At 38.9% G+C, this 131,122-nt stretch overlaps 1 protein-coding gene across 2 annotated transcripts; it reads left to right on the top strand.

The window, feature by feature from the left end:
• The first annotated feature begins 39,972 nt into the window (after positions 1 to 39,972).
• On the top strand, positions 39,973 to 113,410 carry CAB39L (calcium binding protein 39 like). Of its 2 annotated transcripts, XM_032315250.1 has the most exons (9): positions 40,002 to 40,439; positions 53,117 to 53,258; positions 56,314 to 56,478; positions 72,040 to 72,158; positions 83,975 to 84,143; positions 90,554 to 90,613; positions 93,056 to 93,121; positions 101,404 to 101,547; positions 111,017 to 113,410. In XM_032315250.1, exons 2-9 carry the CDS (start codon positions 53,148 to 53,150, stop codon positions 111,194 to 111,196), a joined length of 1,014 nt encoding a protein of 337 aa, XP_032171141.1. In that variant the 5' UTR covers positions 40,002 to 40,439; positions 53,117 to 53,147; the 3' UTR covers positions 111,197 to 113,410. The 2 variants fall into 2 exon arrangements, with proteins under 2 accessions (XP_032171142.1, XP_032171141.1); XM_032315251.1 differs by lacking the exon at positions 101,404 to 101,547 and having other exon boundaries at positions 39,973 to 40,439.
• The last annotated feature ends 17,712 nt before the right edge of the window (positions 113,411 to 131,122 follow it).

Below are 131,122 nucleotides of genomic sequence, written 5' to 3'. Positions count from 1 at the left end.
TAATATAGTGAAAACACACCAGAAAAAATATGACCATAAAGCTGATGAAAATGGTAATCTAAATATTTAAAAATAAGTGAAGAGAAATTAAGGAAAAGATGACACCCTTGAAAGAACCACACAAATCAGAAATAAAAGGAGCTCAGAAATGAGATGACTAGGTTGTATGGGGATGTGAAGTGAGAGCTGACAATTCAAGAAGGAGGAGAATAAAATATTTTTATTTTTATTTTTTTAAAAGATTTTATTTATTTATTTGACAGACAAGAGATCACAAGTAGGCAGAGAGGCAGGTGGGGGCGGGGGAGCAGGCTCCCCACTGAGCAGAGATGTGGGGCTCGATCCCAGGACCCTGGGCCTCTGAAAAATATTTTAAAATAATGATTAAGTGAGAAAGAAAACAAGAGTGACCATACATCCCAGAAAGCAGTAAGTGAAACAGAATAGAAAGGAGAAAATTGAAAAAAATCAAACATTTTAAAGGAGTAAAGAGAAAGTAACAAGATAGGCAAAGAGAGCTAAAATGTATTTATAAGGAATTGCCCAAATGTAAACCAAAGCATGATGGTGCTGGTTACATAACATTTGCATGTACTTTATGCCGTTTGGTTGTATACTTGAATTTAAAATGGTTAAAATGGCAGATTTTATGTTTTTTTTTTTTAACCACAATAAAAAAAATATAAACTGCAGTAATGGCACAAAGAACTATTAGAATTGAAGAGCACTTAACACTAATAATGTTTATGTATATTGAAAGGCATACTGTGAATCTGGGGAATTCAACCCAGAACAGCTAACATTTAAGATGTATTCTTGTAGAATTGTTAGATTTTAAAAATAAGGGGAAAAAATTTTTTTTTCTTGCTTCCATGGAAACAACGTCCACTTGGAAAGAAAAATAAAATTGGATTTAAAAATTGGTTTTAGCAGCAACATTTTATGGCAGATAAGAGCAAAACATTTTTTTAAAATATCCAAGGAAATAAATATTTCATGTCTCACAAAACTATTTTTCAAGATGTCAGGACATCAGCAAACATTTAAAAACATGAAACAATGTTGTTCCTATGAATCCTTCCTAAGAATATTCTAGAGAACAAATTTCAGACAACCAAGCAGTGATTGGAGAAACTTCAGCATCAAGTCAGGTGGTAAGCATTGACTATATTTTATGTAGGGCGAAGGCTTTAAAAGATGGGAATTATGGTGATAGACTGATAATGTGAATAGTCTGACAATGTAGAAATAATGTAACCTACCAAAAAATGGGAGAGAAAGGGGAGAGTAAATAAAATAGTTTTTAAATAATTTTAAAATAATTGCCTATTGGAATTAGGTGCGAGAAAAATATAAACACAGGAAGTATATACATATATATATAAGAATATATGTATAAACTTACATATATGTTTATATATATTTATATATATTCTTATATGTATAAACATATATGTTATATATATAAACTTATATGTATATAACATATATTCTTATATATACTTAAACATAAGTATATATACCTGCTTAGATGTATAAAACACTGATAAGAATAATACAGTAATCAAAACTATAGATGGTGGGGGAGAAGGAAGGGTAGAAGAAATTGATAATTTTGTTACTGCTAATAGCAGGGAACTAATAGTATCTTTAAAAAAGGGATGAGATAAAAATAAAAAAATAAAAAAATAAAAAAAAAAAAAAAAGGGATGAGAATGATGAGTATAATATAAAGATATTACTACAGACTTAACCCCAAGAATAAAATACACAAAAGTTTCCTAAATACTAAAATATGTTCTTTAAAAAGAGCAAACAGACCACACAGTTTCTGTGTTTGTGTGTAAAGTACACAAAATGTGTAAAACATGAAAAGTTACCAATAACACCCTAAATATCAGATTTATTAGTAAATATATGGGCTCAACTTAAAGAAAAAGATTTTCAGTTGCTGTATACAAAAGGTAGAGCTATAAAAATTAATAATAAAAGGAATTAATGAATGAACAATTTAAAATAAGGGAAATTAAAATATATCAGATAAATGCAAATTTTAAAACAGGTTTATCATTTCGATATCAGACAAGGCAGCATTTAGTTCAAGAAGCATTAAAATAAAGGATATTTTATAAACAAAGAGCTGTATTCAGAATGCAGATTTTTTCAGAATGTCTATTTACTAAACAACACCTTAACAGCTTTCATGAAGTAAAAACTACAAGGGATGTGAGGAGAAATAGAAACTGGCTAACGGAGGACTTTAACACACCTCTCTCAAAATAAGTACCATTAAGTATATTGTAAGGTAGATCCAGATTTATATCAAAGTTTGAGTCCAGTAATAGAGAATACATCTTTCTAATTGCACAGGGGACAGTTTAAAAAATCTGTTCTAGGGGTGCCTGGGTGGCTCAATGGGTGAAGCCTCTGCCTTTGGCTCAGGTCATGATCTCAGGGTCCTGGGTTTGAGCCCCCTATTAGGCTCTCTGCTCAGCAGGGAGCTTTCTACCCCCTCTCTCTCTGCCTGCCTCTCTGCCTACTTGTGATCTTTCTCTCTGTCAAATAAATAAATAAAATCTTTAAAAATAAATAATCTGTTCTAGAGGCACTCGGGTGCCTCAGTGGGTTAAAGCCTCCGCCTTCAGCTTAGGTCATGATCTCAGGGTCCTGGGATAAAGCCCCACATCGGGCTCTCTGCTCAGCGGGGAGCCTGCTTCTCCCTTTCTCTGCCTGCATCTCTGTCTGCTTGTGATCTCTCTCTCTCTCTCTCAAATAAACAAATATAATCTTTAAAAGAAAAATCTGTTCTATATTAGACCATAAAGAACAATTTAGTTCCAAAAAATAAAAAGTCAAATTTTTGATCCCATGCAGTAAAGCTAGAAAATAATTTTTAAAATAACAAATAACTAAAAAACCTGACTTCAGGTGTCCATAGGACTATGGTAACTGTCTAAATGCAGATCTTACCATTATGGGTATGAGAGAAGTAAACACTGAAATGCAGAGAGTGAGCTCTGAAACCCATGCTAAAGTGGCAAGTAAGGTTGAGACTTAAAACAGGAGAGGGGAGCGGGACATAGAGTCAGTAGAATGCAAATAAAGTAACTCCAGAAAGTGAAAGCCCCATCCTAAGGAGGAAGATACTAAGATGTTTGAGACATATTAGGTAGAAGGCACTTGAAATTGCATGGGACCAAACAGCAGTCTGAGAAGGGGTATTGCTTTTGAGATAAGAGGATGACTTTTTGAAGGGACACCATTTACCTGGAGGCTTGGTGGTAAGAGGAAGAAAAGATGGTAGAAATCAGTGATCTTGCTGAAAAAGAATAAAAGATACATCAACCACTCTCACCCCAAAAGAAATCATTGATTTAAAAAACTGCATTGTATTAAACCAATAGAAGGAGCTGTTGAACAAAAAAATCCAGTAATTTCTCCAACTCCCTCACTCCTGTCTATATGCTATTGTTATCTGGTTTAGGAAAATTAAAACACTTTAAAATGAGTAAATTCTGGTACACAACATTCATTCATGTAAAATTAATATAAGTAGGGGCACGTGAGTGGCTCAGTCAGTTTAGGGTCTGCCTTCAACTCAGGTTGCGATTTCCTGGTCCTGGGATCAAGCCCCGTGTCCTCCTGATCAGCAGGGAATCAGCTTCTTTCTTTCTCTCTCTCTCTCCCTCACCCTCTGCCCTTCCCCAATGCTTGTTCTATCTCACAAATGAACAAACAGAATCTTTAAAATAAATTACTGTAAGTAGAAAATGTAAAATAAGAATTAAAATTAAACTACAGAGCTAAAGAAAACCACAGGATAATACTCCTACCTGAATTAAATATCCTTGAACAAGCATTTGCAGAAATAAGTTCTCAAATACAAATTCAGAACTCCAAAATAAATGGACAACAAAAGGAAGATATGAGAAGTAGATTTACTGAACTCAGGAAGTAAATGAGAAAAAAAATCGTCTTTCAAAATGAAGCTAACATCCAAGATACCTAAGAGAGAATAGATTTACTAAATGTAAGAGATATTGAGGAAAGACTTAAAGATGGCCAAGAGAATGGAAATTAAAGAAAGGTAAAAAGAGAAAAATTCAATGATACAGACAATATGTAAAAGAGTTCCTAAGAAGAGAAAAACCATAGCAGAGCTAATATTTAAACTTCAATCTATGAAAACATTCTGAAAGTAACAGAAGACTCAAATCTACACTTCGTACAGTCTCTTTGTGTAATGTAAAAACTATTCTAGGATGGTCCAATCCAAGTCATATCTTAGTAAAACTATTAGACATTGAAGATAATGGAAAATTCCTTTGGGCTTCCAGGCAGAAGACATTAGGAATAAATTTCTCAACAGCAACATACAAAACAGAACAACCATGGAACAGCATATTTAAAGTCTGTGAAACTGTAAGTCAAGGATTTTAGCACTTTGACTCTATCCCAGAAAAAATTAAAACCATGATAAATTCCAATATACTAAAAAAATTTACATAATGAAAAGTGCTATGAGCAAAGCAAAAAGACAAATGACAAGGTAGGAAGAAATATTTGAACTTCTATCACACCTCCTTAACGAAACTACCCTAGAAGTCAAAGCAAATGTCCAGCAACCCAGCAGAAAATGGGCCAATGATATGAGAGTTCACAGAAAAAGAAATGCAGATGATAGACACGAAAGATGTTTAACTTAAGTCAAAGAGAAATACAAATTAAAGCTATACTAAAAATTACAGCTGCACTCAAGCCTTTCTCACCAAAATCCAAAATTACGTTAATACTGCTCTGTGGACTATGGGGGAAAGAGGCATCTTGATGAATTGCTGGTAGGGATACAAAAGCCCAAAGCTTGAGACAGAATTTGGTAGTATCCAAAAATATTAGATATGCATTAACGTTTTGAACCAGGCACCTGACTTCTAGGAGGCTGTTCTAAAGACACATTGACATAAAATATAAACTGGCATTTCTAAAAAGTTACTCATAGCAGCAATACTTACATTAGCACAAGACTGACAACGACCTAAATGCTCATTAATAGGGGACTAGGCAACTAAACTACATCCAGCAATGGAATAATCTCCATTCCTCTTCCAAGTCACTCTTGCCCCCCAGAAATCATGAAAGAAAATGTGGAAAATCTGCATGCACCAACAACACTGAATGATCTGCAGAATATATTGTGAACTGGGAAAAAAACCAAAGCATGGAATAATATATATAGTAATCTATAGGTAGAAGGAGGGAATGGGAAAGGTGCTGACAATGGAAGAGATTTTTCTTATGGTTTATTTATATAGTTTGATCTTTGAATCATGTATGTTTACATATTCAGAAGTTAGGGGCACCGGGTGTCTCAGTGGGTTAAGCCTCTGCCTTTGGCTCACGTCATGATCTCGTCCTGGGATCGATCCCTGCATCAGGATCTCTGCTTAGCGGGGAGCCTTCTTCCCCCCCTCTCTCTGTCTGCCTCTCTGCCTACTTGTGATCTCTCTCTATCAAATAAATAAATAAAATATTTTTTAAAAAACTCCAAAAAATAAAAGTTAAGTTTAAAAAGTAGAACAAAAAGAAAAACTAAAAAAGAATGGAAACAAGTTTACATAACTGTATAGCATTTTGGTGTCATAACTATACAAGAAAAGGAACACTTTTTTGTAATTCTAGAACCTAGATTTGGGACTGCATTTTCTTAGCAGGGTGTTCAACAGTATGATGTTATGTTGCTATTTTTAAAGTATTTTATGTATATTGTTGGGAAAAATAGATGTTGCAAAATGTCAGTAATTGTTGAACAAAACCACAGAGGTTCATCAAGGCTGTAAATTAGGAAAATGCAGTCTGGAAAGTTCTTTGACAGATTGAGCAAAGTGGAAGTGAAGTACAAAAATACACAGCACAGCTACCTAACAGTACATGTTACACGGCACTAAGTCAGGCATTAGGTATATCATTTGACTCTTGCAGATACTCATTGAGACTCTGATATTTTATTCTTAAGAGAGAGAGAGGTTAAGTAATTTGCTTCAGATTAGACAGTTACTGAGTGGGAGGTTGAGATTTAAACCCAGATCTATGTGATTCCAGAGCCTGTGCTTTTTCTACTACATTATTGCAGGATATACAACAAATACTGAGAAGAAAGAACATCAGGAGCTAAATGTTCTATTTAAAGCAGTAGTTGCTGCTCAGAAAATACACAACTATGCAGACCCTAAGTCAGTGTTTTATATTTTCTTCATGCAAGAGCAATGCACTGAAGGAGAGAATTGTAAGTTTTCTCTTATTTCTGATGGGAAAATGTAAACACACGTACACAAATATCCTTACATTGATGTTGGAGATACAAATTTTGTAAAAGTTGCCGTTGATGACTTAGTGAAAGACACAAACTGAAAGTATGGCAAAGCAGAAAAGAAAAAAATATGGTAGGCATGGGTTTTCATGATGCTGTGAAAAGCTAAAAAACACCTTTCAAAGCTTCCCTTTATGATACTTAAAAGCTCTTCTAAGCTTTGCACAGCCTTTTTATAAAAATTGGCCTTTAAGATAATGACTTTAAATAACTTATGTTTCCACCTGTGGAAGATGAGGGCTGATGGAGATTTTGGGGATGCTAGGGCTCCCCTCACCCAAGCCACTCCTTCACACTACTCCTGGTTTCCCCAATGATAAAATGTTTTCATTCAGTTCAACACTACTTTCGAAAAGTTCTGGCACTTGAAGTAATTGGTGTAGAGGGATTTCCCTGTTTCAATTTTGCTTATTTATATATGATAATGATGGAAATTTAATTTGTAATTCTATGTACCTGATAACAGTAAGAAAATATATTGGATTTGTTATAAGAATTTAAAAATTAATTTTGAAGCTTTTCTTTTTGTCAGAAGCTGTGTTGATCAGTGACTCTGGTGAAAGCTAAGAAAGTTGAAACAAATTTGCAGATGATATACAACTTCTAAGGTAAGCTAATATAACAACTCAATCAAGAATATAAATGTTCTTGGCAGACTCATAGATTACACTAACACACTAAAATAAAATTATCAGGAATTATTATAATTTCCTGATTTAAATTTCATAAAGCAATTGTAGAAATATTAAATAGACTTCTATTTCTGACAGTATGAAAGACAAGAGTTCTTGAATCCCTCCCTCCACCAAATACCTAAAACACTAGATTCAGTTTATTTATTTATTTATTTATTTGACAGTGAGATCACAAGTAGGAGAGAGGCAGGCAGAGAGAGAGGGGGAAGCTCCCTGCTGAGCAGAGAGCCTGATGCAGGGCTTGATCCCAGGACCCTGAGATCATGATGTGAGCCGAAGGCAGAGGCTTAACCCACTGAGCCACCCAGGTGCCCTTAGAGTCAGTATTTTAAAAACCTAATTGATGAACCTATTAAAAAAAAAAAAAAAAAAAAGGAAAATTGCGGGGAGGTCTACTTGGCTTTCTGCTGGCATAGAAACTTGTGAAGGGAGAGGGATGGGGACTGGGAAAATTCTTTGGGTTCTCCAAAGGGTAGGGAGCCTCATCACAGATCATCTTGGAGAGGCAGACAGCTCTGGGTGGTGTTAAAATCTGTCTTACTGGGGTATATGGCTGGCTCAGTCAGAAGAGCATGCAACTCTTAATCTCAGGGTTGTGAGTTCAAGCTCTGCATTGGGTGTATAGATTGCTAAAAAAAAGTAAGTAAGCTTAACAAAAATAAAGTAAAATCTTTCCTGCTAATTCCTAGTTACCAGCTCACATTCACTTGGATTCGAGGCCTTTATTTATACAATTTTCCTGATCCCTGAATACCAATTTTCACAGTCCTCCACAAATGGAGAATTTTAATTTAGAATGGACCTGGATCTCTAACACTTTTTGGTACTTGGCAGAAACGATTAAAAATCCTCCGTGGAGGGAGTTACCAACCCAGTTGTCAAAGGATCATCATTAAAATTATAACAAATAGACTCTTACTCATTTTTTTAAAATCACAGAACATGGTTTGTCTCCCTTTCTGATTTCCCTCTCTGATTTCTTCCTGTTTAGCGAAGGGAGGGGGTCAGGGGATGGGGTAATAGTGTGGTGGGTATTAAGGAGGGCACATGTAGTGATCAGCACTGGTGTTATATGCAACTAATGAATCACTGAACACTATATCAGAAACTTATGATGTACTATATGCTGGCTAACTGAACATACTGATTAAAGAAATTAAAAAAAAAAGCAATGAAAGTACAAAAAAAATTTGAAAAATCACAGACTATACCAAGGGGGAAAAAATCAAATGTTACGAGCAAACAGCAGAAACCATAAACAACTAAAAGAGATCTACAGAGACTTCTGCTATCAGAAATATCCAATACATAAAATAAATAATGTTTAATAAGTAAAATATAAAGAGTAATAGAACCTAAAAGTGACAAAGCACATTAAAATAAGAACTAATTAGAATATCAGAAATGAAATTATAATACCAGAACTTAAAGATTAAGTTAAGCCAGCACATGAGGCACAGTTAAGAAGAGACTCCATAGAGGGGGAGCCAAGATGGCGGAGAAGTAGCAGGCTGAGACTACATCAGGTAGCAGGAGATCAGCTAGATAGCTTATCTAAACATTGTAAACACCTACAAATCCAACGGGAGATCGAAGAGAACAGCAATTCCAGAAACAGAAAATCAACCATTTTCTGAAAGGTAGGACTGGTGGAGAAGTGAATCTAAAGCCACGGGAAGATAGATCTCGGGGGGAGGGGCCGGCTCCCGGCAAGAGGCGGAGCAACGGAGCACAAAATCAGGACTTGTAAAAGTCTGCTCCACTGATCCACTGAGGGACATCACTCCAGAGGCTAAACCGGGGTGAAGCCCCCGTGGGGTCAGCATGGCCCCAGGTCCCGCAGGGTCACAGAAGGATCAGGGATGTCTGAGTGTCGCAGGGCTCACAAATATTAGACCAAGGAAGCCAGCTACAGAGACAGAGCCGAGGAGTGAGCTCTCAGCTTGGGGTTACCTTGAACTGGTAGCAGGCTGGGTGAGCTCGGAGCGCGGCCGGAGGCCAGGGAGACAGGAGTGATTGGGCACTTTTCTCTGAGGGCGCACTGAGGAGTGGGGCCCTGAGCTTTTGGCTCATCCAGGCCAGAGACTGGGACGCCGCCATTTTCATTCCCATCCTCTGGAACTCTACGGACAGTGTTCAGGGAACAAAAGCTCCCGAAAGTGAACCAAAGCGGATTGCTTAGCCTGGCCCCTGGTAAGGGTGGTGCAATTCTGCCTGGGGCAAAGACAATTGAGAATCACTACAACAGGCCTCTCCCCCAGAAGATCAACAAGAAATCCAGCCAAGACCAAGTTCACTTACCAAGGAGTGCAGCAGAATTCCAGAGGAGGAGAAAGCAAAGCACGGAACTCATGACTTTCTCCCCATGATTCTTTAGTCTTGCTGTTAATTTAATTTTTTTTTAATTTTATTTTTTTCTTCTAAATTTTTTTAACTTTTATCTTTTTATTTTTTAACATTTTTAACTAGTTTATCTAATATATATATATTTTTTTCTCTTTTTTATATTTTCTTTATTTGTTTCCTTTTTAAAATTTTTTTTTTCCTGAACTTCTTTTTATCCCCTCTCTTTACACCATGATTTGGGGTCTCTTCTGATTTGGTTAAAGCGCATTTTCTTGGGGTCTTTGCCTCCCTTTTAGTATTTTATTTGTTTCTTCATATACTCTTATCTGGACAAAATGACAAGGTGGAAAAACTCACCACAAAAAAAAAAAAAAAAAAAGAACAAGAGGCAGTACCGAAGGCTAGGGACCTAATCAATACAAACATTGGTAATATGTCAGATCTAGAATTCAGAATGACAATTCTCAAGGTTCTATCCAGGCTTGAAAAAGGCATGGAAGATATTAGAGAAACCCTCTCTGGAGAGATAAAAGCACTTTCTGGAGAAATAAAAGAACTAAAATCTAGCCAAGTTCAAATTAAAAAAGCTATTAATGAATGCAATAAAAAATGGAGGTTCTTACTGCTAGGATAAATGAGTCAGAAGAAAGAATTAGTGATATAGAATACCAAATGACAGAGAATAAAGAAGCTGAGCAAAAGAGGGACAAACAGCTACTGGATCACGAGGCGGGAATTCGAGAGATAAGTGACACAATAAGATGAAACAACATGAGAATAATTGGGATTCCAGAAGAAGAAGAAAGAGAGAGGGGAGCAGAAGGTGTATTGGAGAGAATTATTGGAGAGAATTTCCCTAATATGGCAAAGGGAACAAGCATCAAAATCAAGGAGGTGCAGAGAACCCCCCTCAAAATCAACAAGAATAGATCCACACCCCGTCACCTAATAGTAAAATTTACAAGTCTTAGCGACAAAGAGAAAATCCTGAAAGCAGCCCGGGAAAAAAAGTCTGTAACATACAATGGTAAAAATATTAGATTGGCAGCACACTTATCCACAGAGACCTGGCAGGCCAGAAAGAACTGGCATGATATATTTAGAGCACTGGACAAGAAAAATATGCAGCCAAGAATACTATATCCAGCTAGGCTATCATTGAAAATGGAAGGAGAGATAAAAAGCTTCCAGGACAAACAAAAACTGAAAGAATTTGCAAACACCAAACCAGCTCTACAGGAAATATTGAAAGGGGTCCTCTAAGCAAAGAGAGAGCCTTAAAGTAGTAGATCAGAAAGGAACAGAGACCATATACAGTAACAGTCACCTTACAGGCAATACAATGGCACTAAATTCATATCTCTCAATAGTTACCCTGAATGTTAATGGGCTAAATGCCCCAATCAAAAGACACAGGGTATCAGAGTGGATAAAAAACCAAAACCCATCAATATGCTGCCTACAAGAAACTTATTTTAGACCCGAAGACACCTCCAGATTTAAAGTGAGGGGGTGGAAAACAATGTACCATGCTAATGGACATCAGAAGAAAGCTGGGGTGGCAGTCCTTATATCAGATCAATTAGATTTTAAGCCAAAGACCATAAGAGATGAGGAAGTACACTATATCATACTCAAAGGCTCTGTCCAACAAGAAGCTCTAACAATTTTAAATATCTATGCCCCTAACGTGGGAGCAGCCAACTATATAAACCAATTAATAACAAAATCAAAGAAACACATCAACAATAATACAATAATAGTAGGGGACTTTAACATTCCCCTCACTGAAATGGACAGATCATCCAAGCAAAAGATCAACAAGGAACTAAAGGCCTTAAATCACACCCTGGAGCAGATGGACATCACAAATATATTCAGAACATTTCATCCCAAAGCAACAGAATACACGTTCTTCTCTAGTGCACATGGAATATTCTCCAGAATAGATCACATCCTGGGTCATAAATCAGGTCTCAACCAGTATCAAAAGATTGGGATCATTCCCTGCATATTTTCAGACCACAATGCTCTGAAGCTAGAACTCAATCACAAGAGGAAATTTGGAAAGAACCCAAATACATGGAGACTAAACAGCATCCTTCTAAAGAATGAACGGGTCAACCAGGAAATTAAAGAAGAATTGAAAAAATTCATGGAAACAAATGATAAAGAATACACAACAGTGGGCACCTGGGTGGCTCAGTGGGTTAAGCCACTGCCTTCGGCCCAGGTCATGATCTCAGGGTCCTGGGATCGAGTCCTGCATGGGGCTTTCTGCTCAGCAGGGAGCCTGCTTCCTCCTCTCTCTCTCTCTGCCTGCCTCTATGCCTACTTGTGATCTCGCTCTGTCAAATAAATAAATAAAATCTTAAAAAAGAAAAAAAAATCTCCAAACAAACAAAAGCCCAGGGCCAGATGGCTTCCCGGGGGAATTCTACCAAACATTTAAAGAAGAACTAATTCCTATTCTCCTGAAACTGTTCCAAAAAATAGAAATAGAAGGAAAACTTCCAAACTCATTTTATGAGGCCAGCATCACCTTGATCCCAAAACCAGACAAGGGTCCCATCAAAAAAGAGAATTACAGACCAATATCCTTGATGAACACAGATGCAAAAATTCTCACCAAAATACTAGCCAATAGGATTCAACAGTACATTAAAAGGATTATTCACCACGACCAAGTGGGATTTATTCCAGGGCTGCAAGTTTGGTTCAACATCTGCAAATCAATCAATGCGATACAACACATTAATAAAAGAAAGAACAAGAACCATATGATACTCTCAATAGATGCTGAAAAAGCATTTCACGAAGTACAGCATCCCTTCCTGATCAAAGCTCTTCAAAGTGTAGGGATAGAGGGCACATACCTCAATATCATCAAAGCCATCTATGAAAAACCCACCGCAAATATCATTCTCAATGGAGAAAAATTGAAAGCTTTTCTGCTAAGGTCAGGAACACGGCAGGGATGTCCATTATCACCACTGCTATTCAACATAGTACTAGAAGTCCTAGCCTCAGCAATCAGACAACAAAAGGAAATTAAAGGCATCCAAATCAGCAAAGAAGAAGTCAAACTATCACTCTTCGCAGATGATATGATAACTATATGTGGAAAACCCAAAAGACTCCACTCCAAAACTGCTAGAACTTGTACAGGAATTTAGTAAAGTGTCAGGATATAAAATCAATGCACAGAAATCAGTTGCATTTCTCTACACCAACAACAAGACAGAAGAAAGGGAAATTAAGTAGTCAATCCCATTTACAATTGCACCCAAAACTATAAGATACCTAGGAATAAACCTAACCAAAGAGGCTAAGAATCTATACTCAGAAAACTATAAAGTACTCATGAAAGAAAATGAGGAAGGCACAAAGAAATGGAAAAATGTTCCATGCTCCTGGATTGGAAGAACAAATATTGTGAAAATGTCTATGCTACCTAAAGCAATCCATACATTTAATGCAATTCCTATCAAAGTCCCATGCATTTTTTTCAAAGAAATGGAACAAATAATCCTAAAATTTACATGGAACCAGAATAGACCTCCAATAGCCAAAGGAATATTGAAAAAGAAAGCCAAAGTTGGTGGCATCACAATTCCAGACTTCAAGCTCTATTGCAAAGCTGTCATCATCAAGACAGCATGGTACTGGCACAAAAACAGACACATAGATCAATGGAACAGAATAGAGAGCCCAGAAATAGACCCTCAACTCTATGGTCAACTAATCTTTGACAAAGCAGGAAAGAATGTCCAATGGAAAAAAGACAGCATCTTCAATAAATGGTGTTGGGAAAATTGGACGGCCACATGCAGTAAAATGAAATTGGACCATTTCCATATACCACACTCAAAAATAGACTCAAAATGGATGAAGGACTCAATGTGAGAAAAGAAACCATCAAAATCCTTGAGGAGAACACAGGCAGCAACCTGTTCGACCTTAGCCACAGCAGAGTCTTCCTAGGAACATCGCCAAAGGCAAGGGAAGCAAGGGCAAAAATGAACTATTGGGATTTCATCAAGATCAAAAGCTTTTGCACAGCCAAGGAAACAGTTAACAAAACCAAAAGACAACTGACAGGATGGGAGAAGATATTTGCAAACGACATATCAGATAAAGGGTTAGTGTCCAAAATCTATAAAGAACTTATCAAACTCAACACCCAAAGAACAAATAATCCAATCAAGAAATGGGCAGAGGACATGAACAGACATTTCTGCAAAGAAGACATCCAGATGGCCAACAGACACATGAAAAACTGCTCCATATCACTCGGCATCAGGGAAATACAAATCAAAACCACAATGAGATACCACCTCACACCAGTCAGAATGGCTAAATTTAACAAGTCAGGAAATGACAGATGCTGGCAAGGATGAGGAGAAAGAGGAACCCTCCTACACTGTTGGTGGGAATGCAAGCTGGTGCAACCACTCTGGAAAACAGCATGGAGGTTCCTCAAAAAGTTGATAATAGAACTACCCTATGACCCAGCAATTTCATTACTGGGTATTTACCTTAAAGATACAAACGTAGTGACCCAAAGGGCATGTGCACCCGAATGTTTATAGCAGCAATGTCTACAATAGCCAAACTATGGAAAGAACCTAGATGTCCATCAACAGATGAATCGATAAAGAAGATGTGGTATATATATACACAATGGAATACTATGCAGCCATCAAAGAAATGTAATCTTGGCATTTGTCATGACGTGGATGGAACTATAGGGTATCATGCTTAGTGAAATAAGTCAATCAGAGAAAGACAACTATCATATGATCTCCCTGATATGAGGAAGTGGAGATGCAGCATGAGGGTTAAGAGGGTAGAAGAAGAATAAATGAAACAAGATGGGATCGGGAGGGAGACAAAGCATAAGTGACTCTTAATCTCACAAAACAAACTGAGGGTTACTTGGGGGAGGGGTGTCGGGAGAAGGTTGGGTGGGGTTATGGACATTGGGGAGGGTATATGCTATGGTGAGTGCTGTGAAGTGTGTAAACCTGGCAATTCACAGACCTGTACCCCTGGGGATAAAAATACATTATGTGTTTATTAAAAAATAAAAATTGAAAAAAAAAAAAGAGGAGACTACATAGAAGACCATCCATAGAGAAAAATGTTATTGAAAATAAAAGACTGTGAGATGATCTAATCAAGAGTTCTAAAAAAAAAAAAAAATACAAAAAAAAAAAAAAACCCTAACATGAAATAGGGATGAGGCAATATTTGTAGTTGCCTTTAAAGTTTTGCCAGAATTGATAAAAGACACAGTTGTCAGATTTAAGGAACCCAGTGAATCCCAGTCAGGGTAAATAAAGAGAAATACATCTTACGGTTGTCCAGGTATAGAATGCCAAGCATAGAGAGACCAGTAGGTCACACCCCACACTTTAAAATATACTGTTCTAAATGGTGTATTTCAAGAAGGAAAATGGTCCAAAAAGGTAGGTGTGAAATAAAAGAAGAAATAGAAAATAAAGAAAACATAAGTGAAGCTAAGCCAACATTGGTGGAAGAAAATAGTAATAATAATATAGTCGTTCCCCCCCCACCTTTATTAAAAGATTTTTATTTTTAGTAGTCTCTGTACCCAGCATGGGGCTCAAACTCATAACACCATGATCAAGAGTTTCACGCTCCACTGACTGAGCCAGCCAGGCACCCTTATAGTAGTGACCTCTTAATCTGTGGTTTCACTTACCCTTGTTCAGCCATAGTCTAAAAGCAGATGGTCCTCCTCCTGATGTATCATCAGAAAGTCATTAATGGCATAACTATATCACAATACCTATATCATTCACCTCACTTTGTCTGATTATGTAGGCATTTTATTATCTCACATCATTGCAAGAAGAGACGTGAATATAGCCCAATAAGATATTTTGAGAGATAAAGACATCACATTCGCATAACTTTTAATATAATATATTATTATAATTATTCTATTTCAGAACCAGAAGTATTAATCTCTTACTGTTCCTAATATAGAAATTAAACTTTATCATAGGTAGGTATGTATGTATAGAAAAAATATAGTACATTGACCCCTGAACAGCATGGATTTCAACTGCAGGTTTTGTAGTACAGTAAATGTGTTTTCTCTAACTTACGATTTTCTTAGCAATATTTTTTCTAGCTCACTTTATACAGTATACAGAATACAGTATATAACACCTGTAATATATAAAATATGTGTTAACCGACTCTTTATGTTATCAATAAGGCTTCCAGTCAATAATAGGGAAGGAAAGATTTTGGCAAGTCAGAAGTCACACATGGATTTGCAACTGCATTCTCCAAGCTCCATGTTGTTCAAGGGTGTGTGTGTGTGTATGAGCTCTCTCTATATGTAATATATATGGTACATACATATAGGGTCCAGTACTATCTGTGTCTTTAGGACTTTATTGGGGGTCTTGGAACATAACGCCCACAGGTAACCGGGCACTACTGTAATAATTTGTTGTTAACAAGCAAGGCAGAACTACAATTTTGTACTGTACATGGACCATTTACATTGCCCACTGTGCCATGTACATGAGGGATTGATTGGAATTTCAGTATTCTAAGGTCCATGTGCTATGTGAACCAAAGGTAAAAACATTTCAAATGTAACCAATGGAAGAAGACAAATAAGAGTGGTTTTTTTTTTAAGATTTTATTTTTAAGTAATCTCTACACCCAACATAGGGCTTGAATTTACAATCCCAAGATCAAGGGTCACATGCTCTACCAACAGAGCCAGCCAGGCACCGTTAGAGTGTTTCTTTTTTAAACCAGAGAAGGAAAACAATGAAATGAGGGAAAAGAAAAAACAAAATGAACAGAAGACAAGAAGTAAGTACTCATTTTTTGTCTTCCTTTACTCAGCCTAGCATTTTGAGATTCATCTATGTTGAATGTACCACAGTTTATTCCTTTTTATTGCTGAGTAATATGTCATTTTATGGATTTACCACAATTCACTTATTTATTCATTCACATATGGATGGAAATGGGCTGTTTCCAATTTTGAGCTACTACAGATAAAAATACCATGAATATTCATCTACAGGTCTTTATATGGACATATGCTGTCTTTTTTCTTGATAAATATGTAGGAGTGAAATAGTTGTATCATGTGGTAGGTGGGTGTTGTACATTTTAAGAAGCTGCCAGGTTTTTCCAAAGTGGTTATCAACAGGAAGATGAATAACCAAGTTATGGTATATCCTTTTAGTGCAATACTACTCAGCTGTACTCTTGACAAAGAGGAGGAATCTCAGAACAATTATAATACATAAAAGAAGCCAGACAAAAAAGAATATACAGTATTTGATCCCACTTATTAAAAATTCTCAAAAATTTAACTTATAGTGGCAGAATGAATATCAAATGTGGATGCACCAGGGGATTCTATGAAAACGGAGGGAATAGATGTGACCATCTAAATATTGAACAACAGGATTTATTAATTAGGATTAAGCTATTTAATGACATCAGGCAAAGATAGCTTGGGCAGCCATCTCTATACTAACCTTACTATATAGCAGAAATACCAGGTACGAGACAACTCTCCTAGAATGAATTAGCCTTGCCAAATTTAACCTTTTCCTCTCAGCATATGTTTGAGTGGCTAACCAGTGTCTCCTCTGAATGATGCGTTCATCTTTTATATATATATTTTTAAAGATTGTATTTACTTATTTGACAGACAGAACACAAGTAGGCAGAGAGGTAGGCAGAGGGAGAGGGAGAAACAGGTTCTCCGCTGAGCAGAGAGCCCGATGGAGGGCTCGATCCCAGAACCCTGGGATCATGACCTGAGCCGAAGGCAGCCGCCTAACCGACTGAGCCACCCAAGAGTCCCGCATTCATCATTAACAGTTTCAGTTAGGCTATAAGCAAGTAATGCAGCCCTAGAAGCCATATTCTCTCTTTAGGTAATATTATACATATCTATTGGTTTTCTGTGGTAGATGTTACAGTTAAATTTATAGTATTCAGATTACTTACAGTATTTCACATTACTTGAGTTACCTTGCTCTCTTCTCCCCCTTTCTCTTGGTACCATGAAAAATCCTATCTTTTCTTTTAAATATTATTTATTTATTTGAGAGAGAGAACGAGAGTGAGCACAAGCAGATAGAAGAGCAGAGGGAGAGGGAGAACCAGGCTCCATCCCAGGACCCTGACATCAAGACCTGAGCCGAAGGCAGATGCTTCATCAACTGGGCCACCCAGGCGTCCCTGTCCCTAAGTTTTTAAAAATGAATTTTCAGTGGGAAAAAAATACAGCTTAAAAGAATTAAGTGAATGAATACTTACTGACTTAAAACTGTGGGTTATATCATTTTCTTAGACTTAATTCAAGTCCCGAGTTAAATTAATTCTCAGGTATTTAAGAGTTTTAAAATAAAATCACATTTTACTTTGCCTCTTCTAGGTTTCTATCACTAGTATATAGAAATGTCATTGATTTGATTGGAATAGGTGCTTTATTTTGTTAATTTGCTGAGCAAATTGTATTTAAATCAAAGAGCTTGTTAATTTGACTTATCTTCAAGCCACATGAGATCATTTACCTTAATTTGGTTAAGTGCTTGTCTAGTTAGAGAGCTAGACCTCCTCTCTTCAGGGTTTTTGAATATTTTTTTATCTCAGTTATTAGAACTAAATTCTGTGTTGTATATGTTTTTCATATCACAGAAACCATGTTAATGTAATGCAGATCATAACTTAGTTCTTCTCATGGGAGGTTGGGGTTGACTCAGCCATGAATCTATCATTTTCAAATAAATAACTTGGATCCAGAGAATTGAATGTGTATGTGAGCTATAGTTTAAAGGGCTGTGAGACAGAATGAAACTTATGTGTATAGACAGTTTAACCACATAAGTTATTCTGTTAGTCTTGATACAGAAAGTTTCAAAGGGAAGTTTGACAAGTTATCTTTAGGGGCTTGAATTCTAAAAAAAAGCTTTTTTTTTTTTTTAAACTGACATATAACATAAGGTGTATAATGATTTGATGTTTCTATATTTTACAAAATCATCACCATAGTAAGTCTAGTTAACATCCATCACCACAGATAGTTAGAAAAATTTTTCCTTGTTGTGATGCCTTCTAAGATTTATGTAAGTTGTAAAAATCTTCTAAGATTTTTAACAACTTCCAAATATGCAATACAGAATTAACTATAGTTGCCATGCTGTATATTGTATCTTCATGAATTATTTTATAACTAGACGCTTGTATTTTTGAGTCTCCTCACCCATTTTGTGCTCCCCCATCCCCTGACTCTGGCAACCACCAATCTGTTATCTTATCTGTGAGCTTGGTTTTGTTTTGTTTTTTTAATTCCACGTATAAGTGAGATTGTATGGTATTTGTCTTTCTCTGCCTGACTTATGTCACTTAGCTTAATGCCCTCAAGTTCCACCCATGTTGTTGCAAATGGCAACACTTCGTTCTTTTTTATGAATAGTATCCCATTATGATATATAGATAGATAAGTAGATATAGATATAGATCACATCTTCCTTATTCATTCTTCCATCGATGGGCACTTAGGTTGTTTCTCTATCTTGGCTATGTAAATAATGCCACAATAAACATGGGGTTGCATTTTTTTTTCAAATTCGTGTTTTCATTCCCTTTTATAAATACCCAGAAGTGGAATTTCTGTATCATATGGTAGTTCTTTTTAAACTCTTTTAAAGAAATGTCTGTACTGTTTTGCATAGTGACTGCACTAATTTATATTCCTATTGACCGTGCATAAAGGTTTCCATTTCTCTACATTCTTGCCAACAGTTATTTCTTGTGTTTTTGATGATAGCCATTCTGAAAGATGTGAGGTGATATCTCTTTGTGGTTTTGATTTGCATTTTCCTGATGATTAATGATGTGGAGTATCTTCAGATGTGTCTGTTGGCTATCTGTATGTCTTTTCTTTATTTTTAAGATTCAATTATTGAGAGAGAAAGAGTGAGTGAGCAGGGGAAGGAGCAGAGGGGGAGAGATAAGCACATTCCATGCTGAGTGCAGAGTCTGAAACAGGGTTCAATCCCAAAATCATGACCCAAGCCTAAATCAAGAGTTGGATGCTTAACCATCTGAGCCAACCAGGTTCCCCTGTATGTCTTCTTTTGAAAAATATCTATTCAGATCCTCTGTCCATTTTTTAAAAAATAGGCTCTACACCCAAAATGAAGCCCAACACGGGCTTGAACTCACAGCTCCAGAATCAAGACCTGAGCTGAGATCAAGAGTCGGATGCTTAACCAACTGAACCACTCAGGGGTCTCTGTTCATTTTTTAATTGGATTGTTTGGGTTTTTTGCTATTGAGTTGAATGAATTCTATATATATTTTGGATTTAACCCCTTGTCAGATGTAAAAAGTTTTTAAAACTATAGCTAAGAGGGGCTTAGGATATTCAAAGAAAAAATAGAACTTTTTTAAAAAAAATGTTATCTATTTGAGAGAGAGAGAGTGAGACAGAGAGAGGGTACAAGTGGGGAAGGGGGAGAAACAGGCTCCGCTGAGCAGGGAGCCCAACTTGGGACTTGATCTCAGGACCCCGGATCATAACCTGAGCCGAAGGCAGACACTTAACCAACTGAGCCACCCAGGTGCCCCCCAAAATAGAAATTTTTAATGGAGAAACATGTCTCTTTGAGAACACTGAATATTTAATAAAAGAATTAAGTGATGGCCCTAAATGACCTTTATTCTTGCCTTAACATACCAGCACTCTATTTTGCAATTAAAGTATATTTTGGACCTCTGAATTATGCTTTTGAAATAGAAAATCAGAAAGTGTTACGGGTTTAGTTGTAAGTATATCCATAATTATATTTTTTCATATTTTTTTCCTCGTATCATTTTACCCTCTGCTAAGTAATTTGGAACTAGAGCTACAGATCACATTCTTGTGATACTGGAATTGCACTAAATTTATGACTTAATTTAACAGTAATTACTCCCATCTTTAATTTATACCTGCTGCCTTTCTAGGTATTCTGTCAGAGGCTTAAGGTGGGAGAAAGTGAAGCAAGAAGCTATGGATTGTTGGCCAAAGGAATGATAGCAAGACACTGCAGTTTAGATCAAGAGAAATATTAAAAACTGAACTAGGAACTGATGTCCAGAAATAAGTAGGTGATGGAGTGTGGTACATGCTCAGTAATGCCTCACCTTAAAGACATGGGAGGAAGAAAATGAATAGTTGGGCAGAAGAGTGATCTTTAAGGCCAAATCACCATATAATCTATACTAAGAAAATTATCAGAAATGGATACAAAGACTTGCTTAAAGGATATGTGTGGCATTATTAATGATAGACAAAAGGAAGCAATCTAAATCACCTATCATAGTAGCTTTATGGGACAGTGTGCAGACTTCATAATGAGAGGCAGAATGAAGTAATGGGGAGATTTATTTTAACAGGACTGTACCTGGGTAGAATTGTGTCATACAACATTCAGGAGAATTGATAATGTAGTTGAAACTACCTAGCATGGTACCTGGGACATAGAAAGCACTTGAGAAATGTTCGTTACTTTGGGATGTTGGGTAAGAACTCAAGAACTGGATTTATTATCAAGTGCATCTCAAGGGACTTAATCAAACTCCTGGTATACTTCTCTAAACCTGTTTTCTTTTATTTCCTCCTTATTGTCAGTAGCACCACCATCCATCCACCTGCCTGAGTCAGGAATCTGTGAGTCTCTTTTATTTTATTTTTTTATTTTTAAAGATTTTATTTATTTATTTGACAAACAGAGATCACAAGTAGACAGAGAGGCAGGCAGAGAGAAAGGGAGAAGCAGGCTCCCCACTGAGCAGAGAGCCTGATCTCAAGGGACTTAAAAAAGGAAAAGACTTGGAGAATGGTGGCCCAGGCAGCCTCAGTCTTGGACTTACTGGATAGGGCTACATAGCCCTTCAGGTAACTGAAGGTCCTTTGTATTTTAGCGAGTTGGAGGATAGGGGTGACAGAGGAAGTATGAGGAAAGAAGAAAGAGAACTGAGCTTTAAATTTTGCACATTACCTTGAGGATGCCGACATATCCAAATATCAACATAGTGCATGTATGTTGCAATTTAAGACAATTTGCAAAATCTTCTATTGGTTGTATAAACTGGTAATATTCATGACACCATGTATATTTCATTATGTAACTATCAGTTACATGTTTATTGTTATTTCGGTTTATTTTTTAACTCTATATATTTATTTGGCATTTAATAATTTATGGCTTTTTTAATATTATCACCTGCTTATATCCAAAAAGTTACAAGGAACACTTTAAGGTATTCTCTTCATTCCTGTATTTATCAATAGAAACAGTAATACTCTGGAGAGGAAAAATCTGTGAAAAATGATTTTTTCCATGAAATATTCAAGGCTCAGTGGCGCCTGGGTGGCTCAGTGGGTTAAAGCCTCTGCCTTTGGCTCAGATCATGATCCCAGGCTCCTGGGATCGAGCCCAACATCGGGCTCTCTGCTCAGCAGAGAGCCTGCTTCCCTTCCTCTCTCTCTGCCTGCCTCTCCGCCTACTTGTGATCTCTTTCTGTCAAATAAATAAATAAAATCTTTAAAAAATAAATAAATAAAAAAGAAATATTCAAGGCTCTTTTTTCCCCTTAATTGAATCAAGGATCTTGCTATTTTATAGAAACACCATTTGCATCTAATTTACTAAGTAGCTAAGAAACAAAATAAATTTTTTTGAAAGAAAATAAATTTTAAGAAATAAGAGAAAATAGGTGTTGGGCCACACACTCTGAGCAAGTCTTGGCTCCTGGCGCTGGGCCAGGTCTTGTAGCCCCAGGGCTTTTCTCTTCCCGCCCCCCACCACCCAGCAGACACTGGTGGCGGCGCAGCAGCACTCCCAAACCTTTACGCATTTCTCAGTGTGAAATGGAACCTTTGAAACTCAGGTGTGGCATCAACAAAGTCAAATATGGCGGCACCGGTCAGGAATACCTGTATACTCTTCCTAACTCAACACAGGAGAAGACAGAGGAGATGTGTCCACAAGAACGGACCCAAGTGCTATGAAGAAAGAAAAGTATATCAGAAAAATGAGGAAAATGATTAGCATCTCAGTTATTTTTCCTTTCCATTAGTGCAGGACCTGATTGACTTTCATTCATTCCCCAACTACAAAGAACTCTCACAAGCTTCTGATCTAGAATCCCAGAAGAGTCCAGATCATTAGATTTCTTCTAACGTTTGTGGTTAGAAATGCCAAATGATTCGCAGTGTACTAAGAGGGTGATGAGAGACAATGATAGTTAATTGGGCATGGAGCCAGTGCAGACTAAGATCAAGCAACTTTCTAAGGGGCAGCTATAACTAAGAGAATTATTAAGTGATAACTATTATAGATGGAAAATGAAAAAAAAAGAAGTATTTGATAGACAATATCACCATTCAGTCCAGCCAGTCACCCAGGAAAAACATTCAGCCCACTAGATGGGTGATATCCCAGAGTAAATTCCATGTACTTGCTGTCAAAACAAAAGAGAAAGAAAATATATCCAAAGTATGAAGAATTGTGAGGTTATCATTTTATAACAGTGCACAATAAGCAATGTTGAGCAGATATGAACATAGAATTAATGAATAATAATGAAAATAAAAGAAGTCTAAATAAAGAACTTTGATTTGTGGGAAGGAAAGAATTCCCTTTTGTTGCCAGAGAAATTGTTATTAAAATAACTTTTGAAGCAATATGTATGCCAAAATTCTTGATAATTCTTGATTGTGGGAGTTAACCAAAAATGAATTAAAACTATTCATAAACTCATCTATTTAGAAAATATCTTGTGGTGCACATATCTTCACAAAATAATCTCCTCTAGTAAGGAGATGTTTTTAAATATAAAAGATCAAAATTACAGTAATTTTGAAATCACAATAAGCCAAATGTTATTTCAGTTATAATGCTGTATAAAACCAAATAGCTGATATTAGTAGAAATGCCAGAGGATTTGAACTCTGGTGTTTCCACCAACAAGCTGGCATCCAAGGCAAGCTTTTTAACCTTTCAGTTTCAATTTTTTAAATCTGAATCTGCTGTACTAATAAATTTGTTTTCTATTTCTTATCTGTAAAGTGTTGCTACTATGATAATATTTCCTTCTTGTTCTTTTCAAGGCTTTTGTAAAGAATATATATATGAACATTTTTTGATATTATAAAATGCTGTATAGATAATGATGAATATTAATTTCAAGGATTTTGTTCAAATTTGTATGAACTTAAAAACAACTTTGCAAACATCTTTAAGGAAGCCATTTAATTTCTGAAATTGAGGAATATATATTCAAAAAGCTTAGTTGTGATCACTAATTTATATATCTCTACTATATTTTTTACTTTAACTTTTGTGGCATACTATTGATTATCTATGCAAAAGTCATACCAAACCTCCCACTTTCATGACTTCTTCTCATGATTGAGGCTGAAAAATGCCAAATACTCATTTTTTTTCTAGGCTCTTTTGCACTTACGGGGAGCCATTTTAGCCTTTTCTGGCCAATGAGATATAGTTTATTGGAGGATTTCCTGAACAGCGTTTCCTGTATGTTTTCCCCTTAACCATGACTTTTTCTCCTTTTTTCCTGGCTCTCTTTCCCATTTCCTTTTCTTTCTTCTTTCTTCTTTCATTCCAGTCTTCATGTTTTTGCTAAAACATTTCCCCTTGCTGGAAATATCTTCCCCCTCCTTCTATCTTACTATCTAAATCCTAGTACTTTGTCAAAGTGCATCTTAATTCCCATTTCTTCCATTAACCCTTTACCTTTTCCCTCCTCACTAGGTAATATCTGTATTCTAGGTTGTGATACTTAGTCCCTTGATTATTTACTCTTCCTTTTATATTTTGTTCAGTCTTTTTATTCTCAAAAACGTATAATTATTTCGTACAGATAACTGTGTTGTGTTTTTTTCCCTAGAGTCATAAGCTTCTTGAAGGCAGGTCCTTTATCACAGAGTTCTTTTGAATTCTTTAGAGAGCTTGGTACTACAGTAGGCTTGTAAAAATACCGATAAAAATTGTTAAATGTAATAGTGGAGAATTAGGCTATAATGTGCAGTTAGTTTGAAAACTGGCTGCATGTCTAAGTCTTCTGAATTATTGATATGACATTGTATTGAAAACAGTGACAACTTTTGTATATGTTTATCAGCTATGAAAAGCCAAGATCTTTCTTTAAAATGAGAAAAAGTTTATTACTATTAGATGATCATTTCATAGCTTCTTTCAAAGGAGAACTAACATCATGATTTTTAGATCCTAACTTATGCTTAAATTATTCCTGAATAAATTTTGAAAAGATTATAAAATAGGAAAGAAAAAAATGAAGCAGCATCAACCTGTCTACATACAAAGAAATGGTTAAATAAATTGTGGCACACCAATATTAAGGAACACCATGCAACTTCTTAAAAAGAATGGTCTTTCTGCTAAATCTGCCATGTAAGGAAACCAGGATCTACTGTTAAGAAACAAAAATAACTTATAAAGCATAATATATGGTATGAAACCAGTTTTTAAAACCACGTTTGTATTTAAACAAATCATGTCTGTGGATGTCTGGAAAAAAATGAAAGAACAGAACTAAACTGTCAACAGTAAACTTTAGGAGGTGGAATTAGAGAAAAGGAAGGCAGGAGATTTTTTTAAGCAATAGAGAAGCATGTAAAATAGAATTTTTTTTCTACAATTAGCATTTATTTTGAAATCAAAATGCAAAAAGATAGATTTTAAAGCAGTCAATAAATGCTTGTTTTGTAAAACAAGATGCAATTTTGTGTTTGCATTTATTAAAGAAATTTTTCTTTGATTAGAAGTTATTAACATATTGTAATTAATAGTAATTAACAGATTGTAATTATTTTTCCTACTCCAGATCATGTCTTGTAAGTCTAAAGGGCTATATAATGGAATTGACCTATAATTACTGAACTAATTTTATAGATATTTTTCCATTCGATAAATTACCTGAATATGTTTTACTATAAATGCTACATGTTTGTTTGTCATAAATGGCCATGGTTGAATCTGAAAATTAAATATCTTGGCTAAAAGTACTTTTCATTATTAACATGCTTCATAAGCACGTAGAAAGAGATACTTTGAGACTAGTTTCCCTTGACATTTTATTTATTTTTACATTTTTTATTTAAATTCAGTTAATTAACATAATGTATTATTAATATAATGTATTACTGGTTTCAGAGATACAGGCCTGTGATTCATCAGTCTTATACCCAGTGCTTATTACATACATCACATGCCCCACTTAATGTCTATCACCCAGTTACCCCATCACTCCACCCGGTCCCCTGCAGCAACCCTGTTTGTTTCCTATGATTAGGAATCTCTTGTGGTTTGTCTCCCTCTCTGGTTTCATCTTGTTTTATTTTATCCCCCCTTCCCCGTGATCCTCTGTATTGTTTCTTAAATTCCACATATGAGTGAGAGAGTGAGATCATATGATAATTGTCTTTCTCTGATTGACTTGTTTCACTTAGCATAATACCCTCTAGTTCCATCCACGTTATTGCAAATGGCTAGATTTTATTTATTTATTTATTTTTTGGGATGGCTGCTCCCTTGACATTTTAAACCAAGTAATTTATAATTCAAAGCTTTCTGTCCCTTTACTTAGTCTACTTCTTTCTTTTTCCTTTCTGTGTTCTTTTTAAATGCTGTTTTTCTTCTTGGCTCCAGAGTACCAGCTCACAAATTGTACTTTTAAAGATTTATAACAGGTTTAGAATGTGACTTTCCAACATAACATTTTCATTAGTTCTGATTTCGATAATTTGTAAGAAAGTGAGAGTTTGTAAAAACTTGGAAAATTGGAAGAAGAGAGAATGTGCATTAGTGCTCAATAGGGTGGGGTTGTTCTTTTATTAAAAGATATATTGTGTTCTTAACTCATTCCAGCAAGAACTTTTCACAAAAATATCAACTATGGAGAAAACAGAAATCAGATCCAACAAATAAGGGCAGAGAAATACGAGAATTCTTACCATCTAACAGTGGTTATAGCACTAAGCCCATTTTTGTTGGTTATGATGCTGGTTATATGTTGTATTTTAGGATTCCATTAATTCTTTCTTACCTTATCCTTTGTTACTCCTTAAATTGAGAAGTTGGAAGAAAATCATAACCTGCATTTCACTTAGTGTGGTTCTATTTTTTGAAAGACATGGATTGTAACTAATAAACTTGGAATTTGGTATACATGAATTACAGCCTTTAGCTTTTACTATATTTGTATTTTTTTTTTTTTTTTGGATAAGATCAGTTTTTACCCTGCTCAAAGGCACATTCTATTACTCTACCCTCATTCTCTTCAGATGACCTTGAGTCCTTCTTTTCTGAGAAAATTAAGGCAAATTTGTGCCCCCTAACATCATTCATCTTTACTTGGACAGTTTCTTTATTCAAACTTTATCTTTCCTTCTCATTTCAGAAAAACATGTAGCATTCTTCTAGGATGCTAAACTTTTGACTTAAATTCTTGATCCTTCCATTGTGAGTTCAAGAATCTCACCCCATCAATTATCCTCTTCTCATCTTGCATCTCCCTCCTATCTGTCCCACTCAATCTACTGAGAATTCAAAGTTTAAAAAAAAAAAAGGAAAACAAAAACCCCTTTTTTTAGCCCTTCAAGTTCTCCTTTCATTCCTTATCAGATACCTGGAAACAGTATTATATGCTTGTGCCTCCAACACTTAACCTCTTACATTCCTGATTCTGTCTCTGACTGTTCTATGTCTTGGCACTACTAAGACTACAGCATTTCATCTAGTTTCTAGGCATGGTAGTTGAGCCATGCTACCTGATCAGAGCCAATACTACCAGTTTCCCAAGGATGACTGCTCTCCCTGGAGAGTCCTTGGAGTGCTGTCCCTGCTTTATGCCTACTGTACTGTCGTATACTGGGTGGTCCCAACTTGGGTTTGGGCTCTCTATTGGACTGTATCTTTAGTATTTTAGGAGAATATGAGTTCTTAAGAGATCCCTTTCCTTGTTTTGAGTGGTTTTCTGTAGATCCTTTTTTCCTCTAATACTTCTGCTTTCTAAGAATTGAAAGAGGGTCTTAGAAATTAGATGATAGATTTAGGCAGGATATTCATCACTACTCTGCAGTATTTGGTATTGTTGGACACTCCACATTTCTGATGTTCTCTTCTTTTGGTCATAGGGATAGTATATTTTTCTGGTTCTTTGCCTCTCTAGCCACCAGCATTTCTTTAGTCCCTTTACTTGGCTACTTTTTCTCTCTCTCCCTCTAGCTGCTTCCTAAAGTTCTGTCCTTTGCTCTCTTTGGACCCTCCTGTACTCCATTGGCAGAATGGGTGACCCCCAGATATATTGCTCTGGGTCTGTTTTCTCTCCCAAGTTCTAGATCTGTATGTTCAAGTGCCTACAGGCATCTATATCCAGATGTCTTGCTGGCACTTCAGACTTACTACATATCAAGCAAATGGTTATTTTATTATTCTTTTTCCTCCTGTGGCCCATATTTCTTTTAATAATTACCAGTCTACTCTTTCACATGGAAAACAAGGAAACTTGTTGCCATCTTAACTCTTTTCCTAATTACCGTTTACATTATTCAGTTGCCAAACCTATTGTCTTTGATACTCGCGTATTCTTCTTGTTCACCTGCTAAGTCACCTGCATTGTCATCCTGGACTACTGGCAGTTGCCTTTAATTTCATCACTTACTGTTTCTCTACCCTTTTGATTCTTCTTATACACCGCCAAATTCATGTTTATGAAACATAAATGTTTATAAACATGTTTATGAGCCACATCATGGCTCCCCTTTGTCCACAAATTAACAGTTAAATTTATTAGTCTACTATTAAAGGCTCTCCATAATTTGACTCCAACCTGTTTTTCCTTTTTTTTTTTTACTACTATCATTCACATAGCATTTTTATCTGATGAACTAAAGTGTTTGTTATTTACATCTTGCACTTCCTAATCCTCTGATCCTATTTCCACATGACCAAATCATACCCATCATTCATAACTGAGTTCTATTGCCACTTTCTCTATGAAACATTCTCTGATTCTTCAAAATATATCTATTTTTTGGTTCAACTGAATATTTTTGGAATTTCATTGGTCTTTTCCTCTTTGATTCATAACTTTTTGTCTTACACTATAGTTATTTTTGGTACATGTATTATATTCCCTATTAGAATATAAATTCCCTTTTCTGACCTATATCCTCATAGACCATATTGCCCTCAGATGGTTGGATGAATGAATCCTGTGCATTTTTTTAAAAATATTTTATTTTTAAATAGTCTCTGCCCCCAGCATGGGACTTGAACTCACAACCCTAAGATCAAGAGTCACATTTATTGACTGAGCCAACCAGGTGCCCCTGAATCCTGTACCTTTAAATGATAGAAAGTTGTAACAGAGCCTTGCCATTATAAAGTATCTAGGGCTATTACATTTAGTTGTATGGTTTTTGTAGTCCAAAGACCCCTGCCAGCAGAATGAGCAGGGCCTGAAGTCCAGCTCACATTCCCCCTTCCCCTTACCAAAATATGTGCCAGGTTGGTGCAGGGCTGCATCTGCCTGGAAGGCAGGTTACTTGTTCTTTACATGAAGGTTCTATTTGCTGGTTAATCTCTGCATCTGCTTGACTGCAGCTGTCCCTTTTTTTGACTCTTAGCAAAGCATCATATAAGCTAAGAGCAACCCTGAAAGTACGGACAGTATTAATTGAAGTGATTATGAAAACTACTTTGTGTCACATAGAAACTTTCCAAAAATTATTTGTTGAAATAAAAGTTATGGATTAATCAAATGTGAAATAAAGCATATTATAGAGCATCTCCTTGGCAATTTACTATTAGTTTCAAATTTATGGTTCTAGATCATTTGAGAATGGTTGCAATTTTTAACTGAGGTCAGTTGGGTAATGGTCCCATTTCTTTTGCCACCACTTCAACTCTATCTTTTGGTTAAGATAACCTGATAAGAGATAGACTTTTTTTTTTTTTTTGCCTTGTTCCTTTAACACTATTGTGGTGGAGCCAATAATAATGGCTTCTGGAAGTTTTTCTAGTTTGATTTGAGGGTTAAGTCATAGAAAAAAAATTATTTTTTAAATCCATTCCATTTTACTACTTTCGTAGTTTACTAATTTGTCTAGTTATTTACTTAATGTGTCTGTGTAATATAAAATTTCCATAAACCTGTGAGAGATAGATGGAGTATTCCTATCTAAATATATAGAACAAAGCTCCGAGATGTTAATTGACTTGGGCACGAAGCAAGCTAAAGTCCAGGGTTTCTTTATTATCCCTATCCCATGCTTTTCTAAAATGCTGCGTCCAGAATTCCTTTAGTGGAATTATTTTGGTCTGGTTGGTAGATAAGGCAAGTTGAAAAGTCCTTAAGCACATAGTTAATGGCTTATTGGCATGTGGGTATGTGTATCTCTGGAGTACCTAGTATAGCACTTTGTATCTACTAAGTGCTTAACAAACAAGGTTGATGATACACTGCTTGTGAGTCCACCAGTGGATCTATCTCATTCCAGAGTAGTGACAGGGCAACCACAAGTGGACTGATGTACTTTTAATATGTGCTCAAGGCTGTTTGGTTTTTTTTTTTAATTACATGAGTAGAGAAATGTCTAACATTTAGCGCTTAACTAAATGCCAGGCACATATGCATATTACTTCAGTTGATCCTCACAGCCAGTCCTGGAACTGTACACTATTATCTCTAGTTTAAAGACAGATACTTACACACAATTGGCTTCCATTCAAATCTAGGGCTGCCTAATATCAAAGAGACAATAGTCATGAAACTAGCCGCTTGATATCTGAAAAATATTCAGAATAGCTTATCACAGAAAGGCCTTTGGAGGCTATATATGTACATCTATTTATTTCTAAATAGCTATAGCTGTAGATGATACTGTCTTAGCATTAGGGAAACAAAGCAGTCATTCCTTGGACTGGCATCGTGGATCTTAATGCTGGGGCTGAATATTGCAGGCGCCACAGCAGCTCAGTACCAGCAGGGGGCCAGAGTAGTGCTGGAAAAGTGAGAAAAAACATGACTTTCTCGGCTTTAAGAGACTACTCTGGTGTTTTGCAAATACAACCAGTAGGAGTAATGATGTCACCTAATTTTTGTTATTCAGCTTCCTCGTTCCTAAAAAAAAGAAAGAACATGAGATACGCAGATAAGAAGAATCAGAATAACTGAGTTTTTTTAAATCTTGTTGAAGTTAATTGGAAGACCTTCTAAAGATTTCCAGATTTGGCTAAGGGTTAGCAATTAGTGTACAATTAGAAATGTGGGTGTGGTTTTTTAAAAACCTTATTATTGAAGTATAATTGACATACAGTGTTACATTAGTTTCAAGTGCACAACTTGTGCACTTGATGTGTGTTTTATTTTATCAATTAAGGTAATGTGTGTTTTATTTTATCAATTAAGCTTCATCTCTGTGCAACATCTACAGTGTTCCTCCTATATAATTTCCTCTAAATTCTGCTTTTATGAAAGCAATTTGAATATCTTTAAGCAACTTGCAAGGCCACAATATTAATAATGTTTGAAATGGAAATTATGAGAAGGAAGAACTAGAGATATTTATGGTGTATGGGTAGCATGACAAGCTCCTAAAGACTTTAAATAGGTTCTTTGCTTTGGGGCTTCTTTATTGGCCTTATTGAAGGCCAAGGACTATTAAAGAGTAAATCAAATATAATTTCTGGGCTCCCTGAAAGTGTAATACTTTGTATATATATTGTGGTCTTTAAGAATAGAGAAAAACAGAAACAAAAGGGTGAATGAGAAGTGAAGAAAAGTAGTGAGAATAAGAGAGAAGTCAGTGCCACTAAAAAAATCCCAAAGATCTGTAGTTACTCAAATTAGCAAAATTGCAACAATAGGTATATAGTACATTTTAGCATACTCTAACACATATATATGTATATGCATATACATATACATACATTTTATAATGGTAAAAGTAATAGTCATTTCTCCTAAAACACTCATTTTTAAACAAATGTGTTAAAACGTGATTGATATATTAGGGAGCAATTTGAGCATAATACACATTTCGTGTTTGTTTTTGTGTCATTTCATTTGTGAGCAGTACTACATGAATGCAAAAACCACCCTGCTAAACCAAGCCACATAGGAATACACAAAATGTCCACATGCACACACTTCAGACACCTGCCAGCAATCTCAGTGTACCACATGTGATGAGTCCTGTCCTTCCACATTTGATGTTAAAACTTTCCAGCTGATTTCAGATAACCCTTTTCTCTCTGTTTCAAAATAACTCCCAAGACGCAGCTCTTCTAACACCTGTCACCTTCATTAGCAAGTGCCAGGTCTTTTTCAAGGTACAGGGTCATATTTATCATAGCATTTATGTACTTCTTAACCATTTAACATATGTAAAACTGCTGTTTTCATTAGGCTCCTACCTTTTCTTAAAAAAAAAAAAGTCTCTGATGAAATTTTTGAATATTAAATTCCAACCCCACTGTTCCTTGATTTTTATTTCCCTAGTGTGATCACAGGCTGAGCTAAGTTAGTATGAGCAAAAGCAGGGAGACAGAATGTTGAGAAAGATATGAAAGATCCATAGGAGAAGATACAAGTAGAAGGCATGAAAGATATGATAGAAAGAAAAGATACAATCAGAACCTTGGAGAAAGCTGAAGACCCAAGCATCTTTTACTTCTGCCTTGGGCAAAGGTAATGGTCAACCTAGAATACAAAACAGTCTATTGGGATACATCCTAGGTCTAAGGGGACAGGTTCACCCTCATTTGCTTGGAAGAAGCAGTTTAACCTGAAGGCTTGAGTAATGCATAGAGCCCGGAAGCCAGTTAGAGAAAAAAATCACAAGTCCAGATTCACCAGTTGCTGATTTTGGTTAGTAGAAAACAAGCAGCAAAATGATTAAAGTCAAAGAGAATCTAAGACAGTTGTATTATCAGAAGTATTCAAGCCTGCGAAACAAATGCTTATGATTTCCCATTCCCCAGAAACTCCCATTCTCTTGCATGTGATTCCAAAACAAGTGGATTGCTTCAGCAGGAAAGCTCCCAGTCAGGAACCATCCACAATGACCTTCTCATCGTGATTTTGGGGGATATTTGATAGGGGAGATTCTCCAAGAGTTTAGAGATTAGAATCGGGGCAATCAATTTGATAACTAAAGAACTCATTTCCCTTCCCAGACAGGGATACCTACTCTTCTGTCCAGCAAAATATCATATATATTATGAATCGATGTTTCTTTACCTCCGTTTTTTTCATGCAGGAGTTTTTATTGGCGGTGTCTTTTTTTCTACTTTGCCTTGTTTATTATATGTCTTGGTGTGGGGAGATTAAATTTACAATTGAGCCATAGGATGATAGACCCTAAGGAGCTGCTTCAAACTTGATTGAGAAATTTATACTCAACAGAGATGTTGGAGCTGGCAGCAGTAAATAAGTTTGAGCAAGGGTGAGTGTACTGTTAGTCACATTTGGAAATCTTGCCCGAAGTTAGGCAGGGCCATTGTTGAAAGTACAGATGTAGGAAAAGGATAAATGTGGATGCTGAGCAGCCAGGTTGAACTATTTTATGGAATTTTTTTTTTAAGATTTTATTTATTTATTTGACAGAGAAAGAGATCATAAGTAGGCAGAGAGGCAGACAGAGAGAGGGGGAAGCAGGCTCCCTGCTGAGCAGAGAGCCCGATGGAGGGCTCCATCCCAGGACCCCGGGACCATGACCCAAGCTGAAGGCAGGGGCTTTAACCCACTGAGCCACCCAGGCGCCCCTGGAATTTTTTTTTTTTAATAAGATGTCTTCTTTCTTTCTTTTTTAAGATTTTATTTATTTATTTGCGAGAGAGAGAGAGAAAGAGAATGAGAGAGAGAGCGGGCATGAAAGGGGAGAAGTCAGAGGGAGCCGAGCAGGGAGTCTAAGGTGGGACTCAATCCCAGGACTCCAGGATCATGACCTGAGCTGAATGCAGCTGCTTAACCAACTGAGCCACCCAGGCACCCCAATTTATGGAATGGTTTTATGTAAAACACAAATGTAGCTGAGTGAATCCAAAAAAAAAAAAAAAGGTCCCTTTTTGCTAAACTTATATGCACTGGGTTTGTCACTTGCAGTCCAATTGTTTTAGTTAACTTTCTCCTTCAGCTTTTCTATGTAAGTGAAAACAAATGTATTCATTAAACATAAATAACTCTATAAAACTAATAAAGTAAAATTAACAATAATTTAGTCCAATAGATACCAGCAAATTGCCAATCAAGCAGTCATAAAAATACATATTTGTGTTTAGTATTTTACATATTAGAATCTTGATTTTTTTTGAACATGATAAACTAGTTTTTAGTGTGTCAATTATTGTTACTGTTGACAGTAAACTTTTTAAACCACCAGTGTTATTTTGATGGACTAATCAGTGTTTTGTAAAGATTTTATTTATTGGGGTGCCTGGGTGGTTCAGTCGGTTAAACATCTGCATTAGGCTCAGGTCATGATCTCAGGTCCGGGGATCAAGCCCTGCATTGGGCTCTCTGCTCAGTGGGGAGTCCGCTTCTTCCATTCCCTCTGTCACTCCCCCTACTAGTGCTTTCTCTCTCTCTCTCTCTAAGAAATAAATAAAATCTTTATTTTTAATACATATTTTTAAAAGATTTTATTTATTTATTTGACACAGAAAGAGAGCAAGGGGGGGGGTGGGACAGAGGGAGAGAGAAAAGCAGACTCTGCCAAGCAAGGAGCTCTACTGGGACTTTCTTGGGATCCCAGGACCCCAGCCTCATGACCTGGGCTAAAGGCAGATGCTTAACTGACTGAGCCACCCAGGCACCCCTTGATAGGGGGGACTAATCAATTTGATAAGGTGCCTTAAAAAAATTCTGTAACTAGTTGCAATACTTAGAATTAGTGAAGTGATGCAGTAGATACATTTCAAGATGGATTCTAAGTCTTACCGTATCAATAACATGAAAGTGACTGCTAAGGTGGAGGAGGTAATTTGGAATTCTGCATAGTTATACCATCACATATAGTGATAAATAATTTTTCCACCACATTTTTGTATTTGAGTTACTGTAGAATCATGGCTTATTAGTGTACCATGGTGTCATTTGGTCATAGCTTGATCTCTATGTATCATTTACACTTTTCAATTTTCCTCTCTGCTTTCTCCATAACTGAGACAGCTCCATGGAACTGCATTACTTATGGGTTGTTAAAGTCTCCATCTAACAATAAAACAATTAAAATCTCATTCTATGGAAATTTTTCAATTGTGAATTAACAATGTAAAATTAGAAGTTTTGATTTTGCAACAGGCAAACTAATTCAACATTTTGACATTAGAACTCTCTAAGATAGTGGTAGTCATATATGCTTACCAGTACATTGCAAGTTAAATTAGAAGTTAACTGCAAAGCAGTATTTAAACTTCTTTTATTAGTTTTATTGTTAGAGATTGTGGCATTGCTATTTTGAATCTATATTAGGTATACTGAAAGATAAACACATCATTGTGTTGATGTGTTATTAGAACTAAAATTTTTATGTAAGAGAAGATGAGTATAAAATTAAAAAAAAAATAGAGTTGAAACTCTGTAATGGTAAATTAGAATTGAAATATCAATGTAAATTAATGACTTTTTAAAACTCATTTGCTAACTTTCATCACTGCACGGTCTAGAAGCAGTGACATGTCTGTAGCAGTGAGTGTGCCCAATACCCAAACGTCACTATGAAGCTCTAGGGCTCCCTGGAGAAATGACTCATTGCAGATCTAGGACAGAGGAAATACAAAGTGAGGCTGGGACATTCTGTTGAACTGGAAAGCAATAAAAATTCAAAGATTACTGAAATTGTATCAAAAGGATGCAGGAAATATCTTTAAAGGACTTCCACTGTCCAGATCTGGGAAAATTTGCACAGTTTTTACAGATACCTCTCATACATCATCGCATATCCTCTGGGATTCACTTTCCTCATTTCAGCCCTATGTAAACTCTTGTGTAGGCATAATCATACATAGCTTCATTCCTGCTATTCTGTAAACCCCTTGCTTTTTGCAGTGTCCTCAAGGAAGACCCACACATGTACAATCTGGACGTACAGTGGAGTTAAACTCAAGTGTAGGGGAATTAATGCCCTTTTGGGAAGGCCTTTGATCAATGGGTAGTGAAGCCAGTGGGTAAATTTTTCTCCTCTCTTTTCTCCTCCCACCTTAGTGGTGGTCCTGAAATGCAGCTTACATGGCTTCTAAGAAATTCAATCTGACAGATTAAACCGGTGGCCAAGTTGGTATGCAATGTCATTTTGACTCTCTCTCCTTTGCTTTATTCCCCTTGTCCCTCACTTCTGCTCATTGTGATTGGATTACTATTAAAAATAATATCACAGGGGTGCCTGGGTGGCTCAGTGGGTTAAAGCCTCTGCCTTCGGCTTAGGTCATGATCCCAGGGTCCTGGGATGGAGCCCTGTGTCGGGCTCTCTGCTCAGCGGGGAGCCTGCTTCCCCCTATCTCTCTGCCTACTTCTCTGCCTACTTGTGATCTCTGTCTGTCAAATAAATAAATAAAATCTTAAAAAAATATAATAATATCACATAAGGCTTTTGCTTCAGATCCTACTTTTGGGGAAACCCAAGCTAGAAGGATGGCATCAAATGGAATAATGCCTGTAATTTATTGAAACATTGAATATATAAAGATTTATGAACCATTTTGAATGATACTCTAAAGAAGATGAGGCACCTGGGTGACTCAATCGGTTACGCATCTACCTTCAGCTCAGGTCATGATCCCAGGGTGCTGGGATCAAGCCCTACATTGGGCTTCCTGCTCAGCAAGGAGCCTGCTTCTCCTCTCCCTTTGCCTGTTGCTTCCCCTGCTTGTGCTCTCTCTCTGTCTCTGTCAAATCAATAAATAAAATCTTAACCCCCCCCCAAAAAAAAAGAAGAAGAAGAAGAAAAAGACTTAACCTCACCAAAAATAATCTTCTATTTGCCACCATTGGACGTGAATGTTACCAGCTTTTTACTCTCCAAATTGGTAATTAAAGGAAGCCATTATGAGTCTTTTTTAATTAGAAGTATAGTTGAGGAGAAGCTCTTCTCTATCAAACAAGTCAGCCAATATAGCAGAAAGAAGAGAATTTTTTAAATGATCAGTTTTCAGTCCCTGATGAAATGATTGATTTAGACACAGATCATCAGTGAAGACTGGAATTCTTGGAGGAAGTGTTGGTGGAGAACTGCATATTTGCATTTTACAAACAGTCACTCTATACCTTACAAGCTAGCTAAAAAGGAAACCAAGTCTTTTCAATAAATAAATTTGCTATTATTACCTTAACTCATAGAAATACTTTTATTATTTTAAAGGCTTATTGTATTTTACTGGGTTTTTGCATGCCTAGTAATTTTTGACTGCATGCCAGACATTATGAGTTTTATGCTATATGCTAGATTTCTAAAAATGCCTTTAGATATTTTTGAATTCTATTCTAGGATGCAGTTAATTTATTTGGAAAGAATTTTATCATTTCTGGACTTAATTGTAAAGTCTATAGAGAAGGACCAGAACAACTTAATCTAAGGCTAATTTGGTCCCAATGCCAAGGCAATATCTTTCAGAGTATTTAACCCAATTTCTCACATGAGATTTCTTCACTCTGGCTTTTGGGAACAAGAACTATTTTCAGTCCTGTGTGAATACTGTGAATTCTTCAGCCTGATTCTTTCCATTCGTTCTTTCCTGTCTTTGGAGTTTTCTCACAGATGTGCTAATCAGTTCTCAGGTGAAGATTTGAAGAGAGTCCTCTGCAGATCTCTGGGATTCTCTGCAATTCTCTCCTCTGGTATCCTGCCCTGTGAATTTTAGTCACATTGTCCTTCTTGAATTCTCAACCCTTGTGTCTTTAGCTCCGGAAGACTGCCACGCTCTGTTTGGGTTCCCCTTCCTGCTCTGCAGCCTGGGGCAATAATTACCTTGTTTCCCTTCTCTCAGGGATTACTGGGCTGAGCTGCCTGGTGTCCAGTGTCTAAAAACCATTGTTTTATATATTTTGCCCAGTTTCTCAGTTATGTAAGACAGAAGAGTAAATTCAGTCCCTATTATTTCATCATATCCTGAAAGAGAATTGCAGTCCACTGTAATTGTACTTTCAAATTTTTAAGTATCTATAGGGTTGGTTAAAGCATATTTGCTTATTTGTTAAAAATTTCTTAAATAACTTTGAGTTTTCTCATCTTGTTTTCAGAGGATGAAGCTTGTACTATTTCCATTTTGGAAATTTGTTAACTTTTTTGTGGATCAATATATGGTCACTTTCTGTGATTTCTTTGCATATGTTTTTAAAAATGGTGTTTGGTAGAAGTCAAATATAAACACATATAATCAGGTGTAGTCGGTTTGAATGTGTATTTTGAATACCTTGTCTTTATTTTGTGCCTTAGAATCATAGATTGATATAACGTCTCCCAGTGTTAAAGTGCCTTAAAAAAAAATTAACCTCATAATTAGTCTAAGCACCATCCGTACTAATCCTGAATTGCTCCAGGTATACCAGAACTCTCTGAGTATAATCTTGAACTCAGGAAGATACAAGCACTTATTACTAATTGCCGCCTGGTGATTTAAGATAATGTCTCTTTAACATTTTTTTCTTTAAGTAAGAAATAAAACTCTAAGTTTTACAAAAGTCCAAATTAAAGGAATTAATTGGCAGACTAATTTCTAGTCTTCTTTGGTACCTATTTCTTAGGTGTTAAGAACCAAATTACCTTATAATATATTTAAGTTTTAAAAGTCTACTTTAGGGGCACCTGGGTGGCTTAGTCAGGCTTAGTCAGTTAACCGTCTGATTCATGACTTGGGCTCAGGTCATGATCTCGGATTGTGAGATTGAGCCGCTCATCTGGCTCCCAGCTCCGTCCCCCGCTGGCTTGAGATTCCCTCCGCCCTCTCCTCCCACCTTATGATCTCTCTCTCTCAGTAAATAAATAAAGTCTTTAAAAGTAAATAAATAGGGTCCCTTGGTGGTTCAGTGCGTTGGGCCTCTGCCTTGGAATCAGGTCATGATCTCGGGGTCCTGGGATCAAGCCCTGCATCGGGCTCTCTGCTCAGCAGGGAGCCTGCTTCCCCTCCTCTCTCTGCCTGCCTCTTTGCCTACTTGTGATCTCTCTCTCTCTCTGTCAAATAAATAAATAAAATATTAAAAATAAAAGTAAATTAATAAAGCTTGCTTTAAATGAGCCACCTTAAGAAGTACATATTTTTAAATAAATATATGTGTATATCAGGGAATCTATATTAAACACCTGATGTATAGGTTAAGAAACAAAGCAAAGCTTTATTTATTTGCTTATTTTTCTTAAGGGTAATAACCAACTATTTATAGATTTTTTTGCCTCGCACTTTATTTAAGCTCATATTCTTAGAGATGCTTTAGCAGAGAATAAGATTAAAACATAATAGGCCTATTAACTTCTGTCCATTCTGTTATTGAGGGATCTGTCATCAAAAGAAGAGGCCGAGAATTTTGATTGGAAACATACAGTGGGAGACCGAGAACTTGAAAGTCTTTGGGGCTATGGGACTGGAGCAGAAAACTCCAAAGCAGGCTCTGACTGGCATTCTCACATGGTCAGCATGTACTCCAAGCTGAGTACATTGCCTCCTAATTCCAGAGAATTCTACAAATGCCTTCTAAGTCTATCACCAACCATCCCACTCAGCTTTCTACCTAATTCCTCATCCTCAGATTTTTCAGAGATACGGATCTCTGAAATTTTAAGACATTTTACTTTTAATTATACATGTGTAATAGTGAAAAAAGTTTATAAAATACTCTTAAGTCTTTTAAATTCTCATTGAAGAGATATTATGCATCCTGACCAATGTTTTGCATGTGTATGTGGAGTGAGGGGGACTTCTAAACAAAGTGATTATATTTGGTTTGCACATAAATAGTATAAGCTGCTCTACTTAATATTTTTGGTGTCAGTATTTTTCTGTGTTCTTTGTAATTTTCCCTTTTATAACTGCAAATGTTGGATCTAAGTCTCAAAATATGCCATATTTTAAAATACATTATACTTTCACATACTTTAAATTATAAATACTCTAATTTAAAAATCTTCCCTGCTTTTTAAAATCTGAAGAGTAAATTCATGATGCTTGAGTATTTCCTTGCTACACTTTTATTATGTTTGGGAATCAGAATCTTCCCTGAGAAACTAACGTATTAGCAAATGAAGCTGTTATTATCACTATCAACACACCTTTGTTAGAAACTGTTATTTACATTTTTAACCAGCATTGTCAGGCCATTTTAATCTGTGGACAAAACTACACACATGAGCAACTATAGGACTTAGAACGCGGTGAGGAAAATATTTTGTTTATCCCTAGACTCTTTTGCGGTGAAGGAGCAAGATTTAAATTTGCCTCAGTTTAATTGCTTTACACACATTCTTGTGACGCACAGTTGGGAGGGAGGAAGAAAAAGAGGGAGCTGTTACACAGTGGTATGTATCTAAAAGAGTGCGTTTGAGAGAGAGAGGAGAAGGCAGAAGCAAGCTGGTCTGACCAGAAACAGAACTGCCTGTGACAGATTAAGAGACAAGCAAGGCTTGGAATCTGAGAGCAAGCAAAGAGAGTGGAAATTTACAGCTGCCCTGTGCGAGTGTTCAAGTGATCATTTTCGGCTAACGTTTTCCGGTGGTAACTGTTACTCTTCAAAGAGAGAGAGAAAGTCAAGAGGGGATTGTGGAAGCTCTTCGCTTTGCAGCGCTTTTGGTAACAGGAGGCACCCTCTATTAAATGGAAGATAAAGCTACTTCATGTAAAGTGCTTTGAGAGAGAGCTGTCTTCAGCACCTCACCATGTGTCTACTTTTTGTTGCTTAGACAAGCTTGGGCATTTCTATAACATTTGGTGAGTATCAGCCAGGTTATCTATTCTAGTTCATAGAAATGAAATTGATGTAGTAAACTTCAGTTTTCACTGAGGTTTTACAGTTAATGCTTATATATTCATTTTAAATCATGTTGTTACCTTGTTTCTTTGTGCATGATGAACTGCTGTTACTAGGAGAGGTTTAAAAAAAAACAACAACTACAAAACAATACTTCTCTGTTGCCTAAGGCACTTGAACCATTACCAACTATTCTGTGTCCATGGAATATCTTATTCTGGAAATGGGTTTTTATTTACAAAGTGTTTCCAAAAATAAAATAGTGGCAGTATACCATTTTTCATGTTTCCTTTTCAACTGCCTGAAAATTCAAAAGTTATCTCTTTCTGTCTATTGTCAGTAAATTTAAAACTATCATTGTGACGTTTGGGATCCTCAATTATTGTAAGTTACATCATTCTCTTGTAATTCAAATAGAAGTGTTAATGATACCATTCATTAAAAGGACATATCATTTAAGTATGGAATGCTTCTGTTAGATCCAATAAGTGACACATGATTTTTTCAAGGTTCTGTAATGAATATAAAAATTAGATAATTTACATATCAAATTTACCATTTGATACAAAATGAATGTACATGGATTTCAAATTAAGGATTCGAAGTTATTTTGTTCTATTGCTGATACCAGACTCTCATATAACATTGTTGCTCTACTAAAAAAATATTATAGCCAGATGCATGTATGTATGCCAGCAGTATAGCAGAGAAAAGAAAAATAAACTTGTGAATTATGTATTCACATTACAAGAGAAATTTTATTTGTACAACCTTAGCATAGGACATTGTATATTAATTTTTTATGTCTTTTTAAAGGCATCAGTGGAAGACACGAAATCATTCCTCTGTGGGTAGAAGGAAATATATATTGTTAGCTGCTAAACTGAGTCATTGCATAGAGATGCACTATTCTAAGCAAAGTTTTGAATTTACTCTCTGCCAGCATCAAAAGATATGTCCTTAGTGGTTCAAGTAAGTCCTTTAAAGCAGAACAACTTAGCTGGAATGAAAACTTCTATAGAGTGTCAGTAAGCGTATCGAAAGGGTTTATACACTAGACATAATACATAAAATGGCTGTATTTCCTCTATGTGTACAGAAGCCTGTAGAACAGGTTTTGTTTTGTGAGGTGGGTTTTTTTTTTTTTTTTTTCTTAATGCCTTTCACCTATGTATAAGAAGAAACTCAGCTGGTCTTAGGAAACCTTCTCCAGACCAGTATCTTGCACTTAAAATCAAAAGTAAATAAAATAAAGATAATATCACAAACCAACTTTTCTTCCTCACAGAACTTCCCATACTTGGTCTTAGACCAATGGCAGATTTACACAGCTTCACAATTGTCAGAATATATTTTTTTAAATTTTAAACTATTAAGTCATTGGTATTACCTTAGTGGTGGCACCATTTCTTAAGCCCATAGGAATGTAAATATGACAGCAAAGAATAAGTCATTCTCAGTTTACAAATGTTTTGTATTTCAGAAGTTTATTGTGAGTAGGTTGATGGGAATTTTGGACCCATCTCCCCTGGAAAATTATTTAAAAAGTGTTTGTCTGTTTTTTATTATATCTGGAGAAAATATTTTAGCCACACTATAGAAAAACCATTGCCACCCTGAAAAATAGTAGGAAATCGATTCTAGTACCGAAACTAAATGTAAAAACAATTATGTTGAATAAAACATTTTTATTTATCCTAGATGCTAATGCTTGAAGAAAAGCAAATTTAATAAGATAGATGGGTTTTTGGAAGGATGCTTATAAACAGGATTTCTAGGTACTTTAAAGAGCTTCCAAGGTTGCACACCCTGTATGAGATCTAATCTTATGTTATAATTTGCTATTTTTATTTTCCTTACTATAGGCCTATTTCTAGCCATTGCTTTTATGCTTATCACCCATTTATGAAGTATAGCTCAGTGACACATTAAGTAGGTACCTAATAGTTACTAGATGAGGACTAAATTTTTTCTTTGGTTCACAAAAAAGGAAACTGAGTAATTTTTCCAAGATGTCCAAAAAAGGAAAGGGGTTTAGGGGCATGTGGTTTTCATTATGAGAAAGATATGGCCTGACGAGTATTGACTGAATTGTGAAGCACAAACAAGGCAATAGTAGTGCAGAATAGGCCCATTTGGAGAAAAAGAGAAGATCCTGTATGACTTGGTGGCAGCCCTGAGTGAGCAGGGACGGTGATAAGGGAGGCAGTTTACGAGCTTGGTATCTTGAGTACATGGGACATTCTGAAGTAAGGTGTCAACTTTACGTATTTGCATAAGTGTGCTTGGACCCATATAAGGAAATGTGGCCTATGTGGAAAACTGAAATTTGGTCTATCTAAATCAAGTTTAGTCACACTAGTCCTAAAAATTTTTCTAAAGTACTCTAGTACAAAGTGTAAAAGTTGGTAATGTAATAAGCATATATAATGAAATAAACAATACAAAGAGCACACTTATCCTAGATGATTTTTAGTGGCAGAAAACTTTTCCATTTGATCAAGAAATACTTTCTTCTATTTCAAAACTATAAACATTGTCTTAATCGTAATAATAATAATATTTAACAAAAATTTGATGACTGTTAATTATATATGTGCTTAGAAGAAAGAGTAAAAACAGAAAAGTGAATTTCGTGCTTCCCTTGATAATTCTGTTGTGAAGAATATCAGTTGTGAATTTCAGTGAGATCTGATGCTTTGATTACAGGTACTAGTGTTTTGTTGTTGTTGTTGTTTACAGGTACTAGTTTTGAGAACACTGACCTAGCTTCAGACCTCTGCTATAAATTGAGATTGTGAAATTCTAATATAGAATTATCACTCATTGACAATCACTAATAGTTAATATGTGTAGAAAATTTTAGCTCTGACAAGTGACTGGAGCAGTCAGTAGAATCACTGTGAACCTAATGAATGAAGTTACTGGTGGTTTTTTCCTGGAATAGTAATAGTCTAGTAGGTTGTTATTTATAACAACAAGTAAGTTAGCAGTTCTATGTCTTCCTAAGTTCATGTACTAGTTCTATTTTTAAATTATTTCACTGGTTACAATACATTAGAATTCAGGAGTAGTTCCCAAGGACTTGGGTTTCTCTTCTTATAAAAGAGTTTTTATTCTAAAGGAAGTCTGACCAAGGCTTCCAGGTGAATGAGGATCCATTAAAATTCTCATGATTTTTCTGTTCCTATGTAAATTGTCTGTTTTTAGTTGTCAAGATCTCCTTCATACTGTGTTAATAAAACAATAAAAACAGAATCATTCTTGGTCATTTTGAACTGAGAAAAAGAATTATCAGTGAAAGTCCTTATTTATACTTTATTGTCTACAGATTTTCATTCATTTCCATAGGTTTTCTAGTAAAGTATTTAATTGTGGTGCCTCCTAATTACATTTAGCATATGTATTTAAAAATAGGATCATTGGGGCACCTGGGTGGCTCAGTGGGTTAAACAGCTGCCTTCAGCTCAGGTCATGATCTCAGGGTCCTGGATTCGAGCCCCATATCAGGTTCCCTGCTCAGTAGGGAGTCCGCTTCTCCCTCTCCTGCTCTCTCGCTTACGCTCTCTCTCAAATAAATGAATAAAATCTTTTTTAAAAATGGAATTGTTAAAGGATAGAAGACGTTAATTAGATGATACTTTGACACATATGCTCTATAATGGATTTGGTGTCATAGCATGTGTAACTAGATTGATATCTTTATAATGTATTATTTCTGTGCAGGCACTTCTAAGGTATGACATTGTCAGTGGGGGGAGAGGTGACTATTTGGATATGGCAAATACAGTAGAACCTGTAGGTATACTTTTTCAGTTTTAAAATATACCTTAAGCCATTTGAAGAGAACAGTTTAATGAATACTGACAAATGTATACACTAATGTAACCTCTACTCATTAGTTTTTAAAAAATGAATCTTACAGGTCCAATTATCTACCACAGATGCACTTTGATTTATATCATTTCTACCTGTGAGTTCTGTTTGGAGTGCAGATAAAAGAATCGTGATTCCTGAACTTTTGTGATTTTTTTTAAAATGTAGTGCTAAGTTTATTTTAGTTCTTTAGTTTAAGAGAAGGTACTTATGCCTTAGGTTTAAATTAGCAAGCTTTAAGGAAATTTTGGAAATGTTCCTCCCTCAGTCATTGTTGATTGTAAAATAAACTTATGTGGAAGGAAAGAAGGCTCATTTTTTAGTTGGTTTTGTTACAGCGAGTTAGAAGTTTGGTTACTTTTTATAGTTTTACCTATGGAAATCTTGAGATTTTTCTTGGCTTCAGAGATACATTTCTTGCTTTCTTAAACTTGTGTGGGAAACCTTTGAAATTAGAACTATTTTTGAATAGTACAATTGAAGGTTAAACATAAAGGCGTGGAGATACTCATTAGCCATTTAGAGATAAACATTTATTTTCCTTTCAATATTTTAAGGAATAAAAAGAAGGGAATTGAATGTCCCAAATGACCTTTTCTCCTAGCTTCCCTTTTTCCCTTCCCCTGTAAACACTCCTCTGCACTTAATGTCACTGAACATATTCAGAGTGATTAACTTTGGGCCATCTTTAATGACGCTCACACATAAGTTAGGAATATGAAATATTTTGCTGTGTATGAGAAAAAGAAATGCTGCCAAAATCTACTATAAAGTCTACAGGGCCTGAGATCCCTGGGAGCAGAGGTGAATAATTTGTTTTGGCTCTCTCTCCAGATTCTGAATCAAGTTCTACTCTTCATGAAATTTCATTGCCAAACTAACAGAAATCATATTTGTTTGACCAATGCTTTGAAAAGACATGGTGATCAGATATTCCACAGTTTGAACTTTAAAACACAGTTGTTTAGTCATTAAAAATATCATTTATGAGAAGGTGTTTCCATTATGAAAGTATTTGCATGGGCTATTAAACAAAGCTTGGAAAAAAGAAAATTTGAAGGAAAAGGAAAATTTAGCATCCATAAGCCAGTTACCCAGAGACAATCACCATTAACTTTTGTAAATTATTTTCTATGCATAGCCTTTGTGTTCTTGTGTTTTGTTTGCTTTTACATAGTTCTATGGGGTGCTGCTTTGAACATTTCCATTTTATTTCGCATTCTTTGCAAACATTTTCATAGCCAAAGACTGTATTTCGTCAAATCTAAGAAGCGATTGGCTATAAGTCATGTACTTTGTATACCACTAAGGAAGAAAGAAAAAAAAACTGTAAAGGAAGGTAAAATCCCCTCGGTTGTAAGAAACACCTCAATTTCACAGATGTTAAAATGTTTTTAAAAATGTTACAAAGACAACCCTTATTTTAGTTTACTTTGTTAAGACAGATTTCCAGAAGCAAGAATTACTTACTAAATCAGAGGTTGTGAACATTTATGGGTTTTAGAGCCACACTGCTAAATTAATATTCAAGTAATAGTCCTACCAGAATGAACCAGAGGGGGCTGGGATCAGGGAGATGTATGAAGGGGGTTGCTTCAGTTTTTCTGTTTTGAGCTGGGTGGTAAATACACAGGAGCTTATTAGGCTGTTCTCTATTTCTTCATCTGTATGCCCCATATATCTTAATTAAATTAAAATACCTAGGGGAAAAGTCCTGTTGAAGCATTTTGATAAGCTTGATGGTGTCAGAGTCCACTTGTGAGCCAACTGCTGTAGCCAGGGCAGTGGAAGGAATACTCTGGCTACACCTGGGTCATGTTCCCACCCTTTGGGTATGGTGGATGGGAAGTAGAGCAGACAGGTCTATCACCACGAGAAACAAGGACCAAATAGCTACCAGAGATTTTCTTTTCCTTTTACTTGTTTGATTCGGTTAATTTCTGCTTCTATTGCTATTATTTAGATCCTTCTTTCCTTGGAGACTTTTGGGGTGGTTTCCTTTTTAACTTGAATCCTTACTTATTTTTACTCCCCTATGAATTAATTATAATTGTAGATTCTCACCCTCCTACATGTCCTACCAACAATATCAAGGCTTCCTTTCAAGAATTATTTCTGATTTTTACCATTTATTTTGTTGAACTCTTGTGGGCTTGATTCCATGTCATCTTTTTATAATATTTTTAGTAAGCATACACAATCTGTTCACACATAAATATGTTGGCTAGGGATTCAGTTACGAGGCTATAGACTCTCTCAGAACTCTGTAGGTTTTCTCTTTGTTCTGATGACATTTAGCTTTATGGAAGTTCAAAGGCAACTTGATTTTTATCCTTTGTTGTTAAGGTCATTTTGTAGGAATGAGCTTTGAAAGTATAATGTTGGTTTCTTTTAAAAGCCACAAGACACTGAATCTGGGGGGTCACCAATAATCTCAACTAGAAGAGCTCTTTACGTAATGAGGTTTAGCTCTTTTTTCTGCTTAAACTGTTACATTTTTGTTGCTTCTGCTTCACTTTTTATATTTTTTGTTCTTCTTGTTGGCTTCCTCCACCTCGCCCATTGTTGTAATACCTGGATCACTTTATCTTTTCCATATCTCTGCAATATACATATTGTAGGTGCTCTGTAAATATTTTTTGAATGAATAAATGTAGCCTGACTCATTTTTTACCTCTCAGTTGTCCTTAGTCAATTTTCCATAGGGTCATTTCTGCTCTGTGAAGATTTGGATTACCATGCTGTATTGGGGGTGTTATCTATATATGTGTGTATATATATATATGTGTGTGTGTTTCTCATCTTTTATCTTGGCCAGCTTTTAGTTTAAGTCCTTTTCTTTTTTTGTCAGTTATGTCTGTTCTGTCTCCTACAGAGAATTAATTTTGGAAGCAACCTTTCCTGTCTTAAGTCCACAGGGCATTTCTTCTCTTTCTTGGGCTGCTTTTTTTTTTTTTAATAGAATCTACATTAATTGTTGTTTATTCTGTTTATTCACTCTTGACAATGGAAAAGTACAACAGGGCCAGTGTTAGTCCATGGACATTTGTTTGCTGCATGGCCCACTGTCAGCACTACGCTAGAGGGCATGTTGGTGTGCACAGCCTACAGTTTTCAGTTCCTAAGAGGCATTCCTCTAGAGTTAGTCTGTTGTATTTAATATGGCATCCTCTCCTGTCCCTGCTTCCTGCATTGCTGAAATATAATGTATAGTCTAAAAACTCTGAGGTAGACTTTATAGAAAAATTCCTACTACCCTTTTATCCCCAGAAGGCACCATTTTCAGGAGTTGGCCATTCCTTTTGTCCCTGCCTTAAGCACTTTATCTTAGGCCATGATGGATAGATAGTAGGAGTTTAAGATTTAGAATGGATATGGACCAGTGATGAATCACCTCGAGCTCACTGTATATAACGTAGCTATTTTCAAAGGGTGATGCCCTTTAAGAACCCACTCTTTGAGTATGGAGGTTTCTCAAAAAAATTGAAAATAGAACTATCATATGATCCAGCAGTTCTATTTCTGGATATTTATGAGAAGAAAATAAAAATACTAATGTGAAAAGCTATATGCATCACCATGTTCATTGTGGCGTTATTTACCAAGAAATGGAAAGAACCTAAATGCCAGTCAGTAGATGAATGGACAAAGAAAATGTGCTTATAAATGTATAATACACCCATAAATATTATTCGCCCATAAAAAGTGAATTCTTGCCATTTGTCGATATGGAAGGAACTTGAGGACATTATGCTAAGTGAAATAATTCAGACAGAGAAAGACAAATATTGTATGGGCTCACCTGTAAGTGGAATTTTTAAAAAAGTCAAGCTCAGATACAGAGAACAAATTAGTGATTGTCAGAGGTAGGGGTGGGGGTGGATGCAATGGGTGAGGGGGGTCAAAAAGTACAAAGTTCTAGTTATAAAAATAAATAACTCATGGGGATACAATAAATAAAATAACTAAACCAGTATTAATATAAAGGCAATGTATCTGGACTTTCCCAAAACATTTGGCAGATTTGTTTTGATATCTTCATAAATGAAATGGAAAAATAGGAGTTAGATGATATGACTAGGTGAATTAACAGTTAATTTTTTTTTTTAAAAAGAATCCCCTCACTTTATAGATAGGACAAATGACAGCCAAGCAAGGGTGGTAATTTCTGAATCATAGTGGATCAGTTACCAATTCAGAACCAGACGGGTTTAACTACCTTGTATTTGTTTAGTAGGTAGTGCTGAGTGCCAGTTGGCTCAGTTTTTAAATGGCAGTGGAGTAAATGATGTGATTGGGGTGGATGCACATGCAAGTGTCCAGCATGGTTGCCCAGGGAGTAGAAAGGGCAGTCCTGGGTTTGAGGGTGATACAGGAAGGTGTTCAGTCTGGGGGTGGGACGGGGCTGGTTATGGTCTGAGGAGAACAGAGCAGTTAGGAGAGTTTCACCAAAATTTATAGGGGACCGGGGGCGGGAACTGCATAGTTTGAGATATAGGTTTTGATTTCCCTCATAATATGGATCCCAGAATTGAAGAATAATGGTCCTATGAAATTTTAAAACATTATTAAACTAATTTTATATTATAGTTGTAGAAAATAGGTACACTTAAAATATGAAAATAACAAATTCAAAAAAGGAGTACTGTATTAAGAGGCATTATACTGTGTGTTTTTCCTCTGTTATATAATTTTATTGCCCCCCAGAATGTTAACTTTCTCTTTTTAATAATAAGTTCAAAAGAGCAAGGATTGTATTTTTCTTGTTCATAACTCTATCCCAGATATTTAGCAAAGTGTCCATGCTTAGTACTTACTCAGATTGTTCAGTGAACAAGTGAATGAATAAATGAACAAATCAACAGGCAAATAAAAAGTTGGAAGACAGCAAATCAGGAAATGGTGGATAACTACCATGGGAGTCCTGAAAACATTTGTGATATTACCAGAATTAGCATTAGAATTAGCCTGAGAACTAAGAACTGAGAACTGGGCAGAGCAACAAGTACTGGAAAAAAATCACGTCATATCACATATACGTGACCATATTCTTTTTTATTTTTTAAAAGATTTTATTTATTTGACAGAGACAGAGAGGGGGGCAGAGAGCACAAGCAGGGGGAGAGGTAGAGGCAGAAGCAGGCTCCCGAGTGAGCAGGGAGCCCATGTGGATCTCGATCCCAGGACCCCAGGATCATGACCTGAGCCAAAGGCAGACACTTAATTGACTGTGCCACTCAGGCACCCCATGCATGATACCATATTCTTATTTGTACTCTATTTTGATGTCAGGAGTATTTATTTGGAATTCTCACAGTCGATTATCTTTTCCTTAGTGCAGTAGAACTATATGAAGAAATGAACAATTATACAAATGCATTTAGCATTTAAAAAAAAACTTTTAAAAAAATATTTTATTTATTTATTTGACAGACAGAGATCACAAGTAGACAGAGAGGCAGGCAGAGAGAGAGGAAGGGAAGCAGGCTCCCTGCTGAGCAGAGAGCCTGATGCGGGACTCTATCCCAGGACCCTGGGATCATGACCTAAGCCGAAGGCAGAGGCTTTAACCCACTAGGCCACCCAGGTGCCCCTAAAAAAAACTTTTAATGCTAAGTATTTAAACATTAAATATTTAACCTTTAAAGAATAAATTATATTTTTTAAAAGAAAAAAATGTGTAAGTGATTCAAGGACACAGATGTGTCTAGAACACTTAATTAAGACAATATCATGTCTCAATTAGTATGCCTTTCTCTTTTGTGAAATCATTCATTCATTATATCATAGAACTTTTTGTAATAATAGCAGCTAAACATTGTAGAGTACTTTACTTATACAAGGCCCTGTGCAAGATGTTCTACTTACCTTTAATCCTCACAACACTGAGAGGGAGATGTTATCATCTCCATTTACAGATGAGATCACAGAGCCTTAAGGATCTGTGCCCAAGATCACTTAGGTAAGAAGCAACATTTGGCTTGCTCTGCCCAACTTATCTAATGATTGGTTCAGCACCCACCCTACTACCACAGTACATACACTTTTAAATATACTCCACCTTCATTTATTGATGTGTAGGGCTGACTACTAAAGTAAAATCTAGTGTGTCTTTACAATTTTATTCTTGAATTATATAAAGGTACACGATACAATGTTCTGACTCTCTTTTTGCACCTGACACTGCCTACTGTGAGAATCACTGTGATCTTCACATGCTTTATCTTTGAATGCTCTGTCAACTTTCAGTATCTGCCTTAGAGGCTGCCTGGAGGCTCTTGTTTTTCAAACCTATCCTTGCCCCAAGAGTGGACAGGTTCCCCTCTCACTTAGTCTCCCCACACTGGGGAGTTGAGGCATCCCTGTCGAAAACACCATTTCTTCTGAAAATGATAATTTAAGTCTTTTGTTTTATCATAAAAATTCACACTGTTTTGATTTCTACTTCATAACATATATATGTCCCATTGGAATTTTTTTTAAAGATTTCATTTATTTATTTGACAGAGAGATAGAGAGCACAAGTAGACAGAGTGGCAGGGAGAGGGAGAGGGAGAAGCAGGCTCTACGCTGAGCAGGGAGCCCGATGGGCTCAATCCCCGGACCCTTGGGATCATGACCTGAGCTGAAGGCAGACCTTCAACCAACTGAGCCACCCACGCACCCCTCCCATTGGAATTCTTGATTACAAACAACAAATCCTGAAGGAATTTATTGGAAGGATATAAGGTAGCTCACAGAATGACAAGTTCTAGAGAGCCAGATTTGGGAAATCAGATTTTAGGGGGATTAGGGATTTAGAACCATAGCTATGGTTATGCGACAGGAATAGCTAGGTAGAGTGCTGCTATCCACTGGTGCACATTTGTGTATACACACTTGGATAATATCCTCCATTGACTAAGTGCAACATTGTTAATCAGAAAAATAGCATTTGTATAATATCCTCCATTGACTAATTGCATCATTGTTAATCAGAAAAATATTAGAAAAAATAGAATTAACCCAAATGTCCATTAATAAGGTATTAATAAAATAAATTATATAGTAATTTAATAAGAAGTTTCCACATAATAATTATATATCTGTATAATAGAATACTATATTGTATACAATTATAGGAGATCTAAATATATACTCGTAGAATGGTATTCAAGACATAACAAGTAGAAAAAAGTTACAAAATACTATGTTTAGTATTACTCTATTTTTGTTTAAAAATGTATCTAATATTATATATAAGAAAAAATTCAGAAGGAACATACACCAAACTGATATATTTGTTATTTCTGAGCTATTGGTTAATGGACTTATTATATCATGTTTCTGTAATGTTTGAAATATTTTGCCAATAACTATAAAGTATGTGAATATGCCTCTCCTAACTGGAAACTTCAATTATGATTTTCTTCCTAAATAATTACATTATGGTAGGGCAATGACAGCCATATTCAGCTTTCTCTGCTCTATGTAAATAGATGTTCTCAAAAACAAGAATTAATACTCCTTTTCCTCACTCTTCTCACCCTCCACCATGGTGGTCTTCATTTCCTTAGTGAGTATGGCCAGCTGAATGTTTGAAGAGTAAATAAAGAACAGATCAGATTTTAAAATAATTTTACCTTGCGATTTTGTGATTGTTATGGGTAGCATTAAATATTGCCTTACCGCAGTATGTGGATCCTAATCTCACTTTTGTTTTACATGTTTTATTTTATCTATCACCGTCATTGTCGGCAGCAGCACTCTCATTAGTTAAAAAATCTAGTTTTAAGTACTCCTTTTCCCAGTGGGACTCTTTCCTGAATCCTTGTATTTGTATTTTAGAAAAAAAATTTTTAACTTTGAATAAAAAGTCTTAGGCAAAGTTTTAAAAATACCTGTCTTAAAAAATATATATGTATTTAAATTTGGTGTAAAACTTGATGAAACTCATTTTAGTTTGATCAATATTAATGTTTCAAATTATTGAATTAGGGGTTTTGAAAACATAAGACATTTTGGTATAACAGTTTAATCATGTTAAGAGTTAAATTCTTTACAAACTGGTGACAGCCTTGCTGGAAAACAAGTTGGAGGTTCCTCACAAAGTTAAAAATAGAACTCTCCTAAAATCTGGCAATCACAGTACTAGGTATTTACCCAATGAATCTAATTCAAAGGGATACATGCACCCTGATGTTTATGGCAGCATTATCAACAATAGCCAAATTATGGAAGCAGCCCAAGTGTCCATCAGTTGATGAATGGATAAAGATGTGATACACACACACACACACACACACACAAAATGAAGTATTATGAAGCCATAAAAAGAATGAAATCTTGCCTCTGCAATGTGGATGGATCTAGAAAGTATTATACTAAGTGAAATAAGTCAGTCAGATTAAGACAAACGCCATATGATTTCACTCATATGAAATTTAAGAAACAAATGAGCAAAGAGGAAAAGAATAGAGAGAGAGAGGCAAACCAAGAAACAGATTCTTTCTTTTCCCCCCAAGAAACAGATTCTTAATTCTAGAGAACAAACTGATGGTTACCAGCAGGGAGGTGGGTGGAGGCGTGGGTGAAATAGGTGACGGGGATTCAGGAGGGCACTTGTGATAAGCACTGGGTGTTGTATGGAGGTGTTGAATCACTATATTATACATCAGAAGCTAACATTACACTTCTGTTAACTACCTGGGATGTAAACAAAATTTTAGATAAAATTTTAAAAAGTTAAACTCATGATTCTTGTTTGCTTATTTGTTTGTAGCATTCTGTATTGGAAGAAGAAATTTCTATAGATGAAAAAAATGCCTTTGTTTAGTAAATCACACAAAAATCCAGCAGAAATTGTGAAAGCTCTAAAAGACAACTTGGCGATTTTGGAAAAGCAAGACAAAAAAACTGACAAGGTATGAACTAAAATGATAATATTATTATTCAGACGCATGTTTTCCAAAACCAAAAACCAATTGAAAAGCTTGATGAAGAATCCCCGAATATGGTCTGTGATGTGCACATAAGGTCTCTATAAATAAATATAAATTGATTTCAGGATTTATGCTGTTGTTGATTCTTTTGCCTTGAACCCTTGGTTCACTATCTTCAGCCTCTGACAAAACTTGGATCCTTCTAGACTACAGACCTTAAAAATCTAAGGGGCTATACAGGTATTTAATGCTAAACTGACAGGAAGGATAGAACATTTTTATTTAAAGATCACCTGATAGTTTCTATGACCGTGCAACCTCATTTTAACATTTTTTAAAGGTCCTTCTAAGCAGGATTTCCTCATAGATAAGGTTTTGTTGTTGTTGTTGTTCTTTTCTTTATATTTTGTTCCTTCCAGATGATGTTGGATCCTATGTATTCAATTTCTCTCTAAAGTGACTGGTTAGTTTATGGCAACACTTAAGAGATCTAGAAAATAAATATCCTTTAGTTCACAGTATCTTCCCATCCCAGTATATTAAAAAAATCTTGGATCTTGTAGGTATGTAGAGATATAATGTTTTATTCTGCATCTTATAAGGGATGTAGAAATGTATTTTTAATTCTTGTGTACTTGTAATATTGAATCAAATATTGGCTCAATTAGAAAGAAGAAATGACCTTCATAAAAGAGTAAACCCAAATTTACTATTAAATTTACAGTAAATCTGCATAAGACAGAAAAAAAACATAAAAAGATACTCGTTTTCATGAGTAGTCAGGAAAAGGCCAGTTAAAACCAAGTACATTCATATTACACACTCACTCTCCTGGCAAAAATGAAAAATGTCTGATGATACTCAGTGTCGGCGAGGATGGAGAGCAATGGGAACTTTCCTCCACTGTGAGGGATAAGATATAAACTGGTGTCACTGCTTTGAGAACCAGCTGGTATCATCTGTCAAATCTGAGGTTGTACCTCTGTTAAAACCCTGCAATTCTACTCCGACATATAAATTCTTTTTTTTTTTTTTTAAAGATTTTATTTATTTATTTGACAGACAGAGATCACAAGTAGGCAGAGAGGCAGGCAGAGAGAGAGAGAGAGAGAGAGAGAGAGAGAGAGAGAGAGGGAAGCAGGCTTCCTGCGGAGCAGGGAGCCCGATGCGGGGCTCGATCCCAGGACCCTGAGATCATGACCCAAGCCGAAGGCAGCAGCCCAAACCACTGAGCCACCCAGGCACCCCCGACATATAAATTCTATAGATAATCTTGCACTTGTGAACCAGGATGCGCGTACAAGAGTGTTCATATGTTGCTGTTCCTAATAACCCCTCAATGGAAACGACCTAAATGTCCATCAAAAGTAGAACTGATGAACTGGGTTCCAGCCATTAGTAGAAAACTTGAGAGCAAAGAAAATGAAAACGCTGCTGCCTCCGTGCAGTTGCATGGATGGACCTCACATCTATAATAACAACAGAAGCACCTCCTAAGAGGTCCCAGGTGTTATTCCAAAAAGTTCAAAATTGGCAGAGCTCAACTATATTGTTTAGCGATGCAAATACAGGTAAGAAAATATAAAGAAAAGTAAAGAAATGATTGTCATCAAAAACATAAAAACATTTACTTCTAGGTTGAAAAGGCTGCATTCAGGTGACTTCAGGATTTCTGGAAGTTTTCTACTCTTAACCTGTGTTATGGGCCACAGAAGTTTGCTCTTTAATTATTCTTAACTGCATATAATTTAAAGCACTCTTTTGTGGCTAAATATCACCCTTAAAGAAACTTCCAACCTTTTAATAAATTAAGAATTGTTTCAGTCAGATCATAAGATGTATCTGGAAATTACTTTTTTTTAAAGTAGTCATGCTACTATGAATTATTTGTATTTAATCTGCCTTATTCTCTTTATTCCCTTCCTTGGTTATAATGATTACAGAACCATACTTCAAAGTAATAAAACTATATTTCTTTAAAAAATATTCAGCAGATTACATTGTTAACTTTTTGGCCTATTCTCTTTTGGACGTATTGAATAAATTCACATCCCATACAATCTGCCTCTTTAACGTGTACAGTTCACTGATTTTTAGTATTCTCAAAGGTTCTACAACCATCACCAATATCTAATTCAAGAATATTTTCATCACCCCCAAAAGAAATCCTGTACCAGTTGGCAGTCATTCCTCATTGTCCCCTCCCCAGGCCTGAGCACCCACTCATCTGTGGATTTCCCTCTTACTCTTCACAATATAGAGAAGTGTTTTTTTGTCATTTTTAAGTTTCATAGAGAGCAAAAAAAGGTGATGATTATGTGGGAGAGACAAGTGGATTAACAAAGTTAGTGGCTTTTGATAATTTGACCGTGTGTTTTGACAATTCAGGTTTACTACACTGTCCATTAAAAAATTAGAGTGACAGGAATTTGTTGAAAACCTTAACAAATGCTTTTAATAAAGACCCGTAGCGACTGATAAGTCTTCAAAACAGTCATTTTAATTTTTTTAATATTTTCTTTATTCATTTGACAGAGAGGGAGAGAGATCACAAGTAGGCAGAGAGGCAGGCAGAGAGAGAGGGGGAAGCAGGCTCCCTGCTGAGCAGAGAGCCTGACGAGGGACTCTATCCCGGGACTCTATCCCAGGACCCTGGGACCACGACCTGAGCCGAAGGCAGAGGTTTAACCCATTGAGCCACCCAGGCACCCCAGTCATTTTAATTTTTAAGAGTAAAATTTATAGCTAATGACTAGATTAGTTAGGCTATATCTGAGTAGGTTTTAAAGGAAGAGTGTTTTGATTATGTTGACCAAATAGAAATATCAGAGACTTTTTTTAACATAAATACATTTTTGCAACATTTTCCAAAATAAAAAAAAGCACTGTCAAACGGTTTTTTGGTTTCTTGTAACTGTATAGTGTTCTTTGATCATAAATGAACAGAATCCAAGAAGTGGGGTTTTTTGGTTTGTTTGTTTATGGCTTGAAAATTTTCATTCCCTCTTCACTGTGAGCATGTTTTTTTGGTCACCAGGCTTCAGAGGAAGTGTCGAAATCTCTGCAAGCAATGAAAGAGATTCTGTGTGGCACAAATGACAAGGAACCCCCCACAGAAGCTGTGGCCCAGCTCGCACAAGAGCTCTATAATAGTGGGCTGCTGGTGACCCTGATTGCTGACCTACAGCTCATAGACTTCGAGGTAAACCATTTGTAAAAGGGTGCTGCTGCTGCTTTGCAAGTTCAGTGTATACGATCATAAATATTTGACTTTGTTTCTATTATTACTCTTCATCTATTACATATAAACCCAGTATTTTCCTAAAACTTCTCCAATTCCTTTAATAAGGTAAAAAGATATCTTATGGTTAAGTTTTCTGCAGCCAGGAGGCAAGGCTAGTGGCCATCAATAATAATGGTAATAATAAGGGATAACATTGAGTGCTTACTACATGTCATACAGTTCCAAGCGCTCATCTCCTTTCCTTCTTAAAGGAAGAAATTCCAAAGGAATTCCTTTGTGAGGAATCACCTGTGTGATTGGTACTATACGATGAGCCTTGTTTTATAGATGAAGAACCTAAAGCTCAAAGCTATTAAGTAATTTGTGCAGTCAGTTGGATGCTAAGAGCCAAAGCTGGGATTCAAACTCGGTGTCTCTCGGACTTGTTCATTTAGTTAAAATATTATACCAATGATTTCAGAGGTTTGTTGAATGCTAGCAATATAGGATACGTATCTCATTTTGAAAGCAGTTATACCTAATTTACTTGAATAATAAGTGAGCTAAATAAAACAAAAACTTAGAAATATGAGTGGTGAAGAGGTGTAGGTGTTTTATTATCTATGGTAAATCTGACTGAGAATGGTGGTTTTTCAGTAAACAGCGTGTGTGTAAGGCATGTTTGACCATTGGCTATTTTGGTGATAGAAGTCTTGGTTTTGATTTGTTTATTGTTTTTGTTACTACCCTCATACTAAGAGCTTGGGTTTTCACTGATTCGCAGAGATGGATGAAATGCAGATTTTTTTTTAAGATTTTTTATTTATTTATTTGACAGAGATCACAAGTAGGCAGAGAGGCAGGCAGAGAGAGGAGGAAGCAGGCTGGCCACTGAGCAGAGAGCCCGATGCGAGGAGATGAGGGGCTCAATCCCAGGACTCTGGGATCATGACCTGAGCCAAAGGCAGGATCTTTAACCCACTGAGCCACCCAGTCGCCCTGAAAATGCAGATTTCTGAAATAGCTTTTAGTTTTATCCCTGGGAAAATGAAAGGAAAACTAATTATGGTGATTACAGTGATTAGACCAAGATAAGGTCAGGGCTCTGGGGATCTGTGGAAATACTAGCCCACAGCTCTCTGGATGGCTTCAGCTGGGCTGACTGGCAGGATGAGGAACGCAGAACAAGACTGCTCTTGAGATGGGAAGCCAGGTGTGTGGGCTGGACGCAGACCCCGACTGGAGGACCCCACAACTCATCCTTCCTTTCAGACACACCTGTCTTTTTCTTTCTTTCCTTCCCTTACCTATTTTTCTATCTTTGACATTTCTACTCAGTAATCTCTTTGTCTACTTTTTCCTCTTGCCTGGCTTGCTCACTCTCCCTCCCCATCTTACTCCTCTCTTTTTAAACTGGCCATATGTGGAATGAAGTGTAGTTTTCTCATTGCATCTGTGTGTTTTCATGGTTTTTCTATTCAGTTTCAAGTGAGATAATGAACACTGAAAGGAGTTGTGCACAGTGGAAAAATACTTGGGATTAGAATTGTTTAGAGCCCCTGCTGGGCTATTTGATAGTAAAGTAACCTCTTTAAGACCAACTTTTGTCATCTCTAAAATAGGAAAAGTATGAACTTACAGCACTGCTTTAAATATTAAACTGAATATATGTGTGTGTGTATATATATATATATATATATATGTTGTATAAGAACAATATATACATGTGTAGACTATACACAAATGTCAGAATATACTTGTTCTCATTTTCCTCCCTTTCTCAAACTAACATTAAATGTAAACTGGTTTATTTTTCTTATAACCCTTGACTTTTTTTATTACTTTAATTTTATTTTTATTTTTTTTTAAGATTTTATTTATTTGACAGAGAAAGAGATCACAAGTAGGCAGAGAGGCAGGCAGAGAGAGAGAGGGGAGGAAGCAGGCTCCCTGAGAAGCAGAGAGCCCGATGCGGGGCTCGATCCCAGGACTCCGGAATCATGACCTGAGCCGAAGGCAGAGGCTTTAAACCACTGAGCCACCCAGGCGCCCCTATTACTTTAATTTTAGATTTAGTCAGTCAGTGACCATAAATGGGAAAAATACTCCCTATTATTGGATTATAATATTAAATTTCTATAAATCTCCTATTGTTTCACACTTTTTCCTGAAAGTAGAAATGTATTAGCTATTATTATCATTAATTAATATGTTAGCTTGAGTTGGTTTATGAGATTAGCCCAATTTACCATTGGATGCTAGAAGGAATATGACCAAGGATGGTTATATTTTGAGGAATGAGTCAGGCATGAGATGTCATCAGGCCCAGTGAACTAAGGAAGTCTTGAGCAGCCACAGAGTAGTGTAGGTTCAAGGTGCTATCCAAGAATTAGGGAATAGGAGTATATCAAGACAGACTTTGGGTACCTTACGGCTTTAGCTTAGCATTGGCTTAAATAACAAAAGAGGAACAATAAGAAATAGTTATACAAGTTTCCCTTATTTTACAGGGGTACTAAAAATAAATAAATTTATTAAAGAGTTTTTGTTTGTTTTTCATCAGAGAGCACAAGCAGTGGAGAGGCAGGTAGAGGGAGAAGCAGATAGAGGGAGAATCAGGCTCGAAGCAGGTAGAGGGAGAATCAGGCTCCTTGCTGAGCAAGAAGCCCATACAGGAGTCAATCCCGGGACCCTGGGATCATGACCTGAGCCAAAAGCAGACATTTAACTGATTGGAAGTTCTAATGGTTAATCTGCAAGCAGCAGCTTTGCATCTCAAGCCTAAAGTACCCACATAAGATAATGACAACTTGATAAAACCTGTCCTAACTTTAGAGCGCAGTCTAATCACACACAACTCTGCCCTCCTTGTGTCTTGGTTCAGAGGTAGAACTGGTACAGCCCCTTCTGGACTGAAAGTATCTTGAGTACTAGGATCCCGTTTCCCACAGCTAGTGCCATGTACACTGGTTGGTTGAGTGAATGAATGAATGTAGGCTTGAGAATGAGAGACTGAAGAAAAAGAAACAAGATTAGACCAAAGGAAGATGTCCTGAACACAGCAATAGGCCACTTTTCTTGTTGAATTAGTAAATGGTTTAGAAGGTATTTCACAAGTGGTGATAAGCATTCTAGTAAGTGCGTAGCCACCTCTGGGGGTTTGTTGGAGAGTACAACAGTTATTTGACTGTTAAATTTTTGGTATATGTTTATAAAAGGGAGAAAAAAATATTATTTAGGGTTGGGCTATAGCTTTTGCCAGATAACCTAAAAGAATGGAGTATTCCTTACAGAGAAAAATGAATTTTTGTTTAGAGGACACCTAGATGGGCTTTTTTTGTTAGTTGTGGAAGGTTAGATCTCTAAACAATGTCTGGAAGGAAAAGACTGAAGAGAAGAGCTTAGTCTTCTTTTGCAGAGTAAATCAACAGAAATTTAAGAAATGCCCTCTCTTTTGCTAAGATCAATAGGAATAGGAAATAGAAGGAAAATAGGAGAACGTTTTGGAGTGAGGGAAAGTGTCTCCAGAACCATAACAGAGGAAGGTTTTTGGAAATGACTAGTGGTGGGAGGCAAGACCAAGAACAGGGTTAAGAGGAGCTTGGAGAAGGGGTTTGGGATCCAGAGCTGACAGCAGTGACGGTGGCCATGGCAGTGGCTTAGATTGGGTAGCCGGAACTGCCTTGGCAGTCTTTGTGACGACCCCATTTCTCCTTCAGGAATCCAGAGCAAAGTGGCCCATGAGGATGAGGAAAGTACTAGAGAATCCTACTGTTACAGGAATAAGGGCTAGTGAGGAGGCAGACCTTTGAGTTAGAATTATTTAAAAAGAAAATCTCATTACTTTATAGCCATAAATTTTTAATCTAATTCTTTAAACCTTAAAATTGCTGACAGAAAAGAACCGCTTCTGCATATTTTTATGAAGTTAAAAAAAAGACTTGTGGTTGAGATTGCAAGTCTTCAGATTTTTATGGGCTCAGGATCAAACTTAGAGCTGTGTTTTTTGAGGTTTGGCCGCTATTCAAAACACAGCTTCAGACTCTGATGTTTTGAAACACAATGTGATAAGAGATCAAAGGATGAATTTATTGATGCATTCATTTTAAGGGCAGGTGTGCCTTGCAAAACCAGGGTGGATGCAAAGTCATCTGTTCAGGCTGAATTAGAAAGCAGTCCAAAAAAGCAGAAAACCTTCTGCTGTGATAATTTAATCTCTATTATTTCTTGCTACATTAAAAAAAAAAAAAAGTCAGCAAAATAAGTACTCCAGTACCAGCTTCTCATTTACCCATTTTACGGTCTTAAATTTTTGAAAACTTCTGTCCCTTTGTAAAAATCCTTTTCTGTCATTGGCACCCTTTAAAGTGGTCCTTCACCTTTGGTTTTATTACCATAAAAATGAAGAATCATAAAGCCTTAGGACAGAAACTTTGTGCTATACTTTCAATGCTATTCCAATCAAAATTCTATCGGCATTTCTCAAAGAGATGGAGCAAACAATCCTAAAATTTGTATGGAATCAGAAGAGACCCCAAATTGCTAAGGAAATGTTGAAAAAGAAAAACAAAACTGGGGGCATCACGTTGCCTGATTTCAAGCTTTACTACAAAGCTGTGATCACCAAGACAGCATGGTATTGGCATAAAAAAAGACACATAAACCAGTGGAACAGAGTAGAGTGCCCAGATATGGACCCTCAACTCTATGGTCAAATAATCTTCGACAAAGCAGGAAAAAATACAGTGGAAAAAAGACAGTCTCTTCAATAAATGGTGCTGGGAAAATTGGACAGCTATGTGTAGAAGAATGAAACTCGACTATTCTCTTATACGTACACAAAGATAAACTCGCAATGGATAAAAGACCTCAACGTGAGGCAGGAATCCCTCAGAATCCTAGAGGAGAACATAGGCAGTAACCTCTTCAACATCGGCCACAGCAACTTCTTTCAAGATATGTCTCCAAAGGCAAAGGAAACAAAAGCCAAAATGAATTTTTGGCACTTCATCAAGATCAAAAGCTTCTGCACAGCAAAGGGAACAGTCAACAAAACAAAGAGGCAACCCATGGAATGGGAGAAGATACTTACAAATGACAATACAGACAAAGGACTGATATCCAAGATCTATAAAGAACTCCTCAAACTCAACACACACAAAACAGAAAATCATGTCCAAAAATGGGCAGAAGACATGCATTTAACAATTTGAAGTGCTTACTATGTGTGTAGGGTGTTGGTTCTAGCTGTTCTTGAGTCCATCAGTTGTATTTTGCATCCATCATTAGACAAATTAAGTCACAGAATTTACAATTACAGGTGAGGAAATACTATAGCATATTAAATGGAATTTTATGTTACCGTGACCCTCTCGTCATCTTAAACTAACGAATATAAGCTTCAGAAACATTTATCCCATAAAGGAACATAATCTATGGGTGATTTCAAATGGCCCTTAATCAGGCCCTTAATCAGAAGCGTTAACATGTTAATTGGTAGTGTTCCCCCTATAAAAATTAAGACAATGACCATTTTAGTTTGACCTTACCATACTTGTTAATGAATGTAACCTGCCATAAAGATAAAGACTGCTCACACCATTGTATAATGTACAAAATGTTTTATCCCCTCTGCTTTCTGGGGAGTGGTCCCTCCATCCCCACCCATGGAGTTACAGTGGGAGCAACATTTTTGTGCAGCGTGACACCTGTCCAGTACACAGGGTGGACTAGTAGTGGTCATCTCATCAAAGCAGGGCCAGAGAAGTCTGTAGGATTCTGGAACTAAAACGGAGATGGAACTTCAGTCTCTAACTAGGAGCATTAGTCTCTAACTGCATCGGTAGTCAGATTTCCTACCACGTAAACTAAAAAAGTAGAGGAAGCCAGCATGCAGAAAAGGCAGAAGAATGAAGATGAGGAGAGAGATAGAGAGGGCCAGGAGGTTTACAAGGAGCTCTGCATTAGAATTCTTGTCATGTGTAAATACAGTTATACTAAAAAATTTGAAAGCAACTAATTCTGAGCTCTGAAACTTTCTCAGTATCTGTAAATTAGTTTAGTTTGAATTTTGGTCCCCTGCAAAAGCATTCATCCATGCAGTGAACACTCCCTACCCCCAACCCCTTGCAGACAGCTCTGCCTATCTAGTTCTGCTAGTGAAATTCAGCACAAATATTTGCCCTATCTACAACAGCTCTCCCCACCCCTCTCCCCCCAGCCGACACAGGAGCAGAAGAGAGATGCCCAAGACTTCAACGGCTACAGTTATGTTTCTTTTTTTTTTTTTCTTTTAATTCAGGTGTAATTGACAAACAGACATTCTCTCTTCTTCTTTTTAGTTATTTACTTGACAGACAGAGATCACAAGTAGGCAGAGAGGCAGGCAGGGGGCGGGGGAAGCAGGCTCCCTGCTGAGCAGAGAGCCCGGTGTGGGGCTCGATCCCAGGACCCTGAGATCATGACCTGAGCTGAAGGCAGAGGCTTTAACCCACTGAGCCACCCAGGCGCCCCTCTCTCTTCTTAATACACAGTTCTGTGATATAGAATAATTCCATCACCCCCCAGATTTTCCCATGCCTCATTGTAATCATTTTTCCTACCCTCAGCCTCTGGCAACTACTGATCTATCTTCTGTCCTTGTATAATTTGCCTTAACAAATGTGGAAATGGCATCATGCAAAATGTAGTCTTTTGATTCTGGCTTCTTCTACTTGGCATCATGATTTTGGATTCATCTGTGTTGTTGCTGTGTACCAGGAGTTTGTTCCTTTTTATTGCCGATGGCTTTCTACTGCATGGATGTATGCAGACCATTTATCCATTCCCCAGTTGGTGGATATTTGGGGGAATTTCCAGGTTTGGCCCGTTACAAATAAAATCTCTATAAACATTTACGCAGTTTGTGTGTGCAGATGTAGGTTTTCATTTCACTTGTGTAAATACCTAGGAATAGGATTGTTGGGTAGTGCTGGGGTTTTTTGTTTGTTTGCTTTAGCTTTTTTTTTTTTAAGTTTCAGCCACTCAAGTAAGTACAAGTGGTATATTGTGGTTTTAATTTGCATTTCCTTAACGACTAATGATGTTGAGCATATTTTTGTGTGTTTATTTGCCACCATATCTCTTCTTTTTTTTTTAAGATTTTATTTACTTATTTGACAGACAGAGATCGCAAGTAGGCAGAGAGGCAGGCAGAGAGAGAGAGGGGGAAGCAGGTTCCCTGGTGAGCAGAGAGCCCGATGTGCAGGTCGATCCCAGGACCCTGAGGCCATGACCTAAGCCGAAGGTAGAGGCTTAACCCACTCAGTCACCCCAGCGCCCCACCATCTCTCTTCTCATGTGAATTGTCTATATAGGTCTTTTGTCCTCTTTTTATTTGGTTGTTGAATTTTGGGAATGCTTTATATATCCTACATATTAGTCAAGGGCTGCAATTTAAAAATGGGTGTTTTCTTCTGCAATGCTGCTCTCTTTTACTCCCTTATTTGCCTTCGCAATTCTTTTTTTTTTTTTTTTAAGATGTTATTTACTTATTTGTCAGAACGAGAGAGGGAGAGCACAAGCAGGGGAGCAGCAGGTTCCCCACCGAACAAAAGCCGATGAAGGGACTTGATCCCAGGACCTGAGCCAAAGGCAGATGCTTAACCAACTGAACCACCAGGCGTCCCTGCCTTTTCTCACTTCTATTATCAGTAAAAGATGCTCTTTATCAGCAGTTCTAATTGCTCTGCCTGCTGTTCATTGCTTCTTTCTTCTCACTTTTTCTCTTTCTGTATTTAATTCCAGTTGATACCTCCATATGTATCATTCATTCTGCAGGTAATTGTTGACTAGATCAGGTTAGAGCTGACCTTCTTGAATTTGTCAGCTTAATGCAAGTGCTTCTTTAGGTTTGCCATCTGCTCACTTAAATTATAAGTAATCTTAGAATTACTGGTGAGTTTCAGGCATTCAGGGTCATTTCTAGATGTTGCTTTGTTACCATCAGAGATTTTTTTTTTCTTTTTTTTCTGGCCATTTCTAGAACTTGAAATCTGACAGTCTGAAGGTTGCTGAAGACTGGTTTTGAAATAGTTAAGGTTTTACTCCAGTTAGGTATAGTGTAATGAATGGATATCCGCAAGGTTCTGTATTATGGAAAGCCCATCATTAATCATCTGGTACCTGTTTAGATTTTCTCTAATCCTTTCCATTCTGATCCTTTCCTCTGATTTGACAAGCTGTTCCTGGTATCCAAGCTTGTTTTTGTTATCCACAGGGGGCTTCCTTTGCCTTTGCACATTATTTGCTAATGAACCAGAAGAATGTTTTCCTCTGTGTAAAAGTTGGATAGAGTTCTGTGGAGCTTCATGTCTACTGTTCACTGGAATGCCGTATGGAAATGTTCTTGTGGCATTTCACTGGGAAGTATGAAAAACATGCTCTTATGACTTTTCAAAGAGGATTGATGTTGGAGGATTACTGTAGAGTCTACAAAGATTTGAACAGAACAGATGACTTCTTTCATTTTAAGCTTTGTTTATATTTATAGCTGTACCTCTTATACAAGTATATTGTTTAACATTTGTGTAAGTGAAATTCATTTCTTATGAAGTAGTATGAACATTTGTACTATTTTAAAATGAGAGCAGTTGATCCTAAAGTATCCTTTTAAATTGAAGACTCAGCTCCTAATTTTCTGAAAAACTTTGAATTTTATATTCTGTGTTTTTCTTTAAAGAAGATAAAATTTGCATTCCCATGTGTCTGGTTTTTTTGTTGTTGTTCTCTCTCTCCCCTTTTTAAAAATTCTTCTCTCTTCTTTCCTGGTTCCCTTTCCTTCCTTTCTTCTTAATTCTTCTCTCTCTTCCTTATCTACCCTTCTCTGTTTCAATCCATGGAATCAAGTGAAAGCAGTGGCTAGTCATATATTTTTCTTATATTTAATCATTGCCAACATTTGGATATTCTTATTTCTGCCAGTTACATACCATAATTTATGTAACGGTTCCTAATTCTGGACATATTGATTATTTCTAACTTTCTCTTGATTTCGGTTCAAGTCATGATCTCAAGGTCGTAAGATCAAGACCCACATCAGGCTCGGTGCTGGGCATGGAGCCTACTTAGGATTCTCTCTCCTTCTCCCTCTGCCCCTCCCCCATCCCGTTCCTGTTCCCTGCTCTCTCACACACACATACTCATTCTCTCTCTCTCTCTCTCAAAAAAAAAAAAAAATCTCTGTGTCTGAACCTCTTCTTCTATATTTAAGATTGTTATTTAGGATTATTTTCTCGGGCTAGATTTCCCAATTTGAGATTCTAGGACATCAGCCAGCAATATATGAGAACCAGCACTGAATTTTATGTAACATTTAAAAAAATTCTGGGACTCTGGACTTAGATGGCCACACAGGAGGCTCCTGAATTTCTCTCTTCCTATGGACAAACAGAAGGTACAGTTACACATGCAGGAACTCCCTCTGAGAGAAATCTAGAAATGAGCTAAGTGGGTCCTATTCATTGAGCAACTGAGAAAATAGCCACTTCAGAATGGGTAGGAAAGGCTGAGACACACTGGCCATAAAGCCCACCCCTTGGCATAACACCATATAGCCTGGGTGGGGGGTACCCCAATGCCCAGCTTCTCTTTGAGGAGCAAATGGTTTGGACCACACATCTGGTAGCCCAGTTTTTTTTTGTTTTTTTTTTTTTTTAATTTGACAGACAGAGATCCAAGCAGGCAGAGAGAGAGAGGGGGAAGCAGGCTCCCTGCTGAGCAGAGAACCCAACGTGCAGGTCGATCCCAGGACCCTGAGATCGTGACCTGAGCCAAAGGCAGAGGCTTGAACCCGCTGAGCCACCCAGGCACCCTGGTGGCCCAACTTTTAAGGCTGCCCACTGAGGAATGGTCCCCCAGGTCACCTATGTATGAAAGCTGACAGGGCTTGCATTCATGAGACCCACAGGACTATAGCAAACAAAGGGACAGTTGTTCATGGTGCAAGAGTACTTGTTGCAACTGTCTCCGCCTCCCCCGAGCTAGCACAGAGGAAGCGCGACAAAAACACCGAACTCCCAGTCTTTCCCTGGGAGGGGTCTGATGCGTCCTTTACAAGTGACTGTCTGAGGTTCCGGCTTTTAATTAGCATGCATCTAATTGCTGGCTATCGTCTTCCCAAAAGAGCTAGTGGGCACCTCCCCTGCTTTCTTCCTCTAGCTCGCTCCAACAAGAAAGCCAATAATAAATAATACAGAGACATCTCAGGTACCTTGCCCAGTTTCCCTGATGGCAATATGTTGCAAAACCATAGCACAGTGATAGCACTGGGATATTGATATTGATAAAGTGATGATACAGAAAATTTCCATCACTACAAAGATGCGTCCTCTTGTCCTTTTATAGCTGCTACCCTCTCTCACCCCATCCTTGGCCTCTAGCAACCAGGAATCATTCTCCATTTTGTAATCCGAATGTAAATGGTACTGTAAAATGTGTAATCTTTTAATTTTTTGAGTTAACACACAATGTTACATTACTTTCAACATAGCACAACATAGTGATTCCATAAGCTCATACATTATGCTATGTTCACTGCAAGTGTAGCTACTGGTCTCTTCCCAGATATCACTATTACAGTCTCACTGACTATATTTGTTATGCTATCTTGACTTATTTATTCCATAACTGGAAGCCTGTATCTCCTACTCCCTTTCTCCCATTTTACCCAATCCCCCACTTTTCTCCTCTATGGCAACCATCAGTTTGTTCTCTGCATGTATAGATCTAAGTCTCCATTTTGTTTGCTTATTCATTTGTGGGTTGTTGTTTTTTTTTTTTACATTCCAAATATAAGGAAAATCTTGTGGTATTTGTCTTTCTCAGTCTCACTTATTTCACTTAGCATAATACTCTTTATGTTTATCCATGTCTCAAATGGCATAGTCTTACCCTTTTTATGACTGTGTAATATTCCATGGTATAAATACAGCACATCTTCCTTATCCATATTTCTGTTCATGGACACTTAGGTTGTATAAGCTGTTGTTACTGACATTTTTCATTCAGCATAATTCCTTAAGATTCATCCAGGTTGTTGCATGCATCAAAGTTCATTCCTTTTTATCACTGAGTCCATGGTATGGGTATATAGTACAGTCTGTTGAACCATTTACCTGTGGAAAGATTTCTAGGTTGTTTCCTGCTTTTGATTATTATGTACAAAGCCGCTGGGAACATTCATGGCCAGGCTCCATTTCCCTGTGATATATACCAGGAGGGCAACTACTAGTATAGTAGGGGCATGTTAAGTTTTTATTTTATTTCATTTCATTTCATTATTGTTTTTAAGATTTTATTTATTTATCAGAGAGAATGGAGCACAAGCAGGGGGAGCAGCAGGCAAAGGGAGAGGGAGAAGCAGGCTCCCCACTGAGCCGGGAGCCCAACTCAGGGCTCTACCTCAGGACCCTGAGATCATGACCTAAGCCACCACAGGTGCCCCTTATTTTATTTTTTTAAAGATTTATTTACTTCAGAGAGAGAAAGAGAGCAGGCGGTGGGGCAGAGAGAGAAAACCCTCAAGCAGGCTCCACACCGAACACAGAGCCTGGTGTGGGGCCTGACCCCAGGACTCTGAGATCATGACCTAAGCCAAAACCAAGATTTGGATCTTCAAACGACTGAGCCACCAGGCACCCCACCTGTTAAGTTTTTCAAGAAACTGCCAAATTGTTTTCCAGATTAACTATATATGTTAGATCTCCACCTACAATGTACAAGTGTAGTTTCTTTGCATTTTTGTCAGCTTTTGTTGTTGTCATTATTTATTTTAGTTGTTTTGATAGGTATATGTAGTAATCTCTCCTGGTGATCTTAATTTGCATTTCTCTAATGGCTAATTATGTTGAACATCTTTTATGTGCTTGTAGCCATCTGTAGATCATCTTCACTGTCTCTTCATATCTTTTGCCCATTTTCTAATTGGTTTGTATTTTATAGTACTAAGTTCAAAGGCTTTTTTACATATTCTAGCACTAGTTCTTTTTAATCATATGTATGGTTTGAAGTATTTTCTCCCTGTCTGTAACTTGTCTTTTCATCCTATTAACAATATCTTTTACAAAACAAAAGTGCTGAATTTTGTTTTGCTGAATTTTGAACTCCAGTTTGTTAGTTTTTGTTTTCTAGATGATGCTCTTAGATTATTTGCCTAACTCTAGATCCTGAGGATATTCCTCTCTTTTTTTCTAGAAGTTTTATAGTTTTATGTTTTACATTTAAGTCTGATCCATTTCAAGCCAATTGTTGATAAAGTGAATCCTTTAAGAATATTTTTCTATGGGGCGTCTGGGTGGCTCAGTGGGTTAAGCCTCTGCCTTCGACTCAGGTCATGGTCTCAGGGTCCTGGGACTGAGCCCCACATCGGGTTCTCTGCTCAGCAGGGAGCCTGCTTCCCCCTCTCTTTCTCTGCCTACTGCTCTGTCTACTTGTGATCTCTCTCTCTGTCAAATAAATAAATAAAATCTTTTAAAAAAAAAGAAAATTTTTCTATATATCAATTAGCATTCTTAATCAGTACTTAGTCTGTATTTTATATGGCTAGTAGTTTTAAGATTGACTAATTAATTGAATAATCTTAGTGTCTTTTAATTTTGGGTCCTACTTGTTTTGGTATTAAAAACTGCCACATTGGGCTCCTGGCTAAGCGTCTGCCTTTGGCTCAGGTCACTATCCCAGAGTCCTGGGACTGAGGCCCACATCGGGTTCCCTGCTCAGCAGAAAGCCTGCTTCTCCTCTCCTGTTCCCCCTCCTCCCTCTCTCTTTCTGTGTCTCTATCAAATAAATAAATAAAATCTTTTTTAAAAGTGCCACATTAATAGATGCATGAGATTCAGTGGTCTAGATTTGTGATAAAGGGCTTATAGATGCCTATGCCTCTAAAGTAATAAATCAGTCCAATAAATATTGAATGCCTACTATATATATATCAGGCCCTACTACGGGAATTGAAATATGGTTTGTCCTTGGGAGCTATCAATGTGATGAAGGAGTTAGAGACAAAATTCATTTCAGTATACTGTGTTTGGTGCTGGAATCAGTTTAGGATGATGGCTAAGAACCCAGATTCTAGATTCCATCAGTTTTGGATGGAGTCCTGGCTCTCCAACAACCCACTTATATAAGGTAACCTTACTAGTCCTTAATTTCCTTACTTACAGAATGTACATTATAAGGTTGTTAGGAGGATTGGGAAATACATATAAAGTTCTTTGTGTAAGTGCCTGGCACCAAGTAAGCACTTAATGTTAGCTGCTATGACCGTGGTAGAGATGGAGGTAGGGGTAGACATGGAAGAGGGGGTACTGGTGTATGTAGGCAAAGATGTCGTTGTCACACAGAGAGGGGCAGTTATCCTAGAGGTGAATCCGTCTGAACTGAATCTGTTGTATTGAAAGAGGACTTCAACGACCTCCATTTTGACCTGTCTGTACTTTCTAAGTTCTTCTTTCCCGCTTATCTCTTAACTCGGGCAAAAGACCCCTGCAGGCAAAGCATCCCGTGATAGGAACTGAAACTACCCCCTCAAGCAAAAAACATCTACCCTGATGTCAGCAAGACCACACGTGATTGACCCCAAGACAATGATCTTTACTGCTTGCCTACAAGTACCCACCAAACTTTGTCCCACATTTTCCTTACATAAACCCAGAAGTATTTTTCAGCACTTTAGATAGTCTGAGACACTAGTCCACTGTCTTCCCGGTGCTGGCCTCACTGAAATAAATTCCTTTCTTGTTACACCACCACTCATATCTCTGCCTTTGGATTTTGTCAGCAGTGAGTGGCTGAAACCTGGTCTTTTTGGGAACCCTGCAGTCAGGTGCTCTTGGCACCCATGTGCCCCTGTTACAGGATGACTAAGACTTAGCTACAAAAGGGAAGGAAAAGAATTCAGGACAAGCAGAACAGGAGGAAAGGTATAGAAATGAAAGTCATATATACCTTTACGCAGTACAGTCCATTGTTATTAATAGAACTTGAAGTAGGAATTGAAAAGTAAGCCGTGGATGGAGAGGTAAGCAAGGGCTAGGTCATGGAGGGCGTCAGACTTTTCTCTCAGCAAAAGGAAGGCATTGAAGAGCTTAAGGGAACAGCACAGTCAGATTTGCTTTTCTAGTTAGCTCACTCAGCCCAGTGAAGACTTTTTTGAAGTAGAGGACAAAACTGGAAGATAATCTTTAACAGTTCCTTTGAGAGATGAAGGCCAGAATCAGGGCCATAGTAACTCACGATGGAATGTCATCCTTTTTTTTTTTCATATAAAAAACTCCTGTTTGGGGCGCCTGGCTGGTTCAGTCAGAAGCACATACAACTCTTGATTTCGGGGTTGTGAATTAAAGCCCCACACCAGGTGTGGAGATTACTTAAAAATAAAATCTTAAGAAGCAGAAAACTCAAGGTGCCTGGCCTGGGGGGCTCAGTCGGTTAAGCGTCTGACTTTGGCTCAGTTCATGCTCCCACTGGGGTCCCTGATTGCGGGGAGCCTGCTTCTCCCTCTCCTCCCTGCTCGCGCTTTCTCTCCCAAATAAATAAACTGAATCTTTAAACAAAACAAAACAAAAACTGTTCAGTTCAGAGCTTCAGTTGGAGGAGACAAGCCTCAGGTTGTAGGGTGTGTGAAAGTGGAAGTCTTGTAAATGAGGACTCAAAAAAGTCCCATCCAACACTGGCTATAGTTCTTCTGCTTCAGCTGCTAGAATTGAGTAGTCCTCTCTATTCCTCTAGGTTAGATATGATTTCTTACAATCACCTAAATCATGTATATCCACCTAATAGAAAAACTCACATTTTTTTTTCTTTTAATGCACCGACTTGGAATGGGAATGGATAAAGTAGAGGGGAAAAAATTACTAGAAAGTACATTTAAGAAAAAGGAATCTGATTCTAACCAACATTTGCTAAAATCTTTATTTTCTTCATCCATTTTCCGTCCTTATTTAAGATGGTTTAAAAATGTTAATCATAATTTTCTTCTTATATAAAGCTAAAAGGTAAAAAAGCATTAGGAATTCAATTGTACCATATCCACTATTTTAAATTCTTCTATGGCATTTCGTTTACAAGTGTGAGAAATAGACTTCTTGTTGTTCGAATTAACCACAGTGCAAATCCGATGGAAAAGAGCTGTGTCTGTTTGTAGAAATCTTTGTTTAAATGTTTGGAAGCACAGCTGACTAAAGATATATGACAAGATAAGTTTAAAAAATAAATAAATAGGTCACGGGGATGTAATTTATAGCATGCGGAATATAGATAACAATAGTGTATTAACTTTTTTATGGTAAGAGCTGCTAACTAGACTTCTGGTGATCATTTTATATTGTATATAAATGTTGAATCACTAAAAAGAATGAATTAATGGTTTTAGATATTACAAAGAACAGTGCTGTTTCTCTTTGTGTGTGTTTATGTGTAAACAGCTTTTGAGATACAACTTACACTCCATATAATTTACCTATTTTGATTGTGTAATTTAATGGCGGTTTGTTTCTTTAACAGGGAAAAAAAGATGTGACCCAGATATTTAACAACATCCTGAGAAGACAGATAGGTACTCGGAGTCCTACTGTGGAGTACATTAGCGCTCATCCTCATATTCTGTTTATGCTTCTCAAAGGGTAGGTTCATGGTTTCCTTTAAAGTAGGTTTGAGTATAGAATAGCTGTTAAAAGTATATAGCTATGGGCACCTGGGTGGTCCAGTTGGGTAAGCAATATGGTTTCCAAGACCACTTTGCTCAGCTTTGCCATTTCATCTCACAGGAAGGTGAAAATACATGGAAGAAATTATCAGCCACTGGAAATGGCTCATTTTACTCCCATTCACCTTCCATTTGAGAGCAGTCAGTCTTTCAGCCCCTTAATTCTTAAGGAAATCTGAGAAATGTTGTCTAGTGTCCAGGTAGAAGAGGACAGTGGATTTTGGTGGATTGCTGACATTCTCTGTTGCATACTGTTTCTTTGAAAATTACTTCCCTTCCATTTTCTGTGTTCTCACTTTCTGAATTTTCTGTTAGTCAGAGTTGAATCTCCAGGATTGATTTCTTAGGTCTTCTACATTTCCTCTCTTATCTTTTTATGTGTTGGAAGATACTAATTTTACATTTAATTGAAGATAAACCCTATTGAATTTTCATTTCAGCTACTCGATTCTTAATTTATAACTCAATATTCCTTTTTCTTGTCTCTTGGCACTTCCTAGTTCTGTGACCTTAGGCAAGACACTGTACCTTTCCAAACCTCAGTTTTCTTATTGGTGAAATAAAAGGAAAACTTGTAATATTACCTTCACACAAAATAATGTTGCATTATATGCCATTGACTCTATACCATCAGAAAGATTCGTGTTTTCAGTTAGGGTTGTGCCACTTACTATAAGACCTTGGGCAAGTTCTCTAACTTCTTTATGTCTTGGTTTCCTCATTGCAATATGAAGTCAATAATAATACCTACATGAGTAGGTTGTTAGGAGTCTTCAATGAGACAATGCTTATGAAGCACAGCATCTAGCACACAGTACTCAGTAACTACTAATCAAAGAAACTACTATCTCTATTCCTCCCAAGAGCTCCATTTCCTATAGAAACATGAGCAATTTTAAAAATACAATGAAGGTCATATACAAGTGCCAGAATAACATTATAAAGTAAAGTGCTCGCTTGCAGCTCACAGGGATCTGCAAGTTTTAGTGGACCCACAAGGATATGTTTTGCACAGCTGGTCATGGGTGAATAAGGCCAAGGTGATCAATTTATACCCACTTTTGGGGATTCTAAAATGTTAAGCTCTAAAGCATTTGACATTATCCTCAAGGAAATGGGGAGCCACTGGAGAGTTTTAGAGAGAGGAGGAATATCAGATTTGTGTTTCAGGAAATGAGGATAAATTAATAGTAGTTTTAAAACATGAACTTGTAACTAAATGACCCCTTGAGAATGCTGAAATGGGTTGTCCTGGAGATTGTGTTGACTGACGGAGAAGAGCAGTGGTCAACATGATCTAAAACACTATCTTCCACAGGACGCCTGATGACTTCGTTGGTTAAGCATTGGACTCTTGATTTTGGCTCAAGTCATGATGTCAGAGTCATGAGATCAAGTCCTGCATGGGGCTCTGCACTGAGTGGGGCCTGCATGAGATTCTCTTTCTCTCTTTCCTTCTGCCACTCCCTTTCACTTGGGCACTCTCTTGCTCTCTCTCTAAAAATTAATTAATTGATTCACTAAATAAAATTAACTTCACTCCTTTTGATAATGGTAAAATGTATATAAATTTCATACATTTGCATGTTATATATGCTTTTTGGAAGATAGAGAAATTTAGCATAATTGGATATTTATTTAGAAAATTAAGTTGGTACAAAATTATGTTACATTGTTTCTTCAAAGTAACAGTGTAAGTTGTTTTCTTACAATTTTTTTTCCCATTTCTGGAAATAATACAGAAGATAAACAGCTAATTCTGAATGCCATTTATTAATAATTTAACTGCTGGAACACATTACAGATCTACAGTGAGCCTTTTTATCTGTGGTATGCATGGGATGAGTTCATGTGTAATTGTGTACCACAGCTCCCACCCCTTCTCCCTCTTTCAGCAGAGAGAGTTGAGAAAAGAATTGGTGCAGGGAAACCAGGCAGGGGAACTAGACTAAGCTAGACTTGATGTCCATTTGCAGACAAGACTTGGAGATGAGCAGGAAAGAATCAGATGGAAGAGACCACCCACTTCATGAGAAGGCTTTGGGAGCCTTAACAGTGAGAAGCTCCAAAGCAGCTGCAGAGTGAATTGGGGGAAGGAAGGGAGTTTGAGAAGTGATGCTGTAAGTTATAAGTCAGTATTAAAAAAAAAATTATTTCTGTTAGAGACAGAAAGAAAGAGAGGGCGAGCCAGTGCATGAGTGGGGGGAGGGGCAGAGGAAGAGGAAGAGGGAGACATAATCTCAAGCAGACTCGAAGTTGAGACCCATGTGAGGTTTGATCTCACAAGCCTGAGACGAGGACCTGAACTGAAACCAAGAGTCAGTTGCTCAACTGAGCCACCCAGCACCCCAATTCGAATCTCTTTTATTTTTTAAATTTTTTTTAAAGATTTTATTTATTTATTTGACAGAGATCACAAGTAGGCAGAAAGGCAGCCAGAGAGAGAGAGAGAGAGAGAAAAAGAGAGAGAAGCAGGCTCCCTGCTGAGCAGAGAGCCCACGTGGGGCTCGATCCTAGGACCCTGGGATCATGACCTGAGCCGAAGGCAGAGGCTTTAACCCACTGAGCCACCCAGCCGCCCCTCGAATCTCTTTTAATGACTTGTTTTAAATGACTTTTTACTGTTGGATTATGTTTATATGTGACTCTAAAATTGTGGGACCTTGGGTTTTTAAAAATTAGGATTACAAAAAAAAATTAGGATTACATAGAGTTTACTAAGTGTGAATAATTAGTGTCTCTTTATATATCTATATTATATCTTTAATTATTTAAAAATGTGCTTATGTACCACTTGATGGTGTTTTCTGATGAGTTCAAAGGACTACTATTCGTATACAAATTATTTGATAAAACAAGTCATTCAGTGTATTAGCAGATGACTAAATTGATGTAAATAAAGTTCCTTATATTTGAAATATGAACTCTCTATTCATTAGACACCTATACTTACCAGTTAACCTATGTATAATTTGTAATAGATAATTGTATGTCATTTTTTTGTATTTAAGAAGAAAAACTTAAATAGCTTGCATTTTTTCTAGTATGTGGAGAAAATAATTTTTAATCACTTAATTAAAAAGCCACTTTGTTAATATACAGATTTTTATTCTAGGACTCCATTTTCATGTAATTATATTCATAATAGAAAAATAAGAACTATATACTTTAAGAATAACTTCCTCGGGCGCCTGGGTGGCTCAGTGGGTTAAGCCGCTGCCTTCGGCTCAGGTCATGATCTCAGGGTCCTGGGATCGAGTCCCGCATCAGGCTCTCTGCTCAGCAGGGAGCCTGCTTCCTCCTCTCTCTGCCTGCCTCACTGCCTACTTGTGATCTCTCTCTGTCAAATAAATAAATAAAATCTTTAAAAAAAAAAAAGAATAACTTCCTCAACTTTGATTCATTAGGAAAGTTTTATATATCTTCCCATTTCTTCTAAAAAGTTAATATTTAGTTTCGTTTATAAGGCTAAAACTGCTTATTAGTTCATTTATGAAGGGCCTACAATAGTAACAGTACTAGTAATAATAACACTAATAATAGTCATAGTCATGGTAGAAGTTTAGATTGTATTTTAATAAAATGTCAGGCCTTGCTTTGTATTCATATAATAGTCTTGTAGGTAGTTATTATTGCTGCTGCTGCTGCTGCTGTTATAAAATATAACCTATTTTATATGCAGCCCAGAGAGGTTAACTAACTTATCTGAAGTCACATAGCTAGTACGATTTAAACTCAAGTAGTCTGGCTCCAGAGTCTGTGCTCTCAAACTACTACCCAGCTTTCCATTCCTCAAGCATTCATAGTCTACAATGAGAAGAGACAACTCATTACACGTCATTGTTATTATTTTACGGGACATCAAAAATGGAGGTCTTAAAGTAGGAAATTGCCAAATAAGCACAAAGAGAAGGATTGAGTGTCTTGTGTGCAAAGGCAAGGTGGCATCAAAATGCATAATGTGTTTGGAGGTTGCCAGGATTTCTGGTGTAGCTAGAGTCCAGTGTGAATGGGAGGGAAGGTTGGGCAATAAAGCTGGAAAGGCTGAGAACAGATTATAAAGAGCCTTCTATGTCCCACCAGGGAGTCTGAATGTCATTGTGTAGGTAACATGGAACTCCCCAGGGGCTAGACATGATGAGTTCTGGTGGCAGTGTGGAAAATGGCTTAGAGCATGGAGGTACCGAGAGTCCAGCTTGGAAGAGTCCAAGCAAGAGATAATTAGGACCAAAACTTTAGTGGTGATACTGGGAATGAAGAAAACAGATATTTTAAAAATATTTTAATTATTTTCTGACTCAAAGTAGCACATACTTATTATTTTAAACTTCAAATATTTTAGAAATATATAAAATAGGGACACCTGGGTGGCTCAGTCAGTTAAGCATCTGCCTTCAGCTCAGGTCGTGATCCCAGGGTCCTGGGATTGAGTCTCACATCAGGCTCCTTGCTCATTGGGGAGCCTGCTTCTTCCTCTGCCTGCCACGCCCCTGCTTGTACTCTCTCTCTTTCTCTGGCAAACAAATAAATAAAATCTTTTTAAAAATGTATAATATAGAAGGGGAGTACACACCATTATCTCTCCCAAAGAAAACCATTATCAACAATTTGGTGATGATATCTCTGGGCTTTATTCTCTGTTGTAATGATTCTTCTTTTATTTTTTTAACCCAGACTTTAAATCCATTCCTTCACATCCTGTTGTGGAGATACCATTTACTGAGTGCTTGCTATGTGCTAACTGTTGCGTTAAATATCTTTACTTACATTATTTCATCTAATTCTTTTGATAATACTGTGAGGACTGAGTATTTTTCTTGCCATTTTACAGATGAGGATGTTGAAGCTTAGGGTAAGGGTATTGCTCAAGGTACTAAAGCTAATAAATGACAAAGCCAAGTTTTCAATCCAGATCTGTTTCTAAATTCCATGTTCTTTACCATTACTGTATCTTTAATAAGATTTGCGGGCCATTCAGGTGTGAAGAGCAAGGAAATTATAGAAGATGTTGAGTACAGGGTAGACCAGAAGTCCTAAGTAGAATAGTTTCGCCAGAACCAACTTTACCTGTCACACGTGTTTAGCTTAAAATGCTAAATCCTTTGTTAAAGGTCAGCATTTTTACCGAATTATCTCTTGTAAAACTACTTTTCAAAACTCAGGACAAACCTTGATTGGTGCATTTACAAATCAAACTGATGTTATTTAAGAAAATGGTAGTAACGTTCCGTATTGAAAATAATTCTAACAAGCAAGGAAAGAAGGGGGGAAGAGAGAAAGAGAGAGAGAAAGAGAAAGAGAAAGGAAGGAAGGAAGGAAGGTAGGAAGGAAGGAAGGAAGAAAGAGAGAGAAAGAAAGAAAGGAGGAAATTATTAGGTAATTGCCCATCAAAGATGATCATCTGGATGTAGGATACAAAACATGGTATGAAGGATTTGGAACCCAAATTTTATGTAACAATTATAAATAAATGAACTTTATAAATGTACTTTTCTCTTGGACCAGACAAATGATGTTCCACGTTACTGAGAGAACTTAAGGATGAAGTCACTTAAACTCCTCAGTGATCAATTAAAAATCATAGCCAATGAAAGATATTCCAGAAGTCTAATGTTGAAATCATAAATGTCTCCTAATAATACTATTTAAAAAAATTTTTAATATAAAAATTTTCAACCATATACAAAGGTAGAGAGTACAAAGAAGCCCTATGTACTCATCACCAGTCTTAACAACCATCAGTATTTCACTGTGTTTGTTTCATCATCTCCCAAATACCAACCCCTACTTTTTTGGCTGGAGTATTTTAAAGCAAATCCCAAACCTCATGTAATCTTGTTGTATCAACCCTCAATAATTTACTTTGATATGCATTGCAAAAATAGAAAGATAAATTTTATATAACCACAATGTAATTATTATACTTAAAAAGTAACAATAACTTTTTTAAAGGTTTAATTTAATTATTTGACAGAGAGAGGGAACACAAGCTGGGGGAGTGGAGAGGGAGAGGCAGGCTTCCTGCTGAGCAGAGAGCCAGATGTGGATGTGACTTGAGCCAAAGTCAGATGCTTAACTGAGCCACCTGGGTGCCCCCACAATAATTCTTTAGTAACTAATACCTGCTCCATACTAAAATTTCCTTGATTGTCCCTTTCCCCCCAAATTTCCATAGTTGTTCAGTTAAGGATCCTAACAAGTTCCACTTGCTGAATTTGGTTGCAATACCACATTGGTCTTTTTAAAATCTCTTTTCATTGAGAACTGCACACACTCCCCTTTTTTATGACACTAACTTTTTGAAAAACTGTGTTCATTATGGTACAGAATTTTCTCCATTCAGGATTTGTCATATTGCTTCCTAATGGTGTCACTTAACTTGTTCCACTGTCCCCTGTATTTCTGTCCTGGAGGTTAAATTTAAAGACTTGATTAGATTCAGATTCAGTTCTATTTTGGCAATCATACTTTGTAGGTGGTGCTGTGTAGTTCATATTTCATCTCATCAGGAGACATACATTTTGTAATACTAAGATTGAACAGTGGCTTCAGGTGGAGACAGATTAATCCATTGTAAAGTTCCTCATCAGCTTTACACTTAACCGTTTTACCATTCATTGATAAACAGCATACAATGCAGTCATTTCATTAGCGGTTACAAAAAGAATCCTATCATTTTTCATGCATTTATTGACTAATGTAGTTTTAGAGATTACCTTTCCATCATCTCCCACAACAATTTAACTATTTTAAAATACAATTCACACCAGAGAAGTAGAATAAATGCCTAATTCTTTTGCTTCCATTATCAATTTAGAGAGAAATAAGTTGTTAGTCCAGGAACTTCCATTGGCATCTGGGTTTCTTTGCTCTCTCTCGCTCTCTCTCTCCCCTCTCCCCATCCTTTTATTATCATTATGAACTTGTGGGTTTAATTTTTTTCCATATGTTTTATTTTTCTTGCTGATGCCCAGTTGTCTATCCTTCAAGTTGCCTCATGATCTTTTGATATTACTTACATTAGCAAGTAAGATTCCTTGCTTTTCGGCTCAAGATATACCAGGCCCATTTTGTATATTTCCTAAGATAGACTTGGAATCAGCCATTTCTACCAAGGACTCTTGTTCTTTTTAGTGAGGAATGGTTCTTAGAGACTATAATCTGGTTGCTAGGGCTTCTCATTGACATTGGATTATTACTGCTTCTAAGCCTCTTCAATGGACAGAGTTATCTCCTTATTTATAAAGTAAGCAAATATATCTAGATTAAAAGCAAAACTTATTGCCTATATTGAGGAGGCCAAGTGTTTGTTAAGTGACATTTTACAGAACTTTTCTAACTACTGCCTGACATTATTTGCTCCCAGCAACAACAAAAGTCATTTTCCCCCTTATACATTTTCTTAACTTGAGATATTCTTTCACAAGATGTTCTGACCATTTTTTGTATGTTTACTGTAGCTCACTGCTAGAGGTGAAAATTGCTCTTATATTTTAGCTTTTATTAAATTCAAAAGGGATCTTATATGCTGTGATTATCTGAATAAACATGCATATATAGTAGTGTGCCTTCTCCATACTAATATAGTTAATTGAAGGCCAGACTATATGATCCAAACTACAAATCAAAAAGAAAGATATAATTCAATTCTATAAAATAATGATTCAACATTTATTGGATTTATCTTTATTGGCAATCTGATGTAAATTAGTCATTGTGGAGGTAGAGTGATTCATTGTGGTCCCTGTCCTTGGGAACCTGTCATAAGTGGACTAGAATAGATGAGATATTTATTCTATACCAAGTATAAGGATATTAATGCTACTGGGATTTGAAACCTAAGATAGGCTTAATTTGTGGAACAGTAAACTATTAGAAACCAATATCCTAGAGGGTAGTAAGGTTGAAATGATATATATAAATTATAGATCGCTTAAAGGGTACTGACGAAAACTAAGAATTTCTCTATATTTCTCTATATATCTCAATATATCCCTACCTTTAAGAAACTGTCATCTCAGAGAATGACATTTCTACTCTTAAGCACAAACTAATGGGATGCAATAAGTGTTCTGACCCAGAGGGATATTTTTTTAAATATTTTTTCATCCTTAAGAATAAATAGTATATCACAGATGGTTCCAATAAACTTTACCAAATGAAAGGAAAAAGTGAACTAATTATACACAAAAGTTTGAAGTATAAACTTTTTATAGATAGTCTCAGTTTGGAAATTAAATCAAGAAATGAGAAGAATGTTGGCTTGAGATCATAGAGCCAGAGTCTGAGTTTCATTAGAGTTCTACTATTAAGAATTTCAGTCAGAATTTGAAATTCATTAACTTCAAGGGCACCTGGGTGGCTCAGTTGGTTAAGCGTCTGGCTCTTGATTTCAGCTCAGGTCATGATCTCAGGGTTGTGAGACTGAGCCCCACATAGGGCTCCATAATTGACATTGAGCCTGCTTAAGATTCTCTCCACCCCACCCCACCCCAACTTGTGCACACACACACTCTCTCTCTAAAGAAGAAGGAAAAGAAGAAGAAAATCATTAATTTCACTATGTGCCTACTTTGTGTAAAACATTATGCTAAGCACACTGGAGACTGAGGTGGGGAAAGGGGAAAGTACAAGTAAGATAAACCATATGGAGATGGGAGCAGAGGAGGAAAGGAGAAGGTAACAAGAGAGCAAGATGGAAACAAGTAAAACCTATCCCCAGCAATGAAGCCTTGAAAGATGAGAGAGAATTTCAGAGGTAGAGGTGTAAGGAGAAGGACATTCTAGGCTGAGAGAATGGCATACCCCAAAGATGTATGGAATGGGATGAGAAATGAAATGAAAAATTTAGGGTCAAATTACAAGAGTCCATAAATATCTCACTAATAAGTCTAGATTTTAATGCTCTTGGGTTCTTTCTTTAGGTCAACAGTCTTTATTTCATATTCTCTAAAGTACTCTACCAATAAACAGCAATGTTTTTCTCCTTCACAATTCAGAAAATATACCCCTCTTTATAACATTTTAATATTTTCCCATCTATAACTCTTCCATGTGTACCAGCAGGCTGATTTTCAGGTTCTTCTGGTAAGAGAAATTATTAACACTATAAATGGGTATTTTTAAATATTCTGCAAATAATCATACCTATCTGAATATATTAACATTTAATGTTAATATCAGTTATTCAGGGAATACGCAAAGGAGTTATAGATAGTATTCAGCATAAAACAGAACAAAAATGATAAAGACTACCCTAGTTTAGTGAATCCTCTCAAATATACTTGTTTAAGATTTCCACTACTGTATTTGTGGATTTGACTTTGCAAAGTAGCCAGTTTCCTAGGTTGTAGGAGACAGATTTTATTCTTTTTTTTTTTTTAAAGATTTTATTTATTTATTTGACAGAGAGAGATCACAAGTAGGCAGAGAGGCAGGCAGAGAGAGAGAGAGGAGGAAGCAGGCTCCCTGCTGAGCAGAGAGCCTGATGCGGGACTTGATCCCAGGACCCTGAGATCATGACCTGAGCCGAAGGCAGCGGCTTAACCCACTGAGCCACCCAAGCGCCCCACGAGACAGATTTTATTCTTAAATCAAAAGTCATGTAGATGTTGTCTTTTAAAGAATACTACATTATTTTTTATTGCTCAACGGAATGTTACCACTTATATTTGGTGAGTTATATCTCGAAGTTTTGTGTAAGGGTGGTTTTGTTTTGATTTTCATCTATTCATTCTTCTTATTTGTTCATTTCAATTCTCATCTGTTCAGTGGTCATTTTTGCTTTTAAACATTTTTTGGCTGTAATTTTTCTAACCTGGAAAAGTCATGGTAAATCTGAAAGATTATATAGGCACTTCATGGATATCATTTTTTTTCTATCCCCAACATTATAGGAAAGCGCTTTTTCAAGAATTGAAATAATTGAGTTTTTTTTCCCAGTGGGCTTTGTATTAGAACCATAAAAATTAATATTGTATTTAATTGAAATGAAATGAAATAAGTATTTTTATCCTATACGCACTTCCCAGTGTTTTACCATCATACCTTCTTTTGTTCTATTGTACTATTTACCACACAATGGACAACTGCATCATTTTATTATTGAACTTGTTTTACTTGAGCTAAGTTTTGTTCATTTTCTTGAAATCTTATCATACACTGAAATGTAACTCAAACTAGATTTATTTCAATGTTGAATTTGACACTTGGAGTATTGTTATTAAATTAGGAAGGGAACAGATCTAACGTGCCAGTCCTGAATTGTTTCCTACAATAAACATTGTGTTTTTCTAGTGCAATTTTTGCTGCAAGCTGTAATTCATGATTTCAGGGGGTCATTCAATACACAGCTATTTATTACTGGTCATCTATTACATACCAACTGCATATATGTGCATGTAATATCTATCCTTATCTTCTTCCTAAACCCTGGATAGATATATTCTACTGCCAAGGAGACATTCCTCTTTAGATATCAGGCATCTCAGAGTTAACATGGTCAGAAACAAACTTAATTTCTTCACTGATCTGCTCATCTACTAGTTTTATTCATTTTAAAAATTGGTACCACCATCTGCCTAATTATTCAGGCCTAAAATATGGGAATCGTCCTTGAGTCTTCAATTTCCCTCACCCCAGATTTATTCCCCACCCTACCCCAGCTATATCGTTCCTCCAAGCAATATGCAGGATCTGCCCACAGTCCTGTCATGTACTACTACCATCTCAGTCCAGGCCACCCTCATCTCTAGCTGGGCTGCTGCTCCTCCTCCTACCCAGTTCCCCTGCTCCCACTCTAACTTGCCAGCTCATTTTTCCTTCTCTTTTTTTTTTTTTTTTTAAAAGAGCCAGTGCATGAGGAGGTGGGAGGGGCAGAGGTAGATGGAGAGAGAGAGACTCTTAAGCAGGCTCCACGCCCAGCATGTAGCCCCATGTAGGGCTCAATCTCATGACGCTGAGATCTGAGCCCAAATCAAGTCAGATGCTTAACCAACTGAGCCACCAGGGTGTCCCCATTTTTTCCCATGTTTTATAATAGATTCCCCACAGATGCCCGGAGTGATCTTTTGAAAGCATATGTCAAGGCATGTTAATTTTTTAAACTCTCCAGAGTCTTCCTATCACTTTAAAACCAAACTCCTTAGTTTAGCCTAGGGAGCGGTATGTGATCTGGCCCCTGTCCTTCTCCACTCTTGCTTCATTTCATACCATCCACTGTTCTTCCCCTACATTCCAGCCACATTGGCCTTACTCTTCGCTAACTCACCAAGCTGGCTCTTGCCTTGGAGCCTTTGTGGTTAGTTCCCTTTGCCTGGAACGCTTTGCTCCTTACCTGACCACTCAATCTAAATGAAAGAAAATTAAGTAGTTACACTCTGTATTATAAATATTTTAATGTCTTCAGTTTCATAGCACTTCTCAGAATATGAAATTTCTTTTCATTGTTTATAATCTGTCTCTTACCCCACTAAATAGTATTCCCACTAAAAAATACGAACTTTAGGAAGGCAGTAGCGTGTTGTGCTTACTATTATATCCCCAGCATTTGGAATAGTGCCAGGCAGAGCATACATATTCAGGGGTATTGAATGAATGATGTTTGAATGAACTGTGACAAATGGTATATCTATGTTTCCTTTAACAGCAGTATTGAAATGGTTCTTTTGGCACCATTAATATTTTGTTAATAGGATAACAGTGTTCTGCATTTCTGTCTTGTTTATGCTTTAGATATGAAGCCCCACAGATCGCCTTGCGTTGTGGGATTATGCTGAGAGAATGTATTCGACACGAACCACTTGCCAAAATCATCCTCTTTTCTAATCAGTTCCGAGACTTCTTTAAGTATGTGGAGTTGTCAACATTCGATATTGCTTCTGATGCCTTTGCTACTTTTAAGGTAATTTTTTTTTTTTTCTGAATCAGCTAGGTCATTTAGTTTCAGCATTTAGTTAAAGTCAGTTGGCCTCTGAGGAGGCAGTTTAATTTTAAAGAAGCAGGAAAGGCTATTCCTTAGGCCTGAGCATAACCAACTGTGATTTATGATATAAAACGTAAAGCATCGGTCATGCATTCTATTAGGCCAGTCTATCACACTGTAGAAAAAACAACTCAAAATACTTGTCACAAACTCACGCAGAATGAATTGCAATATATGTGAAAAAAGGGACATGTAATATTCTCAGCAAAGCATGCTTTCACTTATGTTAAAAACAAAGGGCATAAGCTGCCACTTAAGTTGTATCCGCACTGAATACCTCCAGAAGGTTATCTGGGAAGCAGGAACAGTGTTTACCAGCAGGGGAAGGGACTGGGTAGTGAAGGGAGCTGGAGAATGACATCTTTGCCTCTGAAGGACATCACCGTACTTTATCAGTGTAATTGTAAATTCTCACTCAGTGAAGCAAATTACTCATAAATGAATTGTGTTTTCTTCACAATCCCTTGTGTTCTTATGAACTTATCTATTCTGTTACTAAATACGAATTTAATCTTAGTTTTATATTAAAATTTTTTAATTGTAAAAGAATAGATATAACATAAAATTACCATGGTAACCATTTATCAGTGTACAGTTCAGTAGTGTGAAGTATATTCACACTGTTGCGCAACTAGTACCCGTTAAACACCGGTGCTCCATTTCTCCCTTCCCTCAGCCCCCAGCCCCATTTTACTTTCTGTTTCCAAGTTTGACCATTCAAAAGATGTTCGGAAACATATTAGAAAATAATGTACCTAATTTGCAAACTAAATACTAAAACTTAGACATCCAATGAATGATGTCACCTTAAAGATTTCTGTCTTAGAAAATCATTTACTTATTCTTATGATCCTGCCATTATTTAATATATTTTGAAACTAGTATCACTGTCCATGGCATGTTCATTTTCCAGTAGTAGCAGATCTTTCCGAGGGCAGATAAAAGTTCTGGAAACAGTGCAAAGTTGTTTGACATTCAGGTTAACTGGATAAAGTAGGTGGTCATGGTAGCTAGGACTGTTTTTGGTCTTGGTAATAATAATGGGAATGATAATAAAAATAAATTTTAAAATGACTAAAATAGAGTCTGATTTTCTTCATTGTCTATCACATTGGACTGAAGACCATTTTAGAAGAGGATTTTTGAATATATTTTAAGCTGATGATGTAACAGCATTATTGACAAAAAAGTCAATTACAAAGTAGACAAGACTTGTTTAAATGTATATACTCAGATTCACTTCTTTAAAAGCATTTCAGCAATATACTTGCTCCATTTATATCATTCCAAATTTACTTCTACTTTGTTAGGATATAAATACTGTTACCTAATTATAATCCATATATGACTTTTATTTTTTATATATTAAATAAATAATTTAATAATATTGACACAGGCCATATGCCAGTATTAGTAAATACTTTAATCTTACAACTTTATGTAAATGACTTGAAATTTACCTATAACTGGAATGATAAATAGTTCCTTTTAACAGCTCTCCAGAGGTCAAGAAAAGTGAAAGCTATAGTTTGTTATACTGAAAACTATGTATTATCTAGAGACTAGGGACTTACTCAGCCTGTTCTAAGAAGGTGCCCTGAACCCATTAAAAGATGCATAAGCTCACATGGTGGCAGGAAGTGTGAGAGAGCACCAGGGAGCAGAGACAAGAAACAACAGGGACTGGAGGGGAGCAGGAGGTAGGGGGACCTCAGCAAAGGGAAGGGATGGAGAGGGAGCCTGCAGCAGGGCAGTGAGAGGAGCTTGCTGTGACCGAGAAGAGGAACCACTGGTGAGTGGACCCCACCCTAAAGATAGCCTCATGAAGGGGTAGGCAAAGCAGGGCCCCTTCCGCCTGTGACACAGTCCATCATGACATTTCCACGATATCTCTGAAATGTCATGAAATGAGGAAAACTGAATTGATAAGAACTCCTGTCAGAGAGAATCCTGTTGGGGGGGGGTGTGGACAATTTACTGTGGCACTTTTGTTTTAATAAATGGGGGGCGGGGGTGTGTGCTAGTTTGGAACCAGGGCTGAACTGCCTGAGACAGGAGAGGAAAGAAAAGGAGCCAGAGTGCCATCAGTCCCTATAGGCCTCAGCCAAGCCTGAAATAAGTACAGGACCAACCTAGAATCTGGGTTTGAAGGGAGAGGGGTCACCAGCCTGCTGGCGTTTTCCACATGGCTCCCCCCAGTCCTGTCTGCTCCCTAGATTCTCCCCGACAAGTCCAAGCAGAGGAAGACCCTATCTCTCTGGGGTAGAAGGCAGAGGGCATGGGAAAGAAGAAGGAAGAAGGCGATCTAGAAGACAAAGATGTAAGAAGAGAAGAAGAAAACTAGAGAGAACAGCAAAGAGTGAGGGGAAGGAAGAAAAGAGAGGGAGGAAAAGTCTAGGGAAGGCACTAAGGAGAGCTTCCGGGTGGGCGGAGGGAGGGGGAGCAAGGGCTGCAGGCCTGGGTGTGTGCTCAGAGTGCGGTGTAACTCGAGAGCCTGCTCCGTGCCACGGTCCACTCAGTTTCCCCCAGCAAAGCAGAGGTTGTACAGTGGCCACTGATGAAGTCCCCAAAGTCTATCTAGCGCACACGGTGAGAGAGGCCTTGACGCATCCAATCTGAAGACTAACACTTAACACAAAACATGATTCTGTTTTTTTCTAGCGAACTGTCCATGCCTAAACGGCTAAGGACATGTTTTCTGTTAATAGACAGTGTAGTCCCATTTTTTTTTCCCTTTTCTGTGTGATGACTCTGCTGTCATGGAAACAGAGTTGGTTCTTTTTCTAAAAGACTGTAAGTAAAGCTTCACAAATAATTATAAACAAAGAACGAACTCTGAAACGAATATGTCTTTTTCAAAATTTCCCCCAAAGATTTTTCAACATTTAATAAAATAAACTATACTTGATAATAATGTCTTGCTATCATATGTTCAACCCAATTTAATTTGCAGCACTATGTTAAATATCAAAAATAAATTGATGTTTTAAGCTATACCTCAGCATATTTTCCGTCAAACTTAAGTCTCTGAAAATCTAAATAACCATAAAAAGTTTTCTAGTATGCTTAAAAGAAAAAAAAGTTGTGGGGTCCCCTGGGTGGCTCAGTCTGTTAAGCATCCAACTCTTGATTTCAGCTCAGGTCATGACCTCAGGATCCTTAGATCCCTGTATTGGGCTTCTTGCTTAGCAGGGAGTCTACTTTTTTTTTTTTTAAATATTTTATTTATTTATTTGACAGAGAGACATATTACAAGTAGGCAGAGAGGCAGGCAGAGGGGAGGGCGGGGAAGCAGGCTCTCTGCTGAGTAGGGAGCCTGAAACGGGGCTCCATCCCAGGACCCTGAGATCATGACCTGAGCCGAAGGCAGAGGCTTTAACCCACTGAGCCACCCAGGTGTCCCAGGGAGTCTACTTATTATTGTTTCTCTCTCTCCCCGCCCAAATAAATAAAGCTTTTTAAAAAAAAAAGCTTTCCAGCATGCTAACAATATTGGAAATGTCGATTTATATTTTTCCAAAATGCTGTGGTTAATATAATACAACAGTGACCATAAGTCACTGTTTCTTTTTAAGTAGATGGCTTCAGGGGGTTTTGGTTGTCTGGCTGGCTTGGTTTTAGTATGATTTTCTTTTGGTTTTGTCTTTTGTTTTTAACCTCTTAGACTTGCCTTTTTTGTTTTGAGCTCTAAGATGACTGTTGCTCAGTTTACTCATTAATAAACAATGAATAAACAATTTAACTGTTTATATTTTTTGTCACAGTATTGTCTACAAATTGTCCTTTCCCAGAAAACATTCCTAAAAATCAGCATTTCTTTCATCCCTCCTTCCATGACATGATAGAAGGGGTTTGAATTCCACCTCCCTCTGCCACCTGACTGGCTGTATGTCCTTGAGCAAGGAGTTAACCTTGGAGTTTCATTTTCCTCTCCTGTGAGATGAAGAAAATAATCCCTGCCTTGCAGAGTTGTGACGATGAGAAATCACATGTATAAAGGGCTCTGCATGTTCCCCGACACATAGTAAATCCTCCAAGAACGGCAGTTGCTGCTTGGCCCATCTACTGTCACGTCCCTGCCATTGAGTGTGTTTCTGTCACTCCACCCTGTGTCTCCCAAGGTGTGCAGAAATCCCTCCATAGCAATATCAGATTTTTTTTTTTAGCATAATGCATAGACTATGCAAAACTTAGTCTTGTCAAAACAGAATTGTGAGGAGGGGGGATGAAAGTGTACACTGTTTCAAATAATTTAAAATTTTAAATTATTTGAAATCTAAACTTTATGTCTCTTTGCAACTTTCTGCTTTTTCCTTTTTGGGTAGGATTTTAGCTGATTTTTTTTCCCACGTCACGTGATCTATAATGATGCAGCAATTATATTTGTCTTGGTATTCTGTGTATATATGTATGGGTATATGTATATATATGGTCAGTTCCTCCAGTTTTGCACATGCATTTACTACATGCAAAAATTTGAGGGTGTAGCTAGGAATATATACACACAAGTGTGAGAGTATGTGTGTGTGTGGGTGGGTGGGTGTGTAACAGAGAGAGAGAATCATTTATTGGCTGTACCCACCATGTACACATGCTGGAGGAATTCTACTCCATCATAATTTATTTTTCTATTATTGGATATGTAAGTTATTTCCAATTTTTTCTTTTGGAATTTGAAGGAGCTGCTACTAACAGGACTTCCTCCCAATTCCTCCTACTCTGGAGGAGATAACTAACTCCACTAACTAACTCTAACTAACTCTGGAGGAGATAACTAACTCAAGGTTTCCATTCACTAACAGTTAGTGAATGGACACCTTGACAGGCAGCACTCATCTGCACAGTGCTCCGTCTGCTGCCACCACCACTGTGTGTGCAGGCCCGGGGCTGTGACAGGGCACCGTCCCCACAGTCAAGCCTGCTGACTATTACAACAGGTGGATCCAGGTCTGTTGCAGTCCATAGAAGGAAACCCTTTCTCACCGGGGTCAGCTCAGAAAAATCACTGATCCTGCTCAGCACATTAGGGAAGGGAGTGTCTGAAAACTAGGGACCCCAGAGAATGCCGTGGAACTAACTTGCTCTTTTGGGGGGTCCCGTGATAGAGGAACTAATTTGAATTTTGACCTCAGAGAGAACAGGAATGAATTCCCCTAGCGGGTTTTCTCATTTTAAAGTTCCAGTTCCAAAAGAATCCTGAATGTTCTACTGGGGAAAAAAAAGTACGGGTTTCTACTAATAAACGCAGTGCTCAATCAACATGTGGTGATAAGTAATAAAATGATATCAATAGCCAGTCTCATTGCCCTGGAACTTGAAAATTAATAGCACAAAAATGCATTAAATATTTTACATATCTAAACAGAAATAGGTGAGTTTTGCCCTTGCTGCTGCCTTCTTGATCTCTGTGAATTTATGTTGGGATCTTCTATATGCTTTTAGGAAGTTTTAATTAAATGTGTATTAAAGCATAAGAACTTGTTTTGGAAAACTTAAAAATTCTTGTTATGTTTTTAATTAAATTCTACATTCTATCTAGACAGGGTATTTAGCCTCTAAGCTTATAAAAGGGATTAGGTGAGGCTTATTTTCTTTCAACATTAAGGTGAATTAAGGATATAATTTAGGTGTGAGCTGAAGACAGTCAAATGTTCCTTTATGCTTTTGTTCAGTTTTCTGAGAGTTATGCCTTTAAGATCAGTCTACTTGTCTTTAGCTTTGAATGAGTGTGTTGTATGACTTAGTCACCACAGATCACCACACAGTCCATTAACCCCTGAGTAGGAGGCGCCTGCGATGGCCCAGTTAAGCATCATTTCTGTGCTTCCCAGGATCCTAGGTACCTCTGTTTTAAACGTGGTTAAGAAAAAAACTAAAGGTTGAAATTCCTGAAAAATCTTTTAACTTGTGAGATATGGTTTTAAGCCATTAGGCATTCTTTTAAAATAATAAGTTATTAACGACATTTGGAATAGCTCATCATAGACTTTAGTTGGATATTTATTAGATCGTGGTCACAATATAGTCACGGCTTGGAGAAATATACGTTAAACCCCATCTTTTAGGTGCTGTTTGTTTCACTAGATAAATTATTCCTATCATAAATTTAACAATGATACGAATTAAAACCCTTTGTTGTTGTTGACAGGAAACAGACTTGCATTTCACATCTTAAACTAAGAATGGAAATAATTTTGTGGATGTAAAAAAAATATTCTTCAGAAACTATATGTTTCAAATGAATGTACTTATAACATTCTTAGAAAAGCCAGATTTATAAAATCTATTGGCTATAGTAATTATATTTCACATAACTGTTCTTTTTCTAGGACTTACTAACCAGACATAAAGTGTTGGTCGCAGACTTCTTAGAACAAAATTATGACACTGTAAGTAGAAGTCCTTTTTGACATTTTACTTCATTTTCTTCCTCCTCCCCGCCCCCCCACCCCGCCTTAGATCTATGGACACTTGCTCCTCTTTATGATTTACAACAGACATGAACCATAGTCTACCGGCACCCAACTTGTCTCTTTACCTGGTCATCAGGAAACTTTTTGTGGAAAATTGAGAAAGGCAGGAGATTGGGGCTTTCTCATTTTTCACACCTGTTTCTGTTGTATCTTGAGCTCCAGAAAATGACTGGCCCCTGCTTACTTTGACCCTGATTTAAGAGCATCCACATTGCCATCAAAGGGCGGTAGGTATCCATAAAAGAGCACTCCACCCTCACTAAAAGAAATCATTTTACTTGCTTGATAATTAGTTTTACTTGTAGAAATGCCAAAATATTTCTGTCTTCCAACTCCCTTCTCAAATGGTGAATCCAACCCATCCTTTTGAGATTCTACTAAAACATGACTCTTCTAGAAGGCCTAGAAGGCTTTCCTTAATTCCACCCATTCACATTCATGCACGAGCACTCCCTCCCCCGCCCTGCTGCCTCAATTTTCCACATTGTATTATGGTGTGTCTGTGCCTTCCTGGCTGGTTCTTGAGCTCCCTGAGAGGCAGGAACCTGATCAGAAACTGTAGAGCTAGATGGAATGTTCAAGCCTCATTAGATGTCCACTGATAATGAGTGAAAATAAAAGAGCTACGATAGTTTATGACAAGATCCGCGGCATCAGCTACTAATCTCTTCTATGGAATGAGTGATGTAAACGTTTTGTGCAGGAATGCTTTGCCTTCAGGAAATAGTACACAACAATAAGGAAGATTGTAAACTCATTCTCTTTGATCCCTTATTTACCCGATTTTGTTTTTGTATCTATAGTCACGTCTTGTGTAATTTGGTAGCTACACAGACACTAAGCCTGCTGCACTGACCTGAACACCAGCTCTGAGAACTCATGCTCCCTCAGACATTTCATACTTTCTGAGTTTCATATTTCTTTCAAAAGTAAACTATGAAATGGGAGCACATGACATCTGACTCTAAAATAATGAAAGTGGCATCCTGGGGAGTCAGTCATACCTTAATCACATTGAAGTTTATGGTCACATATGGTTGCACTCGCGGAATTTAAGAAACAAACGAGCAAAGGAAAAAGAAGAGAGAAAGAGAGAAACCAAGAAACAGACTCTTAACTATAGAGAACACACTGACGGTTACCAGAGGGGAGGTAGGTAGAGGGATGGAGGAAATAGGGGATGGGGCTTAAAGAGTGCACTCACTGGTCATTATGAGCACCAGGAGATGTGTGGAACTGTTGACTCACTACATTATACACCTGAAACTAATATAACACTGTACATTAACTATACTGGAACTAAAACTTTTAAAAACTTACCACAAAATTTGATAAATTTTGAGTCCCACAAAATCCTGACAGAATAAATAGTAAGTCCTTCCTATAAAAGAGTATAATTATTATGACTTTAATGTGAGCTACATGGTTTTGTTGTTACTTTTCACATTCTTAATTCCCTGTCAGTAATCATCCTCTGTGGGCACTTCTTGCCCTCATCACACCCGTGCACACACACATCTCACACTCCGCCCTCTGAGGACCAGGAATGGTTTCCACCCTCCTTTGCCCCTGGACTCTCCTACCTTCAGTTCTCCGTTGGGCTTGTTCTTCCTACCTCTGGGGTCTCTGAGGCATGTCCTTGCCTGGTAGGAAGTCCACACTTAGCTTCCCCAGCGTCTGGCACTCTGTGTGAAAATGAAGGACCTGGGCAATGGTTGACAGCCACAGTGGGAAACAGGGACCCCAAACCCCAGCATCCCCCAGCTTTTGTCGAGAGTGGAAGTCCTCCAGAGAGACCAGCTGGAGGTGGCAAAAGTTGCCCTATTCCTCTGTCTACACTATGAACTTGGCAGTTTGATTCTTCATGGGGTTTCATGTGAAGCCCTAAGTGTGTTTAATTTTCTCCTAAATTATTCTTGTGCTAATAGCTACCAGCTAGCTACCAACTTCTCTAAAATGGCATGAAATGTGTTATTTTGTTACCATTTAATAGATGAGTTAATAAGATGTTTTATTCAATAGAATGTATTGAGAGGACTCAGATACTCCATTTTTCTTTTCAATTTTTAATTTGCAAAACTAAAATTAAGTGGACAAGTACATCTGTTGTATCACTTGGCCCTCCTACCCCCCAGTATCTTTATGTGTAAATGAGGATGGCGAAATGGGGGAAAGCTCCCTATGGACAGTGTGATCAGCACTAGGTTATTAAGCACAGAGACAGATGCAAAGCACCGCTGTTGGGCTGCCCTGGCCTGGTGAGTTGGGGATTTACCTTTGAAGCAAGAGAGCAAGCAACCCTAATGCAGAGAAACCACTGCTAGTTTTATGCTCTAATATTTATTTTCTTTTTATTAGATTTTTGAAGACTATGAGAAATTGCTTCAGTCTGAGAATTACGTGACTAAGAGACAATCTATAAAGGTAATATGAAATTTCTTTAAGTTATCAGTTGATATCTTACTGGTAAATGATAGCTCTGAGTGGACAAGTACATAAAGAAAAATGAAGGTGTCCCCTTTTTTTGTAACTTGGAAAATATGCTTCATGTTATGACTGTACTTTGTAGCAAAACAGTGTAAATGCCCTGACTCAAAGACTTTTTGGAAGTACGAGTATAAACAATATGTACATGATAAAGTAGAATTTAGTATATTGCAGCTACGAAAGAAAATCAAGCTTAAGTTAATTTAAATACAACCACAGTTCTCTCCTTGGGCGTGTTTTCTGGAGATGAAAAGAAATCACTCTTAGCTTGAAATTAAGATCTGAATTACCATTTACAAGGAAGAATCAGCAAGGTTCTCCTGTAGTTCTTTCGGTGTATCTGAAACAGGAAAAAATGACCCTATTTCTCTTAGACATCTCTCTGTAAACTAGACTTTGTAGGCTATTTTACAGAGAAGGGGAGAAGTAAAGGTTTTGTAATGGGGCTTACCCTCATCTGAGAAGCACTTACCCCCAGATTTGTAACAAATTTTTCAAAAGTTTTTTGGTGTTTTTTCTTTTTCTTTTTCTTTCTTTCTTTCTTTTCTTTTTTTTTTTTTTTCTTTTTACCATTTTGCACTGCTGGATTTCATATTCTGAGCATTCTTGGTAGTGTTTTACCGTAGGTCATTTTTAACACCTCCACCATTTAACATGACATTTTCAAATTGTATTTCCAGCAAAGATTCTGAAATATGAAAATAGTCACTCTTAGAGTGACTATTAACTTAGTGTTAAAAGAATAATCTTTAATAATTTTTAATAAATTTGGGTACTCGATCATGGACCCAAAACTGTGCTTTTTTATAAATGCTAGTATTGTTACACTGAAACAGACTTTGGAAAGAGGTTAAAAGATGGTATCACCAGCTGGAAAAGAAAATAAAGTCAATTCCCAATTATTTGCAAATAGCTTAGTTGGATCAATTATTGGGGGTGGTGAGGAGAGTGATAGGGCTTTCCATTTGGTCAACATATATTTATGTGCTCCTATTCCTAACATTACAGTGACAGCCAAGAACAAAATTAAGTCACACCCCAATGGACCTTACATTCTGTTGGAGGAGAACAGACAACACATAAATAAAAAGATAAATATATAACTCTCAGGTGATTTTAGAACAATTAAGGAAGGTACAAGGACACGAAGTGATGACAGGTGATGGGGTGTTTGTGTGTAAACAAGTGGCATTTGCTATTGGAGATTCTATCACCTATGAAATGCCTGTGGAAGTTCACTGTCCCCCAGCCCAGACAGCCCAGCAAAGTAGGGCCACATAGTGAGTAGCCTTCCCTCCTGGGGGCGCCTGGGTGGCACAGTCGGTTGAACGTCCCACTCTGGGTTTCGGCTCAAGTCGTGATCTGCGGGTCTTGAGATCAAGCCCCACACAGGGCTCCACACTCAGTACAGAGTCTGCTTGGGACTCTCTCTCCCTCCCCTACCTCCCAGCCTGGCCTCAACTAAATAAATTAATTTTCTAAAAATGTGCCTGGAAGCAGGCATTTGGTCAAGAGGAGGTAAGACTGCTCCAGTGGGAGTGGGATGTCCATTAGAGCTGCATCTCTATCTACCCTTCAGATCCCACCCAGATAGTCCAAAGAGTGTTATTGGCAGGTATTAACTGACTGGCTTTGTCAAGCACTTATATGATTTTTGGGCTTACTAAACATCACATATTAGTTTTACATGTTGGGATAATGACATTCATAGAACAATGTGTTTGTTTCTAAATATTGAATACACTTTTTAAAAAAGATTTTATTTATTTGTTTGACAGACAGAGATCACAACTAGGCAGAAAGGCAGAGAGAGAGAGAGAGAGAGAGAGAGGAAGCAGGCTCCCTACTGAGCAGAGAGCCTGATGTGGGCCTCAATCCCAGGACCCTGGGATCACACGACCTGAGCCGAAGGCAGAGGCTTTAACCCACTGAGCCACCCAGGCGACCCTTGAATACACTTTTAACTGAAGTGATAAAGTGTATTTTGTTTGACATTTTTATCAATTCACTTTACCCCTGACTTTGCCTTAGCGGTGATCCGCCTTCCCCTGAATTTGTGCCCTTGCTGTTCCAGCATTACGCACTGGGGGGGGGGGGGGGGGGGGGGGGGTGTCAGCATGCTAATTTCAGCCAGTCATTCAGCACTCGTTATAAAGAGTTTCCCCTTGTGTGGAAACCCATACATGGTGATCTACATAGAAACAAACCTTGGGGGGCACCTGGGTGGCTCAGTGGGTTAAGCCTCTGCCTTCAGCTCAGGTCATGATCTCAAGGTCCTGGGATTGAGCCCCACACGTGGCTTTCTGCTCGGCAGGGAGCCTGCTTCCCCCTCTCTCTCTGCCTGCCTCTCTGCCTACTTGTGATCTCTCCCTCTCTCTGTGTCAAATAAATAAATCAGATCTTTAAAAAAAAAAAAAGAAAGAAAGAAAGAAAGAAAGAAAAGAAATCATACCTTGGGCTCACTGCTCTTGCTGCTGGAGCCTGGATTGAGGAGATGGAGCTTCAGACAAAGGCAGTGACATCATGCCATGCTCTCGAGACCAGGTCCAGAAAGCTTGTTAAGAGCATTTGAAGATAAGGCTGCATCCTGTTGCCACAGCTGCATACCTGAAGAACAGAATTCCTTATTTGTGAAGGGCTTTACAGCACAGCCAAAGCAGGGGAGCTGGTCTGTATTATAGGATATCATTGCCCTTGGAGAGAAGGAGAAACGGAACAGTAAACAGACCTGACAGTGCTCTGAGATCTCTCATAGGTTTTCTAAATCCTCCCTCTTTTTTAGTGGGAATCCATAAGGTCCTGAACCAAAGTAGCAGCATTGGTATGAACTAAGGCTATGGAACTAAAGTGGGATCAAGAAAGCTGAGAGTCAGAGACTTTAGAATTTATCCTTGTCCCATTTTTCAACAGTGACAGGAATTGGTGATAGAAATTTTTCTGTTGATTGACTGTCTCTAGGGCCTTAGGTGAAGTTATAAAGCTAACAGGTGTTCCTCTAACCATCTCCCTTCTGGGTCTTCTTCCCACTTCTTCCTTCATGTTCCGCTGTCGTCCCTTCCTACTCATGTGCCCATTGCACTCATTCTGCTCTCAGGGTGTCATCAGCTCCCTGGCAGGATGCATTCGCATTTGAAAATAGAAGCCTGTTAATTCAGCGCGTGTGTGATTGGTACAATATGGAATCGAAATTTGGTGGGTAGTAAAGGGCAGTGAGAAGGTTCCTTCCTTACTGCTATCTGCTGCCACCTGGCTCTCCGCTTCCCAGCCCCCTTTCCACGTGGCTCTGTGGCCAGACACCTCCGCACTGTACCCAGCAGCACAGGCAAGGAGCAACCGAGTCCACGTGGTGTACTGAAACGTTTCCTTTCCCACTTGATTGTGCTTCCTCCTTACGTACAGATGCCCCAGCCCACTCAGAAGGCCTCTTTTCTGTTCTTTGCTAATCCACCCAGATATACTATGTTGGCTGCTACTCTTGCCTAAAATCTTTTACAGTGGCATGTCTCACAAATATTTTATTTGCAGTGTGGTAAAACCGAGCACTGGTTGGACACCGAAGGAAACTAGTAAAAGACAGATGAAGGATATCTAAGAATGTAGAAATTGTTAAAATGGGTACTAAAGATTTGGCTTTTTTGAATGCTAGATTATAGGCAGAGACGTCACTAAAATGGTCTTATTTCCCTGTATTCAAGGAGAGAGCTGTGTACTCCTGTCCTTAATAGAAAAATGTTGTTTTGGAGAGCTCTGCTGGTGCACTGTTGGTTTTTCCTTTTGAGAATTAGGTCTATGATAGCAGTATGTTCTGTTTTGACCCAGCCATGTTTATATCTCTGAATTCTGTAATATTTTATACATAGATGTTTCATCATTTTAGAAAATAAGAGAGTTTAGATTCTTTTAAGAGCATACTTACAGTATTCTGTAAGTGATAAGCTGTCTTAAAGCTAGGCTATTTTCTGACTCCCCTTGCTTCCCGCTGTCTTTTGGTAATCATATTCTAAATTTTCCTGAACTACCTTGGGATGTTTAGATTCCTGATGTCAATAAGAAATGATTAACAGAGAAATTCCTTCCCCTCACATGACAGAGCTTAGGAATTTATTTCTTACTATCTTCAAAGCCATTTAATTACTAGCAAGAAAGATTGTAAATCAAAAGAAGCTTGGTAGAATTTGGGGGGTTGTTTCTGGCTCTGGTCAATTTCATTGAAACACTAAGTTTAAAAAAAACTCATTATTTCTACTTGCTGTGCTTGGCTTTACTCTGTAATATTGAAGCCTATAAAATCTAATATAGAGAACTAAAAACAATTTTTTCCATCTTATCATCTTAAATGCATTGTATTAAGATGAAATGTAGCATTTTGTCATTGTCAGTATTAATTAAAATAGATTAACATTTAATGGCTAAAAGAGTCAGTGTTGGTCAAATGATTTAACATGATTGTTTTAGAAAAGTAGTGAAATTATATTAGCAAAGGCCAGATTGGATAAAACTTACATGTAGGCATCCCTTTGTAATAAAAATTAAAGTGATTTAACTTAATCTGAATTTAACTTATAAATGTCACTTCAGCAAATTCTTGAGTGTGTGTGTTTGCACAAATTTTAAGGGTAAATTTTTTTAATGCAATGTATTGTTGAAAGACCTTTTGATATGTTTATGTGTGTACTATATATGTATTTGTAAACATGTGATATGTATTATATTTGATTTTTATATGTTTTGTATAAAAATATCTTTATATCAATATAGAATCTGTAGGTAGATATACAGATTTATATCTGCAATGAAGCATAGCTATATAAATGCCAATGTAAATCCTATGTGGGTATATAAATCCTGTCAGCTTTACAACCAAAAATGGCTGGGTCTTTTTTTGAGAGTCTGGGAGCCATCCTGCTGACATGTAAACATGTAGGAAGGTGGCACGCCTGTGTCCCCGATGTCGTTGGGGAAATTACCCTTGGTGCTTCTCTCTGAGCTGTAACCATTTGCTTGTCAGAGACATAAGAGTTTTATGATTCTCTTCATTACCTGAATAAAGGCAATTAGCTAAAACAAGTAGCTTCCTTAGCGGCCAGGTGGGTCAGAGGGAACTGTGAGGGGTGCATAGCGAAAGGCACTGTCAAGCCCTCTGACAGGGAATGGTTTACCTTTCCTCTTGAGAAGACACGTATGTAGGGGATCGTGGCTGCTTGGCCATATAAATCAGGTGGAGTTTTATCTGTCTTCCTAATGTCTTTTGCACAGATCACCTATAATGTTGTGTTGCGAATATGCTTATTCAATCATCGAACTGCTTTCTTTCTTCTCTGCATTTTGTGGACTTTATTTCCCCAGCAGCACTCACACACATCACACAGTTAAGCTGTAAAGGGGACAAACACAAACAAGAGTTCATACGCGTCCACACGGAGCTTATGTTCCAAAGAGGCGAGTTAGTCTGTACTGTAAGGCAGAGTAAGGGCAGCTGGGGAGAAACAGAGCACAGAGTAGGGGTAGAATGGTGGTTCGCAGGGGCTGGGAGGCAGGGGGATGGGAGGTGTTGGTCAGTGGGTTCACACTTTCAGGTATGAGAAGACTAAGTCCTGAGGATCCAATGTACAGCCTGGTGACTACAGTGAAGAGTACTGTGCTGAGTGCTTGAAATTTGCTGAGAGATCTTAGGCGCTCTCACCACACACCAAACCAAAGGGCAGCTGTGAGGGGGTGAATGTGTTAATTAACCTGATCGTGGTCAGTGTTTGACGATGTAAATATATTTCAAATCATCATGACGTGCTCTTCAAATATGGGCAGTTTTGTCAATTATGTCTAAATAAAGCTGAGGGAAACACTGGGGTCAAGGAGAGTGAGGCCACAGAGGCAGAACAACGAGGAGTAAGTGGGGCTGCAAGGAAAGGAAGCAGAAGCGACTCCGGAGCACAGAGGCCTTTGAATCCCATCTTAAGGAGTTTAATTTTCTCCCCTGAATCCATAGGCATCCAGGGACTCATTTGTTTATTCGTGCTCTTCCTCGGTGGAATTAGTAACATGAATAGGACTGAGCTTCAGGAAGGTGCGTTTGGCACAACAAGGCAGGAGGGATTGGGTTGGGTCTAGCCTGGAGAAGGGACCATTCAGCGCGCTTGCCCAGGAGCAGGTGAGAGGCAATGCCGGCTGCAAAGAGGGCACTGGCAATAAAAGCAGAAGGAAGAATGCTGGAGACATTTACAAACAGAAAATTGGCAGACCTTGGATGTAGATTTGATGCAAGGGAAAGAAGGAGCCAAGGAAGATTTCAGCTCTTCCCGAGGAGCCTGGCTGGCCATGGCGTCGTTAACAAAGAGGGGAAGGAACTGGTTTCAGAGATGCCAAGTGTGACTGGCCAGCAAAGCGATCCACTGGGCCACCAGATAGGCAGTTAGAAGCATTGGTATAGACCTCAGGAAAGAAACTGAGACTCCGAGGGTAGGTTTGGGAGACATCCCCCTAGATGTTACAGTTGAAGCCATGGGCATAGATGAGACTGGAGAGAGAAGAAAGATCAGAGATTCACGTATACCACTTGGAAAACGCCTACATGTATAGAGCAGAAGGCAGGAGAACAGTAACACAGGAGCAAAGGAACAAGCTGCAAGAGATAAGAAACCAGAAGAATGCAGCGGCCTTGAAACCAAGAGCAAAAAAGTTTCCAGGAGAGTGTTCAGTTAGCTTTAGATGCTGCAGAGAGATTAAGGAAAATGAAGATGAACAGTTTACATGACTACTGTCCCGTGTCTGAGACTAACCAGCTAACATCCAACATGGTCATTATGTCTTATAATTAACAACCATTATTTCTGTGCACTAACATAACCTTAAGGAATGCAGTTCTTATTTGTTAAACAGACAAAAGATGCATCACAGGCAAGGTCGTTGTTTACTGGCAGCCAAACACACTCACACACACACACACACACACACACCCCACTACATGCACACCTCTTGGGTTCTGTTGCTGGACTGTATTGTGATAGACAGCCAGCCCATAGTTCCATAGACAGCCGCCCATCCAGGATTTCTGTAAGTGTCAGTACCATGAGGCATCCAGAAAAAGTCTGGTGAATAGGAGAATTCGAAATAAGTCGATCATATACAAAACTTTGTGAAGGGTACATTTCAGCTGCCTTGTTGCTGAAGTTTTAGGAATTGCTATCCCTGTATGAGAATAAAAGTTTATGAGTAAAGAACGGTCAACTGTGCTCCTAGTTGAAGACTACTCTTGGATATTTTTATTTTGTTTTAAATTGTCTTGGTCTGTTTATGCTGCTATAACAAAAATGCCACAGACTGGGTGGCTTAAGCAACATTTATTTTTCATAGTTTTGGAGGCTATGCAATCCAAGATCAAGGTGCTGGCAGTAAGAGAGCTCTCTGTGTATCTTTGATAAGAACACCTGTCCCATTCCTGCAATCCTTCCTTTCCAGAGGTCCTACCTCCCAATACCTTCACATTTGGGGTTAGGATTTCAGCATGTAGATTTTAGGGAGGCACAGACATTCAGCTCATAACATGGAATAATGCTGCATTTGGAGGGAGCTATTAATTTGTCATCAGAAAATGTTTTGTTTTACTCTTTTAAAAAGCTTGCTTAATATGGATTCAGGGTTAATCCCCCCCCCCCAGCTATTTAGCTGGTTTTGTAACAAAAGTTAAGGGGAAGGTAAGACTCACTTGACATAACCTGTTTTCCCCAGTGAGCTACTAGAGTACATTTATTCAGGGAAGGGAGGTATAACTGTAGAATTAATTTGGTTATTCTTTCTTATTCTACCATAATGCCTAAGAAGCAATGCAGTGCTGGGAAGCAAGATTAAAGTGAGCAATGAAAATAATAAATTCGTTTCTGGCTAGCTCTGGGTGAGAGCTACAAAGAGAGCTTTTTTAAGCTGCAGCAATGACTGGCTTTAAAAGAAAACTCAGAAATGCATTAATCACCAACTTTAGCAAAGCTGTGTGAAAAGCTTAAAATAACTTAATAATAACTACTCCTTTCATGCCTGTGCTAAATGCTAAGATGCACTTAAGGCCTTTTCATTTTTTTTCACATCAACATTCCTAACCACATCTATAGTTTGTTTTTCGGAGAGAAGTGCGATAGATTTTGAATCAGATGACTCTCACATAGATTATATCTCTGATTTGGGGGTTTTTTGTTTGTTTCTTTGTTTCTTGTTTTTTGTTTTTGTAGCTGTTAGGTGAGCTGATCCTGGACCGACACAACTTTGCCATTATGACAAAGTACATCAGCAAGCCAGAGAACCTCAAACTGATGATGAACCTCCTTCGAGATAAAAGTCCCAACATTCAGTTTGAAGCCTTCCATGTCTTTAAGGTAAAGTGCCGCAGAAATAACCAGGGCATTTGTTTTTTTCGCTTTCCAATGGCAAACTCCCTGCTGTTTACTCCTTTATACTTGAGAGAAAATGAAATAGGCAGTCTTTCCATTTTGCATGACTTGGACGAAATTTTAGAGTTATTTTAATGAATGCCCATTTGTTTCTAATCCCTATCTCTAAATATTTTCATTTTTTTCCACTGAGAAAATAGGTGGATACTGTTTCCCAAAAGTTACTAAAATAATCAGCGATAGAGCCCGAATCCAAATCCCGAGTGTTGGAATTTGAATGCTTCGCTTTCTGCCTTAAGTGTTTCTTTGAGCCTTAAATGAAGCACTGAAAAAATACCAGGGTACTGCTCCCTTTTATTACTTGTTTAGAAATATTTTTTAAGTGTATTTTGCTGTGAATGGAAAGTAGCTCCCCATAACACCGGTTTCTTCTGGAGCTGTATTCACATGGTACACAAAATTGATATCTTAATTTTATCACTTAATGCTTTGCCAGAAGTGAACACTAATCCATTATTGTTATGTATGGGTTTTAGAGCCAGGAGTTTTATTGGCACAGTTCATCATTGGGTTTGTTTACTCTAGTTTACGTAAACATTTCTGTTTTTTTATATTTAGGTTATTTCCTTTTTTTTTCCTACTGAGAGGAATGCCATAATGAGCATTTTCTATATCCAGCTGGTTTTTTTTTTCCATATTTAGGATTATTTTCTTAGGATAGATATCTGGAATAGAATTAAGAGGAGAATCCCAGGCTTTTTTGGGGTATTTATAATGTCTACTCAGTGACTGAATTTTTAAATCTGTAAATGGGAGAGACATGGCAGTTTCTAAGGTATATAATTGTTGCTTTGAGAGGTTAATAAAAAAATTTTGTTTTAGTCCATCTTTCATCTACCAGGTCTGTATTGTCCAGAGAGTCACTAGAGCAATTCAAATACCAAATTAACTTATAAATTCCATTCAGTGATGTTCAAAATCCCAACAGGACTTCTCCTGGCCCTTGACAAGCTGATACTAAAATTTGTGTGGTAGAACAATGGCCTAAGATTAGCTGTGGCCACAAAACATAATAGGAAGTATTTAGTCAACTACATCAAATTTAGAACTTCTGTTCAAAAAGACAGAATAAGGGACACCTGGGTGGCTCAGTTGGTTGGGCAGCTGCCTTCAGCTCAGGTCATGGTCCCAGTGTCCTGGGATCGAGTCCCACATTGGGCTCCTTGCTCGGCAGGGAGCCTGCTTCTCCCTCTGCTTCTGCCTGCCATTCTGTCTGCCTGTGCTCGCTCTCTCCCTCTCTCTCTCTGATAAATAAATAAAATCTTTAAAAAAAAAAAAGACAGAATAAGCAAAGTGAAAAGACAGGATAGAATGTGATACATATAACTAACAAATCATTCAGAGAAAGAATTCAATAGAAAAGTGGGCAAAGGAGGCAAGTTGGTCTTTACAGATGAGGGAAACTGAAAGATAAGTAGGGGAAGATGATCATCTTACTAAGTAACACTGGCAATTGCCATTGAAATATCAATGAGGTATTATTTTACATTCTTTGGTAAATTCTTTAATGGTAAAATGTTTTAAGTCTGACAAAAAATTATTGGAAAGGTTGGAGGGCAGTGGAGGCTGTCTATATACTGTAAGTTGGTACAACCACTTTGAAGAGCAATTTAGTAAAATAACTGAAGGTATACATATCCTTCAATCCTGAAATCTCATCTCTCAGCAATTTTTTTTTTTTTTAAAGTAGGCTCCACACCCAGCAGGGAGCCTCATGACCCTGAGATTAAGACCTGAGCTGAGATTAAGAGTCAGACACTAAACTGACTGAACCACACAAGTGCCCCCTCAGCAATTTTTTAGAGATACTCTTCTACATGTGCACAAGGAATCGTGCGCAAAAATGTTTATCACAACATTGTTTAGAATGTGTAAAATGAGGGAAAAAACACAAATGGTCATCAGCAGGAGATGGGGAAAATAAATTATGCTATATTCATACAGTAACATGTAGTAATGGGTTAAAATTAATTGAGTTATATAGATCAATGTGGGTAAATCCCAGACATCAAGTGGAAGAAACAAATGTGAAAAAGATGTTATTCATTTAAAGTTTGAAAACATGCAAAACAGCACCATATATGGATTCAGACTTATGCAGTTATAGTCTAATAGCCTGTATGGGGTTGGTAAATAGCAAATTTAGGACAGCAGTCACGTCAGCAAGGAAGGATAGGGAGGAGGATGGCATCATGAAGAGGAGACAATAGCCTCCAATTACATCTGTAGTGTTTTATTTTATTAAAAAATATGAAGGCAAGGGGCACCTGGGTGGCTCATTGTGTTAAGCCTCTGCCTTCGCCTCAGGTGCATCGGGCTCTCTGCTCAGCGGGGAGCCTGCTTCCCCCTCTCTCTCTGCCTGCCTCTCTGCCTACTTGTGATCTCTGTCTGTCAAATAAATAAATAAAATCTTTTTTAAAAATCTGAAGGCAAGTATGGCAAAAATTTTAGATTTTGATAGAGCACATAGTGGGAACACGAGTCTGATATGTTTTGTTATACTCTGCTCTATGTCAGAGTTATTTCATACAAAATAAATACAAATCAGAAGAAACACAAATTGATGGCTTTGGCACTGGAAGATGTCTACACAGTAGGAATGATAAACCCTCTCAAGAACTCTCTGACCCAAGAAACTGTAGAAGGCTGTGTGTCATGTCCTTCAGCTCCCATGAAATTTTAATATATCCTCCTAGATGAGAACAAGCTTCATTTAATTTTGTTCAAAATGCAGTATTATGAAAGTATTCAGTGGGTGGTCAAATAGAAATAACCTACTTCCGTCCTCAGAATTTGGATCCTCTAATCACTGGACAGAGTAGGTGCATTTAAAAATAGCTGACCACTTGTTTACTTGTATGTGTATGAACTGGACCTACCGTGTACCCTATGTTTCCACCACCAAAGTATAAACTGAATTGTTCACTTGCCAAATACAATATTTTGTTATTTAGAAAAAGTAATGAGTCCTAGGGGTTTTTTTTTTTCACAGTTGTGTATTAATAGTTGTTCTCCCCCCCAAAAAAAGCACCTTCCATAAGGTGCAAAAACTGTGGAGTACACTGCTAAAAATGTCTTTGCCAGATTATTTTCATTAGCTTGCTGGTAACTTCAAGGAATTGAATGAGATACCATTTCATGTTTTTTTTGTGCTGTGGACAAGCAGGATGGTGTGGTGGGAGAGAACTGGATGGAAGCTAAGAAAACCTGGGTCTTCGTTCTGGCTTAGTTGCCACCAGTGACTTTGGGCAAATCCATCTGGATCTGTTTCCTCATTTGTAAAGTGCAAGAGGTACATTCAAGTCAGTAGTCTGGTTCTAAGATACTAGGTTCTATGAGACCTTTGTCTCTGTGATCCTGGCTTTTCCAGAGATGTGTCTGATAGGAACTCAGGTATCAGCTATGAGCCAAGCTCCCTTTCCTTTCTCTGTTAACTTCCTTCATAGCAAAGACCATGATGCTACTTCCTACCATCCTTGGGGATGGGGTGGTCTGCACCTTTTGGCTCATCTCGTAGAACTGCTGGAACTGGGGCACCTGGGTGGCTCAGTGGGTTAAGCCTCTGCCTTTGGCTCAGGTCATGATCCCAGGGTCCTGGGATCGAGCTCCACATCGGGCTTCCTGCTTAGCAGGGAGCCTGCTTCCCCCCTCTCTGCCTGCCTCTCTGCCTACTTGTGATCTCTGTCTGTCAAAAAAATAAATAAAATCTTTAAAAATAAAATAAAAATTCATAAAATAATCAAGTGTATGTTTATCTATAGAAAGGTTTGTAATGGGTTTTAGTGACCAACTTTATCAACATCACCAAAAAGTATATAAATATATGACTCAGGGTTTGGTTTGATCATCCTGAGGCTGCATATTTATGATATTATTGCTTAGTTTAAAAGATACAGGAAAATTAAGACTAGTAATATTTATAATAGGAAATGTGAATACTATTAGAATAAGACATTTTTAAAAGTGGCTTTTCTGTGTAATTATGGAATAAATTTGTAGTTTCGTATGTAATCCACAGCTGTGTGCAATTTGTAGATCCCAAAGACTTGGATTCCAAAATGCCAAAGCAGTTGTCAGAACAATAATGTCTATTATTACAGCCCTGACTACTCTTTAAATGGTGATTGGCTCCTTTAATGTTAGAAGAAGCTGTAAATATTAAGAACATATTAAGTGAAAAAGCAGTTTACAAACCATCGTGTACACAGTGCAAGCCCAGCTTTGTTTAAATATATTTACATATAACTATATGCACAGAAGAAAAGGATATACACCAAATGTTCACTGTGGTTATCTTTGGGTGGAGGAATTATTTAAGAGATTTTTTTTTTTTCTTTCTTCTTTGTGTCTCTTTTTCTCTGTTTTCCTAGTTTTCTACATGTGTCACTTTCCTAGTCAGGGTGATGATAAGGATGGTGGCCTGAGGAGGAGGAGGATCTCAAGAGATGCTGGAGATGTTTAGAGCATCCTGAACTTCCGGCCTGCTCTCCTCCATCCTCCCTTCCTTCCCAGGGTTTTTGTTCCTCCCTGCCCAGGTGCGAGGGCCTGGTCTGGTCCTGTTGTGGGCTCACTGGGGCTCACAGACATCAGCCAGCTTGCAGGGGTAGGAATCAGGTCCTTCTTTCTTAAACAGGAAAAAAATTACTGTCTCTGATCAACACCAGCACGAATTACGTCAAGATATTCTAAACATTATATTGCTCAAGCTCGTATTCATTCAAGAGGGTGAGCCTTTAAAAGAAAAGGCCCTATTTTATACTTCAGTGGAATGAAATTTTGCTTTTAGTCACTTCCATGTAACGGTCATGGGAGTCCCAGTTTCAAATCCAAGTACAAGGCATTCTAGGCTTACAGCATGCCTCACAGACAGTAAGGTAAACAAAGCGGAAAACGGGCCTTCCAATGCCTTGTCTAGTGCACATCCCTCTTGACAAAATAGAACTTGAATGAAATGAATGAATGTGTGAGTAAGACATGCTTTTTTTTTTTACTCTTTCATAAAAAGCATTCAGGTTTAAAATAGCGAGCAAAGTATTCGTAGTTTTCTAAGTTAAAAATATTTGAGTTGTGGTCATGGTATTTGCCTTTCTCTAACCATGCTTGAGAACTCCATAAGTCATATTTCTGAAATATGTTTAAATTAAGGGATACAGCCAATAAGACCACACTGTACAAAGAGAAGCCACAGGTAGTTCCATTTGTTTAACTTGTTTGGGAATGGATTGAAAATAGCCATTAAAAAAAAAAGAAAGAAAGAAAAAGTGTCCAGCAGAGAAAAAACCAAGAAACTCCCTATTCTGGACATGATATTCAGAAGATTTGGTTCATCCTACCTTGATTCAGAAGTGCATTCCTTATGGTACTGGTTCATCTCCAGCCTTCACTGGGGCAGTCAGCCCAACCCTTTCCCCCCTCCCCCCAACCCCACCCCAGGGTACTGAGCACTGATGCCTCATGACTCTAATCAACAACTCTCTTTAGAGGCAGCACAGTTCAAGAGCCATGAAGAATTAAAATAAGAAAATTTTAAAACCAGAAAACAAATTTAACATTTGTTAGGGGTACAGTATGGGGATTCAGTGTAGTCAATCCAATGACGCCTGACTCCAAACTCTTCTACATTTCACATTTATTTTGGATTGAAACAGAGAAGCTTAGTTTGTCCAATATATTTAATTTTTTTTTTTAGAAAGAAAGACTGTTATGAGTTATTTATAGAATTACCACAAAATGCCAGACAATTTCTACCTAAAACTTCACAGCAGCTCCCTTGTAAACAAACAGTAACCACAGGACCCACGAATTTGGCTTCAGCAAAGGATCTTCTGACGTACTACTGATACGTATGATATAAAGGTCAGGCACTCTAACAATGTAAACCAGTCAGGTTTTAAATAAAAAATATATGTATAACAATTTTACTGTACTGTAGTAACCTAAACTTCACCATTCTAACCATTTTAAAGTGTACAGTTCAGCGGCATATAGCATATTTACAGTGGTACATGACTATCATCACTATCTAGTTCCAGAACATATTCCTCACCCAAAAGCTGTATCCATTAGGCAGTTACTCCTTGTTTTCCCATACCCCAAGCCTTTGGCATCTCCTAATCTGCTTTTGGTCTCAATGGATTTGCCTCTCCTGGGTATTTCATATTAATAGAATTATACTGTATAGCCTCTTGAGTCTGCTTTCTTTAACATGTTTTTAAGGTTCACCCATGTTGTAATATGATCAATATTTCAATCAGTTTTACGGCTGAATAGTATTACATTGTATGGATATGCCACAATTTGTTCATCAGTTGATGGACTTTTGGCTGTTGTGAACAGTGCTGCTACAAACATTTGTGTACAAGTTCTTATTTGAACAGAGTTTTTCAATTATCTTAATCCACAGTTTAATCCATACTTTGGAATGGAATTTTTAGTCTTACGGTAATTAAATGTGTAATTTATTGAGGTACTGCCAAATTGTTTACCACAGAGGGTGCACCATTTTACACACCCACCAGCAGTGTAATTGTACATGGTTCCAATTTCTCCCCTTCCTTACCAGTATGTGTTGTTTTCAGGTTTTTTTTATTGTAGTCATCCTAGTGCCTGTGAAGTGACACTTTGTTATGGTTTTGATTTGCATTTCCCTAATGACTAATGATGTTGAGCATTTTTTCCTGTGCTTATTGTCCGTTTACATATCTTCTTTGGAGAAATGTCTGTTCAAGTTCTTTACCCCTTTTTAAAAAGTTTTCGTTGTTGTTGAATTGTAAGGGGTCTTTATATATTCTAGATACTAGGCATTGATCATACATATGACTTACAAATATTTTCTCTCATGCTGTGTGCTGTCTTTTCACTCTCTTGATAATGTCCTTTGATACACAAAAGTTTTACATTTTGATGTTCAGTTTATGTTTTTTTTTTCTTTTGTTGTTCATGCTTTTGATGTCATAGCTAAGAAACCATTGCTGAATCCAAGGTCATGAAGATAGAGCCCTATATTTTCCTTTGAAAGTTTTATTAGCTCCTATATTAAGGTCTTAGATTGATTATGAGTTAATTTTTGTTTCCAGTGTGAGGTAGATATCAGTTGCCTGGAGCTGCCATAACAAAGACTGAATGGGTTAATACATAGACTGAATGGGTTAAGACAACAGAAGTTTATTGTCTCAGAAGGGGTGGGTCCTTTTGGAGAGGTTCATCCCGAAAATCTGTTCTATGCTTACCTCCTAGCTTCTGGTGATTGCCAGCAATCTGTGGGATTCCTTGGATTCGTAACTGCAATATCTGTCTTCATCTTCATCTTTACAACTGTGCATCCCCATGTGTCTCTTTGTCCTAATTTTCTTCTTCTTATAAGGATACTACTCATTGAATTAGGACCCACCGTAATCTAGTATGACCTCATCTGGATTTGATTATGCTTGTAATAAGGTCATATTTATAAGTTCCAAGGATTAGGACTTAAACATTCATATTTTTGAGGGGACACAGTTCAACCGCATACATATGGTGTATTATATTGATTGATTTTACTATGTTGAATCTCCTTTATATTTCTAGAATTCCATTTGTTGATGGCATATACTTATTTTAATATGATGTTAGATTCAGGCTGCTTGTATCTTAGGGAAGATTTTTACATCTTTATTCATAAAGGATATTGGTCTCTAGTTTTCTTGTCATATCTTTGTCTGGCTTTGGCATTAGGTTAAGGCCAGCCTCATAGCATGAATTAGGAAGTGTTCCCCTCTCTTTTATTTTTTGGAAAGAATTTGAAATAGACTGTTAATTCTTCTTTAAAATTTGTAGAATTTACCAGTGAAGTCATTTGGTCCTGGGCTTTTCTTTGTTGGGAGGTTTTTGATTACCAATTCAATCCCCTCATAGAAATTTTTAAAAATCACTAAGAGAATACTATGAATAATTGTAGTGTAATCTAACCAACAAATTAGATAATGTAAATGAAATGGACAAATCCCTAGGAACTTACATATATATAAGTAAGCATAAGCGAATGTTATGTTCCCATTCTCTGCTGGACCCTTTTTTTTTTTAATGGCTATTTTCAACCAGAAAAATCTGATTCATGGACGAGCTTGCATGTCACACAATAAACTCAGAAATCTAATGTTATGTTCACCTCCTTTGACGCTCCACAGCCTTTTCTTCCCCTCTCATAGGGCCTTAACATCCTGTGTATTCTTTTCTTTCTTCATGATTGCTGAGCTCAAGCAATGACTGAGGGCTCAAGTTTTTAGCCTTCACTTTCCCCCATAACCCATCCTTGTCCATAGCGTGTTTAGAGGATGCACTGCTGGAAGTCTGGGATGGGGCAGGGGGGCCTTGTGGTAAAGCACTCAACCCTTCAGAGGCGTGAGATGCCCAGAACATGAAACCATAGAGCTGTATATAGGAGTCACATACTTTTTTGGGTTTTCTCATGTCGTCATATATATATATATATACCATCTAACTTAGAAGTGTGTCCATTGAGAAACATTATGCCAATCAGTATTATAGTTTTGAGTTACTGTGTCCTGTTATTATAGCCATTGCTGTCTTTTATATTATAGCTGAGTTACTAGTCTAGGATTATGGTTTCAACAGGAGTGCACGTAAGAATCTTTTATGAACTTCAGAAAAATACAGAATGCCAGACCTCCAGCCCAGATCTGCTGACTTGGAATCTCTGGGAGATGGAGGAAAATTGTAAATTTTAAACCTCCACATTCATAAGTAGAGAATATCATTGGTGACCTCCAGGGAGGGCAGATGAGAGGGGAACTCTGCATCTTTGTCTTTTTTGAATTTTTCAGCCCGATGAATATATTACCTGTTCAAAAACTAAATTATATTTTTTAAAAAAAGCACACTCAAATACTACGTGTTGTTTATGTTGTGTGTGTGTGTGTGTGTGTGTAGGTGTATGCATACACACGCACACATACATATGTCGTAGGAGAAAAAGGATAAAAACATGCTTGGGGATGGAAGCACACTGCTTAAGGGGATGAGGACAGATGGAAAGTGAGAGTTTGCATCTATTTCTAGTGTTTTATTCCTTTAAAACGAGATTAGATGTAAAAATCTGCTCAAGTTGTTGGTGAGTATATTGGTGTCTGATGTTCTTTTCTGTTGGAAAGATTGTATCGTTAAGAACATATAAACATTTAAGACATTTAAAATCAAAACAAAGTAAAAGTAAAAACTGTTCACAGTAGCGCTGATGAGTTCCCAGCTGGCTTTCCAGAACAGGCTCTGGATGGGGAGCTACGGATTTTCATCAATAGGGAAGCATAATGGGGGACTTCACGGGGACCCCGAGTAGGGTCTGTGTTGTCTCCGGTGTGTGTTCCCTGTCTGAGGTATTTGTTTCTTTTCATTTCAGGTGTTTGTGGCCAGTCCTCACAAAACACAGCCTATTGTGGAGATCCTACTAAAAAATCAACCCAAACTCATTGAGTTTCTGAGTAGCTTCCAAAAGGAAAGGACGGACGACGAGCAGTTCAGTGATGAGAAGAACTACCTGATTAAACAGATCCGGGACTTGAAGAAAACCACCCCTTGACGGTCTCAGCCACTCTCCCGCCACAGTCACGGTCTCATTTGTTCAGTTTGTACAGAAAGTGTTATTTCAAAAAGTAATTGTTCTCGGGAAGGCTTCGGAGGAGATAACCTGGTTCTTCTCAATTCATTGTTCAGGGTAGAAGGAATATAAACATTTGAATGAAAAAAATGATTAACCTAGAATAATGTATTCATTTGAATCAAGTCTGTGATGATTTATGTGAAATCAGAGCCATTGTCTTAGACGTTGATAAAAACAGCTTTAACCCTTTGTTGACAAAAGGCAGCAGAGCTGTGGGCTTGCAGACCCGAGCCCTGAGTCACCACAGGCCACCGAGTAGAAAGAAGCCCGAAGGACGGGCATCCCTGAGCCCTCAAGGTTATGTTCTCCTCAGAGAACCGGGGGTGGGGGCGAGAGGAGCAAAGCCATTCCACCCGTCTGCACTTGGACGTACAGATTTCTTCTTTTTTTTAACATTATGTTAGTCCCCATACAGTACATCATTAGTTTTTGACATATGGATTTCTCATGGTGCTGAAAGCTCTGGCGAGACAAGGCCCATGTTTTCAGTCATCACAAGTCCTTGTTCCCTGCCCGTCTGCTTTTGACCGTGACTAACTTCCTAGGGAAGCGCAGACCTCTCTTTGCTTACAGTCCCACTCAATGACCTGAGCCCCCTCCGAGCAGTTCTCCTCAGCACCCCACTCCTGGCGTACCCCCTGCACCCACAGCCCGGGTAGCCAGGAACTGGCTTGGCCAAAGTAGGACCGGTCAGCTCAGCAGGGGTCACGGGGATACAGGGGACCCGCGGGTATGACCTGCTCACTTGAGAACTTGGAACAGATGGTGTAGGACCACAGCTCTAGCAGTAATAAACACTGTTGTTTTGCTCTGACTCCTGGAGTATTGGGGAATATTTGGAATATTTCATTCCTGTCATTATGGGAAAATTCTTTCATGGTGAAAGTGTGCTTTAGAGTAGGAATCATTGCATTGGGATGCCTCACGTGTACAAAACCGTGGGTCCAGAGGGTTAGCCCGCTTTTATAGACAAGGGAACATTGCCATTGGAAGGCAAATGAGTAAATGTGTGAAGAACTTCTCAGAGGACTAAAATTTATCTTTTCAGTTTATTTTCTAATTAGCTGGCCCTTTAGTTTCCCATCAAAGCTTTCATCAGAAACGTAGAAAACCTACAAATATATGGTCTCAAATATTCTCTTGCATACTGGTATGAGTAAGGGCTTAATTTGTGTTCTTTAAAAAAGGCATGGACCAAAAACAACAAAAAAGGCTATGGTTTGTTTCAGACATAAAGTGTATAAAAAGAAATTTTAAAGCTATATTTACAAGACATTAGGGGTATAACAATGTGTATTTTTTCAGAATTCTGTTTCCAAGTTGTGAGTTGTGGCCTTCTGTAAGGACACTTGCTTTATATAATATCGTGTGCCGTGTTCTTCAACCAGGTGTTTCTCCACGAGAGGGGAAGGGTGCTTCTCCGGGGGTCATTCTCCAGGATCAGTGCCCTCTGTAGATTTTCTATCTGAAGAATTAGCTGACAGGCCTTCACCCCTCTTGGCAGGGGCCCAGCGTGGACTCCTGAGGCATATAGAGCGGGCCCCGAGGGACACGTCAACGTGGAGGGTCAGCCCACAGCCAACTGATGACCTTCATTCTTTCCTCACTGAAGTCAGATTATTTTTATAATGTTTCCTGACAGTCCAGAGTCTCTTAGAATCCAACTTTTCTGGTTTTACTTATTTGATTGAAAGAGAAGACAGTGAATATTAAAAAAGAGAGAGAGAGAAGGCTCAATAACCATTGGAAGTTCATTTGGTTGCTAACACTGTTCCACAACATCTTAGGACACATGTTTCTATTTGGAAAGCAAGGCCTTTGATAAATAAAACATTTTATTTCCTCTGGGCTTGAATTAGTTCTTTGCTTGCAAGTCCTTATTCTAGTTCAGTACCCATCAGACCTGAAACTGGAGCCTAAGAGGTATTAATGAAGTAGCTGGGGTTTTGTGTGATACAAATTTGTAAATTATTAATGGGAAAGGGGGGGAGCAAGACGCTCACAGTCAAAATATGTTTGCACAAAATTCACTGTAAATATTGTGAGAATCGAAATTTGAGAACATCCTATTTAATAAGCTATTTCAAAACACACATTTAAATAAAGACTGACTAAATAAAAAGGTGCCACACACTGCGTGGTCAGATTCGTTCCTCTGCATGTGGCTGATCTGTGCTCCTGCCCTCATTCCAGACAGGGAGCACAGGGGGAGGGCAGGCTGGCCTCTGGGGGGTGCTCGGGCTGCCCGGAGACCCCACACCATTTTCCCTGGCACTTGGTTAACTCCATGACCCTGTTGCTGTCCTGTTGTCCAAGTGAGGCTGTCACTGCTGGAGCTGTACCTGCCTGCCACCAAATACATCACAGCCAGAGGCACTCCCATTTTATATTTGAGGCTCTAAGCAGTTTAAGTCCCCCAGACTGCACGGACTACACCTGGATACAAACTGATGGTGGCCTGAGGCCAAAGTCTGCTCTTCCTCCCTTGTTCATCCTCAAGCCTGGGAAGGAGGGGAGGTCCACGGTGTCGGGAAGTGTTCTGTGCCCTTCACTGCGGCCCAGGAGGCTCCTGAGGGTCAGTCCCAGAGTGAGCCATCAGGGATTGAGATCATGATTTTCTTGGACAAGACTCTCGGCTAAAGCCAGGCATCTGCCCAGACGTTAGGATTACTCCTGGAGAAAAGGCCAGAGGGCACACGGCCCTTGTGCAACCTTTCTCAACTGTCGGCCTCCACAGGTTCTCATCCTGGCAGTTCTGGGGCAGCATATACACTGAGGAAGAGTGGCAGAGCCTTTTGAAAGCCCCTGTGACCAGCCAGAGTGGTCTGAGTGACACAAAGCTGCATAGAGCCATAGTGCCGTCTGGAAAGTACACAAGACCCGGAAGAGATCATAATAATGTAAAAGAAAATGAAACTGGAAAGTTGCTACAATTTTTTCATATGAAAAGAGAAAGGTTTCAAAGTAGATTCACAGATCCTTCTAGTCTACTTGTATTAGAGGAAATTAAGATTTTATATCTTCTATTTTTTTTGTTTGTTTTCTCCGAAACACTATGTGTGTTATGTTTGGCATGAAATCACCAACTTTCTGTTTATGTTCTTTCAGGAGGTTTGGGATACAGCAGTGGGCCCTGCAGTTGGACAAAGGTCCAAAACCTATAAAGCTAGACTGTGGTCTTCCTAAGAAGATCGAAAAAAAGTGAAGAGGGATGTGAGCAAGGATACAGTGTTGTTTTTAAAATACGGAAAGTGCTTGTATGTCACTACAGTAGTGAAGCAAAAGAAAAACAGCATGATAAGCCTGGCTGGCACTAGGCCTCCATATCCACTTCACGGAGGAGGACACTGAATTATAGAAAGGGTGAGGACCTTGCTCCATATCAGACAGCCAGCTGCAGAGCCAGGATTTAGGGAGAGGTCTGACCCCAAAGCCGTATCCTTGGAAACTAGGATGCATACCCAGGCAGCCTCCCTCCCCGCAGACCTGCTCTTCAGCTCTCCACCCCAGGAGGGGCAGACCCTTCCCTCATCATGGCCTCCAAGGAAAAGCAAGAATCCTGAATTCCAGGGCTCAAGGGTAACTCAGTGAAAAGACTTCAAAAGCAGGATTCATTGAAGAAGGTCAAATTTGTTCCTCTCGGTTGTCTCATGTTTGGAAGATCAAATTAGACCTATAGGATAAGGAACTCAATCTTGAATTTCTCCGCCATTTTGAGCAATCCCTTGACTCTACGCCAGTATTCATTTCAGACTGTAATACTGCACCTGCTTTTGTTTTCTTGGCTTGCTTTTTCAGCTGGACATAAGATTGGCTTAGATTTCCTGATAGGAGTGGCTGCTGCCCAGCCAGCTATTCTTCCATCTCACATTCATCCCATGGCCCAGTGCCACAGAACTGCCAGGCAACAGTCTGATGGACACACATCTGATTCCTGTCAGGAGGAGGGTGTATGACGACTGACACCGTACCATCAAGTCACAAGGCCACATAAAATTCACAACCCCATTACCATCACTTAATTCAATACTGATCATAGATTAATCACTACACTGTGAGCCATCTATATTACTTTAAAAAATTGTGATCATGGGGGATCATTAGGGGAACATGTTGTAATACACATTAATTTGTCCTTTAGAGAAGGTTGGAAAACACAAGTCCCCTCAAGTTTAGTTCCGAAATGTAAAGCCCAAAGCAAGGACACCTGGGTGGCTCAGTTGTTAAGCATCTGCCTTTGACTTAAGTCATGATCTCAGGGTCCTGGGATTGAGTCCCACATTAGATGCCCTGGTTAGTGGGGAGCCTGCTGCTCCCCCTGCTTATGCTCTTTTTCTCTCTCTGACAAATAAAATCTTAAAAAAAAAAATAAATAAAGCCCAACTAAAATATTTCTTTATCCAATCAAGCATTTACTCCTTTAACGTAGCAGCCACTGAACTAATTCCCCATACCTTCAGGGGTTGATCAGGGAACAACCACAGAGTGACACACCCAGATTACCACAGGGAAACGTCCTCGCACACTGTCCCTGAGTCAGCAAAGGAAGGGCAGGCAGACAAACCTGAAGGTCATGAGGAAGCTCTGTAATCTTCCATCATCCTGAATGCGGCTGACCTCAGGACAGGACGGCACAATTCACGGTGGAGCTATCCAGGCTGAACCCAGACACACAGAAGCTGAAGAAGGAGGGCAGGGGGATGTCTCCCACACCCCAATGCAAGATGAGCTACAACATCCCCTGTGCTGACCTTCCCAGTGTAAACATGGTGGCCACTTCTCTTACCCTGGCAACTCTGACAACGTGCCCTTGAGACCAGTGCAAATTCCTCAGTCCTGGAAACATGTTTCAGCTTCGCTGAATCAACACATTGCAAACCCACCACTAAGGGAACTGTTTCCACAACTACTTACTGTCCTTTCTCTCTCAAATGATGGAGAGTTTTGCACACAGTGGAACGACACAGGGTTGGGGGTTGCCACACCTGGACTTAAGGCCCCCTCCACTACTAGCTCTTTGATTCTGAGAATCACTGAGCTTCAGCTTCCTGCCCAAAAAGTGAGGCAAAGAGACCTGCCTCAGAGTGCGGCTCTGGATGTGAGGCACTCACAAACGTTATGCGAGGGGCCAGCGCAGGAGGTGCCCCCTGTCCGCTCCCTCCACCATCCCCAGGGCCTGTAGGCTCTCCAGGCAGAAGGGGCCACGAGGGTACGGAGCCTGGCGTGGTCGGAACCTGGTGTGGTCGGAACGTGGCATGGTCAGAGAATGACGAGGCACATGTCCTGTGTGTCAGGTATGCGGACACGCGGGGCAGGCTGGGAGGGGAGACTTGAAAGTCTCCTAAGGGCTTAATACCATCATCAAGGCAGCTGAGTTAGCACCTGCTTTGGGTCGGCCCTACTCTAGGTGCTTCATGAATACTAAACTCAGTCCTCAGAACCCCCGCAGGAGGCATTGCTCATTATCCTGTTTTTGCAGATGCAGAAACAGAGTCACGGAGAGGGTCACTTGCCCAAGATCGTACAGTGAGCACATGGCTAAGCAGGATTCAAACCCAGAACCCAGAGGCAGGAGCTGCGATTCAATATTGACCACACCTAGTGCTGCACCATTTCTAGAAGCTAAGGGTGAGGAAGAGGGTGCCTCACAGGCCTGTGGCTGTGGTGGCATGCCCAACAACATGCCCAACTGAGGGGCAGAGCCGAGAGATGGTGAGGACATGTCTGTGCAGCAGGTGGACACATAAGTCTGGAGCTCAAGAAAGGTATTGAGTACAGGACAGGAGGGGCTAGGCAGGGAGAGATAGTTAGGGGCTACATGATCAGGCTCCCAGAAATCCCCAAAATGCAGAGGTGTAAGGGAACCAGAGATAAGGGAACAAACCAGAACACCCTGCTCAGGGCATCAGAAGGGGGGGAGGGTCTTGTTTTATGACCGTCACCTGTTACCAACAAAGAATAACCAGACCCCAAAGAAGAGGTAAGCCATTAAAGCTGTTATCACCAGTCCTTACTCAGACCAAGACGTCACAAGAATGTTAAGGACACAAGGTCCCCGGTCAGTTCTAAATAGAAGACTTGTCCGCGGAGGCCCCACCCTGGCAACCCTATCAGGACCCCTCTCCTGAGAGCTTTCTGTCCTTGCTCAATAAAACACGAATGGATCATGCTACTCACTCCCCTTTGTCTGTGAGAGTCACTCTTCAACTGTGTGAGACGAGAACCTCACTCTCCTGCTTCCATGTGGGCCAGTCACTCTGATCTGGGGGGGTCCCCGAAGTCCTTGTGACGAGGAAGCATCCACTCTGTCTGTAGTTTGGGCCTCAGAATGCACCCAGTCCTTCACGCAGTCTCCCCGTGTACTCTTTCGTTCTCTGTAGCTGTCTCCGGATTGAGGGCTTTCTCCTCCCTCCTAGCAGAGGCTCAGGAGGAACCCCCCCATGCTCTTCCCCTGCAGCCTCCCCCGCCCTGTCTTCAGTGAGGGGTGAGGGCTGCTGCTGCTGCACCCCCGCCCCTAGGTCTTTCCTCCCTGACGCCTCCGTTCTTTCTAGCTGTCCGCCAGCCACCCCCATGGCCGCATCCCTCCGAGTCTGTCTCATGCAGTAAGCTATGTTGGCCAGAGCTGGTCAGTAAGAGGCTTGGTATTTCCCTTGCCTTAAAGACCAGGCTGACATACCTTCCAAAAAGTACCACTGGGACAACAAGTGGTTGACCTCCCAGCCAGGTCTGTTTCCCCAGCTCCCACCTCGAGAGCCCCCACCCTCCAGGACACCAACTTCAGGAACAAAGGCAAGGCCCAACAGCAGACTGCTGCTTCTGCTGGGGGGGGGCGGGGGGGGGAGGAGCCTCTGCCGTTTTCTGGGCACTGAGCATGACCTTCACGTGGCTGCGACCTGGCCCAGCGGCATGAATGAGACTCTGTGCTGCCCAGCGTGTGGGAGGAAGGAGGAGGGTGTGCTCGCGGCTGCTGGGCAGCGTCTGGCAGCACCAGGCCGCCCTTAACCTTGACCGGGGCATTTCCAAGCAGAGCGGCTGTTTTCAGTTGTCAGTTTGCTGTGCCTGTCTGCATCCCGGAGCAGCGGCCTAAGCAGCCAGGAAACGGGCAGCTAGAGGCGGGGGCCAGGAAAGGAGGGTGCTTGTCGCACTGTCACACTGTCACTGTCAGGAAAGGCTCAGTATCTGGCCCCGGCCTTGTGGTGGGGAGCTCGAGTCCGCCCTGAGCTCCTCATGGGGCCGCAGTGAAGAGCTGGCCGGCAGCCTCATTGGAGTCGATCTCCAGGTGTCCCTGCAGCTCCCCCCCGGCCATCAGGGAGGAGTCTGTGGGAATCAATTCCCCGTGGAAAGCTCTTCCAGGATGGCCCCGAGGCTGGGGCTGTGGACTTCGAGACTGCACCATGCGCGGAGTGCCTGCCCAGCCCGGCAAAACCCTTCCCACTGTCAGCCCTTCTCTCCCTCCGCACTCCGGGAAAGGGGGTCAGAGATGGGGAGACTGTGAACACACTCTAAACTCGGGGCCAGCAACGAGTTTTTGGTCTGACCCTGCCCGGGGGCTGCTTGTGAGGGTCCAGAAGCAGTAGACCACCAGGGAAACCTCAGCCCATTACCCTGAGTTCACAGCCTCTGTTCCCTTTCCCGCTCTACAGGCTCATGTGCTTTGTTTTCCTCAGGCTGGGAGAGGGGACATCCTGACGTTTCCAGGATTAACCCAAAGGTATTTACTCTGAAGGTCTTTCCTTCATCTCTTCCTCAGACGGTGTTCTCCAGCTTATCACAGTCCACCATCTTCCTTGCTCTTTCTCCACCATCTTTTTTCCTGCTCTGCCATCCAACCTGGAGAGGTCGCCCTAACTGAAAAAAAATCTATCATTTGACCGTATTACTTTCTAGCCATGATCTTTTCTCCTTCAATCTTTTACGGTACCCTAACTCATCTTTGAGCAATCTCTTCTCTTGGCTCAGAGTGACCAAATCATAGGACTGGAAGGGACCTGGGTTAGTTAGGACCTTTTCCACTTCAGGTAAGAAACACACTTCTAATAAGCTTAAGCAAAAATAAATGAATAAATGAATACATACACACACATACACATACATATATACATACATACATATGTAAAAAACTTCATATAACTAGGAACTCCACAAATTGTATACCGGTTTCAGGCATGGTTACTCAAATTACACTCTTTCCCCTGCTCTCTTGTGTATGATTCTCGGACAGGATGTGTCCACATGGTGAGAAAGTAGCCACTGGTGTTCCCAAACCAACATGCTTATGGCACATGATTTAGAAGGAAGAGAGAAACACTCCTCTATCCCCAGTGCCCATTTGTCACATCTCCTAACAGCACTCTAACAGTCTCTATTTGTGTCTCATGCTCATCCCTGGAAATTTTTTATTTCTATTTCTATTTCTAGATATGTTTGGTCACATGCCCACCCTCCCGGGCTGGGGAGCAGGAGAAGGTGTTGGGGAATGGAGGAACAGGGCACTGTCATTAAAAGTCCCACTGACACTGTCTCTAGTGGGGACAGAATGGGTCCCCAAGAAGAGGATACTGACAGAAGACTGAAGTCATCTTTCTTAACTGGGATGAACACTTGTTTCCCACTCATCTGAATGATTAGGGCTCTCTACACGGGAACCCCACTCATCTTTTCTTACATAGAACTGCACCTGCTCTGTCTCTGTCGCCGACCCTTTCCCTCTATGGGATGTTTCAAGACTGCAGAAAAGTCCAGAAGAGTGTCTGGCAAAATGATTCCTGCTGTCGTAAGGTTTCCAGTCCCCACTACCCGCCAAAGCAAAAGCCCAGCTCTCTGGCCCCACTGAGCGCACCTGTAGCTTTCATTGGCCCCTTTCCTATTCTTCATAAAGTTTATCTTATTACCCCTATGTTCATTACAAAACACTTAGGAGATACAAAGAAGCAAAAAGTAAAAAATTAAATCAACATGTAATTCACTATTCAGAGGCAACAGTTGTCAACCATGCTATCATTTCAGCCTTTTTGGATGCATAACTTTTGTTTACAAAAATGGAATCATGATATGCAACTTAATAAAGAGACAAATAAAAAAACATGGGCAAAGGACTTGAATAAATATTTCTCCAAAGAAGCCAGACAACAGGCTAGTAAGCACCTGCAAAGATTGTCAACATCTTTCGTCATCAGGGAAACATAAATCAAAACCATAATGAGATCCCACTTCCAGGGATGGCTAGAAGTAAAAAGTCCAATAATAACAGGTGTTGGCCAGGACGTGGAGAAATCAGAACCCTCTCACACTGCTGGAGGAGATGGAAAATGGTGTCACTGTTGTGGGAAAGAAACTGACAGTTTCTCAAGTGATTAAGCATAGATTTCATATGACCCAACAATTTCACTCTTACGTATACACTCAGAAATGAAAACGTATGTGTATGCAGAAACTTGTACACAAATGTCTATAAGAGGCCAAAAGTTCTAAACAAGCTAAATGTCCATCAGCTGATAAATGAATATACAAAGTGTGGTATGCTACACAGTAAACCATTATTCAACCACAAATACAAATGAAGGAGTGGTACCTGCTACAACATGGACGAACCCTGAAAGCATTATGCAAACCCAAAGAAGTCAGCTGTAAAAGATCACACTATATGATTCTATTCATTAAATCTAGAGACAAAGGTTAATTGTTACATAAGCTGAGGAGGGCAGAGGGAGGGTTATAGGGAGATACCAGGTCAAGAGTAGAGACACAGTGTTTCTTTTTGAGGTGATGAAAATGTTCTAAAATTGACTCTAGTGAGGGCTGCAGATACCTTTAATATATCTAAAAATCACCAAACTGTACATTTTAAAGAGTGAATTGCATGGTATGTGAATTATATCTCAACAAAGCTATTAAGTTTAAAAACAGAATCATGATAGATAAGTTTTATAAACTGTTTTTATTACTTAACAGCTCATGAATGCATACACTACTTAATAATGTTCTGCATTTTTAGTGGCTGTGTAGTATTCCACTGCATAATTTACCAGACCAATCTCCACTTGGTTCCAGAATATCATTTTTATAAATCATACCACAATGACTATCACTGTAACTAATTTTGCACCCATCCATGACTATTTCTTTGTAATTGTAAGAAATACCTGAAGTCAAATGGTCACACACCTTCTGAGTTTACTATTGCCAATGCCATTGCCACCAGCACTGAAGGACTGCTTTGTTTCCAGATCTCTCACTTATCCCACTGTCTCCTTAGGAGAACGTCTACCTCTCTGCTCCCAACTGTCCTCTCCTGCTCCGGCCCCTCCTTCTCCTGGTTTTCTCCCCACTGACCCTCTCAGCTCCTCCAGCTCAGCCTTCTTGGCTGCGCACAGGACCCCGTCCCGCCCAGTCCTCCTCTCGGTCCGCTCCTCTCTGAACCGCCCCCGGGCGCTCCGCTACCTGCACAGCCGCACGCAGGCCGGCCACCAGCCCCTCTGGCCCCACGCCCCTTTCCTCACCTCCAAGCTGGCTTCCTGCTCGCTGGCAAAGGCAACGAGCCCGAAGCAGAGCTGGGCACGTGCTGGGCGCCCTCGCCGCCTCCTCTGTTCCCGCCAGGGGCGCGCGGGTGCTCAGGGGTCTTCCCGGGCGCCCTCACCCGCAGCGGTTCCGGCGCGATCTACCCCCCAGCCCTGCGCCAACGCGCGCGCTGCTCTGCGGCCGGGGCCTCACCGCGGCTGCAGCGCCGAACGCTTCCGCGCGCCCTCCAGGCCCCTCCGCGCACGTCCACGCGGAACTTTTCATAATTCAGAGCAGTCCCGGCCCTACCCGGCCCTGAACACTCTCAAGAAAACCCTGGCCCCTGGCCCTGTCCTCTGCTCACCGAGTACCTCCTCTGGCTCCCAGGAGATCCCAGCGAAGCCCGCTGCTTTTCTGTTTCCCCCTGGGCTTTCCCCTTCCAGGCTGTTTGTTCCTTCCGCGGCAACTATCTTACCAGCCTTCCCTGCATGGCCGCGTCTTGACCTGGTTCTTCATCCTCCGGCTTCGGTATCTGCTCTGGGCTTCCCCCAGCGCGCTAGGAGCCCGCGGGCCACATCTCACGCTGCCTCTCATACCCGGTGGCAGACCTCCTGGGGCCAGGCCATGTCTGTTTTTCTTCACAGAAACATCCCCAGGGTCTAGCCCAGTGCCTGGAACATAGTAATGCTTCATCGAGATAGATTGCGTGTGTGTGTGTGTGTGTGTGTGTGTGTGTGTGTGTCTATATATATATATTTTGTTTGTTTATCGATATTTTTTTTTAATTTATTTGTTTGTTTATCGATACTTTTGAAGAAACAACTGATTCATTCTTTATGAATGACAATTTCACTTGTGTCTCCCAGGGGCACCCTGGCTGGGCAGATCCTGCTAACTCCCTGCAAGTCCAGCCCTATTTCTGCTCAGTTCAGTCACATTCTTCTGTCCCCTCCTCTCATTTTCCACAAACGTCACCCACTCCACAGTGATGGGTTCTCCACACTCATGCTGGAGTGATTGAGGGCACAAATATGATTATGTCATTCTTCTGCTTACACCCCTCTATGGCTCCCTGTTGCACCTCAGAATCGTTCCAAACGCCCTTCCTGGTTTCATTCTCTGCCGCCAGCCTCCTCCTCCTTGCTGGCTGACACTACAATGTATGCAGCTCCAGGGCTCCATACTCTCCTTCCATGTCCCCTCCATGCTCCCACACCCCACAATTCCAAATCCCCACGTATCCAATAATGCTCAAATTCTAGTTTCCCTTGCAAGCTGCATCTGCATCAGTTTCTGGGACATGCAGCCCTCTGGTGGCTAACACAAACAACAGGCCTTACTGTGATCTTCCTGCCGGGCCCTTTCTTTTCAGTGTGATCTGTGCCTTGGGTAGGAGAGAAGTAATACATTGACCAGAAGACTGGATCAACACAGGTCTGGGAGGGATGCCTAATTAAGCAGGTATAATGACATTGAGGAGGAGTGTGACGGGTTGCAGTAATGGGCTAAATTTAACTATGATTAGATTTAAGAAGGATTAATATGAAGTTCTACACTGGGTCCAAAAACAATACTCTGACTCTGCAGGAGGAAGCACAGGTACTCATCAAGGGTTTCTGGTGACCCTGACACCCTGAGTCTGGCTACATCACCTCTTGTCTGGGTTCTGGCAGTACCTTCCTGTCTGGAGTCCTGGGCACAGAACTCTGCCCCACACCTGTCCCTCTTCCACGAGGTGTGCAATCCATTGCACAGGTTCATTCCCTGTGAAAAACACCGTGGGCCTCCTGGGAGACTGTCAAGCAGACACACACACACACATACACACACACACACACACACACACACAGCTGGAACCTCGAAGAGCTGTGGAGTTGCAAACAGCTGCCAAGACTTCTGTGGTCATTGAAGTCATGTGAGAGGCTGGGATCCCCCAGGTGGAGGAAAGCAAAGCCAGAGGCCAAGAGCGCAGAGAGGAGACTCCTGGGAGGAGAGGAGGCAGAAGAGAAGCACAGGGCACGTCTTGAAAGCCAAGGAAGGAGTTTCAGAAAGGCAGGATGGTGATTCAAAGCTCTAAATACTGCAGGGACCAAGTAGTGTTCGGCCATTAGGAGTTGGGGACCCTTCCCACCGGGACAGTGGGGCAGAAAGGCAGCAGTGATTTGTGGAATAAACAAAGGATAAAGACGTTGAGAAAGCTAGTACAGGCTTCCATGTAATGAGGGAAAGAAAAACAATGGGAAAGGGGAGTCTTTGTTTTCTGAAGGTTGGAGAAATGTATCAGCTAGCCACTGACGCATGACAAATCCTTCCAAACTCAGTAAGTTAAATAAAACCAATTTTTTTTTTTCTTGCAGGTCCTTGGGTTGGCTGGAGTCACCTCATCTAGGTAGGACTGGCTGAGGTGGCTCCGCTCCTTGTGTCTAATGAGGGCAGAAATGCAAAAGAGCAAGTGGGAACACAAGGCTTCTTGAAGCCCTAGTATCTGCACTGGCATAATGGCATTTTCACATCATTCTGTTGGACCTAAAATCAAGAGCTGAAGAGCTGAGAAATATACTCCACCTGTTGCTGGGAGGAAATGCAAAGACATATGGTAAAGGATGTGAATATGAAAAAAGGGTAAAAAATTGGGGCCATGATGCCTTCTACTATGGGAAGCAAGCAGAGATGGAAAGAAAGAAGGGATCCGAAATAGACAGACTGGACAAAATTCAGTGAATGCTGGGAAAGGTGTGGCCGGCATTAAATTTTCAGAAGAACTACATTTATGTTCTTGCTTTACCAATGACCAGCAGGGCAGCCTTGGGTCAGTCACTGGGTCTGAGACTCCACATCATTACCTGTTAAGAGGAAGTGATCACCCCTACACCTTGGTGTGACAATTAAATGAGGTACTAGAAAAAGTGCCTTACTGCGAAGTGCAGACCCACGTACGATGACACAGTAAGCTTCCAGGAGAGGTGGGAGGCGGTCATAAGACAGCAGGAACACAATGGCTACTTTCAAAGACTGAAGGGCATTCATGTGGAAGGAGATGAGACACAAAGAGGTCTGTGTTACAGACCAAGGGCTGATGATGGAAACGGGTGTGGGGGAGTTAGGTCATAAAAAAAATAACATTTTAGTAATGAGTAGAGTTCAAATGTGGCTTTAGGGGGTGCTGATCTCTTCACCCATCGGGGGTGGTGGACAGAGCTCTGCTGACCTGTTATCTTTAGAGAACAGTTAAGGGGACATGCAGCCCTTCGTGGGTCATTGAATTGATCAGCAGTTCTTAGGGCTGCCCCCTACTACGCACCCCCTCCATGGGGGACGTTTGTTGTCACATTTCTGGATGATTCAAGTGGCATTTGGTAGGTAAGGGCCAAGGGCACGAAATCTCAGACAATGCTCAAGACAGTCCTAAATGATGAGAAATGACTGTACCCAACATGCTGTCGGTGTCCCTGCTGGTAAACATTGGATGAGATGACTTCTTTCTAAGTGCTAATCTTAGGGGTCCCAATAAATGCATGTCCCATTTTTAACAGATTTTGCTTGCCACTTAGAACATAAAAGTTTCTTTGGAGATGTCTATTAAAAAAAAAAAAAAAAAAGTCCAGGCAGTTTGCACTGCAACTTTCTTCTTCTCTGCCTCCCCCTTCTTCTTCTTTCTTCCAGCATTCACATTTTCTCGATTTGGGGGCTTGGGTCAAAGCAGTTGATTCAATAAATATTTGCTTCTGCTGTTGATGGTGTTTCTCTTACGGAGGCATTTTTAAAGGAAGGTCAAGGTCTGACCCTGCATTCTCTGTCACCCTCCTCTCGCCTCAGCTTATTCAGAGTCTGGTCACAGAAAGGCAGGGGGCTGTTGGCCAGAGGATGTCTGGAGGAGGGTCTTACCCTCCCTGCAGGTGTCAGGCCACAACCCGGTCACTCAGAAGGACTTCATAAGAGGAGTTCCCGGAACGAAGAGTCTGCAGAGTTCCAAAAGGCATCGGATTCTGGCCGATTCCCAGGGATCAAGTAGGCAGGAAGAATTGAGGTCTGTCACTTTGGTGGCAAACTTGGCCAAGAAGGGTAAGCTTCCCAGCCCTGTATTCATCTTAACGTATACTCATCAATTAGGGCATCCTTTGGACATCATTACAGCAGTATGAATGGTGGCTTTCCCCAGTATTTTTTTTTTTTAAGATTTATTTATTTATTTATTTATTTGACAGACAGAGATCATAAGTAGACAGAGAGGCAGGCAGAGAGAGAGGAAGGGAAGCAGGTTTCCTGCCGAGCAGAGAGCCCGATGAGGGGCTCGATCCCAGGACCCTGGGATCATGACCTGAGCCGAAGGCAGAGGCTTTAACCCACTGAGCCACCCAGGTGCCCCTCCCCAGCATGTTTAAGATAAAATTTTAAACAGATTTTCAGAAACACACATGTGTGCCACAAAGCACGAGTGTTATCCAGAACCTTCTCCCACATTTACCAACTAGAATTTGGGTTTTAGATTGAACTATTGCCTTCTTAGGGGTCTGTTTGAGATTCTCTCTCCCTCTCCTTCTGCATCTCCCCCATGCACTCTCTCTCTAACAAATAGATCTTTTAAAAAAAAATAAAGGTATCTCCCCTAACAAAAAAGAAAAGAAAAGAAAAGCTTCCAATTTAAGGTACTTAGTTCTATTATCATTATAAAAGCTTGAGTTCCATTTCAAGTAGTGGTCTTGGGAACAGAACTCTGCCCAGAGCCCAGGACGTGTGGCTCAAGTCTCAACTAGCATCAGCTTCTGTGATCTGCTCAGTGGCTATGGTAGACCGTTCCTTTCAGCACCTCCAGTGATCCCTGCCTCCTAGTTCTCATGCCCTGTGCTGACCCTCCTCATGGGGACTATGGGCCTGGCCGTAGGACTGGCATTGGCCAGTGAGATCTTAGCAAGCCTGAGCGAGGGTGGCTGGTAGAGCTTGTGCACACAGGCCTTGTCCCGTTTGGAGCCCTGAGCCACCAAGTAACAGGGCCTGACTACCCTGCTGGCGAGACCACATGGACAGATGCCTGGCAAGCCCCCGGGTGTGTCAGCCTCTGAGCTAAGACACCAGAAATCTGAATGAAGCCACTCCAGCCTCCTGTCCCGCGGTGCCCAAGTGTACCCTGCTCACGGCTGACCCACCGTTGTGGGTGGCCATGAGTGACTGCAGCCAACACTGTGGGGGAGCGCAACTGGCCAGCTCTGTCTCGCCCAGATGCCTGGCCTACAGCAAAATTCTGCTTTTTGTAAAAGATAACACTCCTTTCCACCTAATACCCTCACAAGCATCTGAGTTCTCCATAGATGACACTCCAAGTGTGTCACTTCAGGAGAAATGGGGTCCTTTAATAAGGCTGCTTCAGTGTCAAAACGAACCAGGAATGGCAGAATTTCTTGTCAGCAGAAATACTTGTATCTGAAGTATAGTAATTTGCATTTTTAATGTCATTGCTCTTCTTTCCTTCTAGATGCTTCCCCAAATATTTCCTGGTTACGCATGTAGTATTTTCCAAAAACCTAAACCAAAAGTCAGCTGCCCAACAGATGAGCCACCCAGGCTCTCCCCATGCCCCGACCCTCCCCCGCCCGCCCCGAGCTGAGCATCTTTATGTATGGGTGTCAGCACTGGGAGGGATCACAGCTTCTCCTGGTTCAACTTGGCCTGGGCATCAATTTCTGGGTGTAGAAACTTGCAGAAACACAACTGCCTTAACATCTAGAGTGGCTGGGGGCAGGGCGGGGAGAGTTATTCCAGAAAAGTCCTGGCTCATGCCCTTCTGAAAGACATGTGGTGTCTGTCCCTAACAAATTACTTTGTGCTTTATCACCAAAAAGCTTCTGTACCAACATGCATTCCCCTTCTTTCTTTCTCCTCCCCCCCAAAGCTATACGGATTTAGAAATAACATTCAGGAAAATTAGAAGCAATGCTCATGTATCTTAGTGTCACTAGAGATAGAATTCATGTTTATAAAGAAAAAAGTATTGGCACAGAAATAAAGCTAACCAAACTGAAAAGATCTGGGGGTGGGGGGCACCTGGTGGTTCAGTCAGTTAAGCATCTGCCGTCAGTTCTTGTCATGATCCCAGGGTCCCGGGATCAAGCCCCACACTGGGCTTTCTGCTCCTTGAAGAGTCTGCTTCTTCCTCTCCCTCTGCTGCTCCCCCACTCTCTCTGTCAAATGAATAAATAAAATCTTTTGGAAGGAAGGAAGGAGTGCAGGAAGGAAGGGGGGGACTGAGAAGATCTGGCAGACAAAGGAAGGCAAGAGAGGCTTACAGGAACAGTAACTTGCTGGGTTATAGTCATTCTTATAGAAATGAAAGCTCTAACTCTATGTGGTAAATTAAAATTAAAAAACTGAGGACACCTGGGTGGCTCAGTGGGTTAAGCCTCTGCCTACAGCTCAGGTCATGATCTCAGGGTCCTGGGATTGAGACACACATCGGGCTCTCTGCTCAGTGGGGAGCCTGCTTCTCCCTCTCTCTCTGCCTGCCTCTCTGCCTACTTGTGATCTCTCTGTCAAATAAATAAATAAATCTTTTAAAATTTTTAAATTAAATTAAATTAAAAACTGCTACATATTGGTAGATATGTATACTCACTACTCTTTCGAATTCTTTCTACCACCACATAGGAAACTCAAGCTTGATGGTACCATTGTGAAAAGAAACAACATTTCACTGCTTTTCCATTGTGTATAATCATTACAAATCACTGAAATTCCACGAATTTGTTGCATACTGAAACTTCACTCAGATGTCTCAGAAACATTTTTTTTTTTAAATACTGAAGCCTTCACTTGCCAATATTTTCCTTTTCTTATTGTCAGTTATTGTCAAAAGTATTCATAAAGTAAATGCTCAGTGTTCAGGAGAAGTTCAGTACCCAAGGTAGGTGGCGGGGAGGTACAGTGTGAGCCAGCCACGCTCTGAATTAAACTGGAGCCTGAAGCCACCTGGAGGACCAGTTCCAGCCCAGATCAGAGTTCAACACTAGAACCAGAGGGAGAAATCAGAAGTGACAAGTGGAAATACATCCAGATGCTACAGGGATAGCGAACAAGATTTGACTCTTTATCTGCAAAGGTTGCTTTTAGAAAATCTTTCTCAGGTACTCCTCATCTCTGTCAAACCTTAAAACTAGCCCTTGGCGGAAGAGCACTGCTCTAACACAGTGTCTTTGGGGCTCATCCCCAAGGAAAAGATGTAGAATGATGTTATGGGGTGGCTATTTGTATGAAATATATTAGTGAAAAATATTCAAAATGACTGTGGGAAAGGAATTTGATGCTTAAAGCCAAAAACATTAAAGAAAAGACAAAAATAAAGAAGGGAAGATATGACTTTACCTCTATTTTTCTTCACCAAAACCACTGAAATGAAAGTAAAGGATTTTTGTTTTATTTTAAACATAACCTTACAGGATAAAGAGAATGGAGGAGGAAACAGCAGAATTTTGGAAGCTGTGCCTGTGAAGGTGAGGTCAAGGGTGCTTGCTGCTCTGCATGACATTATGCTCTCTGTTCTACACTGTTCCAGAACACCTGGTGCTGTATCCTAGTTTATGGAGTTCCAACCCAGACCTTGAAACTCACTCTAGTCATGTAACAAGAATCATGAAACAATGCCTTCCAGTTTCTAAGGGGAAATTATCCCCTATCTACAGTTCTATGCCCAACCAAATTATCAATTAAGCGTGAAGGTAGAATAAAGACAGACCCTGGCAGGTACCCACTCCTGGTATCAAAACTGCTCACCAGCAGTCTTACCCGATAGTCATACTTTCCCAGGAGACATTCCCCTTTCTCAGGAATCTTCTGAAAACTATGCCCCACCAAATAGAGAAAGACATGGGTTCCTAGAACAGGGGCTCTCCAGGGTTAGTTGCAAAGGGTGGGTCCCAGAAGACGCCTGTGCAGGACATCTGGTGAGCAACTGGTCCAGACTGGAGGTGGACAGAGGCTCTAAGAGGGATTTCTTCAGTAAGAATTTTTTTAGGATACCCAGTGTGCTTAAATGTATTGAGAGATACACAACTTCGAGACAAGTTTGGCTACAGATTAGTAGTAAAATGGAAAACCAAGCCCTCAAAAAAGGCATTTTTTTTTTCTTTTTAAAGAGAGAGCACGTGTGAGTGGGACAGGGAGGGGCAGAGGGAGAGGAAGAGAGAGAATTTTAAGCAGATTCCATGCCCTGTGTGGCGCCCAATGCAGGGTTCCATCTCGCCACCCTGAGATCATGATCTCAACCGAAATCAAGAGTCAGTTGCTTAGGGGCGCCTGGGTGACTCAGTGGGGTGAGCCTCTGCCTTCGGCTCAGGTCATGATCCCAGGGTTCTGGGATGGAGCCCCACATCAGGCTCTCTGCTCAGCGGGGAGCCTGCTTCCTCCTTTCTCTCTGCCTGCCTCTCTGCCTACTTGTGATCTCTGTCTGTCAATTAAATAAATAAAGTCTTTTTTTTTAAAAAAAGAGTCAGTTGCTTAACTGACTGAGCCACCTAGGCACTCCAAAAGATAATTATTAAATTCAGGAAAATTCAATAAGGAAAGGAAAAGGAATCCTAGTGCACGACAGGAGGAGCTGTGATTAGCATTTACATAGTCATAATAGCAGTGAATACTAATTTAACCAAAGCAAAAATGGAACAGTATATGGAAGATGGAGAAAGGGAAGTGTGTGGAGAGGGGAATGAGGTGAAAGAAAGCTCTTCCATGATGGAGATTCAAAAGACAATGCCTAGAACTGAAAACTAGTAAGGGACAACACAAGCACGTTATTGGGACATAGAGAGATAAATGCAAAAGAATCAGTTAAAATACTTAAGGCTGTTGTCTTTGTGACATATAGGATGGGGGGGGAGGCTATTGTTTTCAAGTAAGGTTTATAGAGCTATTTATCATTTAAGATATGTGGGAATAATTTTACTAAAAATTAGTAAATTTTTTTACTAAATTGACAATAATGGGAGTCCTTGAATTTATTACTGTAAAATCAACCAACATGTCAAATGTGTGCTTACATTAGAAACAAAACTGAAAAAGTGGGGTGAAAAAATCCTGACACTGTTTGATTAGGTCCTTGGGACATTCTTAACTAGTATTTAAGAAATCATTTCACTTCCTAGATTCTCCTACTTCGAGATCTGGAGAGAGTGTGCTACGCAGATGAGATCTGAGTTCCTTTGAAATTTGAGTCTATTTAAATGCAGTTCATGAACACAGTGAATACATTTATGGACCAACTTCTACTTAAGTTAATGTAGGATGTTCCATCTTAAATGGGCCTCATTTTCAACTGGTACTTACTAATGGAGCTTATTTTACTTGGGAACAGGATATTCAAAA

Source organism: Mustela erminea, chromosome 15 (genome assembly GCF_009829155.1).
Source record: "Mustela erminea isolate mMusErm1 chromosome 15, mMusErm1.Pri, whole genome shotgun sequence".
NCBI lineage: Eukaryota > Metazoa > Chordata > Mammalia > Carnivora > Mustelidae > Mustela > Mustela erminea.
The sequence above is the reverse complement of the archived record's forward strand: the minus strand, read 5'-3'. Positions and strand labels throughout refer to the sequence as shown.

Bases quoted from the DNA above. Each gene is read 5' to 3' on its own strand.
- CAB39L (XM_032315250.1), top strand. From the start codon at position 53,148: ATGAAAAAAATGCCTTTGTTTAGTAAATCACACAAAAATCCAGCAGAA. The intron at 84,144-90,553 runs GTAATTTTTTTT...TTCTTTTTCTAG, and splicing joins ATGCCTTTGCTACTTTTAAG to GACTTACTAACCAGACATAA. The intron at 90,614-93,055 runs GTAAGTAGAAGT...TCTTTTTATTAG, and splicing joins TAGAACAAAATTATGACACT to ATTTTTGAAGACTATGAGAA.